Genomic DNA, 144,179 nt, shown 5'->3' on the forward strand with positions numbered 1-144,179 from the left:
CTTCCAAGGAGTAAGCATCTTTTAATTCCATGGCTGCAATCACTATCTGCAGTGACTTTGGAGCCCAAAAATAGAACGTATGACACTGTTTCCACTGTTTTCCCATCTATTTGCCATGAAGTAATGGGACCGGATGCCAAGATCTTAGTTTTCTGAATGTTGAGCCTCAAGCCAACTTTTTCACTCTCCTCTTTCACTTTCATCAAGAGGCTTTTTAGTTCCTCTTCACTTTCTGCTATAAAGGTGGTGTCATCTGCACATCTTAGGTTATTGATATTTCTCCTGGAAATCTTGATTCCAGCTTGTGCTTCTTCCACCCCAGCGTTTCTCATGATGTACTCTGCATATAAGTTAAATAAGCAGGGTGACAAATACAGCCTTGATGTACCCCTTTACCTATTCGAAACCAGTCTGTTGTTCCATATCCAGTTCTAACTGTTGCTACATGAGTTGCATATAGGTTTCTCAAGAGGCAGGTCCGGTGGTCTGGTATTTCAGTCTCCTTCAGAATTTTCCACAGTTTATTGTGATCCACACCGTCAAAGGCTTTGGCATAGTCAATAAAGCATAAATAGATGATTTTCTGGGACTTTCTTGCTGTTGCAATGATCCAGCGGATGTTGACACTTTGATCTCTGGTTCCTCTGCCTTTTCTAAAACCAGCTTGAACATCTGGAAGTTCATAGTTCACGTATTGCTGAAACCTGACTTGGAGAATTTTAAACATTACTTTACGAGCATGTGAGATAAGTGCAATTGTGCCATGGTTTGAGCATTCTTTGGCATTGCCTTTCTTTGGGATTGGAATGAAAACTGACCTTTTCCAGTCCTGTGGCCACTGCTGAGTTTTCCAAATTTGCTGTCATATTGAGTGCAGCACTTTCACAGCATTATCTTTCAGGATTTGAAATAGCTCAACTGGAATTCCATCACCTCCACTAGCTTTGTTCCTAGTGATTCTTCCTAAGGCCCACTTGACTTCACATTCCAGGATGTCTGGCTCTAGGTGAGTGATCACACCATTGTGATTATCTTGGTCATGAAGATCTTTTTTGTACAGTTCTTCTGTGTATTCTTGCCACCTCTTCTTACGATCTTCTGCTTCTGTTAGGTCCATATCATGTCTGTCCTTTATTGAGCCCATCTTTGCATGAAATGTTCCCTTGGTATCTCTAATTTTCTTGAAGAAATCTCTAGTCTTTCCCATTCTTTTGCTTCCCTCTATTTCTTTGCATTGATCACTGAGGAAGGCTTTCTTATCTCTTCTTGCTATTTTTTGGAACTCTGCATTCAGATGCTTATATCTTTCCTTTTCTCCTTTGCTTTTCACTTCTCTTCTTTTCACAGCTATTTGTAAGGCCTCATCAGACAGCCATTTTGCTTTTTTGCATTTCTTTTCCATGGGGATGGTCTTGATCCCTGTCTCCTGTATGTCACAAACCTCCGTACATATTTCATCAGGCACTCTGTCTATCAGATTTGGTCCCTTAAATCTATTTCTCACTTCCACTGTATAATCATAAGGGATTTTATTTAGGTCATACCTGAATATTCTAGTCATTTTCCTTACTTTCTTCAATTTAAGTCTGAATTTGCCAATAAGGAGTTCATGATCTGAGCCACAGTCAGCTCCTGGTCTTGTTTCTGCTGACAAGTATCTATAAACCCAAAATTAATTTCTATACTCAATAAACTATACAGATGTGTGTAGTATGTAATACAGGCACTCCTCAAGAAACAAAACAAATCTCAAATAACAAACCATGGCTAAGGTCAGAGAATAAATAAATAAAATAGAGATAGAAAAAAACAGAAATGTTAATGGACAAAAGAGTTAGCTTTTCTTTAAATATAATAAAAAGTGATAAACTGTTAGCCATGCTTACCAAAAAGAAAGGAAAGAGGACTCAAATAAACAAAGTAAGAAAAGAAACAAGAGAAATAACAACTAACTTCACAGAGATACAAATAATTTATAAGCAAATACCATGAACTGTTGCAGACCAACTCAATGGACAACCAATAAGAAATGGATAGATTTCTAGAAACACTCAACCAGGAAAGATAGGATCTAAAAGAAGCAGACAATGTAAACGGACTGATCACTAGTAGCAAAATTAAAGTTGCAATAAAAGATGTCTCCCAGCAAACAAAATTTCAGGACTGAACAGCTTCATGGGGAAACTTTACCAAACCTATGAAGAAGAGCTAACACCTAGGCTTTTCAAACTATTCCAAAAAATTGAAAAGAATGGAGAACTCTCAGACTCATTCTAAAAGGCCACCACTATGCTGAAAGCAGAACCAAAGACACTTCAAAAAATTACAGGCCAATACCTCTGAGGAATGTAAATGCAAAAGCCCTCAATGAAATACCAAAATGAATTCAACAATACATGAAATAGATTATATACTACGATTAAGTAGAATTTATTCCATGGATGCATGGTTGGCTCAATATTCTCAGTTAAATCAATATGCAGTGTGTGTGTGTGTGTGTGTGTGTGTGTGTGTGTGTGTGTGTGATTAGTCACTCAGTCATGTTCGACTCTTTGTTACTGTGGACTATAGCCAGCCAGGCTCTGTCCATGGGATTTTCCCAGCAAGAATACTGGAGCAACTTTCCACTGATACATCAGATTAACAAAAGGAAGGATAAAAGTCATATGACCATCTCAATGGATGCAGAAAATACATTCCACAAAATTCAACATCCAATAATGGTAAAAACTCTCATGATGGTGGGTAAAGAAGAAATATATTTCAACATAATAAAGGCCATGTAAGACAACTTTCATCATACTCAGTGGTGAAAAGCTGGAAACCTTTCCTTTAAAATCAGGAACAAGACAAAAAACACTAATCTCACTATTTCTATGTAACACAGTATTGGTAGATCTAGCCATACAAATCATATAAGAAACAGGGAAAAAAAAAAAAAAAGGCATCCAAATTAGAAGAGAAGAAGGAAAACTGTCACTGTTTGCAGATGCCCTGATACTTTTATAGAAAACCTTAAAGTCTCTGCTCAGAAGCTATCAGAACTAATTAATGAAGGCAAGAAATTTGGATTTGTTAATTAGCATAAGGTTAATATGCAAAATTCTTTTCCATAAAAAGTAATGAAATATTCAAAAAATAACACTTAAAAATCCCATTTAAACCACATGCAAAGGAGAACTTACCCAGGGATAAACTTACCAAAAGGGGGAAAGTACTATACTCTGAAAAGATAAAACATGGATGAAGAATACTGAAGAAAATACAAAGAAATGGAACAATATCCCACATATTTATGGATTAGAAGAATTAATATTAATGGCCATTTACCAAAAACAATCTACAAGTTTAAGGCAGTTCCCACCCATGATATTTATTAAAGAACTAAAAATAATCATCATAAAATTAATATGGAACAACAGAAGACTTCAAACTGTGAAAGCCATCTTAAGAAAAAAGAACCAGCTGGGTATATCACCCTCCCAGACTTCAGACTATACTATATTGCTATATACAAAGCTATAGCAATATAAACACTCCTAGAGGAGAACATAGGCAAAACACTCTCCGACATACATCACAGCAGGATCCTCTATGACCCACCTCCCAGAATATTGGAAATAAAAGCAAAAATAAACAAATGGGACCTAATTAACCTTAAAAGCTTCTGCACATCAAAGGAAACTATTAGCAAGGTGAAAAGACAGCCTTCAGAATGGGAGAAAATAATAGCAAATGAAGCAACCGACAAACAACTAATCTCAAAAATATACAAGCAACTCCTACAGCTCAACTCCAGAAAAATAAACGACCCAATCAAAAAATGGGCCAAAGAACTAAATAGACATTTCTCCAAAAAAGACATACAGATGGCTAACAAACACATGAAAAGATGCTCAACATCACTCATTATCAGAGAAATGCAAATCAAAACCACTATGAGGTACCATTTCACACCAGTCAGAATGGCTGCGATCCAAAAGTCTACAAATAATAAATGCTGGAGAGGGTGTGGAGAAAAGGGAACCCTTTTACACTGTTGGTGGGAATGCAAACTAGTACAGCCACTATGGAGAACAGTGTGGAGATTCCTTAAAAAACTGGAAATAGAACTGCCTTATGATCCAGCAACCCCACTGCTGGGCATACACACTGAGGAAACCAGAAGGGAAAGAGACACGTGTACCCCAATGTTCATCGCAGCACTGTTTATAATAGCCAAGACATGGAAGCAACCTAGATGTCCATCAGCAGATGAATGGATAAGAAAGCTGTGGTACATATACACAATGGAGTATTACTCAGCCATTAAAAAGAATACATTTGAATCAGTTCTAAGGAGGTGGATGAAACTGGAGCCTATTATACAGAGTGAAGTAAGCCAGAAGGAAAAACATAAATACAGTATACTAACGCATATATATGGAATTTAGAAAGATGGTAACAATAACCCGGTGTACGAGACAGCAAAAGAGACACTGATGTATAGAACAGTCTTATGGACTCTGTGGGAGAGGGAGAGGGTGGGAAGATTTGGGAGAATGGCAATGAAACATGTAAAATATCATGTAGGAAACGAGTTGCCAGTCCAGGTTCGATGCATGATGCTGGATGCTGGGGGCTGGTGCACTGGGACGGCCCAGAGGGATGGTATGGGGAGGGAGGAGGGAGGAGGGTTCGGGATGGGGAGCACATGTATACCTGTGGCGGATTCATTTTGATATTTGGCAAAACTAATACAATTATGTAAAGTTTAAAAATAAAATAAAATTAGAGAAAAAAAAATAGCAAAAAAATAAAATAAAATAAACAGTGTGGAACTTGCACAAAAACAAACACATATATCAGTAAAACAGAACAGAGGGCCTGGTAATAAATTCACACAACTATGCTTAATTAAATAATGACAAGGAGTCAAAAATATGCAATGGACAAAATACAGTCTCTTCAAGAAGTGATGCTGGAAAACTGAAGAAATTCATGTAAAGCAATGAGATTAGCACATTCCCTCAAACCATATGAAAAATTACCTCAAAATAGGTTGAAAACCTAAATTAAAGTCTGAGGTCATGAAGCTTTTAGACGAAAATTTAGGCAGAACACTCCTTGAAATAATGCTAGCAATATTTTTTTTCAATGCGTTTCCAAAGGCAAATGAAATAAAAAGAAAAATGCATAAATGTGACCTAGTTAAACTTTAAACTGTAGCACAGCAAAGGTGATTATCAACAGAATAAAAAATCAGTCTAATGAATAGGAGAAAATGATTACAAATTACATATCCAGCAAGTGGTTAATATTCAAAATATATATGCAGCTCATACAAATCAATATCAAGGAAAAAAGTAACCAAATTAAGAAATGAGTGGAAGAACTGAATAGACATTTGTTCCAAGGAAAACATACAGATGGCCAACAAGTGCATAAAAGGATGCTCACCCTTGCAAATCACCTGGGAAATGCAAATCAAAACCATGACATATTACCTCACACCTGTCAGAATTTCTATCATCAAAAAGACAAAAATAGCAAATGTTGAAAGAATGTGAGGGAAATTGAACCCTTGTATAATGGTGTGAATGTAAATTGGTTCACCACAATGGAAAACAATACAGAAGTTCTTCAAAAAACTAAAAATTGTTAATGTGGTGTATCACATTGATTTATTTGCAAATACTGAAGAATCCTTGCATCCCAGGGATAAACCTACTTGGTCACGATGTATGATCTTTTTAATATGTTGTTGGATTCTGTTTGTTAGAATTTTGTTGAGGATTTTTGCATCTATGTTCATCAGTGATATTGGCCTGTAGTTTGTGTGTGTGTGTGTGTGTGTGTGGCATCTTTGTCTGGTTTTGGTATTAGGGTGATGGTGGCCTCATAGAATGAGTTTGGGAATTTACCTTCCTATACAATTTTCTGGAAGAGTTTGAATAGGATAGGTGTTAGCTATTCTCTAAATTTTTGGTAGAATTCACCTGTGAAGACATCTGGTACTGGGCTTTTGTTTTTTGGGAGATTTTTTATTACAGTTTTGATTTCCATGCTTGTGATGGGTATGTTAAGATTTTTTATTTCTTGGTTCAGTTTTAAAAGATTATACTTTTCCAAGAATTTGTCCATTTCTTCCAATAGATGCACAGACAATCTTTGACAAAATTCAACACCAATTTATGACAAAAGCTCTCCAGAAAGCAGGCATAGAAGAAACATATCTCAAAATAATAAAAGCCACATAGATAAACCCACACCAGACATTATCCTCAATGGCGAAAAATTGAAAGCATTCCCACTAAAGTCAGGAACAAGACAAGGGTGTCCACTCTCACCACTATTCTTCAACATAGTTTTGTATGTTTTAGCCACAGCAATCAGAGAAGAAAAAGAAATAATAGGAATCCAGATTGGAAAAAAAGTAAAACTCTCATTGTTTGCAGATGACATGATCCTCTACATTGAAAACCCAAAGACACCACCAGAAAATTACTGGAGCTAATCAATGAATATAGTGAAGTTACAGGATGTAAAATTAATACAAAGAAATCCCTTGCATTCTGATATACTAACAATGAGAAAACAGAAAGATAAATCAAGGAAACAATCCCATTCACCATTGAGACAAAAAGAACAAAATACTTGGGAATAAATTTACCTAAAGAAACAAAAGACCTTTATATAGAAAACTATAAAACACTGGTGAAAGAAATCAAAGAGGACACTAATAGATGGAGAAATATACCATGTTCATGGACTGGAAGAATCAATATAGTGAAAATGAGTTTACTACCCAAAGAAATCTATGGATTCAATGTAATCCTTATAAAGCTACGAACAGTATTTTCAGAGAACTAGAACAAATAATCTCACAATTTATATGGAAACACAAAAAACCTTGAATAGCCAAATCAAGCTTGAGAAAGAAGAATGGAACTGGAGGCATTAACCTGCCTGACTTTAGACTATACTACAAAGCTATAGTCATTAAGGCAGTATGGTACTGACACAGACAGAAATATAGATCCATGGAACAAAACCAAAAACCCAGAGATAAATACATGCAACTATGGACACTTTAAGTGCTTAAGACTTTGAGCTTCCAATGCAGGCGGCCGAGTTCAATCCCTGCTTGGGGAACTAAGATCCCACATGCCACGTGGCTACAGACAAAATACATTTTGGGCTTCCCTGGTGGCTCAGCTGGTAAAGAATTTGCCTGCAGTGCGAGAGACCTGGGTTCGAATCCCTGAGTTGGGAAGATCCCCTGCAGAAGGGAATGGCTACCCATTCCAGTATTCTGCCCTGGAGAATTCCATGGACTGTATACTTCATGGAGTTGAAAAGAGTCAGACACAACTGAGTGACTTTCACTTTCATAGAGATTATACATCCCCCAAGGAAAAGCTGAAAATAAATTCCTGTTACCTATTCAGCAAGATGATAGAAAAGGAAGCCCTAGAACTATCTACCCGCCATGAACACACTGATTTCAAAGTACAGATTTCCTTTGTAAGAAATCCAGAGTCATTAAAAAGGTCCAGCTCCTAGTAATGTATGAAACCAGTTATACAGAAACTGTTAGGGAAATTCAGGAAATCCTCTTTTCATAGGACTTATTCTTCCAAAGAACCTTCAGGTTGGGACCAACTCCCCAGCTCTAGCTTCTCCCTGGGGAAGGAAAGGTATGCACTATGTGGCCAATGCCCCAACTTTTCTTCAGGCTGCGCAGGAGACTGGCTTCAAGACAGCCTGTGTGTCAGAAAGCACAGGGGACCCAGGATAAAGAATTAGTAGCTATCCTGGGTGAGAGAGAACCACCCAGGGCTAGAAGCCACCATAGCTCCCCCTCACTGATCAACAGAGAACAAAGTACTGAAAACCCCTCTCTCACAGCTTTCCCTGGAGAGGAAGGAAGTGCACCATACATCTCAGGACACAGCATATCTGAGGGCTGCATGTGGACTTGGCTTCGGTCTTGCTTGTTTAGACCACTGAGGGGACCACGCACACTTGGAATACCTGGAAGCCCACCAAGAACAAAGAGAGAAGGCTGAACTAACAGAAAGGTTGAGCAGTCCACACTGGCCAGGCTTATTAGTGCTTTCTCCAGCACAAGGCCAGCCCATGAAAATTAGGACAGGTGAGTGTTTTGTGCAACATGCAGACACCAAAGCAGAGTCAATGAAGATGAAAAATAGTTGAAATATTTTCCAAAAGAGTTTAAGATAAAGTACTCCAAACTGACTTTAATGGAATGGATATGTAAATTACCTGACACAGAATTCAAAAAAGTATCACGCTTACTATAATCAGAGAATAATACATAAACAAAGTGAGAATTTCACAAAGATACAGAAAACTTAAAAATACTAAGCAGAAATCATGGAGCTGAAGAATAGAACAGAGAGAACATAGAATGCCACTCAGTCACGTCCAACTCTTTGTGACCCCATTGACTGCAGTCTGCTAGGCTCCTCTGTCCGTGGAATTCTCCAGGCAAGAATACTGGAACTGGTTGCTCCTTCTCCAGGGTATCTTACCAATCTAGGGATTGAACCCGCACACAGCAGGAGAATTCTTTACCATCTGAGCCAACAGGGAAGCCTAAAGAACACATAAGTATGTGTTTATTTACACACATACACATATTTAGTAGGGCTTCCCTAGTGGATCAGTGGTAAAGAATCCACCTGTGAGACATGGGTTCAATCCCTGGGTCAGGAAGATACACTGGAGAAGAAACTGGCAACCCATTCCAGCATTCTTTCCTGGGAAATCCCATGGACAGAGGGTCTGCTGGTCTAGAGTCCATGGGGTCACAGAAGAGTCAGAAAAAACCTAGAGAATAAACAACATTTAGTAGGGAAAAGCAGTAATCATTTTTACCTATATAGCAGGGTACCCTTTGGAGAAGGCAATGGCACCCCATCCAGCACTCTTGCCTGGAAAATCCATGATGGAGGAGCCTGGTAGGCCGCAGTCCATGGGGTCGCAAAGAGTTGGACATGACTGAGTGACTTGAACTTTCACTTCTCACTTTGATGCATTTGGAGAAGGAATGCAAACCCATTCCACTTGTTCTTGCTGGAGAATCCCAGGGACGGGGGAGCCTCGTGGGCTGCCGTCTATGGGGTCGCACAGAGTCAGACATGATTGAAGCCGATCTCAGCAGCAGCAGCAGGGTACCCTTTAGTAGTTAAAGAAAATACCAGACTCTCTGAAATTTGTCAAACTGCACAGAATAAGAAATAGTCACAATTCAAAACCCAGAACAATGACCTGTGCTACCACAAATATGGGATATTTTTTGCAAGGCAACTCTAAAGGGAGACATATTGAAAAGATTAAAAGACATTGTATGATTCCATTTTGGCTGCTACAATAAAATCTGGGGCTTCTCTGGTGGCTCAGATGTTAAAGTATCTGCCTACAGTGTAGGAAACCCAGGTTCAATCCCTGGGTTGGAAGATCCCCTGGAGAAGGGAATGGCAACCCACTCCAGCATTCTTGCCCGGAGAATTCCATGGGAATTCAGGACAGAGAAGCCTGGTGGGTTACAGCCCAAAGGGTGGCAAAGAGTCAGACATGACTGAAAACTAACACACACATGCACACACACACACACACACACACACACACACACACACACAGTAAAATCTACAGATTGGGGGGCTTCATAGAAAAGTAAAGTTTATTTCTCAAAGTTCTGGATCCAAGGAAGTCCAAGATAAACCCTTGGAAGATTCAGCGTCTGGTGAGATCCCTCTTCCCGGTTCACAGCTGCCATTTCTTGCTATATCCTCTCAGGACCAAAAAAGAAAGGAGACCTCTCTGCTTGTCTCTTTTACAAAAGCACTGATCCCATGCATGAGAGCTCTATCCTTATGATGTAATCAACTACACAGTTCTCACCTCCTAAGGCCCGTCACTTAGGTTTCAACATATGAATTCAGGAGGATACAAAATTCAGTCTATAGTAATCATCACTCTCAAAGATTACACATTCTGACATTTAATTTTAGGTTTCACTTTGAAATTTTTTTCTTCATTCTTTGTATCTACAACCTAAGATCTATGTTTCGGATCATTCCAGTATATCGCATGGGATTTTGAAAATGCTATACTCACACAATTAGGTAGAATGGAGAATTCATGATGTAGTATTTTGGAGAAAAAATCCAAATAAATACACAATTATTAATTATGTGAATTGCGATTAGATATTCTGCTGGGAAACTCCAGAGATGTTTGTGGTATTAAAAACAGACACCAGACTCTCTTCACAAGAATTATTTTAACAACCAAAACTTCCCATTTCAAAGCAAGTAGCCATGATTGAGGGATATTCTTTTAGTCAAATCTTGTCATATTTTGAATTTTTAAACAGACAAAAAGAATAGAAATTCTGGATGCAAAGGCAATGGATAATTGCATTTCTGGGCAACAGAACTTAGAAATGTGCCCTAGCAAATCCCAGTGTTACTGTACATGTATTATTAGAAGAGTAGTGCAGTTATCTGGGGTTTGCCCTACTATGAATATCAACAGTCCTATCAATGACTTATAGGAAAAAGTTTTCTCTTAGATTTACTAGTTCATATAGATAAATTATCTACATAGCCTAAAACATAACTCTTGGCAAAGGAAAGAGAGAACACCAGGTTTTAGGGCACAGATTTCTTTAAAATTTCAAGTATCTTAAATAAGTTTTTTCTTCTGTATCAGAACTACAACCTTGTGTGAAAAAAATAATGTGTTAATTGTCCCTGTGTATTAAGGAATAGAGTTATGAGGTATGAAACAGTCCCTGTCAGTGAAGAGAATTAGTTCTCAATTGGAAATTGTTTCAGCAATAATCTAAAGTAAAACAGCTCCCTCTGAATGGGGACTTCTGTCTTAAATAATATTGGAACTAACTTAACAGAAAAAAAATTGCCTGTAAGAAATATACCAAGAGAATAGATGAGATTTTCCTAGAAACACACAACCTACCAAAAAGTAATCAAATAAAGATCTGTGGCAAGCAAAAGAGTAAAATTAGACCATTATCTTACACCAAACACAAAATTAATTCAAAATGGATTGAAGAATTAAGTGAAAGACCTAAAACCATAAAATTTCTAGAAGAAAACACAGGTGGTTTTCCATAACATTAATCCTAGAAATGTTTTTTAATTAATTAATTTTTAATGAAAGCATAGTTGATTGACATTATTATATTAGTCTCACATTAGTTATATTAAAGCATACTCATTCATTTAAATTTTTATATTTAATTTATAAGTTAAAAATGTACATTTTATCTTTCTCTATATGACTTATTTCACTAAGCATAATAAATTCCCAAGTCCACCAGTCTTCCAAATAGCAAAGTTTTTTTTTGACTGATTAGTACCTACTGCATATATATTCCAAATCTGCTTCATCCCATTCATTTACTAATGGACACTTAGGTTGCTTCCACATCTGGCAGTTATAAATAATGCTGCTATGAACAATGGGGTTGGAATTAGTGTTTTCATTTTCTTCAGATATATACCCAGAGTAGGATTTGCTGGATCATACAGTGATTCCATTTTCAGTTTTCTGAGGAACCTCCATGATGCTTCGCATAATGGCTGTATCAGTTTACATTCCAACCAGACTCCATGTGGGTCTCTCTTTACAGCCTTGGTTGTGAACAGCTGTTCTGCTAGTCCCCAGGCTGATTTCAGCAAGGGTTGCTCTTTATGTGGTTGTAGTCTGATATGTTCTTCAGGGAAGGTGAACCCACTGTCTTCCTACTCTGGTAACTTGATCTCACTTTTCATATTTGCAGTTTTGATTGATATAGGCAATCTCTGTGCTGAGGGTCAGTCTCAGGCAAAACAAGTTCTTCTCTGGTCTGTTTGAGCTTGCACCTCTCACTGTACATGTATGAAGAGTTTCTAATTTTTTGTGTGTATGCTTCTTAAAAGTCCTAGTCCTTTAATGTCAGGCTCCCCAAAACACCAAAAAAAAAAAAAAAAAAAATGAAGATGGGAGGGATACAAAATCAGTTCAGTTCAGTCACTCAGTCGTGTCCGACTCTTTGCAACCCCATGAATCCCAGCACACCAGGCCTCCCTGTCCATCACCAACTCCTGGAGTTCACTCAAACTCACGCCCATCGAGTCCGTGATGCCATCCAGCCATCTCATCCTCTGTCGTCCCCTTCTCCTCCTGCCATCAATCCCTCCCAATATGCTATCTAGGGATACAAGGTGCTCTGCTGCTGCTGCTGCTAAGTCGCTTCAGTCATGTGCCAACTCTTGTGCGACCCCACAGAGGGCAGCCCTCCAGGCCTCCTCCGTCCCTGGGATTCTCCAGCAAGAATACTGGAGTGGGTTGCCATTTCCTTCTCCAATGCATGAAAGTGAAAGTAAAGTGAAGTTGCTCAGTCGTGTCTGACTCAGGACCTCATGGACTGCAGCCTACCAGGCTCCTCCGTCCATGGGATTTTCCAGTCAAGAGTACTGGAGTGGGGTGCCATTGCCTTCTCTGGGGATACAAGGTACTGGTCTTTAAATTCCCTGAAACTCACTTCAGCTGGGCTTGGGGAGGGGCAAAGCCATGGTGGGGAGATGCACCAATTATGGCTGCTCTCCTCTCTGCACCTCTGATTCAGAAGCAACAATCAGTAATCAGAGAAAGATATTGGATATTTGGAGGAAAATGCTCCTATTTCCACCTGCCTCCCATAAGCATCTTGCAAAGTTCAACTGGAACTTATGCAGGTGGTTTGCCATAGAGTTTGTGTGGGAGCGTGGGTAGCTGCATCTATAGTGAAAATGACTGAAATCACCAATTCAGTCAGTTCAGTCTTAGTCATGTCCGACTCTTTGCAACCCATGACTGCAGCACACCAGGCCTCCCTGTCCATCACAACTCCGAGTTGCACTCAGATCACGTACCAAGAGTCGTGATCCATTAGCCATCTCATCCTCTGTCACCCCTCTCCTCCTGCCCCAATCCCTCCAGCATCAGGTCTTTTCCAATGAGTCAATCTTCGCATGAGGTGGCAAAGTATGGAGTTCAGCTGCATGCATTCGTTTCCAGATCAGGCTGATCTCCTTCAGATGGATGTGATCTCCTTCAGTCCAAGGACTCTCAAGAGTCTTCTCCAACACCACAGTCAAAAGCATCAATCTTTGGTGCTTCAGCCTTCTTCATCAGTCCAACTTCACATCCATACATGACCACAGGGAAAAACCATAGCCTTGACTAACGACCTTTGTTGGCAAAGTAATGTCTCTGCTTTTTGAAATATGCTATCTAGGTTGGTCATAACTTTCCTTCCAAGGAGTAAGCATCTTTTAATTTCATGGCTGCAGTCACCATCTGCAGTGATTTTGGAGCCAGAAAAATAAAGTCTGACACTGTTTCCACTGTTTCCCCATCTATTTCCCATGAAGTGATGGACCAGATGCCATGATCTTCGTTTTCTGAATGTTGAGCTTTAAGCCAACTTTTTCACTCTCCCTCTTCACTTTCATCAAGAGGCTTTTTAGTTCCTCTTCACTTTCTGCCATAAGGGTGGTGTCATCTGCATATCTGAGGTATTGAGATTTCTCCGGCAATCTTGATTCCAGCTTGTGCTTCTTCCAGTCCAAGCGTTTCTCATGATATGTACTCTGCATAGAAGTTAAATAAGCAGGGTGACAATATACAGCCTTGACGTACTCCTTTTCCTATTTGGAACCAGTCTGTTGTTCATGTCCAGTTCTAACTGTTGCTTCTGACCTGCATACAAATTTCTCAAGAGGCAGTCAAGGTGGTCTGGTATTCCAGTCTCTTTCAGAATTTTCCACAGTTTTATTGTGATCCACACAGTCAAAGGCTTTGGCATAGTCAATAAAGCAAAATAGATTTTCTGGAACTTTCTTGCTGTTCAATGATCCAGCGGATGTTGACACTTTGATCTCTGGTTCCTCTGCCTTTTCTAAACCAGCTTGAACATCTGGAAGTTTCAGGTTCACTATTGCTGAACCTGCTTGGAGAATTTTACATTACTTTACAGCATGTGAGATAGTGCAATTGTGCTGGTGTTGAGCTTCTTTGGCATTGCCTCCTTTGGGATTGGAATGAAAACTGACCTTTTCCAGTCCTTGGCCACTGCTGAGTTTTCCAAATTTGCTGATATTGAGTGCAGCACTTCACAGCATTCTTTAGGATTTGAAAGAGCTCAACTGGAATTCCATCACCTCCACTAGCTTTGTTCTAGTGATCTTCTAAGGCCCACTTGACTTCCATTCCAGATGTCTGGCTCTAGGTGAGTGATCACACATGTGATTATCTGGTCATGAAAATCTTTTTTGTACAGTTCTTCTGTGTATCTTGCCACCTCTCTTATATCTTCTGCTTCTGTTAGGTCCTACATTTCTGTCCTTTATAAGCCCATCTTTGCATGAAATGTTCTTGGTATCTCTATTTCTTGAAGAATCTCTAGTCTTTCCATTCTTTTTTGCTTCCCTCTATTTTTTTGCATTGATCCTGAGAGGCTTTCTTATCTCTTCTTGCTATTTTTGGAACTCTGCATTCAGATGCTTATATCTTTCCTTTTCTCCTTTGCTTTTCTTCTCTTCTTTTCACAGCTATTTGTAAGGCCTCCTCAGACAGCCATTTTGCTTTTTTGCATTCTTTCCATGGGGATGGTCTTGATCCCTGTCTCCTGTATGTCACGAACCTCCATCCATATTCATCAGGCACTCTTCTATCAGATTGCCCTTAAATCTATTTCTCACTTCCACTGTATAATCATAAGGGATTTATTTAGGTCATACCTGAATTCTAGTTTTTCCTCTTTTTCTTCAATTTAAGTTGAATTTGCAATAAGGAGTTCATGATCTGAGCCACAGTCAGCTCCTGGTCTTGTTTTGCTGACTGTATAGAGATTCTCCATTTTGCTGCAGAATATAATCAATCTGATTTTGGTGTTGACATTGGTGATGCCCATGTATAGAGCTTCTCTTGTGTTGGTTGGAAGAGGGTTGTTTTTTGTGACCAGTGTTTTTCTTGGCAAACTCTATTGTCTTTGCCCTGCTTCATTCCTTTCCAGGCAAATATTCCTGTTTACTCAGGTGTTCTTGACTTCCTACTTTTGCCAATTCCAGTCCCTTATAATGTAAAGACATCTTATTTTGGGTGATTAGTTCTAAAAGGTCTTTGTAGGTCTCATTAGACCATTTCAGTCGCTTCTTAGCGTTCACTGGTTGGGCATCGATTGGTTACTGTGATTGAATGGTTTGCTTGGAAACGAAGAGATCATTCTGTCGTTTCTGATTGCTCAAGTTACTGCATTTCGACTCTTTTTTGACCATGATGGCCATCCATTCTTCTGAGGTATTCCTGCCCGCATAATTAGTTATAATGTACTGAGTTAAATTCCCCAATTCAGTCCATTTCGTTCACTGTTCCTAGCAATGTCACATTCAACGACTTGCCATTCTGTTTGCCATTCCAATTTGCTTGATTCCTGGACTGACACTCCAGGTTCCTATGCTTTGCTCTTTCACCGTGACCTTGCTTCTCTCACTATCACATCCACGTGGGTATTGGTTTTTGCTTTGGCTCTGTCCTTCATTCTTCTGCGAGTAGTTTCTCACTGAATCTACCGTGTATGGGACACCTATTTGACCTGGGGAGTTTCTCTCTTTCAGTATCCTATTCTAACTTTCTTCAAGGATCTATCATGCCTGAGGCCAGCTTGTTATCTTTAAAATGTATTATGGGTGGTTCTGATGAGGTCTTTACAATCTCCAGACTTCTTTGTGGATTACTTACTATTGTTAACACTAGCAAGCGGTACTCTTTCTGCCGCCTTTGATGCCTATGTCAGATGCTTTTCTTATCTCCTTTATTACTTTATAAAACTTATTACACAAAGCTCTGAGCGTATCCAGCCTTCTCTGGCCCGGATTGAATTCTTCTCGCCGGTGGCCAAGAATTCGTGATGCCTTCGATTGATTCAAACAATTTCACAAGGAATATTCAGGGTGATTTCCTTTTATGACTGGTTTGATAAATGCTGATCCAGGGATTGGTCATTAAACAGTTAATCATGTCAGGGCAAATGCTGATTTATAATGGTTGAATTTGTAATCTTTGTGTACTTGTGTACTATTCTATGTGTGTTGTTATCGCAAATCTGTTCCATTTATCAGTCCCTTTTATCATGGATCTTTTATAGTCTGTCAAATACATCATATTGCAACCACATTACTACATCATGAGTAAAAAAACAAAACAAAAAACTTCTTGTTTGGGTTTTATTAAGCAGAATATTGTCTGAAGCATAACTATACCTTTCTTGTTAGATTCAGCAGTACTTTCACTCAGTCTGGGAAGCTGGAGAGGAACTCTTACCTTGAACTTTTCACTTCAGTTCCGGTGCGCATCAGTCCGACTTTCGTGACCATGAACTCGCCAGCACGCCCAGGCCTCCGCTAGTCCATCACCAACTCCCGGGGCTTCACCTCAGAACTCACCGTCCAATCGAGTCAGTGGATGCCATCCCAGCCATCTCATCCTCTGTCGTCCCTTCTCCTCCTGCCCCCAATCCCTCCCAGCAATCCAGAGTCCTTTTCCAATGAAGTCAACTCTTCGCAATGAAGGTGCCACGTACTAGAGTATCGGCTTTAGCATCATTCCTTCCAAAGAAATCACAGGGTTGATCTTCCTTCAGAATGGACTGGTTGGAATCTCCCTTGCAGTCCAAGGGACTCTCAGAGAGTCCCTTCTCACACCACAGTCTTCAAAAGCATCAAATTCTTTCAGTAGCTCAGCCTTCTTCACAGTCAACTCTCCACATCCATACATGACCATAGGAACCATAGCCCTTGACTAGCCGGACCATTGTTGGCAAAGTAATGTCTCTGCTTTTGAGATATCCTATCATTAGGTTGCGCCATAACTTTCCTTCCAAGGAGTAAGAGTCTTTTAATATTCATGGCCTGCGAGTCACCATCTGTAGTGATTTTGGGGCCCAAAAAAATAAAGTCTGACACTGTTTCCACTGTTTCCCCATCTATTCCCATGAAGTTGTGGGGACCGGATGCCATGATCTTTGTTTCTGAATGTTGGCCTGCTGAAAAGATTAAAAGTGGGTTTCCACACCTGCAATAATAGACAGCGATCTCATCAAATACAAGACTTGAAGACACTGTGTGGGTGTGTGTGTGTTGTGGGTGTGTTGTGTGTGTGTGTGGTAATCCCCAGTAAAGGAAAATAAAGTATGAAAATTCAATAAATGCAGTTTCAGGAAATAAAACCAATCAACAACTCAAAATTCCTTTTACCTTCGTTCCATCAACCCTTAACCACAGTGACCTTATCATTGCTCATTTCCAAACCTGCTCTTGAGTAGATTAATAACATCAGCTCTCTCAGAGAACAATTTTAACATTGCACAAATTTGTGATGTAACCAGGGAATTTTCTTTATGCTCTTAGACTTTGGAGGAACCATTTTCTGTTAAAAAACCATGAAGTTTTTCAACACCCGAACTCAGACACGAGCTGTTGTGCCTTTTACGCAGCACAGGGAATCCCACCAGCTTACCCAATTGATTCTCAAGCTGGGTAACTTCAATAGAACCATTTCTGAGAGGGTAACAGGCAGGAATACGAAGGGTCCTCCAATGAGGATAGGGTGCAATGTTCAGACAGTTGTGTTTTTCTCTGCTCTTAAGGCAGCTGCCTGTTGCTGCTGCTGAAGTTGCTTCAGTCGTTTAGCAACTCTGTGCGACCCAATAGATGAGCAGCCCACCAGGCTCCTCTCCCTGGGAGTTCTCCCCAGGAGCCAAGAACTGGACGTGGGTTTGCGCATTTGCCTTCTCCACTCTTAAAGCAGCAGGAGGAAACAAAGCTAATAAAATGTTAATTTGGGGGTTTTTTACCCCTTTTTCCCCCCTCCTATACAAATTTAAAAAAGAGGTTTATTTTAAAGTTCTGTGTTGCCATGATGACACCTGGTTCCACCTGAACTTTTCTTCAAACCGTTGACTTAACCCATGCATTTTTCTATGGAAATGTTTGTTTTAAAATATATGTTAATGACTATATATTTACCCTAGACACTGTCTTTCAAGTCAGATTCACTCTAAAGACTCAAAACCTACTTGACAAACCAGTATGTTTTTAACTTATGCAAAATGTTTCCTTAAGCTATGTTAATGGACGTATTTGCTTGGAAAACCTGCCTTTCTTCAAGATTCATATCAATCATTTTATGGCCCGAGGAAACCCACCTTGTGCCAATGTTATCTCAAAAAGCATGTGTGGAGTGAGGGGCCTGGTGCTAGTCTCTGGGTTTTTGAGGACATTTCCTTTCGGCCTATTATCAGACTGCTAGGATAGCTATATAGCATCCGGCTTAAAGACTGAGCAGGGGGCACTCTTTTCTGCCCCTTCTGATGTCATGTCAGAAGCTTTCTCTATATCTTTAATACTTAAATAAAAAACTTTATTTTAAATAAATACTCTGAGTCATCTAGCCTCATTCACTGGCACTGACCTGAATCTCCTCTATAGAGGGCAAGAATCCCAGCATCTTTTCATGGCTCAGCACAACAACCGCTTTCAATTCCTTCTCTCAAAAGATGTCAATGTCATTCATATAACTCCCGAAAAGCAAAAACTGATTAAGACAAAACGTGCGTGGCATAGTAAAATTATCTCTGACTTGATTTCCTCCCTTTTGGAAGGAAAGTCCACATGATAGACAAGGCTTATGGTTATAAAAATTTTCTTAATTAATAAGGCTATCAGCAAACTTGCACTTCTTAATTTAAATTGCACCCTTAACTATTACAAACTGTAAAATTTTTTAAATATATTTATTAAATTTTTCAAATAAGTAAATATAAAATTAACTGTAAAAGACAGTTAATCTTCTCTGAAAATGAACACACTTGTTTATCTGAATTTTTAGGCTCAATGAAATTAAAACATTAGTGACCACACTAACAACCTTTGTTTTTAATTTGTTGCTCAGTTGCTAACCTTGTGCCAAACTGAAAAAGAGAGAGATAAACAGTCTGTTGTTCCATATCCCAGTTCTAACTGTTGCTAACATGAGTTTGCATATAGGTTTCTCAGAGCAGGTCGTGGTCTGGTATTTCAGTCTCCCTTTCAGAATTTTCCCACAGTTTTATTGTGATCCACACCGTCAAAGGCTTTGGCATAGTCAATAAAGCATAAATAGATGTTTTTCTGGGACTTTCTTGCTTTTTGCAATGATCCAGCGGATGTTGACACTTTGATCTCTGGTTCCTCTGCCTTTTCTAAAAACCAGCTTGAACATCTGGAAGTTCATAGTTCACGTATTGCTGGAACCTGACTTGGAGAATTTTAAACATTACTTTACGAGCATGTGAGATAAGTGCAATTGTGCCATGGTTTGAGCATTCTTTGGCATTGCCTTTCTTTGGGATTGGAATGAAAAACTGACCTTTTCCAGTCCTGTGGCCACTGCTGAGTTTTCCAAATTTGCTGTCATATTGAGTGCAGCACTTTCACAGCATTATCTTTCAGGATTTGAAATAGCTCAACTGGAATTCCATCACCTCCACTAGCTTTTGTTCCTAGTGATTCTTCCTAAGCCCACTTGACTTCACATTCCAGGATGTCTGGCTCTAGGTGAGTGATCACACCATTGTGATTATCTTGGTCATGAAGATCTTTTTTGTACAGTTCTTCTGTGTATCTTGCCACCTCTTCTTACGATCTTCTGCTTCTGTTAGGTCCATATCATGTCTGTCCTTTATTGAGCCCATCTTTTGCATGAAATGTTCCCTTGGTATCTCTAATTTTCTTGAAGAAATCTCTAGTCTTTCCCATTCTTTGCTTCCCTCTATTTCTTTGCATTGATCACTGAGGAAGGCTTTCTTATCTCTTCTTTGCTATTTTTTGGAACTCTGCATTCAGATGCTTATATCTTTCCTTTTCTCCTTTGCTTTTCACTTCTCTTCTTTTCACAGCTATTTGTAAGGCCTCCTCAGACAGCCATTTTGCTTTTTTGCATTTCTTTTCCATGGGGATGGTCTTGATCCCTGTCTCCTGTATGTCACGAACCTCCATACATATTTCATCAGGCACTCTGTCTATCAGATTTGGTCCCTTAAATCTATTTCTCACTTCCACTGTATAATCATAAGGGATTTTATTTAGGTCATACCTGAATATTCTAGTCATTTTCCTTACTTTCTTCAATTTAAGTATGAATTTGCCAATAAGGAGTTCATGATCTGAGCCACAGTCAGCTCCTGGTCTTGTTTCTGCTGACAAGTATCTATAAACCCAAAATTAATTTCTATACTCAATAAACTATACAGATGTGTGTAGTATGTAATACAGGCACTCCTCAAGAAACAAAACAAATCTCAAATAACAAACCATGGCTAAGGTCAGAGAATAAATAAATAAAATAGAGATAGAAAAAAACAGAAATGTTAATGGACAAAAGAGTTAGCTTTTCTTTAAATATAATAAAAGTGATAAACTGTTAGCCATGCTTACCAAAAAGAAAGGAAAGAGGACTCAAATAAACAAAGTAAGAAAAGAAACAAGAGAAATAACAACTAACTTCACAGAGATACAAATAATTTATAAGCAAATACCATGAACTGTTGCAGACCAACTCAATGGACAACCAATAAGAAATGGATAGATTTCTAGAAACACTCAACCAGGAAAGATAGGATCTAAAAGAAGCAGACAATGTAAACGGACTGATCACTAGTAGCAAATTAAAGTTGCAATAAAAGATGTCTCCCAGCAAACAAAATTTCAGGACTGAACAGCTTCATGGGAAACTTTACCAAACCTATGAAGAAGAGCTAACACCTAGGCTTTTCAAACTATTCCAAAAAATTGAAAAGAATGGAGAACTCTCAGACTCATTCTAAAAGGCCACCACTATGCTGAAAGCAGAACCAAAGACACTTCAAAAATTACAGGCCAATACCTCTGAGGAATGTAAATGCAAAAGCCCTCAATGAAATACCAAAATGAATTCAACAATACATGAAATAGATTATATACTACGATTAAGTAGAATTTATTCCATGGATGCATGGTTGGCTCAATATTCTCAGTTAAATCAATATGCAGTGTGTGTGTGTGTGTGTGTGTGTGTGTGTGTGTGTGTGTGATTAGTCACTCAGTCATGTTCGACTCTTTGTTACTGTGGACTATAGCCAGCCAGGCTCTGTCCATGGGATTTTCCCAGCAAGAATACTGGAGCAACTTTCCACTGATACATCAGATTAACAAAAGGAAGGATAAAAGTCATATGACCATCTCAATGGATGCAGAAAATACATTCCACAAAATTCAACATCCAATAATGGTAAAAACTCTCATGATGGTGGGTAAAGAAGAAATATATTTCAACATAATAAAGGCCATGTAAGACAACTTTCATCATACTCAGTGGTGAAAAGCTGGAAACCTTTCCTTTAAAATCAGGAACAAGACAAAAAACACTAATCTCACTATTTCTATGTAACACAGTATTGGTAGATCTAGCCATACAAATCATATAAGAAACAGAAAAAAAAAAAAAAAAGGCATCCAAATTAGAAGAGAAGAAGGAAAACTGTCACTGTTTGCAGATGCCCTGATACTTTTATAGAAAACCTTAAAGTCTCTGCTCAGAAGCTATCAGAACTAATTAATGAAGGCAAGAAATTTGGATTTGTTAATTAGCATAAGGTTAATATGCAAAATTCTTTTCCATAAAAAGTAATGAAATATTCAAAAAATAACACTTAAAATCCCATTTAAACCACATGCAAAGGAGAACTTACCCAGGGATAAACTTACCAAAAGGGGGAAAGTACTATACTCTGAAAAGATAAAACATGGATGAAGAATACTGAAGAAAATACAAAGAAATGGAACAATATCCCACATATTTATGGATTAGAAGAATTAATATTAATGGCCATTTACCAAAAACAATCTACAAGTTTAAGGCAGTTCCCACCCATGATATTTATTAAAGAACTAAAAATAATCATCATAAAATTAATATGGAACAACAGAAGACTTCAAACTGTGAAAGCCATCTTAAGAAAAAGAACCAGCTGGGTATATCACCCTCCCAGACTTCAGACTATACTATATTGCTATATACAAAGCTATAGCAATATAAACACTCCTAGAGGAGAACATAGGCAAAACACTCTCCGACATACATCACAGCAGGATCCTCTATGACCCACCTCCCAGAATATTGGAAATAAAAGCAAAAATAAACAAATGGGACCTAATTAACCTTAAAAGCTTCTGCACATCAAAGGAAACTATTAGCAAGGTGAAAAGACAGCCTTCAGAATGGGAGAAAAATAATAGCAAATGAAGCAACCGACAAACAACTAATCTCAAAAATATACAAGCAACTCCTACAGCTCAACTCCAGAAAAATAAACGACCCAATCAAAAAATGGGCCAAAGAACTAATAGACATTTCTCCAAAAAAGACATACAGATGGCTAACAAACACATGAAAAGATGCTCAACATCACTCATTATCAGAGAAATGCAAATCAAAACCACTATGAGGTACCATTTCACACCAGTCAGAATGGCTGCGATCCAAAAGTCTACAAATAATAAATGCTGGAGAGGGTGTGGAGAAAAGGGAACCCTTTTACACTGTTGGTGGGAATGCAAACTAGTACAGCCACTATGGAGAACAGTGTGGAGATTCCTTAAAAAACTGGAAATAGAACTGCCTTATGATCCAGCAACCCCACTGCTGGGCATACACACTGAGGAAACCAGAAGGGAAAGAGACACGTGTACCCCAATGTTCATCGCAGCACTGTTTATAATAGCCAAGACATGGAAGCAACCTAGATGTCCATCAGCAGATGAATGGATAAGAAAGCTGTGGTACATATACACAATGGAGTATTACTCAGCCATTAAAAAGAATACATTTGAATCAGTTCTAAGGAGGTGGATGAAACTGGAGCCTATTATACAGAGTGAAGTAAGCCAGAAGGAAAAACATAAATACAGTATACTAACGCATATATATGGAATTTAGAAAGATGGTAACAATAACCCGGTGTACGAGACAGCAAAAGAGACACTGATGTATAGAACAGTCTTATGGACTCTGTGGGAGAGGGAGAGGGTGGGAAGATTTGGGAGAATGGCAATGAAACATGTAAAATATCATGTAGGAAACGAGTTGCCAGTCCAGGTTCGATGCATGATGCTGGATGCTGGGGGCTGGTGCACTGGGACGGCCCAGAGGGATGGTATGGGGAGGGAGGAGGGAGGAGGGTTCGGGATGGGGAGCACATGTATACCTGTGGCGGATTCATTTTGATATTTGGCAAAACTAATACAATTATGTAAAGTTTAAAAATAAAATAAAATTAGAGAAAAAAAAATAGCAAAAAAATAAAATAAAATAAACAGTGTGGAACTTGCACAAAAACAAACACATATATCAGTAAAACAGAACAGAGGGCCTGGTAATAAATTCACACAACTATGCTTAATTAAATAATGACAAGGAGTCAAAAATATGCAATGGACAAAATACAGTCTCTTCAAGAAGTGATGCTGGAAAACTGAAGAAATTCATGTAAAGCAATGAGATTAGCACATTCCCTCAAACCATATGAAAAATTACCTCAAAATAGGTTGAAAACCTAAATTAAAGTCTGAGGTCATGAAGCTTTTAGACGAAAATTTAGGCAGAACACTCCTTGAAATAATGCTAGCAATATTTTTTTTCAATGCGTTTCCAAAGGCAAATGAAATAAAAAGAAAAATGCATAAATGTGACCTAGTTAAACTTTAAACTGTAGCACAGCAAAGGTGATTATCAACAGAATAAAAAATCAGTCTAATGAATAGGAGAAAATGATTACAAATTACATATCCAGCAAGTGGTTAATATTCAAAATATATATGCAGCTCATACAAATCAATATCAAGGAAAAAAGTAACCAAATTAAGAAATGAGTGGAAGAACTGAATAGACATTTGTTCCAAGGAAAACATACAGATGGCCAACAAGTGCATAAAAGGATGCTCACCCTTGCAAATCACCTGGGAAATGCAAATCAAAACCATGACATATTACCTCACACCTGTCAGAATTTCTATCATCAAAAAGACAAAAAATAGCAAATGTTGAAAGAATGTGAGGGAAATTGAACCCTTGTATAATGGTGTGAATGTAAATTGGTTCACCACAATGGAAAACAATACAGAAGTTCTTCAAAAAACTAAAAATTGTTAATGTGGTGTATCACATTGATTTATTTGCAAATACTGAAGAATCCTTGCATCCCAGGGATAAACCTACTTGGTCACGATGTATGATCTTTTTAATATGTTGTTGGATTCTGTTTGTTAGAATTTTGTTGAGGATTTTTGCATCTATGTTCATCAGTGATATTGGCCTGTAGTTTGTGTGTGTGTGTGTGTGTGTGTGACATCTTTGTCTGGTTTTGGTATTAGGGTGATGGTGGCCTCATAGAATGAGTTTGGGAATTTACCTTCCTATACAGTTTTCTGGAAGAGTTTGAATAGGATAGGTGTTAGCTATTCTCTAAATTTTTGGTAGAATTCACCTGTGAAGACATCTGGTACTGGGCTTTTGTTTTTTGGGAGATTTTTGATTACAGTTTTGATTTCCATGCTTGTGATGGGTATGTTAAGATTTTTTATTTCTTGGTTCAGTTTTAAAAGATTATACTTTTCCAAGAATTTGTCCATTTCTTCCAATAGATGCACAGACAATCTTTGACAAAATTCAACACCAATTTATGACAAAAGCTCTCCAGAAAGCAGGCATAGAAGAAACATATCTCAAAATAATAAAAGCCACATAGATAAACCCACACCAGACATTATCCTCAATGGCGAAAAATTGAAAGCATTCCCACTAAAGTCAGGAACAAGACAAGGGTGTCCACTCTCACCACTATTCTTCAACATAGTTTTGTATGTTTTAGCCACAGCAATCAGAGAAGAAAAAGAAATAATAGGAATCCAGATTGGAAAAAAAGTAAAACTCTCATTGTTTGCAGATGACATGATCCTCTACATTGAAAACCCAAAGACACCACCAGAAAATTACTGGAGCTAATCAATGAATATAGTGAAGTTACAGGATGTAAAATTAATACAAAGAAATCCCTTGCATTCTGATATACTAACAATGAGAAAACAGAAAGATAAATCAAGGAAACAATCCCATTCACCATTGAGACAAAAAGAACAAAATACTTGGGAATAAATTTACCTAAAGAAACAAAAGACCTTTATATAGAAAACTATAAAACACTGGTGAAAGAAATCAAAGAGGACACTAATAGATGGAGAAATATACCATGTTCATAGACTGGAAGAATCAATATAGTGAAAATGAGTTTACTACCCAAAGAAATCTATGGATTCAATGTAATCCTTATAAAGCTACAAACAGTATTTTCAGAGAACTAGAACAAATAATTTCACAATTTATATGGAAACACAAAAAACCTTGAATAGCCAAATCAAGCTTGAGAAAGAAGAATGGAACTGGAGGCATTAACCTGCCTGACTTTAGACTATACTACAAAGCTATAGTCATTAAGGCAGTATGGTACTGACACAGACAGAAATATAGATCCATGGAACAAAACCAAAAACCCAGAGATAAATACATGCAACTATGGACACTTTATCTTTGATAAAGGAGGAAAAAATATGCAATGGAGAAAAGACAATCTCTTTAACAAGTGGTGCTGGGAAAACTGGTCAACCACCTGTAACAGAATGAAACTAGAACACTTTCTAATACCATACACAAAAATAAACTCAAAACGGATTATAGATCTAAATTAAAGACCAGAAAATATAAAGCTCTTTGAGGAAAATATAGGCAGAACACTCTCTTACATAAATCAAAACAAGATCCTCTATGACTTACTTCCCTGAGAAATGGAAATAAAAGCAAAAATAAATGGGACCTAATTAAACTTAAAAGCTTTTGCAAAATGAAGGAAACTATAAGCAGGGTGAAAAGACAGCCTTCGGAATGAGAGAAAATAATAGCAAACGAAGCAACTGACAAATAATTAATCTAAAAAATATACAAACAGCTCATACAACCCAATACCAGAAAAATAAACGACCCAATCAAAAAATGGGCCAAAGACCTAAACAGACATTTCTCCCAAGAAGACATACAGATGGCTAACAAACACATAAAAAGATGCTCACCATCACTCATTATCAGAGAAATGCAAATCAAAACTACAATGAAGTACCATCTCACACCAGTCAGAATGGCTGCTATCAAAAAATCTACAAACAATAATAAAAGTATACAAAAAATACCTGCTGGAGAGGGTGTGGGGAAAAGGGAGCCTTCTTACATTGTTGGTGGGAATTCAAACTAGTACAGCCACTATGCAGAACTGTGTGGATATTCCTTTAAAAGCTGGAAATAAAACTCCCATATGACCGAGCAATCCCACTGTTGGGCATACACACGGAGGAAACCAGAATTGAGAGAGACACGTGCACCCTAATGTTCATTTCAGCACTGTTTACAATAGCTAGGATATGGAAGCAACCTAGATGTCCATTGGCAGACGTTTGGATAACAAAGCTGTGGTACATACACACAATAGAATATTACTCCATTAATAAAAAAGAATGCTTTTATGTCAGTTCTAAGAAGGTGGATGAAACTGAAGCCTATTATCCAGAGTGAAGTAAATCAGAAAGAAAAACACCAATAAGGTATGCTAATGCATATATATGGAATTTAAAAAGATGGTCATGATGATCATATATATAAGACAGCAAAACAGACACAGATATAAAGACCAGACTTTGGACTCTGTGGGAGAAGGCGAGGGTGGGATGATTTGAGAGAATAGCTCTGAAATATGTATATTACCATATGCGAAATAGATTACCAGTCCAAATTTGATGCATAAAACAGGGCAGTCAAAGCCGGTGCACTGGGACAACCCAGAGGGATGGTATGGGGAGGCAGGTGGAGGAGGATTCAGGATCAGGGGACACATGTACACCCATGGCTGATTCATGTCAATGTATGGCAAAAACCACCACAATATTGTAAAGTAATTATCATCCAACTAAAATAAATTAATTAATTTTTTAAAAAGTAAAAATTGAATTACCACATATCCTGCAATTCCACACCAGGGGATATATGTGGAGAAAAATAAAGCATTAATACAAAAAAAAAGAAACATGCACATCAAAATTCATTGCAACACTATTTACAATAGCCAAGAAATGAAAGCCACCCATGTGTCCATAAACAACCAAATGGATATACATACAATGGGATATTACACAGCCATAAAAAGAATGAAAGTTTTCCACTTTCAAATACATACATGGATCTAGACAATTTTATGATTAGTGAAATAATTCTCATGTAGAAATACACAATAAGATACCACTTATATGTGAATTTTAAAAATAAAACAAAGAAATGTATACTTCAAAACAGAGAGAAATTCACAAAGAAAAGAAAAAAAAAAAAAACTAGATGTAACCAAAAGAGGAGGAGAATGATAGGGGTACAGGATTAAGAAACACAAATGACTATGTGTGAAGAAAATAAACAACTAGAAGATATTTTCAGAGAAGGCAATGGCACCCCACTCCAGTACTCTTGCCTGGAAAATCCCATGGACAGAGGAGCCTGGTGGGCTGCAATCCATGGGGTCGCTAAGAGTCAGACACGACTGAGTGACTTCACTTTCACATTTCACTTTCATGCACTGGAGAAGGGAATGGCAGCCCACTCCATTGTTCTTGCCTGGAGAATCCCAGGGACGGGGGAGCCTGGTGGGCTGCCATCTATGGGGCCACACAGTGTTGGACACAACTGAAGTGACTTAGCAGCAGCAGAAGATATTTTATAGCACAGGGAATTATAGCCATTATCTTGTAATAAATCTTAATGGAGTATAATCAGTAAAAACACTGAATCACTATCCTGTATACCTGAAAATAATATTGTGAATCAGCTATACTTCAATAAAAATGCATTTAAAAAATAAATTCCAGCATGAAAATATGTTTTTAGTTCAAAAATGATAAGAAAAGGGTCTTAGACAAACCACAAAGAGTTAATACAATATTCTGAAAGGCCAGATATAAGATTACAGGTACAGGAATCAAGGGAGGTAAATCCATCTGGCATGAGAAAATTTAGAATGAAAGACCTATATAGCTGTCTAAACTTATCTAATAATTTATTTCCAAAATATTTTGTGTACAATATGTACATGACTCTGTGGACTCTAAAATATATCTGTCAAGTATTTCATTAAGAAAACTACCAAAAACTCACAAACTATGATATATGTTATCTCAGTTTTCAACTATATATATGTCTATTTACACAAATATTTCTCCAAGTAAAAAGACAGCCAGCAAAAGTCAGTGACAGCACGAAGTTCACTCACCCTCATATGACTAAATAAGCTCTTCTAAAACTTACCTATCTCATATCATTCAGCTAGATTTTCAAGGACAAATACACATGGGGAAAATACAGCTAAAAGCACTGACTAAACTATGGTGGAAATATTTTACGACCTTGGTAGACGTTAAATTGAAGTTTTCATTATTTACCAAAACATAAATGAATGTTCTGGAGAAGGAAATGGCAACCCACTCCAGTAGGCTTGCCTGGAAAATCCCATGGGCAGAGGAGCCAGGTAGGCTACAGTCCATGGGGTTGAGAAGAGTCAGACACGACTGAGTGACTTAACTGTCACTTTTCACTTTTATGCATTGGAGAAGGAAATGGCAACCCACTTCAGTATTCTTGCCTGGAGAATCTCAGGGACAGAGGAGCCTGGTGGGATGCTATCTATAGGGTTGCACACAGTCAGACACAATTGAACGACTTAGCAGCTGCAGCAAATGAATGTTCAGTGAACTTTTCAGTATGGCTGTTATGTTTGATGAATAAATAAGAAAAACAGGTATTTTCAATATTATCACGTTAATGTAAATTATCTAAAAAGTCAAAATACTCATATTTAAAGAAGAACTTAATACAATACTTTGATCACCTGATGCAAAGTGACGACTCATTAGAAAAGAGTTGACTCATTAGAAAAGACCCTGATGCTGGGAAAGATTGGAAGCAGGAGGAGAGGGGATGACAGATGACAATGGTTGGATGGCATCACCAACTCAAAGGACATGAGTTTGAGCAAGCTCCAGGAGATGGTGAAGGACAGGGAAATCTTGGGTGTTACAGTCAACGGGGTTGCAAAGAGTCAGAAACAACTGAGCGACTGAACAACAACAAACCAGAATTATGATCCTTTTATCTATTAGATAATATTTCCATACAAAATATCATCATAATCTTAATGGAAATGTGTCCTTGTATGTGGAATATAATATTTTCTATCCGGTTTTAATAATGAAATATCAATTACCATCAAGAATTCATTTTTTTCTATTTTTATTGAAGTGTTTTTGATATGCATTATATGAGCTACGAGATTCACAATTCTTAGAGGTTATATTCCATTTATAGTTATTATAAAATCTTGGCTATATGTCCCGTGTTGTACATTCTATTGTTATAACTTAGTTTATACATAATATTTTGTATGTCTTCATCACCTATCCCTATACTGCCTGTCTCCACTTCCCTCTCCCCACAGGTGACCATAAATTTGTTCTCTTAATCAGTGAATCTTTCTCTTCTGTTCTATTCACTAATTTGTTACAGTTTTCAGATTCCACATATAAGTGATACCATATGTGTCTTTTCTGCCTGACTTATTCCAGTTACCACAATACCTTCCAAGTCCATTGATGTTGCTATAGATGGGGAGTTTTCATTCTTTTGATGGATGAGTAATATTCCATTTTATCAATTTACCGCATCTTTTCCCTTCATCTGTTGACAGAGATTTAGGATGCTCCCATATCTTGGCAATTGTAAATAATGCTGTGCTGAATATTGGGGTACAAATATCTTTCTGAATTAGTGTTTTCATATTTTTCAGATATATACCCAGGAGTGGAATTACTGGGACATATGATATTTCTATTTCTAGCTTTTTGAAATACCTCCGCACTGGAAATTTTCCACTTGCAAGCTCATTCAGAAACAATTCTCCAGAAGTTCCATCTTTTTCTTCACAGTTGTTTTTTTCCTTCCATGTTTTCACAAGATGAACAGTGGGTTCAAAAACTGGTCTCTGCATTTTTAGCTATTTGATTCTGAGCAAGTCACAGAACTATTTTCTTAGCAAAAACTCAGATAAGGAGACTTATCTTTTAAGACCATTTATAAAATTCTAGAACATACCATTTCCTAGAGATTTAATTTTTCCTCTAATAAAGGGAAGGAGTCAAGTTTATGAACTAAAAGAATAAATATCAACAGGACAATGTTTCTGTCAAATATTTTTGTTTTGTCTTGAAAAGCGGGAAACATATCTTTCTTTGCAAAAGGGAGGTGCTCTTACATAATTAGACAACAAATCTTGACCTTACATTTGATAATGAATTCTATAGTCAAAAATATCACTGTTTAACTTTTAATCAATATCAGAATCCACTGATATGCAAGTTGATAACAATTTCAATCATATTTTATGACAGCGTATCAATTGACCAATACAATAAAAAAAAGGCATATGTTATTAGTGTGGATTGAGAAAGAATAATTTAGCTTATTCATTTTCAAGTACCCTCAAGAATAAAGAACTATGGTTCAATAAAGTGTTCAATTTCTGTACCTGGGTGGCACTTAAGATACAGAACAGGAGCTATTACTAAAAGAATCCAGAAAATTTTGGGGAACTTTGACATCTTTACCATGTCCACATTTTTGTCAGTATGTCTCAGTTTTAATGGAACCATAAGTAACTACAGCACTGATACAGGAAAGGGCTCTATGTAATGAAATCAAGAAAGAAAAAAATTGGTCAGACTGCATACTACTCTATGGCATACCTTGGATGAACAGACACACAAGGAAAATAATAGTATTATCATCAGATGGGAAATGTTATTGGTCCCTACCCTGCAACTGCTATGGGATCACTTAGGGCTGAAGATGATTCTCCAGTTAAATAGGCCCACAGGTTACATTAAGGGGCAAGAGAAGAAAAGACATCAGACATTAGAGATTAAATCCTGCCAAGAGGACATTAGAAAGACAAATGAAGAGTGTGACAAAAGAATAAGAGGAAGAGGATACAGTGGAGCAAGAAAAAGATTTTAAAAAATAAAGAAAAGGTGGCATAACTGGTTTCATTCATTTTGTGATTCTCTTCAAGGTTTTCTTCACAGCAATTTTGACATCCTTGTTCCTGAGGCTATAAATGAGAGGGTTCAGCATGGGTACCACATTAGTGTAAAGCACTGAGAAAAATTTCCCCTGCTCCACAAAACTAGAAGACGGTGGCCTGATGTGAGTGAGCAGCCCAAATCCATAGAATAGACCAACTGTTGTAATATGGGACCCACAGGTGCTCAAGGCTTTAGACCAACCTTTAGATGATGGTATATGAAGAATATTGTAAAGAATCAAAGCATACGAAATTAAGATAATGAGGCTAGATACTATGACAACTGTCCCCACAACAGCAGAAACCACGAACTCATTGGCATAAGTGCTGCTGCAGGAGAGCTGGAGGAGTGGGAGAATGTCACACATATAATGGCTAATGATGCTGGAACCACAAAAGATCAGCCTCATCATACACCCTGTGTGGACTATGGCTCCAGCAAACCCCATCACATATGAACCAGACATAAGCAGAGAACACACCTGAGGGGACATGGCCACTGTATACAACAAGGGCTTACAGATGGCCACATAGCGATCATAGGCCATGGCTGTCAACACATAGCACTCAGAGCTGACAAAAAAGCAGAAGAAAAACAGCTGAGACATACATCCTGTAAAGGAGATGACATTCCTCTTGGAAATAAAGTTCATTAGCATTTTGGGGTTAAAGACAGATGAGTAACAGAGATCAATAAAAGAGAGATTGAACAGAAAAAAGTACATGGGGGTGTGCAGGTGTGAATTTAGACAAATTAGAATCATCAAGCATAAATTTCCCAACCCAGTGACCAGGTAGTTCAGAAGAAACAGGAAAAACAGGGGTAACTGGAGTTTAGGTTGTTCTGTCAATCCCATAAGGATAAACTCAGTCACAGAGGAAGCATTTTCCATATTCATTTACTACACAGTCGTGATCTGTAGGAACAGGGGCAGAAACTCAGATTCACAATGGACCTTCATGGACTTTCCCTGTTTCCCGAGTGATAGCTGGATCTTTTTATAACCACAGGGTTGTCTAAAGAGACTCATCAAAGCATCCAAAATACAAGACTTGTAATGACTATTCCCGCAGATTCCTCATTTTCTTCTTTCTGTCCTTACTCCTCTTGTTTGTCTCTGTGCTTAAAAAATACTGGTAGACTCCCAGTGTCTCTGCACATCATTCTTCCTCTCTCCAGGCTCTGTTCAGGATCAGGGCTGAAAAGAACAATAAATAGGTGGTATTCCACAGAACCCTCGATTTATATAGTCTGAGGTTTGAAAGGAATTGAGACATAGGTGATTCAACCCTCACCTTCTTTTTCTGTGATGCCTCACTGCCACTGAACCTTAGGACTCCTTCTACCTTACAGTCCTTAGAAGGTCAAAGTTTCTGACAAGGAAGAAGACAGTATCCATCACTGTGGTCCTCAGTCTTTGACATGCTAAGGGGACAGGCCATAATTTCTATTTGAGGATTTCCCCAGAAGGTCTTCTTCACTTGCAAGGATAATATCCACCTTAACAAGCTCCGAAGCAATCAATTAACTCAAGTAGAATGTATTTCATACCCTGTAGTTCTGGGAAAATTGATTAGAAGCACAGAAAATAATTCTCTCCCTTGTGATTTCCTTTCAAGTTAATGAGCTCCCTGACATTAAAAATTAATGAGTTTTTCTTTCCATTCTGTGTCACAGATCTTTTGAGACACAATATACTACTAGTTAAGTATTCTTCTTAATCCCCAAGGCAGAGTAATGTGTGTTCTGATATTTACTTTCTTTCTCATCTCTTGGAGTCTATGTCCACTTCCAAAAACAAAAGGACATCTGGGGCATAATCACTTTACAATGTATTGTTGGTTTCCCCCATACAACATTGCAAATAATAACAATCATATATTTACCCTCCCTCTTGAGCCTCCCTCTCCCCATCATCCCACCCATCCAGGTTGTCACAGAGTGCCAGGCTGGGCAGTGTTTATATAGTGCTATGTAGCAGCTTCTCATCATCTACCCATTTTACACATGATAGGGAATGCACGTCAATCCTATTCTCTCCATTGGTCCCACCCTCTCTTTCCCCAACTTTGTTCACAAATTTTTTCTCTATGTCCATGTTCCATTCCTTCCCTGTAAATAGGTTCATCAGTACTGTTTTTCTAGTTTCCATAGATATGTTTTAATCCTGGTAGTTCAGCTGGTAAAGAATCTGCCTGCAATGCAGGAGACCCTGGTTTGATTCCAGGGTTGGGAAGTTCCCCTGAAGAAGGGATAGGTACTCTAGTATTCTTGCCTGGAGAATCCCCACGGACAGAGGATCCTGGTGGGCTACAGTCTATTGGGACACAAAGAGTCAGACACGACCAAGCAACTAAGCACAGCACACATACGATATTTATTTCTCTTTCTGACTTACTTCACTCTTCTGTATAATTGGCCCTAGGTTCATCTAGCTCACTAGAACTGACTTTTATGTGTTCCTTTTTATGGCTGAGTAATATTTCAATGTATATATGTACCTGCTGCTGCTAAGTCGCTTCAGTCGTGTCCGACCCAGTGCGACCCCAGAGACGACAGCCCACCAGGCTCCCCCGTCCCTGGGATTCTCCAGGCAAGAACACTGGAGTGGGTTGCCATTTCCTTCTCCATATATGTACCACAACTTCTTAATCCATTTACCTGCCAATGGACAGCTAGGTCGCTTTTGCATCCTGACTATTGTAAATGGTGCTACAGTAAAACTGGGGTAAATGTGTCTTTTTCAATTATGGTTTTCTCAGGGTATATGCCCAGTAATTTGATTGCTGAGTCAGTGGTAAAGAACGTGCCTGCCTGCCAATGCAGGATATGTAGAAGCAGTTTCAATCCCTGGGTCTGGAAGATACCCTGGAGGACATAGCAACCCAACCATTCCAGTATTCTTGCTGGGAGAATTCCTTGGACAGAGGGACCTGGTAGGCTACAGAGAGAGAGAGGTTTCCTAACCCAAAAGGGATCCCCCATTATTAATTCAGACTTGACCCACAAACTTCTAGAAGCAACACTTACCAAACAAAGCCGCCATCCTCTGCTGTAAGGGGCATCAAAAGAGAAGTCTCATATTAGCCTACAACAATGCTGCAGACCAGAAGGCAAAAGAGGTAGCCCTGTCCCACCCCTCCCTCCAGTCCCCTGTCATCTTAGCTCTGACTCCATCCGACCCTCCCACCACCAGAAAAATCCTCTCTTATCTACACTCACTCTTTCATCCCTCGTCCAAGACACTCCAACAGTTCCTCCGTAACCACTTCCCCATATCCATGGCTGACCAACAATATTTAGATAACCTTACCTACTCCTGTCAAATATGTCAATGTATTAATTCCAATTCCAACCTTAAACCTACCTCCTTTCCAACCCATCAAATGCGAGGCAGCGTCCCAGCACAAGATTGGCAGATAGACTTACTCATATGCCCCCAGTTCAGAGATTCAGATACCTCCTGGTCCTTGTGGACACTTTTTCGAGATTGGTAAAAGCATTTCCCACTACAAACAAAAGAGCCCACACTGTGGCCCAAATCTTCCTCACAGAAATTACCCCCAGGTTTGGTCTGCCTTCATCCCTACAGTCTGATAAGGGCCTGAAATTTACGTGCAAGGTCACCCAACAACTTGTCCAATTCTTACAGATACCCTGAAAATTTCACATTCCATATCATCCCCAGTCCCCAGAAAATGTAGAAAGGATAAATAGAATAATAAAAAAAAACTCTTACTAAATTAACCCTCAAGGTACATCTAGATTGGACTAAACTTTTGCTGATTGTTCTCCTCAGAGTGTGGGCTTTGCCCAGAAAGCCCCTGAGGCTGAGCCCCTTTGAGGTGATGTACGGAAGGCCCATGCTGCCTCCTGGACTCCCCCTTGAACCTCCTCCCATACCAAGCTTCCTACACTGCCCTCTGCTGGTGGAACTCCACAATGCCCTAGACACAGAGACTGGGGACATCTCAACCTCGGCTCATTTTTACTACAAGCTGTCCCAAAAACTCAATGAAGATATGGAGCAAGTAACAGAGTTCTTCGTTTCAGTCCAAAGACAAATTAACTCATTAGCTTCTGTGGCCCTACAAAATAGACGAGCCCTGGACCTTCTCACCACAGAAAAGGGAGAGACCTGTCTTTTTCTAGAAAAAGACTGCTGCTGTTTTGTTAATGAAACGGACATAGTCCAAGACAGAGTCAAAGAACTTAGAATTGAACACCGCAAAAAAGAGTTAGAAAACCTTTACAATCCCCAAAACCTGTTCCATCAGGCCCTCCCTTGGTTACTCCCTTTCTTGGGACCATTGGTACTTATCATTTTATTCCTCTTATTTGGCCCCTGTCTCTTCAATCTCTTTCAAAAGTTTCTCCAAGAACAGATTTGAGCCATCTCTCAAGACCAAGTCAAGACTGTTCTTTTGCTTAAAACCCTGATGGCAAAAATAGAAAATCAACATTATGGGCCTTAGACTTCCTTCCTCCCAGACTACAAACCCCTGAGCCTCATTTATCAGTACAAAACAAACCCTTAACATTAATGGCGCCCACATCTCTTTCTCTTTATATATATATTCCTTAAAGTCTGGAATGAAGGAAAGTTGCATGGTTCAAGGTAGCCTAGAGTTAAAACTCCCCTCTAGGTCCTCCCCACCATTCTAGGAAAAACAAAGAACTCTCTCACCTGAAGAAAAAATAGACATTAGGTTGATTACGCCCAGCTCCAAGCTGGTCCAGCCTCTGCCAATCTCCAGAACTGCTTGCCCCAGCCATTTAAGAGATAACTACTCCCAACAACCCTGGAAAAGAATAGGTCCCCTTAGAACAGTAGCTTTCTACATACATGCCTATATAAACTTACTCTTTTCTTAGACAAGAGCAGCAGCTGCCCGCTAATCTGACTGCTGCCCCTTCTCACCTCATTAAAAGTGATCTGTTCCTGTAGAGTGCCAGTCTCATTGTTTTTCTGAACCTTGCCTACTCTAACTCCGTACCTTACACTGGTCACACTTGACCATCTCAAGTGTTTGAGCAGGATCCTGTTGGGCATTACTGGAACAGCCCATTTGCCTTAGCTCCTCTCTGAAGTACTTAGTTAGCAGTATTTGATGCAGAATTCCTGAGTTGTTTTGCAGATGTGAACACCCACTCCATCCCAAATGGAGGATGTTAACAACTTGATAATCAAGAGCACACAACCCCAGGCCGCTGGAGCCTAAGTTCAGTTCAGTTCAGTCGCTCAGCCATGTCCGACTCTGTGCAACCCCATGGACTGGAGCATGCTCGGCCTCCCTGTCCATCACCTACTCCCAGAGTGTACTTAAACCCATGTCCACTGAGTCAGTGATGCCACCCGACCATCTCATCCTCTGTCATCCCCTTCTTCTCCCACCTTCAATTTTTCCCAGCATCGGGGTCTTTTCCAATGAGTCAGTTCTTCGCATCAGGTGGCCAAAGTATTGGAGTTTCAGCTTCAGCATCAGTACTTCCAGTGAATATTCAGGACTGATTTCCTTTAGGATGGACTGCTTGGATCTCCTTGCTGTCCAAGGTATTCTCAACAGTCTTCTCTAAAACCACAGTGCAAAAGCATCCATTCTTCAGGGCTCAGCTTTCTTTATAGTCCAACTCTTACACGAATACATGACTACAGGAAAAACCATAGCTTTGACCAGACAGACCTTTGTTGGCAAAGTAATGTCTGATTTAAATTAACCTCTGTGACACCACACTGTTCCCTCGCCTTCAGCCAGAGAACTGTGCAGGAGCTGATCACATACCCTGTGACCCCTCTCTGCCATCTGCTTAAGAGTGCATTGCTTAACTCTTTTGGGGAGCTAGGGGCTTCTAAGTTCATGAGTCACCTGTCTCCTTGCATGACTGTACAATAAAACTTTCTCTGCTTCAAATTCCTAATATTTCAGTTGACTTGGCCTCACTGTGCACAAACTTGCATTAACATTCATCCCAATTTTAGGAAGATTACTTAAGCTGCTTTCATGATTGTGTGTGTCCCTCAGTTATGTCTGACTCTTTGCTACCCCGTGGACTATAGTCTGCCAGTCTCCCCTGCCCTTGGAATTTTCTAGGCAAGAGTACTGGAGTGGGTTGCCTTTTCCTATTCCAGGGAATCTTCCCAACACAGGGATCCACCTACTTCTTTTGCATCTCCTGTATTGGTAGGTGGATTCTCTACTACCATGCCACTTAGAAGCCTTCTTTCATGATTATCAGAGGCATTTATAAGAAATAGCCTAAATTAAGTCTCACTTAAGTTCATGAATTGAGCTAGAATTAGTTTACTTACTTACATGGATTAAATAGTTTTGGCTGTTCAGAAAATTCTCAAGTCCAGTCTCCATTTTACATTTAACAGTGTGAAAGATCATCTGATGACATTACTCTCAGGCTTTTAATGTTTTCATGTGTATCCATTAACTTTAGAATAAAACAAACTTTTTAATATGTAAAATAATTTGTATTACCTGTCTGCATCTAAATGTCCAGTCTCTATTTTCCTCTTCAGTTCAAAATTACCAAGATATTTGTTACTTCTCAAAAAACAAACAAACAAAAACAAAAAACACTATTACAGTTTGGTGTCTTTGAGTTGTGTTTCCAAGTCTTTGAAATGCAGTTCATTTCTATTTCATCTACTAAAATCCCTCTGCGAAAGTCTGACCTGATTCCCACAAAATGATTTAAATTATGTTTCCTTTGTTCTCTAACTTTAGATCATAAAACCCTAATGTTATACAGATTACACTATATTGTGTCTTCTAAGCTCCTTGGGTGCTATGGCTGTGTTTCTGATTTCTGTGTATATTTCATATGTGCTGGGTTCACAGAAGGAACTTAGCAATTGAAGGAAGAATTGCACCCACAAGAACAAATACTATAGATGTTGACATGATAGGGTATTTCAAAATTTTCACATGGTTAAAGTAAAAATTACAGAGAGGGTAAAACTGAGTAAATAAGAAACATCATACAAATATGATCATTTCAAATATATAATGAAATATTTTGAAAGTTCACACAAGAAGAAAAAAAACTAATAAACATAGATGGTTAACCTATTCACTTTTTAATATAGCACTGTGACATTATGATACTGTTTTCAGTTCAGTTCAGTCACTTAGTCGTGTCCGACTTTGTGATCCCATGAATTGCAGCATGCCAGACCTCCCTGTCCATCACCAACTCCAGGAGTCCATTCAAACTCATGTCCATCGAGTCGGTGATGCCATCCAGCTATCTCATCCTCTGTCGTCCCCTTCTCCTCCTGCCCCCAATCCCTCCAGGCATCAGAGTCTTGCCCAATGAGTCAACTCTTCACATGAGGTGGCCAAAGTACTGGAGCTTCAGCTTTAGCATCATTCCTTCCAAAGAACACCCAGGACTGATCTCCTTTAGAATGGACTGGTTGGATTTCCTTGCCATCCAAGGGCCTCAAGAGTCTTCTCCAACAGCACAGTGCAAAAGCATCAATTCTTTGGTGCTCAGCTTGCTTCACAGTCCAACTCTCACATCCATACATGACCACTGGAAAAACCATAGCCTTGACTAGACGGACCTTTGTTGGCAAAGTAATGTCTCTGCTTTTGAATATGCTATTTAGATTGGTCATAGCTTTCCTTCCAAGGAGTAAGTGTCATTTAATTTCATGGCTGCAGTCATCATCTGCAGTGATTTTGGAGCCCCCAAAATAAAGTCTGACACTGTTTCCACTGTTTCCCCATCTATTTCTCATAAAGTGATGCGACCAGATGCCATGATCTTCGTTTTCTGAATACTGAGCTTTAAGCCAATTTTTTCACTCTCCACTTTCACTTTCATCAAGAGGCTTTTTAGTTCCTTTTCACTTTCTACCGTAAGGGTTGTGTCATCTGCATATCTGAGGTGATTGATATTTCTCCCAGCAATCTTGATTCCTGCCTATGCTTCTTCCAGCCCAGCGTTTCTCATGATGTACTCTGCATATAAGTTAAATAAGCACGTTGACAATATACAGCCTTGACGTACTCCTTTTCCTATTTGGAACCAGTCTGTTGTTCCATATCCAGTTCTAACTGTGGCTTCCTGACCTGCATATAGGTTTCTCAAGAGGCAGGTCAGGTGGTCTGGTATTCCTATGTCTTTCAGAATTTTCCACAATTGATTGTGATGCACACAATCAAAGGCTTTGGCATAGTCAATAAAGCAGAAATAGATATTTTTCTGGAACTCTCTTGCTTTTTCCATGATCCAGCGGATGTTGGCAATTTGATCTCTGGTTCCTCTGACTTTTCTAAAACCAGCTTGAACATCTGCAAGTTCACCGCTCACATATTGCTGAAGCCTGGCTTGGAGAATTTGGAGCATTACTTTACTAGCATGTGAGATGAGTACAATTTTGTGGTAGTTTGAGCATTCTTTGGCATTGCCTTTCTTTGGGATTGGAATAAGAACTGACCTTTTCCAGTCCTGTGGCCATTGCTGAGTTTTCCAAATTTGCTGGCATATTGAGTGCAGCACTTTCACAGCATCCTCTTTCAGGATTTGAAATAGCTCAACTGGAATGCCATCACCTCCACTAGCTTTGTTCCTAGTGATGCTTCCTAAGGCCCACTTGACTTCACATTCCAGGATGTCTGGCTCTAGGTGAGTGATTGCACCATCGTGATTATCTCAGTTGTGAAGATCTTTTTTGTACAGTTCTTCTGTGTATTCTTGCCACCTCTTCTTAATATCTTCTGCTTCTGTTAGGTCCATACCATTTCTGTCCTTTATCGAGCCTATCTTTGCATGAAATGTTCCCTTGGTATCTCTAATTTTCTTGAAGAGATCTCTAGTCTTTCCCATTCCGTTTTTTTCCTCTATTTCTTTGCATTGATAGCTGAGGAAGGCTGTCTTATCTCTCCTTGCTATTCTTTGGAACTCTGCGTTCAAATGCTTATATCTTTTCTTTTCTCCTTTGCTTTTCGCTTCTCTTCTTTTCACAGCTATTGTAGTCAATTAACAAAATAATATTAAATAATTAAACTACATATTAACAAACTACATTTTAATTCTGCTGCTTTTAGTAAGTAATTTTTGTCAATTCATATACAGGTAAACTTTATTGATTCCTTCAACAAGTGTTTTTTGAGTATCATTTCTATATTCTGCATATGACAGGAGCTGGACTTATGAGTCAGATAAGACATTGATCCTGCCCCAAACAAGTTTATTGCAATGACACACAAATACACAGGAGTTTAAGAGACCACTGAAGCTAACAAAGGTCCATCAAGTCAAAGCTGTGATTTTTCTAGCAGTCATGTATGGATGTGAGAGGTGGACTATAAAGAAAGCTGGGCACTAAATAATTGATGCTTTTTAACTGTACTGCTGGAGAAAACTCTTCTGAGTCCTTTGTACTGCAAGGAGAGCAAACAGTCAATCCTAAAGGAAATCAGTCCTGAGTATTCATTGAAAGGACTGATTCTGAAGGTGAAACTCCAATACTTTGGCCATCTGATGTGAAGAACTGACATTGGAAAAGACCCTGATGCTAGGGAAGATTGAAGGCATGAGGAGAAGGGGACGACAGAGGATGAGATGACTCAATGGACATGAGTTTGAGCATGCTCTGGAAGTTGGTAATGGACAGGAAACCTGGCATGCTGCAGTCCATGGGGTCATAGAGAGTCAGACATGACTGAGCAACTGAACTGACTGAACTGAACTGAAGAGGGATATTTATTGCAAAATGAGCAAGATGTCAGGGACAATTTCCAATGCAGGAAAAAAACATTAAATGAGATGTTAAGCAGAGAAATAAGAATTAGTTCTGAAATCAAAACAATTAAGGGATTAAGGGAGCAGAATTAGCAAAAGCACAGAGATATAGATAAAGCAGCTCAATTTATTCACAGGCTGAATATACTGGCTTAAAAATTTTTTACACCCTCTGTAAAAACAATTTTATAATACAAATCAAGATAAATATGTTCTTATACAGTTGACTCTTAAAAAGCACAGGTCCGAACTGCCTATGTCCACTTATATGCAATTTTTTTCTTCCAGTAATCATTTACTAAGTTACTATATGACCCCAGGCTGCTTTATGAGAATGGAGGACTGAGAAGTCACGCCTGTATTTTCAATGGCTTGTGAATCAGTATCCCTTTAACTTCTGCCATTGTGCAAGGGTCAACTATACTTTTATCCAGTGAGTCAAATGTTGAATGCATGTGGGAAAGACTATAGAGCAGGAATGCTGGAAAATTTCCAGTGTACAAATGTAACAACATCTATTAGAAGCACAAAACAGAAACCATCAGTCAGTCCATTGCATTTAGGCAAGAAGACATTTTAGTTTCATATGCTGTCTCAGAACTCCTCCACATTTTTCCCACTTCACTCTCAAGATGAATATAACTTGCCCTTGGAACTGACCTTCTGGGTCCAAGACTATCACCTGAGTGGTCACCTCTATGCAGGCAAATGCTTAGATGCTTGAAGCCATCAATGACAGACTCATAGCACTGTGGACCTATCATCCTTATCATTTTTATGGTTTTAAATTTGATGAATCTTTTCATCAGTTTCTCCCTCTTCTACTGAACCAATACTATCCAATAGAATTTTTGGAAATAGGTCTGATGATCAATATTTGCCTTCTCCAATACAGTAACCATTGGCTACATGTGACTACTGAGTACTTAAAATATGTCAATATAACAGAAAAACAATGAATTTTAAATTTGATGTACTTTAGTTACATTTTGAATGGCTTACAAGAATAGTGGCTACCATATTGAGGTGTTCAGAAGAGCATTAGACAGCAATCCTTATATATTTAATTTGTTCATCATTATAATCCCAGCCCAATATTATTTATAATGTCTTCATAAAACTTTCTATTCAGTTTCCTTATCTACAAGATGAGAATAATTCTAGTATATACAAAACAAATGAGGATAAAGAAGAAGAGTACTTAAAAAGCTATTTGACACAAACCAAGTGATGTGGGCTTCCTGGGTAGCTCAGCTGGTGAAGAATATGCCTGCAATGTAGGAGACCCCAGTTAGATTCCTGGGTCAGGAAGTTCCCCTGGAAAAGGGATAGCTACCCACTCCAGTATTCCTGAGCTTCTCTTGTGGCTCAGATGGTAAAGAATCTGCCTGCCATGTGGGAGATCTGGTTTTGATCCCTGGGTTGGGAAGATCCCATAGAGGAGGGCATGGCAACCCACTCCAGTGTTCTTGTATGGAGAATCCCCATGGGCAGAGAAGCCTGGTGGGCTACAGTCCATGGGGCAGCAAAGAGTTAGACAAAACTGAGTGACTAAGGGCAGCACAAGCACAGCACGAGTGCTATATGATTGTTTGCTGTATATAATGCATGAAGTACTATTGTAGACATATTTAAAAACATACAGTTTGCATCTCTGCATTTTTCTCCTAACACCTACTATGGTATGTTGCATGTCTCCTGAATTAATAAATTATTGACTGCTTTAAAATATATGTAATATAAAAAACATAATTATTTATGAATAAACCAAACTACAACTTACTAACCTGATAAGGTTGGGAAAATTAGCTAATCTTTCTGTGTCTCAGCTTCTTTATTTTTTAAGTATCCCATATGTATTAGGTTTAATCATATCAATTTGCTACCTGATTCAACCTAATATTCATGACTTCCCTGAATATTAGGGAAAGAATCTGCTCTTATGGTAAAGAATCTGCCTGTGATGCAGGAGACTTGGGTTCAATCCCTGGGTCAGAAAGATCCCCTGGAGAGGGGAATGGCTACCCATTCCAGTGTTCTTGCTTGGAGAATCACTTGGACAGAGGAATCTGTCAGGCTACAGTCCATGGGGTCACAAATAGTTGGAAATGACTTAACAACTAATGCTTCACTTTTCAACCTAATATCATCTTCCACGCTGAGCTATAGTGAGAATTGAATGAGTTAACAAATATAACAAGATTAATATTAGATGTAGTGCATAGTAAGTGCTCAGTAAATCCTGGCTATAAATAATTGACTTATGTACATAAAAATAAAATGTTTGAAAACTATATAAAGTAGCTACAACTAACAAAACCAACACATTACCTACTGTGCTAATGAGGTGTTTACTACTAATAATTAGATACAATTAAATATTCCCCAAACCTCAAATAAACAGAAAAAGATTGAATTCATGGTTTAAAATATTTCAGAAATTATATTCATATAGGAAGTTGTTTCCAAAGACCATCTAGAGCAATGTCTGCAGGCTTTAATTCAGCACTTAAACTAATGACTGTCTACTGGCTCAACACTTAGAGTATTACACACAAGAGAGCTAATGATATTATCAACAAAGAACAGAAAAAGCAAATTTTAATTGCTCCTATACTACAATAGCTCATCTCTGGTGAAAGGAAATCTTAAGGGAGTTTCCAATAGCATCCTACATGTTTTTGATAATATTAATACCTCTTATATATTGAAATCTTAAATAAAAGCATGTCACTTTGACAAGCATCTCTGGTAGCATTATGAGGAAGCTACAATAAGGAGTCATGACCCTTGATTCATAGTATCTCTACAAACAATGCTAATCAAGATCTGAATTTGAACACCCAGTGAAAGGCAGCATAGGAATTTCTATCTTGAACAGTCCCTACCATCATCATCAAGATTTCCCTAGAGAGCACTTGCTCTAAAGCAGACATTCAACCCAACCTAAGGTTTCCAAGTAAAGGGTGAGTATCTGAACTTCACCTGTTCCAGAATTTTTTAATCTCAGAAAAATCAAGATTGCCAGGAGAAATATCAATAACCTCAGATATCCAGATGACACCACCCTTATGGCAGAAAGTGAAGAGGCCCTAAAAAGCCTCTTGATGAAAGTGAAAGAGGAGAGTGGAAAAGCTGGCTTAAAACTCAACATTCAGAAAACTAAGATCATGGCATCTGGCCCCATCACTTCCTGGGAAATAGATGGGGAAACAGTGGAAACAAGTCAGGCTTTATTTTGGGAGGCTCCAAAATCACTGCAGATGGTGAATGCAGCCATGAAATTAAAAAATGCTTACTCCTTGGAAGGAAAGCTACGACCAACCTAGATAGCATATTCAAAAGCAGAGACATTACTTTGCCAACAAAGGTCCATCTAGTCAAGGCTATGGTTTTTCCAGTGGTCATGTATGGATGTGAGAGTTGGACTGTGAAGCAAGCTGAGTGCCAAAGAATTGATGCTTTTGAACTGTGGTGTTGGAGAAGACTCTTGAGAGTCCCTTGGACTGCAAGGAGATCCAACCAGTCCATTCTGAAGGAGATCAGTCCTGGGTGCTCATTGAAAGGACTGATGTTAAAGCTGAACTCCAGTACTTTGGCCACCTGATGCGAAGAGTTGACTCATTGGAAAAGATCCTGATGCTGGGAGGGATTGGGGGCAGGAGGAGAAGGGGACGACAGAGGATGAGATGGCTGGATGGCATCACCGCCTCAATGGACTTGAGTTTGAGTGATCTCCAGGAGTTGGTGATGGACAGGGAGGCCTGGCGTGCTGTGATTCATAGGGTCACAAAGAGTCGGACACGACTGAGCAACTGAACTGAACTGACTGAACCACTTCACACTCAATTACAGAGACTTCCTAAAAATGATTGCTATCTAAAAATGGTTACTCACTTCTCAATGTAAAACCTCTGAATGCAGAAAACTATCTTTTTCATAATTCAGCCCTTATTATATTCAGACCCATTTAATGGTTAGACAGTCTTGCTTTGAAACACATATTTTATGGACTGCAGCTCTGTCCTTTGAGGTAACAAACAATAAATCTAATTCCAATTCATGTTATTAGTTGTGTAGGTACTTGGAGTAAAGTATTTTGATCCAAATATTGTTGTCTTGGATAATTATAATCTAAAATTCACCATTGTAAATTATAGCTCCCAGAACTAAGCACAATTCACCAGATGTATTTTTTTCTTGTGTGATTATCACTACCTTAATTTTGGGTGCTATGTTCTTTTTAATGAAATCATTGGCAGTGATGTGTTTTCTCTTCATCCAGATGTTTTGAACACAGATTCGTTAGGCCAGCGCTTTCCAATTTTGAATGTTTTTTGCAGACCTGACTTATTCCTACTTATATCCTTCCAGATTCAGCTTTCTTTTGGAAGCCTTCATTGACCCTTACCCTGGGTTAGCACCATAGTCACCATGTTCTGGAGGATCTGTTCAATCATTTATCACATTGTCTAGTCTGGCCCCTCTACTCTCTCTAGACTGTAAAATTCTGAAGTGTAGGGATTCTATCTTATTCATCTCTCTATCCTAAGTGTCCACAGCAAACTGTACTTACAGACTGTTAAATTCTTTATAATATCAAAGGTTATCAGATCCACAGGCTAATAGTATCTTCTTAGAATCATTATCATCATAAAAGTGTCTGTTAGTCTTTATGTTAATATCATCTACAAATTTCATAATGATTTCTTTTATGGTACCATAAGACATATTTGCATAATATTTTTTCAGTACAAGTCTAAGTATACAGTACCATGGAATAATTCTCAAAATAATATCTTAAAGTGCAAGTTCCACTTTTTTTAAAAAAGTAAATTTGTATTTAAAAAGGTGAACAGTTTTACCTGCTGTTATCACTAAATTCTACAAAAGTAACTTTTATAAAAATCACAATTTTGCAGTGTCTTGCTAGCTAAAGATTAAGAGGACCTTACTCTGAAATGATGGTCTTCATAATCGTAACTGAAATTTCTGTCTATGGATGAAAAGTGTCAATAACAAGAGGGTGGCAGAAAATAAATGTTGGTATTATGATTATAAATTTTTCTAGCTTTAAGCTCTTTGCATCTAGGACAGGTTTTATGCATGTTTTGACTTTGAAATAGTATTTCCAGAAGACATCAGTATTAGCACAAGTCCTTAATTACCACTTCTGTTTCTTATGGCTATGTCAATTTCTTTTTTTTATCTGTACTCTTAGGAAATCATTATCCACATTTACATTGAAAAACCAGTCATGGCTAACAAATCACTTAAGGCTCTGAATTTATTAATGGCATCTTCATCTATATAATGGGGATAATACACTCATAAGATTTCTGGGACACCATTTTTATAAAGCCTTTCACAACACATAGTATGCACTGAATAAATAGTAATCAGTTTTGATACACCGATAACCTCTGATGATACTTCTTGGGTCTCTTTCTTTTGAAGTCATCACACTGTGCTGTGCATGGAATCATCAGCCTTCTTCCCCCATATCCCAAAGACAGAAAGATGCAAATATTCTTTCTGCTATGGTCTCTTGTGCCTATGGGGGAGTGTTTTGGTTGGAAGGTGAATTTGAAGGTGAGTACAAAGACACCAAGACCATACCCATACTGTTGTTATAGCCTAAGGATCATGAAAGATTGACATTCTGAAGCTCTGGTTTCCCAGAACCTAAGCCCAGGACCATAAGAGGTCATACAAAGTATTTAGCACATGGTGAATATTCCATAAGAGATTTTAGGGTGGATGAGTTTAGGCTTTAATATTTCACACTTCTGAATTCTCATTATTTTTGAAAAGGTGACCATAGTGAAGGTATTCACTGCAAAGGATCAGTTATTGATATACTACTGTCAGTACTTTATATTAATTTTCCCACTTACATTAGTAAATGGTTGCTCTGATATGACAAAGAGATAGAAATAGAAGGGCAGGTATGAGTAGCTAAAAGAAGAGATGAAAAGTGAGACAGAAAGGCCTTATTTTGTATGCTTGATCATGTACTTTTTATATGCCTAACTGTGGGAACATATCTAACCACTATATTAGTTATCCAGCATGTAAAATAGGCACACTAGTATTTGCTCTGTAGAAGAGTTGAGAGGAATGAAAACAAATCATGGAAAGTTCTTATAATAAAGTTAACAGAAAATTTCTTTGGCTGTCTAGGGACTGGTCAATACCGAGACCCACAGGGAGAGTGCTTTGGTTTGATAGCATAGAACAAACAAAGGAGCATTCTATCTTATATTTATTAATATTTACATGTCCTATGTTACTGAGATGCACTTTGACCACTAATGTAGATCAGGAACAGACAGAGAACTGGAGCTATCTGCTTGAAAAGTCTTGGTTTTATATTACACATTATTGTGTTATAAGACAATAAATATCCACTTCAATTCTTCAGTTCTTCAATAAATTCCCAGAGGAAAATGGCAGCAGAAAATCACTCCTCAGTGACTGAGTTCATCCTTGCTGGGCTAACAGAGCATCCAGGACTCCAGCTGCCCCTTTTCCTCCTCTTCCTAGGAATCTATGTGGTCACGGTGGTAGGAAACCTGGTCATGATCACACTGACTGGGCTCAGTTCTCGCCTGCACACCCCCATGTACTATTTCCTCAGCAGCTTATCCTTCATTGACCTCTGTCAGTCCACTGTCATTACCCCCAAATGCTGGTGAGCTTTGTGACAGAGAGGAATACTATCTCCTACCCAGCATGTGTGACTCAACTCTTCTTCTTCCTCGTTTTGTTGTATCAGAATGTCATATGTTGGCTGTACTGGCATATGATCGCTATGTTGCCATCTGTAACCCCTTGCTTTACAATGTCACCATGTCTTTTCAGCTCTGTTCTTGCATGGTAGTCGGGGTTTATATCATGGGCTTGGCTGGTGCCACAGCTCACACAGGCTGCATGCTAAGAGTGCTTTTCTGCCAGGCTGATGTGATCAACCATTACCTCTGTGATCTTTTCCTCTACTGGAGCTCTCCTGCTCCAGTACTTACATCAATGAGTTGTTATTTTGTGTTTCAGTGCATTTAATATCCTCACTCCAATCCTGACCATCCTCAGCTCCTACATCTTCATCATCTCAAGCATCCTCCAAATCCACTCCAAGGAAGGCAGGTCCAAAGCCTTCAGCACATGCAGCTCCCACATCCCAGCTGTCACTATTTTCTATGGATCTGCAGCGTTCATGCACCTGCAGCCTTCATCAGTCAGCTCCATGGAACAAGGGAAAGTGTCCTCTGTGTTTTAGACCATTATTGTGCCCATGCTGAATGCCCTGATCTACAGCCTGAGGAATAACAATGTCTAAATTGCCTTTAATAAAATCCTTGAAAATTAAGTTTCCTGTGAAAAAGAGTATTTTACCTTGGAAGAAATTTATGATTTCCTGAGAAAGTTTGGTAAGGAAATAGTCCAGACACAGGAATTTTTGTCCACAAATTGTGAGATCATTGCTACTATTAAAACTTGATTATTTGGGATGGATGTGGCAGGGAGAGGACTGGACTCATAGTGTTATCATATGGAGAGCAGCACTGTTTGAGGATGTGCCAGTGTCCACATGTCCATAAAATTCTGTATTATCTCTAAACATTAAAACAATATCCAAAGGCCTTCATGTGGATTATTATACACGTGGAATATGGAATTTTTTTAGTCAAGACTTATTCATCTTTTAAAAATTATTTTTTTATTTTTTATTTTTTATTTTTTGGATGCAATGTGTGACTTGCAGGATCTTAGTTCCCCCAACCAAGAACTGAACTCAGGTCTACTGCAGTGAAAGTGTTGAGTCCTAATCACTGGACTGCCAGGGAAATTCCAAAATTTATTTATCTTAATTCAAGGAATAAATCCATCTGATCTGTATCTTTTGACTTTCTCAATATCTTGTATGCCTGGTGCTGTTTACTAATAAGAAAAATATCTCCAAAAATGAGATCTCTAAAGTAAACAATGTTTAACAATTTACGATCTATAAAACTCAATCTTTAATTCTTATTTTATGCATAAAATGTATTAGGAAGTACAAGGGCATATGATGGGTGATAAGACATAATTTCTATGTCATAGAACATACATATGGTCCACACTATTGTGGAAGAGATTGACAGCTATAAATGGCCCTGAAGAATTATGTGTATTTTGACTTATATCTTTGTGCAGCTTTCTTTACTCCACATTTCTGAGATAATTCTACCATCTCCATTTCTCTGATAATGCTGTACTTATTTTCTCTTGTCTCTAAAAAATATATCTTTTTGTTGCCATTCACATTATAGAATCTTAGATTTAGAAGTGATATTCTTTTATTATTATAACCATATGGATGGTTCATTCACATAGGCATTTAAAATTGAAAAATTATTTTCTGTTTAATGGTAAATACCCATCTTATCCCCAAAGTATCTGATAGAAAAGCAACTGAGTTATTTTGAAGAGGAAAAAGGTATACGTAAACAATAAATACCCTCTTTACCCTTCGACTCAGCATGAGATGTTATACGTGGTAAAAATCCCTGGTGGCTCAGATAGTAAAGAGTCTGCCTGCCAATGCAGGAGACACGGATTCAATCCTTGGACCTGGAAGACCCCCTGGTGGTGGAAATGGCAACCCACTCTAGTATTCTTGCCTGGAAAAGTCCACGGACAGAGAAGCAAAGCGGGCTACAGTCCTTGGAGTCACAAAGACTCAGGCACGACTGAGTGACTAATACTTTCACTTTTCCTTTCAAACTGTGTTTTAAACATCATGTGTCTCATCTAAAAATTCTAAGGTAGTGTTTTCTTGGAAGTCAGCTTGCCTTCAGACATGTAATAGTAACACTTCTGTGAGAGAGTGTTTTATCTTACTTCATAAAACCTAAATTCATAATGTGCAAGGCAATCTTATGCCTCTCTTTGAGAATTAGAGGAAAATTCCCTCTTGACTTTCTACATACCAATCATTCCTCAAATTCATACTCCACTTTTTGATCCTATAAAAACTCTCTGTATACATGTGTATCTATCCATATGTATACATATGTGTATGTATATATGTCTATGTTTATGTGTAACCAATATGAATTTTATATATTATAAATCAATCTCCATTTTTATTGCTAGGATATGTTTTATAAGGCTTATGTGTGTAATAATTATTTTATTACTCTATGCATTAAACAAGCAATATTGAATACATTTTTTCACATGGATGGCTGAAAGATGGGAAGGAATATTTCTGAGAATTTTTGTTTGTTTGTTTCTGAGCATGCATTTGTGTATTTCTGCTGCTCAGTGCTCAGTCATGTCTGACTCTGTGACCCCATGGACTGTAGACCGTTAGGCTACAGTCTCTGTGACCTTTGTCCATGGGATTCTCCAGGCAAGAATACTGGAGTGGGTTGCCATTTCCTCCTCCAGGGGATCTTTCCAACTCAGAGATCAAACCTGTGTCTTGTACATCTCCTCCATTGGCAGGAAGATTCTCTACCATTACTGCCACCTGGGAAGCTCTATTTGTGCATTAAAGAGATCAAAAGATTAAAGAAAGATAAAACATGTCTGCACTGACTCTAGTGATATGAGAACTGGTAGAAGATATGCTATTAAAATATTGGAGTAGATTTCACACAGATTCCAAAGTGAAAATGAAACTTTACCACAAAAATGAGAGGTAAAGAATTCGAAGAAGAACTACTACAGATGAGACAAAATTAACAAATACATAGGATTTTTTAGATACCAGTACAGATGGGCACACTGTTTTAATAATGGAAAGAACATGATACAATAAATATATTCTAACACTAGGCACTATGATAAGCTTGGATAAAGCTCTCATACAGAGTTTGTCTTTCATTAATTCTCATACAAGCATATATTAATTTCTAAAAACTGTACAATTCCTCATGTACAATTAGCATTTTCAAGGATGTCACAGGAGTGGGTTTCAGAAAATTACTTTATATCTTCTGTTTTAGTCACAGTTAGGTGTGACTGTTCATCACACACACAGAAGCACATACATACTATGGTACGTACACCTAGAGGTGACTCAGGACAGCTTCAGTGGCTCACTGGGGACATAAGCTGCTTACCAATTGCTGCTCTGCTTCAACATCTAGCTTCCATCCATCGTTTGGCCTCAGACAATAGTTCCAGATTCATCCTTCATCTCTAACCCTCAGCCATCAGAACTAAAGACAGGGAAGGAGAGAATGTCCCCCAACTTGAAGACAACTGCCTGAAGTGACAGACCTCACCCCCCTATTTCCCTTTGGTGTGACCCAGTCATATAGTCCAAGGTGGCTATAAGCAGGGCTAAGCAATACCATGGTATCTATGTAGCCACCTGCCCAACAAAGAATCAAGGCATTTGTTATTGAGGAAGAAAGAGAAAATTAGGAATAACTAATAGTGTCTTCCACTCTTTTCAACATTTGTATTTAGTCCTAGAAAGCTGTGTGTTGTTCTCTCTAGAGTTAACATTTGAATTTGGCTTTGTATCTAAAAGAATAATAATGTGAACTGTGATTAAAATGGCATGCATAACATGCAAAATATATTAATATTTCATAGCTATTAGGATCTGCCAGAAAACTGTTTGTCCTGCTGGGTGGAATAGTTCCTATAATATCTCAGCAATGCAGTTTATTCTTGCCACTTCATTCTTGCTGCTTTCCAGTCCTGACATAGCTTCTTGAATCCATTCTTCTTTTCCAGTTTTTCACACCTTTCAGTTATAAATACCTTTCAATAACGAATGCAAGTTTTCAATTGTCCATGTATTTCTGACCACTCCACACTATTATCTAGCACATTTCTGGTTCCTCACACATACTGCAATAATGATGTCTTTTACGGTACTCCTTATCATTAAAGAATGCTTGTGAGTATTCTATAAAAGTTATCAGAAAGTTAAGGAAAATTTTTTATGTTACATTGTACTGTATTTATTGTTCTAAGGTCTGATAATTATTGATGAGCAACATTTTCCTATGTTTTTATGGATTATTCTATCCCATGTTTATTACCCTTTTTTCACAGAAATTTGCAAAAATACCTTAAAAATCAGATTAAAATTTGATACCCAAAAATAATTTAAAGCCTTTCAAACTTTGATTAGCCAATATACAGAAATAGCCTAAGGTATGTGGGATATATACACAATGGAATATTATTGAGCCATGAGAAAGAAATCAATCCTGTCATTTGAAACAACATGGAATGACCCAGAGACATTAGGTTAAGTGAAATAAGTTAAACAAAGTAAGACAAATACCATATAATATCACTTGTATGTGGAATCTGACAAATCTGATCTCATAGAAACCAAAAGTAGAATGGTTTTTACCAGATGGTCAATTGGAGTATAAGGAGATGCAGGTCAAAAAGCACAAACTTCCAGTTGTAAGATAAATAGCTCTGGGGATCTAATATAGAGAATAATGACTACAGTTAATAATATTGTATTATACGTTTCTTTTTTTTATTTAATTTTTTTTAAATTTTTTTGGCCATATGGCATGTGGGATCTTAGTTCCCTAACTAGGGATTAAACTTGAGCCCCTTGAAGTGGAAGTGCAGAGTCTTAACCACTGGATCACCAGGGAAGTCCATTTTATATGTTTCTAGTAGAGTAAATCTTAAATATTTTTACCATAAAATGGAAATGGTGACTATGTGACATGATGAATGTGCTGGCTAAAACCATAGTGGAAATCAATTTGCAATATTAAATTGTATCAAATCAATTGTATATAGTAAGCTTATACAATGTTACATGTCAATTATATCTCAAAGCTGAAAAAGTAAACTTTATCAACACATTTCATAGTAAATTTTCCCTCAAAATGATATAACATTTAACAAGTATTTTGAATAAAGACATTATATACAATTTTTATTTCCTAGCAAATACAATTCAGAATTTATGTAGAATTAAAATAATCTCGATAACACATGTATCTCTATATTGTTTCTCAACATACTTCTTATAATATTAGAGAAAAATAAGTCATTATTTTTCCTTGTTAGACTTGTTAGGACTCATGGGATTATGGCACTATCTAACAGATGCATTCAGTCCCCAAGTTAAAATGTTAAAAGCATTTTTGTTTTATGGGTGTATCATGATAGATAAATACAGTTAATAGAGAAAATGAAAACAGAAACTTTTAAAGCTTACATGTAAAAGTTGCTATCTCATTATCTATTATTTCCCTTGTGGAAAATCACTTTAGAAAACTCCTTTAGTGTATGTCTTTGTCATTTCCTGAAATTTTGAACTTTCAATTAACTTGACATGAAATTCACTGGAGCTCTAAAAACTATCACATCCTTGCTTACAATGTTTAATCTAACAAGAGCAATGAACCACATCCATGTGACCATATTAAACACTTGAGATGCAATGGAGAAAAGAGAGAAATTCTAATTGTCTAATTTTCCCAAGAGTTGATACTTGTGGGATAAGGTTCCAAAGGGAAGTAAGAATCATTACTTATTACACATCAGACTCTTAGCGTCAATACTGAGAATATAAAATCACCGTTAATATCAACCATCTTTGCTAAGGATCATCAGCTTCACCAGAGGTCAGGACCAGTGATGCAAAATCACAAAAACAGAGACTTTTAGATTATGACCCTCAACACCGAGAAATCCTGAAAGGTTAGTACTCAGAACTATCCACCACCATCATCAGAATCATTTTTACCTTCAGAGTTGGGGGAGAAACCCATAGCTCTAAAGTTTTGGGGAGGAGGTGGTGGTGGTTAGGTGTTATCATGTCCGACTCTTTGTGACCGATGGACAGCAGCATGCCAGGTTCCTCTGTCCATGGGATTTTGCAGGCAAGAATACTGGAGTGGGTTGCCATTTCCTTTTCCATGAAGTCTATGTTAACTTCTCACTCTATGTAAGTCATGGTGCCAAATATTATCTAGTACAGAAGAATAACCAGTAAATAACTCTCAATAATAAATACAGGTTTGTAGGCATTAAATGTAACATGTTGTTGTTGTCTAGTTGTTGTGTCTGAGTTGTTGTCACTCAGTTGTGTCTGACTCTTTGTAATTCAATGGACTATAGCCCTCCAGGCTTCTCTGTCCTTGGGATTTCCCAGGCAAGAATACTGAACTGGGTTGCCATTTCCTTCTCCTGGGGATCTTCCGGACCCAGTGATCGAACCCGTGTCTCCTGCATTGGTAGGTTAATTCTTTACCAGATAAAAAATGTATTTTGGGGCACATAGAAAATGGTTTTATTAACTGGGGCTTCCACTATTTAAGTTCTTAACTTAAGGATATTGACTCTTAGTTCACAGGATAAAGGGGATAAAGAGAAAAAAGCTAAAGGAATTTAATGAGTCAATAATGACAGTGCACCATGCTTTTTTGTTAAATAATTAAACCATGTGACAGCTATTAGGACCTTAAAAAAAGGTCCTAATGTATGTCAGATGACATACATCTTTAAATAACAAATTGACTTGAATATATTTAGAGACAATGGAAAATACTGTTAATTGATAAATAATACTGATAATTTAGAAAGCTAATAGCAAATAAAATAATTAAAATCTCTATTTTTACTGTATGTGTTAATGTATATAGAAAGGAGCAATAAGAAGATGTGCTAAGGAAAAGAAAATTTAAAACTCTGGTCATCATTTAGAAATGAAAATATCAGTCAAATGAAAGATATAACAGGGACAAACTCAATAGGTTAAAACAAAATGACATTTGCTTACAAAGAGCAAGTAACTGCACTAAACTCCCTGTGGGAATCTTTTAACTTAATTTTCACATAAAATGCATATTGGTGTTTTTGTTTTTAAGAGTGTTGGAGAGTAGATGTAATAAACACAAGATCACATGGGGAGTGAATCTTCTGTTAATTATAGAAAGTATACACCATTATTACTTATTTCAAGTGAGATAAAAATCTTATGCTAATTTAAATGAGTATGAATAACATACACATATAGAATATGGGAAGAAAGAAAAGGTCCTCAGAAATAAAAATAGCAATGTTCATTCTGACTGATTTTTAAAATCCATAAACGGTGTTTTCTCTTCAAAAGTGAGGAAGTGTTTGAATTCTAAGGGTTGTGAAGTTTATATTTCCTTCTCTGGTTCAACGAGAATCATCGTTTGTCCCCAAGTAGCAGGAGAGACACAAGAGATTTCTGCTTTATGTATGTCGTCTGATGAGGGATCAAATAATGAGCTCCACAGAATCCGTCCCTCCCCCTCATAAAATACACTCACATGACCATGTCTTCTTACACATATACACTCATTTTCTTGTTTTTAAACTTAGAACCTTGGAGAGGACAATGGACCCTGGAAATCACTCCTCAGTGACTGAGTTCATTCTTGCTGGGCTCACAGAACAACCACGACTCCAGCTGCCCCTTTTCCTCTTCTTCCTAGGAATCTATGTGGTCACTGTGGTGGGGAACCTGGGCATGATCACACTGATAGGGCTCAGTTCTCACCTGCACACCCCCATGTACTATTTCCTCATCAATTTGTCCTTTATTGATCTCTGTCATTCCACTGTCATTACCCCCAAAATGCTGATGAACTTTGTGACAGAGAAGAACATCATCTCCTACCCTGAATGCATGACACAGCTCTATTTCTTCCTCACTTTTGCTATTGCAGAGTGTCACATGTTGGCTGTAATGGCATATGACCGCTATGTTGCCATCTGCAACCCCTTGCTTTACAACATCACCATGTCTTATCACATCTGCCTCTTCCTCACAATGGGAGTTTATATTTTAGGAATCATTGGATCCACAGTTCACACAGGATTTTTGTTGAGACTCCTTTTCTGCAAAAACAAGGTGGTTAACCATTATTTCTGTGATCTCTTCCCACTTTTGGAGCTCTCCTGCTCCAGCATCTATGTCAATGAATTATTGGTTATATTCTTGAGTGCATTTAACATCCTGACTCCTGCCTTAGCTATTCTCACTTCATATGTCTTCATCATCTCCAGCATCCTGCATATTCGTTCCACTGAGGGCAGGTCCAAAGCCTTCAGCACCTGCAGTTCCCACATCTCAGCTGTTGCTGTTTTCTATGGATCTGCAGCATTCATGTACCTGCAGCCTTCATCTGTGAGCTCCATGGACCAAGGGAAAGTGTCCTCTGTGTTTTACAGTATCATCGTGCCCATGCTAAACCCTCTGATCTATAGTCTACGAAATAGGGATGTCAAATTCGCCCTGAAAAAAATTGTAGACAGTGGAAAGTGTATATGAATAGAAACAATATGATGATGTCATATCAGTCATTTGATTCACTAAGATATATTATGTATTAAGCTTATTGGATATGAAAAAAGCAACCATACTTGCCTATATAACACATCTCCAAGATTTTATCCAGGCCACTCCTTGAACCTATATTGTAATATTTATATGTAAAATCATAGGCTGTGATTATGAATAAAGTAAAAAAACTCCAGAAGATAAAGTGGTCTTAGTTTTATTTTTAGTGATAATCCAAACCAGCAGAAAAACAGAGGAAGAAGATGAAGATTTTGACATTAATCGTAGTAATCCATATAATTTTGTATAAAACACAATATCCAGAATTTAAATGGATAATTTTATTTGATATTCACAGTATTATATAAGCACATCAGACTATTATTTCTCTTAGGAGGAAAATGAAATTGAAAGGCATTTAGTTTGGGACCATGAGTAATTGTCATGGTCCCAAACGTAACAAATGATAGGATGTGGAGGGTTTGGCTCCAGAACCCATGATTGTACTCAGAGTTATATTTTGGCCCCAGGTAATTGTGGGCAGATCTAAAGCCTCCCTAGGAATTTTCTTCTATACATAAAGCCACCTCAGTTCCCTATAAGACTGAGTTTCTTTCCTCCAGATCTTTCATACTTTTTTCCTATTTATTTCTTCTGATATCATGAAAATAATCAAAAATATTCAAACCTGACTTCATCAAAGAAAAAGAAAAAGAGTCATTTGAGTCTCAGAGACGTGGGGCTTTCCAGGTGATGCTATTGGTAAAGAATATGCCTGCCAATGCAGGAGACAACAGATATGAAGTTTTGATCCCTGGTTAGGGGAGATCCCCGGGAGTAGGAAATGGCAACCCACTCCAGTATTCTTGCTTGCAAAATTCCGTGGAGAGAGGAGTCTGGCAGGTTAGAGTCCTTGGGGCTGCAAAGAGTTGGACACGACTGAGCAACTGAGCACACATTAGAGATTCAATTGACACGACTGAGCAACTGAGCACACATTAGAGATTCAATTGTTATACTTGATATAATAAAGCAATATGTAGCAGTAATTTTATAAAACAGCCTCAACAATATTGTCTTATCTTTAGACAAGAAATAGCTATTTATGAAAGCAGATGCTCATGAAAGCCAACATCCCAGCTAAGCTGTATCACTGTCATATGGTTCATGCTCTTTCCTCCTATAACTTACAAATAATCACCATTTCATGTCAGTTGTTTCTTTGAAATATCTTTTCTCCTACATTGTTTTATTGTGTCTCATTTAACATCTTGTACCTATGAATTTGCATGATATTCTAAATACTCAGTGTTTTCTGTCTCTTCCCAATTCAAATCATCTTATTTGCCAGATTGATGCTCTTTGGCTAGTGTGCTATCTTATCTGATATAACAAGTACAGATGCACTGATAGAATGAAAACAATGGCTCTTATGATCTCTTAGTATTTTTTTATAAATTATTTATTAAAGACCTGGTTAAATTCTTCCCATTTCTGAGCTCTTTCTCTATCAGTTTAATCCTGAGATTCAACCGTAAGAGCCTGGTTGATGACCACAGCCAGGTGACCTAGTGGTGTCCTCTGAGCTGTTATTGTTCAGTTGCTAAGACATGTCTGACTCTTTGCAACTCCATGAACTGCAGCACACCGGGCTTCCCTGTCCTTCACTATGGCTCTGAGTTTGCTCAAACTCATGTCCATTGAGTCGGTGATGCCATCCAACCATTTCATCCTCTGTTGTCCCATTCTCCTCTTGCCTTTAATCCCAGCCTCAGAGTCTTTTCCAATGAGTAGGCTCTTTGCATCAGGCGGCCAGAGTATTGGAGTTTCAGTTTCAACATCAGTCCTTCCAATGAACAGTCCTCTGAGCCGCAGCCACAAAAGTCAGGGTTCCAGACAAGAGTATGATCTCCCTTCCAGGAGATAACTGGAAGCTCAAGTGAGGGACAGGGAGAGTGCAGACCTTCTGCCTTCTTGCCTATATCCCAGAGAGTATTTCAATAAGCTCTCAATGTGTGTCTCCTTAGATGCCTATTCCTCTTGCCTATGCTTAAAAATAAGCAAAAAAGCCTCTTTCACAAAAAGCCCAGGTGCTTTTCTAAAAGTGAGTTGCCTTGAGCTGAGCTCTGGGGTGGCTCAGTCTGCCTGAATGTGAGTTTTAAGAGTGGTTTCTCGGGGATGTTCCTGGTGGTCCAGTGGTTCAGGATCTGCCTTCCAATGCAGGGGACACGGATTCAATCCCTACTCAGGGACCTAAGATTCCCACGTGTCATAGGGCAATGAAGCCCAAATGCTAGAGCCAGAGAAACCTGTGTACCACAACTACTGAACCTGCAGGCAACAATGAAGGCCCAGCAGACCAAAAAATTGAACTTCTTTTTAAAGAACTGTTTCTCGTGTCACTATAGCACTGTGGGTCTCATGATCACAAGCCCTGCTCACTTTCCTGCTAAATGTTTTGTGGACTTCTCTATTTGGTTCAGGTCTCAACAGTTGTAGTGCCAGATGTGGGGTTCAAGCTGTTAGCTCGTCAAGCAGAAGCTCAGGGTTCTGAGTATGCTGACTGTGGTTTGTTGCAGCGAGCTGTGGTTTATGACAAGATTGTGTCTCAGCCTCTCATATCCACTTCAGTGTGGCCTTTTCTTGTTTGCCCAATGTGTAAGAATTGATCAACTAGTCCTCCTCTCCCCAAAAAACCACCCCACAGGAAATTATTTTCTATGTAGCTCTAAATTCATTGTATCCACGGGAGAATGTGAGTTCCGTATGTTATTTCTTTGAACCAGAGCACCCACATGTATTTCTATTTTAGTACACTACACATTAATCACAAAACAGCTAGTAAATTTCTTACATTGGTGTTTGATATATGAAAATGACTATGAAAATTTTTTGTGTTTTCAAGCATTTATAAATATTTAAAACTTTAAAAAGTGTTACAAAATTTAAAATGTGAATGTGTGTGTGTCACTCGGTCCTGTCCAACTCTTTGTGACCCTGTGGACTGTAGCCCACCAGGTCTTCTGTCCATGGAATTCTCCAGGCAAGAATACTGGAGTGGGTTGCCATTTCCTTCTCCAGGGGATGTTCCTGACCCAGAGATTGAACCTGGGGTTCCTGCTTTGCAGGAGATTCTTTACTGTCTGAGTCATCAGGGAAGTCCCAACACACACAAACTTTAAAAGTACCAAGAAAGGTAAAAATTTAAAGCCTCCTTAGGAATTTTCTATGGATCTGCAGGGTTATGGATCTCAATCTGAGAACTAGTGGAAGATGTGGTATTAACATATTAGAATAGATATCAGAGTATTTCCAAAACACAAAAAATAGAAATCAAGGACTTGGAGATTTACTACAAATGAGAAAGATTTTAATGAATACATAAGATTTGTTAAACATTATTATGGCAGGAGATATTTTCAAATGTTTTAGTAATTGAAAACAGCATGACTGAGTAAATGCATTCTAAAGTAGGCACTCTGATGGACTTAATGTTCCATACAGAATTTATTCTCATTAACTTGGATTCAACCCTATATTAATTTCTTTAAAAAAGTAAGGAAAAAAAAAAAAAAAACCTGTTCTTGATGTACAATTAGCATGCTCCAGGATCTTTAGTTTGCATTTCTTTTTATTTTCAAAATTAATTGCAATTAAACTTAGCTGCAATTAGGTTTCACTGTACATCACACACACTCCCACACACACACATGCACCATGATGCCTTAAAGATCTTCAGGACTGGTTCAGTGGCTCACTGCGGCACATAAACTTCTTTTAAATTGTGATCTGCTACAACATCTAGCTTCCATCCATCTCTTGGTCTCAGACAATAGCTCCAGGCAGATCTTGCATCTTCATCCCTCAGCCATCAGAAGAAAAGATGTAGAAGGGAAGGAAACATCCCCTAACTTGAAGACCACCACTTGAAGTGACAGAACTTACCTTTTCCTGTTTCCCTTTGGTGCAATTTGGCCAGGCGATCAAGCTTAGCTGGAAGAGAGGTTGAGAAAATACCTATTAAACAGAGTGAAGCAAGTCAGAAAGAAAAACACCAATACAGTATACTAATGCATATATATGGAATTTAGAAAGATGGTAACGATAGCCCTGTATGTGAGACAGAAGAGACACAGCTATAAAGAACAGTCTTTTGGACTCTGTGGGAGAAGGTGAGGGTGGGATGCTTTGAGAGAATAGCATTGAAACATGTATATTACCATATGTGAAATAGATCACCAGTCCAGGTTCAATGCATGAGACAGGGTGCTCAGGGCTGGTGCACTGGGATGACCCAGAGGGATGGGATGGGGAGGAAGGTGGGAGCGGGGTTCAGGATGGGGAACACATGTGTGCCCCTGGCTGATTCATGTCGATGTTTGGCAAAAACCACCACAATATTGTAAAGTAATTAGCCTCCAATTAAAATAAATAAATTATTTTTTTAAAAAGAAAATACCAAGGTGTCTAGATAGCCATGCACCCAACTAAGATTCGGGGAATTTATTATTGAGGAAAAATGGGAGAAGGAAAATTAGGAATAACCAGCAATCTCCTGCACTCTTTCAATATTTACATTTAGCCCTAAACAACTGTATGTTGTTCCATCTAGAGTCAACATTTGAAGTTAACAGTGCGTTTGATGAGGATGACATATGAAATTGGTTAAAATAAAATGTATAGGGTATAATCAAAATATACTACTATTTTCATAACTGTTAGTATCTACTACAAAACTCTTAAGTTGTTCCAGGTAGTTCTGTAAGATCTCAACATTGCTGGGTTCATCCCTATGACCGTGGCATGCTGCTTTTCCATCCTGAAATGACTTCTTGACTCCATTCTCCTTTTTCAGTCTTACACACCTTTCTAAACTAAATACCAGTATTTAATTCTCCATGTATTTCTGAGCACTCTATTATCAGGTACACTCCCAGTTCCTCACGGATACTAAAATAATACAAGTATTTTTGCTTTCTGAATACATCATAATATTTAAGCACAATTAGTATTGTACATGAAAAAGAAAAAAAAAGGCTTTCACATCTTACTTATAAAGTTTGTTTCCCTCGATTTTCTCATTTTCACCTAGTGGGAAATTACTTCATTGATAGGTGGACATGAAATTTACTGAGCTCTAACATGAAATTGTTACGAGCTCTAACAAACTCAGTCTGTCACATCCTGTTTACAATACAGAATCCAACAAGAGCACTGAATCACAGCTACATGACACTATTAAACACATGAGGGCCAAAGGGGGAAAAGCAAAATTCTAATTGCTTCTTTTCCCAAGAGTTGATACTTATGGGATATGAACCTAATGGGAGTTCACTCTCATTTTTCCTAATTAGACTCTAAGAATCAATATGCAGAGTATAAAATTATCATTCATATCAACCAATCTTTACTGAGAGACATTACTTTCATCAGAGGTCAGGACCAGTGACATATCATTACCATGGAGGCTATTAGGCTGTGACACCTCAACGCCTAACAGCCCTGCAAGGTTAGTATTCAGAACTATCCACCAACATCATCAGATCCCCCTCGCCCTTCAGAGACATTGGGGAGAAACACATAACTCTGAAATTTCAGGGAACAAGGACTGTGTGTCTGAATCCCAGCCCTGACTTTTATGATTTTAGATCTTCAACTGTGGCTCTGTGCTAAATCACTTCAGTTGTGTCCAACATTTTGTGACCCCATGGACTGTAGCCCACCAGGCTCCTCTGCCCATGGGATTCTCCAGACAAGAATACTGGAGTGGGCTGCCATGCCCTCCTCTAGGGGATCTTCCCAACCCAGGGATAGAACCTGCATCTCTTACATCTACCTGCGTTGGCAGGCAGGTTCCTTACCACTAGCACCACCTGGGAAGCCCTCTAGGGCTGCCTCCAAGTGCAATTACAAATGCGGAAAGGTGTTCTTTCTTCCTTTTTTAAATAGCTATCTGTCCTCACTCTAATATTCACACTACATTATGAGCAAGGAGAGGAGGAGATGGTTGAACAGCATCACTGATTCAATGGACATGAGTTTGTGCAACTCTGGGAGATGGTGAAGGACAGGGAAGCCTAGCATGCTACAGTCTACGGACTGTACAAACCTGGCATGTACAGTCCATGCTGTAGTCCTTGCAAAGAATCAGACATGACCGAGTGACTAAACAAGAGCAAATGAGCAAAGACTACCTTACGAGCAAGGACACTTTCCTGTCCATGGCTGAATAAAATTGTGACCAACACTTCCTTCTCTACTCACTTTGACAGAGATAGTGTGAGAATTTTGTTCACTTATGTGGAGTCTATATTAACATGTAGCTAAGCATCTTTCAAATGATTTTTATTAAAAGCTCATGTTTATTGATGCTTGCTGTATGTAAGGCACCATGCCAAACATTGTATTGAGTAAACAAAACACTCTAGTGCTGAAGAAAAATCAATAAATAAGCCATAATAATTGATGCAGATTTATTTATGTACTAAATATAATATAAAAATATATTCATGGGCACACAGAAAATTTTATTATTAACTTGGGCTTCCACTGTTAAAGTCCTTAACTAAAGGGTCTTCAAAATCAAGTACATTTTATAAGATAAAGGGCATAGAGTGAGACGAGTTAAAGGAATTTGATGAGTCAAAAATGAGAGCTTATTATGTTCTTTTGTGAAATAAAACTTGTGATACCTGTTGGAACATCAAAAAGAAAATTTTTCTTGTCAGATGATGTGAATCTAGAAATGACAAATAATTTGGCTTGACTTTATTTGGAGACCATGGAAAATATTCATAATTTAAGAAGTTAATATTCAGTAAAATATTTCAAATCTCTATATTACTATATGTATTAATGTAGAAAGGAGCAACAAGAAGATGTTCTAAGGATAAGAAAACTTAAAATTCTGGCCATGATTAAAGAATAAAAATGCTGGTCAAATAAAGCATATTATAGGGAGAAGCTGAATAGGTTAACAGTAAAATAACACTGACATTTTCTTACCAAGAGCCAGGGACTGGGCTAAGCTCCTTGTGAGAATCATTTTACTTAATTTTCACATGAAACGGATTTTTGCTTTTTCAGAATTGGAGAGCAGATCTGATTATCTCAAGGTCTTGTGGTAAGTATGAAGTTCATGGACGCTTCAGTCCACTAATTCTAACTTGCTATCAGGGCTTATGTGTGAGTGTTTAGTCACTAAGTCATGTCCAACTCTTTGTGACCTCATAGACAATAACCCGCCAGACTCCTCTGTCCATGGGATTCTCCAGGTAAGAATACTGGAGTGGGTTGCCATTTCCTCCTCCAGGGGAATCTTCCCAACACAGGGATCAAACCTGTGATTCCTGGTTTGAGACAGAGGGATTCTCCTCTGTCTCCTGCATTGCAGGCAGATTTTTTAAGAATTATAAAATCATGAAACAGTGAAACTGAGATGTTAAAGATTATTTAATCCAAGCATCAGGTGCTTACTGTTATTAATAATTCCTGCTAAGTATTATTTATTTAAGATGAAATCAACATTTTCCCTGAAAGACCTGGGTATTTTGGTAGTTGGAGTGTTTGTTTTGTTGTGAAACCAAATATTTCTCCAGTAGTTTTAAGCAATTATTTTTACTTCATTCTATTGGTGACATATAAAATGAGCCCAATAACTCTTGGAAAAACCAACATGTTAAACGATACCTGTCAGGTGTCACACGGGTTTTAATTTTGCTAGAAAAACATGCTTAGTCTAACCATTCTAATATGGCAGAGTTTAGATCATTTTACTAGTTTACTAGTTTTCCAGTTTTTCTCTATCAGATAAAGTATTGCATCTTTAATGAAAAACTATTGTTTGAGTTTTAAGTAAGATTATGAATTTCCATTTTCTAGAATCTACTCATTATCTATACAAATGTAAACTAAAAGTGAGTTGGTCTTTAAACAAAGAACATATTCCACAGTTGACAAATACTGAGTTTACATTAAAATTTCTAATTGTATTTTGCATGTGCTCTACTAATCCACATCTCTATCATCTTTGAATTCCATAGAGAGCATCTGCAAAATATAGGATTATATTAATAAAAAAGACCAGAATAAACAGGACCTAGTATTTGTGTTCAAAAATGCTTCTCATATTTGGGGTGGGGGGAGTGGGATTATAGTATTCTCATCTTTTCCATCAACCATGAAGTGCAAATTTCAGGAACTAAACTTTGTACACTGATCCCCTGGTCACAGTGGTGGCATACATGACCTATATTGGGGTCATTATATTCTGACTCCCAGTTATCAAAATTAGAATAAAGGAGGAAGGTTCTTGAGTCTGGAAAACCTATTGAGGTATAAGGATGATGTCTGCCATGCAGTTATGTTTCTGCCCCCTGGGGTCATAGTCCAGGGAGAAGGACGTTGGGACATTAAAGAAATAGACCTCAGGTGAAATGATACAGATAGTTCCCCGGTCCTTCAGATATTTTGAGTTATGATTCTAGTGCAGAAAATATCTGAAATTAATACTTTTAATTAATTAATTACTTTTTCATATTTATGAATTATATGTTAATTTACTAGAGAAAGCACACACTACTTATATATTCTGAGTGAAATAAAAATACTGTGCATTTTACATGAGTATTATTAATACATATGTAAAGAATATGGAAAGAAAGAAAAAGTCTTCAGAAGTAACAATAGTAATATTCACTCTGATTTTAAAAATCTAGAAATTGGTATTTTCTCTTAAAATGTTATGAAGTATCTTAATTACAAAATAATTCATTTTAATTTTATTTTTTTCTCTGGTTCAACTAACATCATTGTCTCAGGAGATCACTGCATTATGAGTCTTCTTTGGTGAGAGACTGAACAACGACTTACCCAGAATTACTCTCCCCAACACCCACTCACACGTACACATGTGCACACAGACACTCACACACATGCACACACAGGCATAAAATATTCTCATTTTCTCTTTAAATATAGAAGGGACTGAGAAGAAAATGGACCCCGGAAATCACTCCTCAGTGACTGAGTTTATCCTCGCTGGGCTCACAGAACAGCCACAACTCCAGCTGCACCTTTTCCTCCTCTTCCTAGGAATCTATGTGGTCACGGTGGTAGGGAACCTGGGCATGATCACACTGATTGGGCTCAGTTCCCACCTGTACACCCCCATGTACTATTTCCTCACCAACTTGTCCTTTATTGATCTCTGTCAGTCGACTATAATTACCCCCAAAATGCTGGTGAACTTTGTGACAGAGAAGAATATTATCTCCTATCCTGAATGCATGACTCAACTTTATTTCTTCATCATTTTTGCTATTGCAGAAAGTCACATGTTGGCTGCAATGGCATATGACCACTATGTTGCCATCTGCAACCCCTTGCTTTACAACATCACAATGTCTTATTACATCTGCTTCTGCCTCACAGTGGGAGTTTATATTTTGGGCATCACTGGATCCACAATCCATACAGGATTTATGTTGAGACTCTTTTTCTGCAAGACCAATATCGTTAACCATTATTTCTGTGATCTCTTTCCACTCTTGGAGCTATCCTGTTCCAGCATCTATGTCAATGAATTATTGGTTATAGTTTTGAGTGCATTCAACATTTTGACTCCTGCTCTAGTTATTCTTGCTTCCTACATCTTCATCATTTCCAGCATCCTCCAAATCCACTCCATGGAGGGCAGGTCCAAAGCCTTCAGCACCTGCAGTTCTCACATTGCTGCTGTTGCTATTTTTTATGGATCTGCTGCATTCATGTACCTACAGCCATCATCAGTCAGCTCCATGGACCAAGGGAAAGTGTCCTCTGTGTTTTATACCATCATTGTGCCCATGCTAAATCCCCTGATCTATAGCCTACGGAATAGGGATGTCAAATTTGCCCTGAAAAAAAAGTTTAGACTGTGAAAAACATATATGAACAGAGTCAATATTATGATGGCATATCAGTTATTTGGACTGCCAAGGAATTCCCCAATTCTTAATTATCTACAATATATTTAATAGAGAAACCTCTAACCTTAATTGATCCTTTCATAATAGGTCTCAGTAACTTGTTTTCCAACAAATATATTAATCAGACTCTGAGAGATGGATTCTTTGGAGATTAGGTCAGAACTAATAAGTAATAGAGAATATTATTTGAAATTAATAAAAATTCCAAGATGTCGCAACTAATGTTCTCTATTCTGAATCCATTAGGAGACCCTTTCAAATTTCTATTTCTCTCTGTTGTTGTTCAGTCACTCAGTCATGTCCAACTGTTTGTGACCACATGAACTCAGCACATGAGGCTTCCCTGTCCTTCTCTATCTCCCGGACTTTGCTCAAACACATGTCGCTTGAATTGGTGATGCCATCCTACCATCTCATCCTTTGTTTTCTCCTACTTTTCCTGCCTTCAATCTCTCCCAGCATCATGGTATTTTCCAATGAGTTGGCTGTTCACATCAGGTGGCCACAGTATGTCTCTCTGATTTCACTCCAGTTTTATTTTCATATTGTGTTTCATTATGATAGATATTAGACCTCCTTAATATGAAGTTTCAAATTTCATGAGGTCAGTAACTGTAATTTTGTAATTTTTATATTCTAGTTTAAATCTCATTGAGTGGTAAAATACTTTCTAAACTCAACATTCAAAAAACTAAGATCTTGTCATCTGGTGCCATCACTCCATGGAAAATTGGTGGGGAATAAGAGAAACAGTGACAGATTTTATTTGCCTGGGCTCCAGAATCCCTTTGGACAGTGACTGCAGCCACAAAATTAAAAGAAACTTGCTCCTAGGAAAAAAAGCTATGACAAACCTAGAGAGCATATTAAAAAGCAGAGATGTCACATTGCCGACAAAGGTCCGCATAGCCAAGTAACGTTTTTTCCAGTAGTCATGTATCGATGAGACAGTAGGACCATCAAGAAGGCTGAGTCTGGAAAATATATTTTCTCAAATTGTGATGCTGGAGAATACTCTTGAGAGTCCACTGGAAAACAAAGATCAAAACAGTCAATCCCAAAATAAATCAACCCTGAATATTCATTGGAAGAACTGATGCTGAAGCTGAAACTCCAATACTTTGGTCACCTGATGTGAAGAGCCGACTCATTGGAAAAGACCCTGATGTGGGGAAAGACTGAGGGCAGGAGGAGAAGGGAGCTGCAGAGGATGAGATGGTTAGATAGTATCATTGACTTAATGGACATTTGTTTGAGCAAACTCCAGGAGATAGTGCAGGACAGGGAAGCCTGTTACGCTACAGTCCATGGGGTCAAAAGAGCAGGACACCACTTAAGGAAAGAACAATGATGGGCCTCAGTTCAGCTCGTTCAATTGCTCAGTCGTGTCCAACACTTTGCGACCCCATGAGCCACAGCACGCCAGGCCTCCCTGTCCATCACCAACTCCTGGAGTTCACCCAAACTCATGTCCATTGAGTCGGTGATGCCATCCAGACATCTCATCCTCTGTTGCCCCTTCTCCTTCTGCCCCCAATGCCTCCCAGCATCAGGGCCTTTTCCAATGAGACAACTCTTTGCATGAGGTAGCCAAAGTATTGGAGTTTCAGCTTCAGCATCAGTCCTTCCAATGAACACCCAGGACTGATCTCCTTTAGGATGGATTTGTTGAATCTCCTTGCAGTTCAAGGGATTCTCAAGAGTCTTCTCCAACACCACAGTTCAAAAGCATCAATTCTTCAGTGTTCAGTTTTCTTCACAGTCCAACGCTCACATCCATACATGACTGCTGGAAGAACCATAGCCTTGACTAGATGGACCTTTGTTGGCAAAGTAATGTCTCTGCTTTTAACATGCTGTCTACGTTGGTCATAACTTTCCTTCCAAGGAGTAGCATCTTAATTTCATGGCTGCAACCACCACCTGCAGTGATTTTGGAGCCCCCAAAAATAAAGTCTCTCACTGTTTCCACTGTTTCCCCATCTATTTCCCATGAAGTGATGGGACCAGATGCCATGATCTTCGTTTTCTGAATGTTGAGCTTTAAGCCAACTTTTTCACTCTCCTCTTTCACTTTCATCAAGAGGCTTTTTAGTTTCTCTTCACTTTCTGTCATAAGGGTGGTCTCATCTGCATATCTGAGGCTATTGATATTTCTCCTGGCTATCTTGATTCCATCTTGTGCTTCTTCCAGCCCAGCATTTCTCATGATGTACTCTGCATAGAAGTTAAATAAGCAGAATGACAATATACAGACTTGATGTACTCCTTTCCCAATTTGGAACCTGTCTGTTCTTCCATGTCTAGTTCTAACTTTGCTTCTTGACCTGCATACAGATTTCTCAGGAGGCAGGTGAGGTGGTCTGGTATTCCCATCTCTTTAAGAATTTTCACAGTTTGTTGTGATCCACACAGTCAAAGTCTCTGACATAGTCAATAAAGCAGGCAAATGTGGCCTTGGAGTTCAGAATGAGTGGGGCAAAGGCTTATAGAGTTTTGAAAAGAGAACGCACTGGTCATAGCAAACACCCTCTTCCAACAACACAAGAGAAGACTCTACATGTGGACATCACCAGATGGTCAATGCTGAAATCAGACTGACTGTAGTCTTCGCAGCCAAAGATAGAGAAGCACTATGCTGCTGCTGCTGCTGCTAAGTCACCTCAGTTATGTCCAACTCTGTGCGACCCCATTGACAGCAGCCCACCAGGCTCTGCCATCCCTGGGATTCTCCAGGAAAGAACACTGGAGTGAGTTGCCATTTTCTTCTCCAATGCATGAAAGTGAAAAGTGAAAGTGAAGTCACTCAGTTGTGTCTAACTCTTAGCGACCCCATGGACGGCAGCCTACCAGGCTCCTCCACCCATGGGATTTTCCAGGCAAGAGTCCTGGAGTGGGTTGCCATTGCCTTCTCCAAGAGAAGCACTATACAGTCAGAAAAAAAAAAAAAAGTTTGAGAGCTGACTGTGGCTCAGATTTTGAACTGCTTATTGCCAAATTCTGACTTAAAGAAAGTAGAGAAAACTGCTAAAGCATTGAGGTATGACCTATATCAAATCCCTTATGATTATACAGTGGAAGTGGCAAATAGATTCAAGGGATTAGATCTGATAGACAGAGTGCCTGAAGAACTGTGGACAGAGGTTCGTGACATTGTACAGGAGGCAGTGTTCAAGACCATCCCCAAGAAAAAGAAATGAAAAGAGGCAAAATGGTTGTCTGAGAAGGCCTTACAATAGCTCAGGAAAGAAGAGAAGCAAAAGGCAAAGGAGAATAGGAAAGACATACCCATTTGAATGCAGAGTTCCAGAGAATAGCAAGGAGAAATAAGAAAGCCTTCCTCAGTGATCAATGCAAAGAATTAGAGGAAAACAATAGAATGGGAAAGACTGGAGATTTCTTCAAGAAAATTAGAGATACCAAGGGAACATTTCATGCAAAGATGGGCACAATGAAAGACAAAAATGGTATGAACCTAACAGAAACAGAAGATATTAAGAAGTGGTGGCAAGAATACACAAAAGAACTATACAAAAAAAGATCTTTGTGACCCAGATAACCACAATGGTGTGATCACTCACCTAGAGCCAGACATCCTGGAATGCGAAATCAAGTGGGCCTTAGGAAGCATCACTATGAAGAAAGCTACTGAAAGCTAGTGAACGTGATGGAATTCCAGTTGAGCTCTTTCAAATCTTAAAAGATGATGCTGTGAAAGTGCTGCACTCAATATGCCAGCAAGTTTGGAAAACTCAGCACTGGCCACTGGACTGGAAATGGTCAGTTTTCATTCCAATCCCAAAGAAAGGCAATGCCAAAGAATGCTCAAACTACCACACAATTGCACTAATCTCATGCTAGCAAAGTAACGCTAAAAAATTCTCCAAGCCAGGCTTCAACAGAACCTGAACCATGTACTTCCAGATGTTCAAGCTGCATTTAGAACAGGCAGAGGAACAAGAGATCAAATTGCCAACATCCATTGGATCATCAGGAAAAAAAGCAACAAGTAAGCAACATTTAATTTAGTTTTCAAACAAAGCAGATATTTAAGTTTTTGTTTTTCAGAGAATTGAAGAGTAGAAGGGATTATCCCCAGGTCAGACAGTAAGTATGATGTTGAATTAAATTTTCAATTCAATACTGTGTAACTTAGTATCATGCTGCTGCTGCTGCTGCTAAGTCACTTCAGTCGTGTCCGACTCTGTTCGACCCTGTAGACGGCAGCCCACCAGGCTCCCCCATCCCTGGGATTCTCCAGGCAAGAACACTGGAGTGGGTTGCCATTGCTTTCTCCAATGCATGAAAGTGAAAAGTGAAAGTGAAGTCGCTCAGTCGTGTCTGACCCTTAGAGACCCCATGGACTGCAGCCTACCAGGCTCCTCCATCCATGGGATTTTCCAGGCAAGAGTACTAGTATCATAACCAATAAGAATTATGAAATCATGATATTTGGGAACTGGAATAAATGCTAAATGTAATTGAATTCAACCAGGTGCTCTTATCTTTAAACAATATTTGCTATGCAATTGACCACTCAGAACAACCACAAACATCTTGCCTATAAGATCATGGTCTACCTGATGATTGGAATGTTAAACCTTTGTTGTGAAACCAAATATTTCTCCCTACAGTTTCAAGCAGTTAATGTTACTTTAATCTCTTAAGACATACAAAGACATACCTCTAAAATAAGTCAATTCATTTAACATTGAGATGAGTGTTATGTGCCATGTGCGGATTTGCTCTGCTAAAAAATGTCTTCAGCTATTTCAGTCATTCTAAAATGCATATTTCTATATCATTTTTATGAAGCTGTCTAGTTTTTCTTCATCACATAAAGTATTGTACCTCAGATTGAGCACACTAATCCAATTATTGCTTGAGCATTAAGTAAGAACATGAGTTTCCATTTTTTGTGATCCTACTAATCTTGCATGACTGACTCAATGGACATGAGTTTGAGTAAGCTCCAGGAGTTGGTGATGGACAAGGAATCCCAGTGTGCTGCAGTCCATGGGGTCACAAAGAGTCAGACATGACTGAGTGACTGAACTGAACTAAAACTTCTTCATAAATTTAAACTAAAAACACATTGGTCTTTAAAAAAAATACACTAACTAGTTAATGTAACTGTTGCTAGTTAATGCAACACATTGGTCTTTATAAAATTACATCAACTATTTAATGTAACTGTTGACTAATGTTTACTACAATTTCTACTTGTATTTTGCATATATTCTACTAATTCATATCCCCATTGTTTTTGAGTTCTATGGAGAACATATGCAAAACACATGATTATTAAAAAAAAATCATAAATACCCTTACAGTTTGTCTTCAAAAGCCATTATTATATTTTGGAAATATGAATAATTATCTGACTGCCAATACTTCAACCATGAAGCCTAAATTGCCTAAACCACTCTTAGTGCACTGCTCCCGGGTCAGAGATGAGTGCAATTGTGCAGTAGTTTGAACATTCTTTGGCATTGCCTTTCGTTGGGATTGGAATGAAAACTGATCTTTTCCAGTCCAGTCCACTATTCCAGTGGCCATAAGCCACTGCTGACTTTTCCAAATTTGCTGGCATATTGAGTGCAGCACTTTCACAGCATCATCTTTCAGGATTTGAAAGAGCTCAACTGGAATACCATCACCTACACTAGCTTTGTTCGTAGTGATGCTTTCTAAGGCGCACTTGACTTCACATTCCAGGATGTCTGGCTGTACGTGAGTAATTACACCATTGTGATTAGCTTGGTCGTGAAGATCTTTTTTATACAGTTCTTCTGTGTATTCTTGCCACCTCCTCTTAATATCTTCTGCTTCTGTTAGGTCCATACAATTTCTGTCCTTTATCAAGCCCATCTTTGCATGAAATTCAAAGTTCCCTTAGTATCTCTAATTTTCTTGAAGAGATCTCTAGTCTTTTCCATTCTGTTGTTTTCCTCTATTCCTTTGCACTGATCACTGAGGAAGGCTTTCTTATCTCTCCTTGCTATTCTTTGGTACTCTGCATTCAGATGCTTATATCTTTCCTTTTCTCCTTTGCTTTTCACTTCTCTTCTTTTCACAGCTATTTGTAAGGCCTCCCCAGACAGCCATTTTGCTTTTTTGCATTTCTTTTCCATGGGGATGGTCTTGATCCCTGTCTCCTGTACAGTGTCACGAACCTCCGTCCATAGTTCATCAGGCACTCTATCTATCAGATCTAGTCCCATAAATCTATTTCTCACTTCCACTGTATAATCATAAGGGATTTGATTTAGGTCAGGCCTGAATGGTCTAGTGATTTTCCCCACTTTCTTCAATTTAAGTTTGAATTTGGCAATAAGAAATTCATGATCTGAGCCACAGTCAGCTTCTGGTCTTGTTCTTGCTGACTGTATAGAGCTTCTCCATCTTTGCCTGTAAAGAATATAATCAATCTGATTTCGGTGTTGACCATCTGCTCATGTCCATGTGTAGAGGCTTCTCTTGTGTTGTTGGAAGAGTGTGTTTGCTATGACCACCGTGTTCTCTTGGCAAAATTCTATTAGTCTTTGCCCTGCTTCATTCTGTATTCCAAGGCCAAATTTGCCTGTTACTCCAGGTGTTTCTTGACTTCCTACTGTTGCACTCCAGTCCCCTGTAATGAAAAGGACACCTTTTTTGGTGTTAGTTCTAAAAGGTCTTGTAGGTCTTCATAGAACCATTCAACTTCAGCTTCTTCAGTGTTACTGGTTGGGGCATAGGCTTGGATTACCGTGAAATTGAATGGTTTGCCTTGGAATGATCTCTATTCAGTTGTTTTTGAGATTGCATCCCAGTACTGTATTTCAGACTCTTTTGTTGACCATGATGGCTACTCCATTTCTTCTAAGGTATTCCTGGCCACAGTAGTAGATATAATGGTCATCTGAATTAAATTCACCCATTCCAGTCCATTTTAGATTGCTGATTCCTAGAATGTCGACGTTCACTCTTGCCATCTCCTGTTTGACCACTTCCAATTTGTTTTGATTCATGGATCTAACATTCCAGGTTCCTATGCAATATTGCTCTAAACAGCATCGGACCTTTCTTCTATCCCAGTCACATCCACAACTGGGTATTGTTTTTGCTTTGGCTCCATCCCTTCATTCCTTCTGGAGTTATTTCTCCACTGATCTCCAGTACCATATTGGGCACCTACCAACCTGGGAGGTGCATCTTTCAGTATACTATAATTTTGCCTTTCGATACTGTTCATGGGGTCCTCAAAGCAAGAATCCTGAAGCGGTTTGCCATTCTCATCTCCCTCTCCCTTCACATTCTGTCAGAGAAATGTGACAAAGAAAGGCAATGCCAAAGTATGCTCAAACTACCACACAACTGCATTCATCTCACATTCTAGTAAAGTAATGCTCAAATTCTATAAGCCTGGCTTCAGCAATACATGGACGGTTAACTTCCAGATGTTCAAGCTAGTTTTAGAAAAGGCAGAGGAACCAGAGATCAAATTGCCAACATCCACTGGATCATGGAAAAAGCGAGAGAGTTCCAGAAAATCATCTATTTCTGCTTTATTGACTATGCCAAAGCCTTTGACTGTGTGGATCACAATAAACTGTGGAAAATTCTGAAAGAGATGGGAATATCAGACCACCTCACCTGTCTCTTGAGAAACCTATATGCAGGTCAGGAAACAACAGTTAGAACTGGACATGGAACAACAGACTGGTTCCAAATAGGAAAAGGAATTCATCGAGGCTGTATATTGTCACTCTGCTTATTTAACTTATATGCAGAGTATATCATGAGAAATGCTGGGCTGGAAGAAGCAAAACTGGAATAAAGATTGTTGGGAGAAATATCAATAACCTCAGATATGCAGATGACACCACCCTTATGCAGAAAGTGAGGAGGAACGAAAGAGCCTCTTGATGAAAGTGAAAGAGGAGATTGAAAAAGTTGGCTTAAAGCTCAACATTCAGAAAACGAAGATTATGGCATCTGGTCCTATCACTTCAAGGGAAATAGATGGGGAAACAGTGGAAAAAGTGAGAGACTTTATTTTTGGGGGCTCCAAAATCACTGCAGATGGTGGTTGCAGCCATGAAATTAAAAGACGCTTACTCCTTGGAAGGAAAGTTATGACCAACCTAGATAGCATATTCAAAAGCAGAGACATTACTTTGCCAACAAAGGTCCATCTAGTCAAGGCTATGGTTCTTCCAGGAGTCATGTATGGATGTGAAAGTTGGACTGTGAAGAAAGCTGAGTGCCGAAGAATTGATGCTTTTGAACTGTGGTGTTGGAGAAGACTCTTGAGAGTCCCTTGGACTGCAAGGAGATCCAACCAGTCCATTCTGAAGGAGATCAGCCCTGGGATTTCTTTGGAAGGACTGATGCTCAGGCTGAAACTCCAGTACTTGGCCACCTCTGAGAAGAGCTGACTCATTGGAAAAGACTCTGTTGCTGGGAGGGATTGGGGGCAGGAGGAGAAGGGGACAACAGAGGATGAGATAACTGGATGGCATCACTGACTCGATGGACTTGAGTCTCAGTGAACTCCAGGAGTTGGTGATGGACAGGGAAGCCTGGTGTGCTGCAGTTCATGGGGTCACAAAGAGTCGGACATGACTGAGCGACTGAACCGAACTGAAGGCAGAAACAGAAAAACAAGTATCATTTGTTCTAAAGGAAAACATAACACAACATTGTAAAGCAATTATACTTCAATAAATATAACAAATAATAAAAGATTTTATGAAATATAAACAATATGCCCTATTTTCAAATGGGTAACTGTTTATTGTATTCCTTTAAGGGAAGCTCTAGTATAATTGAGGCTTATTTCAGTTGAGTAAATGGTTGAGTTTTTCCACAATTTCAATGTGGAAATTGATTGAGAAGCACTGTGTTGCCCAAGTGTAAATTCTTTTAAAATTAATTGAACCTAATTCATTTAATCATATCTTATAAGTGCTCCCTGATGTGAGTTTCCAATTTATCTTACATCATGCTACAATCTACGACTGCTTCTAGTTATTCCAGCTTTGGAAAAAAAGTAACAGTATATGGATTATGAAACATAATTGCCTTATAATATAGTATTCATTAAATATACAATTTAACAAGTAAAATTATTATTAGTGACCACTTCAAAAGAATATTACATCAATATTCTGTATTCATGCCCTTAAATCTAAAATTAAATTATATAAAGATTTCATTTTTGAATCAATTATTTACATTATCTATTATTATAAAAATTAAATATATATACTACATGAAAATGATTTTAATTCATTATTAAAAATTTCTGGCTTTATTAACAGTAGGATAAATTTTCTGAATATGTCCTGATCCTCTAAATCTACTATTCACAGTCTAGATGGTGAAGCCACAGCATTGGTAGGAGCTTGTAAGAAGTGCAGAATTCAGATCCAACTTAGACTGGCTGGATCAGTATCTGCAGTTTAACAAAATCCTTAGCAGAGCCTGTTAACAAATCTTTTTTTGCTAGTTGATAAGTTCAGGATGACAAATAATATCTTTTGAAAGAAAATGTTCAACAACTGGGGACACTTCACCTGTGATTGCCTCTTTTCTCAAGAGCCAGTCTCCTGAGAAATAAAATCCTTGGAGAGTATTTGAACACATGTTATTTATTGCCTGGCATAGCTAAATCCAGGATGCACCTTCATAGCACAGTGATCACAACTGCTCAGGGGAGAACTAAGAAAGGTGCAGATGTTTGCTACCTTGAAGCTGAAGAAACACACACTGAAGACTTAGAATTGAAGAGGCTGATCTGTGATGCATAACGGCTTCAAAAGTGACTCTTGAGACCAGGGCTGTCAGGCCCGCCCTCCCAGCACTAAAGACAGCAGAATGCTGGGTACCTATCACTCCCCACACTAACAGTAGTGCTATTTGTCTCTGAGAGCACATTGTGAAATATATTTGGCATTGAGATTTCCAGGAACAAAGAAAGGTGAGTGTGTTGATTTTAGACTTGGTATTTGAGACCAATTATGAAAGTAATAACCGTTGGCATTCAGGCAAATATTCCACAACATCTTCATTCATAAAATTATCAGTTTATTCATAAACCAAGTTTTTAAAGTTGCTGTGATGTGCCAGATGTGGGATATTTTCTTGGATGCAGAGGAAACTAAGTCAGATTTGTTCATCACCTGATTTATAGTACAACTGGAGTCTGAAATCATGCTGTTTAGAAATGGAGGATTATTGAGCTTGTCATAAGAAAGCCTAATCAATTAGAAGGAATTTGAGGTTTTCATGATGATATTCTGCTTTCCTGGTGCTCAGGTGATAAGAATTTGCCTGCAATGTGACAGACCTGGGTTTGATATCTGGGTTGGGAAGACCCCTGGAGAAGAGAATGGTGACCCACTTCTTGCCTGGAGTATCCCATGGACAGAGGAGCCTGGTGGGCTACAGTTCATGAGATTGCAAAGAGTCAGACATGACTGAGCAGCTAACACTACTACTACTATAATGATATTAGTTGTAAATGAGATTAGTAAAGAAAAACTATGTAGCAGATTATAGAGATGAATGGGGTTGTGAGTCTATTATTTCATATAAGTAAGTAAAAATCTAAATAAGTTGAGAGAATTTGACTTATTCCAGAAAATGAACATTTTCTGAATTTGAATGTAAGTTTCTGAAACTGGAAGGAATCAGATGTGAACTGAGTCTGATTGAGTGTATTCAGTGGTTAAGAACAGACATATCTAAGACCTCAAAATTTTAGAGTATTTTCCCTTGTATTCTTAGATCTTTCAAATGCCATACATAAAATGTCTTTTGTCTCTTTAGAGTCCCTTGAGATATATAACGACATCTGTTAGTTATCCCAACACCTCAAATATTTTTCAAGTTGTACAATCTTCATTTGCCTTTTATCTTGTCAATATCTCTCCTTAAGAAGAATATCTGTAACTAAACTCCAAACTCATTTATAATTCAAGTGTAGCATAGTGCTTCCCAACCTAATCGCACACATAGAAAATGGTAATATTTGTGTCAAGTGACAGGTGAAGTGAATCACGCTGCATGTGGCCAGTGGTGATCAGCTTAACACATGAAGAAGTCTTGGTTCGATCTCACTTCCTCGTATCTGTGGCTTTGGAACTAGCACTAGAAAATCATGTTACTGGGATTACTACTGATCATACTCTAGACACTGTGTTTCTACAAGTGCAATCTGAAACTAATTTCTTTATTAACCAGTCGCTTACTTTGTGAATTTTATTGACTTAATAAAAAACTGACCCCTAATTCTTTTCAAGTGAACGGCACACAAAGCTATATCCAGTATTCAAAGGATTACGTTTTTTAAAATCTAAATTTTAAACATAAATACTCTTTACTTCACTAAACTTCAATTTGTTTGTTTTAACTGTTTGCAGTATCTCTATTCATTTTTCCAGTTGCCGTAACCCTCGGGGGCTAAGTTGTACAAACTTGGAAGGTTTTGTTGATCACAGAGTGTGCACTAATCAGGGGGCACTGGCAATTCTCAAGCCCAAGCTTCACTGAGAAAGAAAAATTTCAGCACAGAGTTTGAGTATCAACTGCTCATTTCTAATTGTATTCCTACCTATCCCCATTAAAAGTCAAATAAGCTAAGGCCAGTAAGTAGTAACTTTGTCATTTTTAATGTTCAGTGATTCCATCTTATATTCTAATAAATGACTCAAACCCCATATAAACAGCGTTTATAGCATTGCTATATACACCTAATTCTTACATCAGGTGTATAAGATGGACATTGGATCAGGACTAATAAATAATGGAAGGCATTTTGAAACAAAAATTACAAAATGTTCAGTTCCCTGGCTCTGAATCCATTAGGAGAGCTGTTCAAATTTGTATGCCCCTCTGAGTTTTCACTCCAATTTTATTTTCATATTATGCCTCTTTATAATGAATATTAGGCCTTCTTAATATCAATTTTTGAATTTCATGAGGTAAGTAACTGTGTTTTGTCATTTTTATACCCTAGACTAAACTTCATTTTGAAATGAAGTGCTGTTTCAGCAATTTTTGCCAAATTATTAAAGAAAGAAAGAAGGGAGAAGGTAAGGGAAGGACGAAAAGGAGGAAAGGGAGGAGAGAAATAAGAAGATAAAAGGAAAATAAAGGAGACAAAAATTTCTCAAATTCTTCACCTAAAACATGCTGCTACATGAACTTTGTGTCTTCTAACCCAGTAGTTCCCAAACCTCGCTGATCATCACAATTACATTGGTAGTTTTGTTGGCTTATTTGTTTTTATATTATTTTGATTATCAGGTGTTAAGATCTTTAAAATCTTCCAAGATTCTAAACACTTTTTTTTAGTTTATTTATTTTAATTAGAGGCTACTTACTTTACAATATTTTTGAGGACATTTTTTAAAGATAAAGAGCAAAAAGGAAAAGCATTTTTTTAAAATAAAAGTATCAAGTATTAGACTAAAAAACAGGCAGTGGTAATGATTTAACTAAAGTAACAGCATATATAATAAAAGAGAAATTTGATAAAATTCTGGAATTCTGGAAATACCAAGATTTGTGAATTATTTAAAATTGTAGAGGCAATCTTTCGAAGAGACAGAAACAAAAATGATTTATCAGAGCTGTTCTACCGAGATTAATCTATCCCTGGAGTAAAGAATGTTAAGGAAGATGATTGAAGAATTTCATTTTTAATTATATGTTTACATTTTTACACTCATTATATTCATAAATGTTGTGATCTCTCTAGGTGACTCTGATGATCAACCATATTGGGGAATCCTGAATTAACAGACCATCTTTGTGTTCAGAATTGTTCCTTTACGTCTGACTGTAAAGTGACCAGCCCACAGAACTCCATCTTACCCACGAGCAGATCATGAGAGCCAGTGGCACTTGACTATGTGAAGTGATGCTAAGTTATTATATCATGTTCATGTTCATAAACTAAAATCTTGGCCTTGACGTAAAATTCTTCTGACTTGAAATAGGTTGGAATCCAGAAATTTGGAGGAAAGAAGAGTGCTCAAATAATAGTAGAAATGTTCATTTTGACTGCCTTTACAAGTCCAGAAATCAGTGTTTCTCTTAAACTTTATGAAATATCTCAATTATAAGATTCTTGAAGTTTATAATTTCTATTCTAGTTCAACCAGAATCGTAGTTTGTCCTAGAATGACAATAGAAGCTAAAGAAATCCGCACATTATGTATGTCCTCTGATGACCACTAAAGAATGATCTCAGCAGGATTACTCTCTGCCTCACACACGTGCACATGCATATGTTCATAAATATCTGTCTCTCTCTCTCTCACACACACACACACACGCACACACACACACCCCAACACAAAAGTACACTCATTTCTTTATTTTTAAACTTAGAACCTGCTGAGAAGAAAATGGACCCTGGAAATCACTCCTCAGTGACTGAGTTTATCCTCGCTGGGCTCACAGAGAAACCAGAGCTCCAGATTCCCCTTCTGGTCTTCTTCCTAGGAATCTACTCAGTCACGGTGGTGGGGAACCTGGGTATGATCACACTGATAGGGCTCAGTTCTCACCTGCACACCCCCATGTACTATTTCCTCACCAATTTGTCCTTTATTGATTTCTGTCATTCCACTGTCGTTACCCCCAAAATGCTGGTGAACTTTGTGACAGAGAAGAATATCATCTCCTACCCTGAATGTATGACTCAGCTCTATTTCTTTATTGTTTTTATTATTGCAGAATGTCATATGTTGGCTGTAATGGCATATGACCGCTATGTTGCCATCTGTAACCCTTTGCTATACAATGTCATCATGTCTTATTATAGGTGCTTCCAGCTCACAGTGACAGTTTATATTTTGTGCATCATTGAATCTGCAATCCATACAGGCTTTATGTTGAGACTCTATTTCTGCAAGGCCAATGTGATTAACCATTATTTTTGTGATCTCTTCCCACTCTTGGAGCTATCCTGTTCTAGCATCTCCATGAATGAATTATTGGCTCTAGTCTTTAGTGCTTTTAATGTCCTGATTCCTGTTTTAACCATCCTTGCTTCCTACATCTTCATCCTCTCTAGCATCCTCCAAATCCACTCCACTGAAGGCAGGTCCAAAGCCTTCAGCACCTGCAGCTCCCATATCTCAGCTGTTGTTGTTTTCTATGGATCTGTAGCATTCATGTACCTGCAGCCATCATCAGTCAGCTCCATGGAACAAGGGAAAGTGTCCTCTGTGTTTTATACCTGCATTGTACCCATGCTAAACCCTCTGATCTACAGTCTGCGGAATAAGGATGTCAAATTTGCTCTGAAGAAAATTCTGGACAGTGGAAAATGTAGATGAATAGACTCAATGTCATAGCGTCATATCAGAAATATGTCTTTGATTTTCTGAGATATGCAATGCTTTTGTTTTATTGTTCATTTGTTTGGAAATTCAGAATCATTTTCTCATGTAATACCTTTCCCAAATTATCTCTGGGCCACTTCCATTGAACCTGTGTTACAGTGACTATTTATGGAGAAATAACAAGAATAAAGTCAGAGAGTCTTAAGAATTAAAGAAGTTCCAGTTTGACTTTAAAAAAATACAAACAACAACGACTATGATGATCATCATAAAATAATAACATACATGATTGAGATAGTATAAAATATCAAGCACAAAGCCCAGCACTTTAAAGCAGGTAACTTCATTTAATATTTACAGGTTTCTCTCAGAGCAAGCCCTAGTACTATTTTACTTTGAAATCTGAATAAACTAACACTTACTTAGTTTCAGTAAATGTATAAGTTCCCAAACATAATAAATGACAAGAGTCTAGAATGCCTGGCTCCAGAATCCGTGATTTTACTCAAAGTGATATATTGGCCCCAAGTAATCACGGGTAAGTCTAAGGCCTTCCCAGTAATTTTCTTCTGCACATTAATCTACAGTTCCTTATAAGACTGTGTCATTTTCTTCTTTTCTCCAATCTTAGTATCACTTTTGTTTCATTTGATATAATGAAAGTAATCAAAATATTTCAAACATGTCATAATCAAGGAAAAAGAAATCAGTTGGAGAGTTACTGCAGAATCTTATGATAAAAACTCACTAAAGAGATTCAAATTTTCATGCTCAACATCAACAATTTTTATAAAAGCGGTCCAACACATTTTTATATTTATATGATAAAAGATATATATATGCTGTATATTTATATATATATTTATATATTTTATATATTATATATATTTATATTTTTTATATATTTTATATATTTTTATATATTATACATATATAAATACATATATTATATATATGTATTAATACATATTTATATATATAAATAAAATACATATATTATTATATATAAATATATAATTTTATCTATAATATTATATAAATAGATAATATATATATAAATATATATATGTAAATATATTTATAATAAATAAATATAAATAAATAAATAAAATATAAATATATATATATAATATGCTATATTATTTATGGAAAAACTTCTCATAGTAGCCCCAAAAGCCATAATTTGCAAATAATTGCCATTCCTCATCAGTTTTATCTCAGAAACATTTCTTCTTTCCCCTTATATGATTCCTGATTTGTTTCTGGGCATTTTACCAACTGGTTACTATAAATCTGGGTCTTCCCTGGTGCCTCAGTGGCAAAGAATCTGTCTGGCAATGCAGGACAAGTGAGTCCAGTCCCTGGGGTCAGGAAGATCCCTTGGAGAAAGAAATGGCAACCCACTCCAATATTCTAACCTGGGAAATTCCATGGACAGAGGAGCCTGGTGGGCTGTAGTCTATGGGTGTCAAAAAAGAGTTGGACATGGCTCAATGACTAAGCAACAACTATAAATTCTCATGAAATTCTAAACACTCAGCTCTCTTCTGTCTCTTCTCAGTTTAAAACATTTACTCACTAATAACAGGTCAGTGTTCTTTGGAAAGTATTTAACCTTACTCACCTGTAGTGTATAATTATGTAACAAAAACACATGTAACATAATATTATTTACCACCCTTGTATCTCATTATCCATTAACTCATTGATGTCAGACATTCATTTTCCAAGTGCTCTCATATTATTTAACTTAATTTTAATCAGTATTTTAAAACCTCAAATAGCCAAAGCTATCTTGAGAAGAAGAATGGAACTGGAGGAATCAATCTGCCTGACTTCAGGCTCTACTACAAAGCCACAGTCATCAGTATTTTAAAAGAAGATAAATGGCTACAATTAAAACTCCTATCCTTCCAATTAAAATTAATTTAGAAAAAATGATTTAAATAAAACCTCCTATCTCAGGCATGACTCCTACTCTGCAATATATGTATTCTAGAATATATATAAATATGTTCTTTCAGCTTGTGCAATCTTAATTCCATAACCTGGAAGCACAAACTTAAGAAATTATGCTTTTGAACTGCCGTTTTGGAGAATATTCTTAAGAATATATTTGAATCAGTTCTAATGAGGTGGATGAAACTGGAGCCTATTATACAGAGTGAAGTAAGCCAGAAAGAAAAACAAAAATACAAAAATGAAAAAAAAAAATAAAGAAAAACACTAATACAGTATACTAACGCATATATATGGAATTTAGAAAGGTGGCAATGATAACACTGTATGCGAGGCAGCAAAAGAAACACAGATGTATAGAACAGTCTTTTGGACTCTGTGGGAGAGGGAGAGGGTGGGATGATTTGGGAGAATGGCATTGAAACATGTATAATATCATATATGAAATGATCACCAGTCCAGGTTCAATGCTTGATACTCGATGCTTGGGGCTGGTGCACTGAGGTGACCCAGAGGGATGGTATGGGAAGGGAGGAGGGAGGAGGGTTCAGGATGGGGAACACGTGTATACCTGTGGCAGATTCATGTTGCTGTATGGCAAACCAATGCAGTATTGTAAAGTAATTAGCCTCCAATTAAAATAAATAAATTTATATATAAAAAAAAAAGAATCCTCTGGACTGCAAGGAGTTCAAACCAGTCAATCCTAAAGGAAATCAATCAACCCCGAATATTCACTGGGAGGACTGATGCTGAAACTGAAGCTCCAGTACTTTGGCCACCTGATGCAAAGAGCTGACCTATTAGAAAGACCCTGAAGCTGGGAAAGATTGAAACTAGAAGGAGAAGGGGACTACAGAGGATGAGACGGTTGGATGGCATCACCGATTCAATGCACATGAGTTTGAGCAAGCTCTGAGAGATGGGGAAGGACAGGGAAGCCTGGTGTGCTGCAGTCCATGGGGTCACAAAGAGTTGGACATGACTCAGCAACTGAACAACAACAACATATCACAACATATACCCTACTAGAACTGAAAGAATGGCATCCATGGGCATCTTAACACTTTTTAGGATGTACAGTCATAGGAAAAATATCTGTTTTTACTTTTTGTTTACATCTTTTCTGTGTCTGACCTTTTGTTGTTGTTGTTGTTCAGTCACTCAGTCATGTCTGACTCTTTGTGACCTCAGGAACTGGAGCACGCCAGGCTTCCCTGTCCTTCACCATCTCCTGGAGCTTACTCAAACTCATGTCCACTGAGTCAGTGATGCCATCCAACCACCTCATCTTCTGTTGTCCCCTCCTTTTTCTCCTATGTTCAGTCTTTGCCAGCATCAGGGTCTTTTCCAATGAGTCAGCTCTTCACATCAGGTGGCCAAAGTATTGGAGCTTCAGCTTCAGCATCAATCCTTCTAATGAATATTCAGGATTTATTTCTTTTAAGATTAACTGGTTTGATCTCCTTACAGTCCAAACGACTCTCAAGAGTCTTTCCAACAACACAGTTCAAAAGTATCAATTCTTCGGTGCTCAGCCTTTATGGTCCAGCCAATACATGACTAATGGAAAAGCCAAAGCTTTGACTAGACAGACATTTGTCAGCAAAGTAATGTCTCTGCTTTTTAATATGCTATCTAGGTTGGTCACAGCTTTTCTTCCAAGGAGTAAACGTCTTTTAAATTTGTGGCTGCAAGCATCATCTGCAGTGATTTTGAAGTCTACTGTTTCTTCCCATATATTTTCCATGAAGTGATGGAACCAGTTGCCATGATCTTAGTTTTTTGAATGTTGAGTTTTAAGTCAGCTTTTCACTGTCCTCTTTCACCTTCATCAAGAGGCTCTTAGTTCCTCTTCTCTTTCTGTCATAAAGCTGGTGTCATCTGCATATCTGAGATTATTGATATTTCTCCCAGCAACCTTGGCTCCACCTTGTGCTTCATCCAGCCAGGCATTTTGCATGATGTACTCTGCATACAAGTTAATAAGCAGGGTGATAATATACAGCCTTGACCTTTACCAAACTCCTAAGTCTCTTTCTCACTTTTTTTATTCAAAACACTGAAGTAACTGTAAATCCTTGTCTGCTCACCTATAAATTGGCATTCCAGACACACTTATTGCCCTTCAAACATCCCAGAATCCTGCAGCCACAGCAAATCCAGTGCCAAGGAAACCTTTTAACTGGGGGGCACCTTGCTTAAATCTGAAAGAACTCTAGGGAAATTATTCAAAACAAGAGATCTTCTACCCTTCATTTTTCCAAGAGGTCCACAAACAAGCATTGACAAGATCTGAGAGATTTTATTTAAAATGTATAATATCAAGCCATTTATGAGACTTACTATCACAAACCACTTCTGATCAAGATCCTTAGGTTATTCCTGTGCACATTAAAGGTTTAGAAGTTTTCAAAAAATACTGTTATCTTACATTACACTCTTAAAATTTTGAAGTTACTGACATAGGGTGTACCATGGGTATTAAAATAATAATGAAATAAACTCCCTTGTTAACTTGAAATGAGTATCTAAAATTGAGAAACACTAATGCATACAAGCGTAAACTGGTAATAATAATTGAACTGGTATATTTAACTATATTTTATGGTATTTCTCCTCACTTGAGTGCCCAATTTACTTTGATTCAGTTAAACCTGATATTATTTCCCATTTTCTGATTTTGGAATAAAAAATGAAAATATACTAGAAAATGCAAAAATAGAAGGAATATGAAAAGAGAAGGAATAAGAAACAAAGGTGCCTAATAAAATGTTTCTTTATATATAGCAACTAGAATTTTTAATAGTAAGGACCTCAAAAAACCAAGTATAACATAAATATTCTGAATTCTTACCAAAAACTTAAATCCAATTTTATATAGGTTTGACTTTTGAATCAATATTTATATTTCCTATTTACAATTAAATGTATTTTTATACAAGCTTAATTAACTTACTCCATTATTTTAAAATCGATTGTCCTATTAACATTAAGATAACTTGTCAGGAGGTTTTCCAGGTGGTGCTAGTGGTAAAGAACCAGCCTGCCAATACAGGAGACATATGAGATGCAGGTTCAATCCCTGGGTCAGGAAGATCTCCTGGAGGAGGGCATGACAACCCACTCCAGTATTCTTGCTTGGAGAATGCCAGGGACAGAGAAGCCTGGCAGGCTACAGTTCATGGAATCTCAAAAGAGTCAGACACTACTGAAGCTACTTAGCACTCATGCATGCAACTTGTCAAGATGAGCCATGATCCTCTAAAACCTTTTATTCACAGAGTGGACTGGGAACCAGTAGCATTGGCAAGGAGCTTGTAAGACACAAAGAATCTCAAAATCTCAAATACTCCTCAGAACCACTGGATGAGGATCTACATTTAAAAAAGTCCCCAGGTGATCCTGTGAAGAAATCTTTATCACTAACTGATGAGTTCAGGATTGGCAAACAATCCCTCTTGAAGGAAAAAACTGGGGAGGTGTTAACTGCAATTGCTTCTTTTTCAAGAGCTTGTCTCCTGAGAAATGGAAATCCTTGGAGAGTATTTGACTCCATGTTATTTATTGCTTGGCATAGTTAAATCCAGGACACACCTTCATAGCACAGTGATCACAACCACTCAGGGGAGAACTGAGAAAGGTGCAGATGTTTGCTACCTTGAAGCTGAAAAAACACACACTGAAGACTTAGAATTGGAGATGCTGACCTGTGATACAGATCAGCTTCAAAAGTGGCTCTGAGACCAGGGTTGTCCCTGCCCTCTCAGCACTAAAGATAGCAGAATGCTGGATACCTATCACTCCCAACACTCACACTAGTACTATTCTTCCCTAAGAGCATGTTTCCAATGAGATTTGGCATTGTGGTTTCCAGAAGAAAAAAGGTGTGTTGACTTTACATTTTCTTTTTGAGTCTTTATTATGAAAGTAATAACCATTTTCATTTAGGCAAATATTCCACAATATAGTCATTCATATAATTATGAATTTATTCATAGCATATTTTTAACTTGCTATGATGTGCCAGATGTAGGCTGCTTACTGACCAGAGGAGAATAAGTCTGATTTGTTCATCATCTGATTTATAGAGCAGCTGCAGTCTGAAAACATGCTGTTTAGAAATGGAAGATTCTTGAGCATGTAGTAAGAAAGTCTAACCAGTTTCAAGGAATTGGAGGTTTTCATGATGACATTAATTGTAAATGAGATTAGAAAAGAAAAAAAAATATTTAGCACACAATAGAGATAATGGGGTTGGAAAAATTACTCTTTTTCCATGTGAAATAATGAAAACATGAGTAAATAAAAATCTAGATAAGTTGAGAGAATTTGACTTATTCTAGAAAAAGAAAATTTTCTGAATTTGAATGCAAGTTTCTGAATCTGAAAGGAGCCAGATACAAATTGAGTTTGGAAAGTGGCAAGAGCTGGTGTCTTAAAAGCCATGAAGAAAATCCTTTCCCTAATGTCCCTGGGTGGTTCATCATCTGGTTTATGGTTGAGTGTATTCAGTGATCAATAATTGCCATTTCTAAGAACCCCAATTTTTAGAATATTTTCCCTTGTATATAGTGAAGGGTATATTCATTGGAAGGACTGATGCTGAAGCTGAGACTCCAATACTTTGGCTACCTGATGCAAAGAGCTGACTCATTTGAAAAGACTCTGATGCTGGGAAAGATTGAGGGCAGGAGGACAAGGGGACAACAGAGGATGAGATTGTTGGATGGCATCACCAACTCAATGGACATGGGTTTGGGTGAACTCCAGGAGTTGGTGATGGACAGGGACGCCTGGTGTGCTGCGGTTCATGGGGTCACAAAGAGTTGGACATGACAGTGACTGAACTGATTTTCTTTGATCTTTCAAATGTCATACATAAAATGTCTTTCTTCCCTTTAGATCCCCTGAGAAGTTGTTTCTTAGTTGATAAGTCCTGTCCAACTCTTTGTGACCCCATGGACTACAGTATGCCAGCCTTCCCTGTCTTTCACTATCTCTTGGAGCTTTCTCAAATTCATGTCCACTGAGTTGGTGCTGCTATCTAACCATCTCATCCTCTGCCACCCCCTTCTCCTTTTGCTTTCAACCTTTCCCAGCATCGGGGTCTTTTCCAATGAGTCAGCTCTTCTTCACAGGTGGCCAAACGACTGGAGTTTTGGCTTCAGCATCAGTCCTTCCAATGAATATTCAGGGTTGATTTTATTTAGGATATATCTCCCTTGGGATATATCTGCTAAGCTATATAGATAGATAGATCTGTTAAGTATCCCATTACCCTCACATATTTTCTAAGTTCTTCACAGTCTTTATTTGCCTTTTATGTTGTCAATGTCTCTCCTTGAAAAGCATTTCTGTAACTCCAAACTCCAGGTATAATTTAAGTGTAGCACAGTGCTTCCTAACCTAATTGCACACAGAAACTGGTAATATTGTGTGAAGTGACAGGGTAAGGATCAGGCTGCATATGGCCAGTGGTGACCAACTTAACACATGAGGAAGTAGGTTCATCCCCACTTCCAGATATGTTAAGAACCCAAGGCCTTTGAACCCGTATGACGATTTGTGGCTTTGTAGTTCCATGGAACTAGTCTTAGAAAGCTATATTTTGGGGTTACTACTGATCATACTCTAGATATTGTGTTTCTACAAGCGTAATCTGAAACTAATTTATTAACCAGCCACTTACTTTGTGGGTTTTATTGAGTTAATAATGAATTGATACCTTACTCTTTTCAGGTGAATTGCACCCAAAGCTGTAACCAGTATACAAAGAATTGGGATTTTTTTTAATCTAAATTTTAAACATAACAACTCTTTGCTTTGCTAAATTTCATTTTATTTGTTTTAAGTGTTTTTAGTGTCTCTATTCACAATTCCAGTTATAGTCCTTCCTCAGGGTCTAGGTTGTGGGAACTTCAGCAGTTTTGTTGACCACAGAGTGTGTACTACACCGGAAGGGACTGGCAATCTTCAAGCGCAAGCTTCACTGAGAAAAAAATTTCACAGAGAGAGTTTGAGCCCCAACTGCTCTTTTCTACCTTTATTCCTTCTTATCCGCTTTAAAATTCAAATGTTGAAAAGCCAGTAAAAAGTATTTTATCATTTTTAATGCTTAGTAATGCCATCTCATATTTTGACAAAAGACTTAACCCTGCTTAAGTGGCCATGCTACTTAATTGGCATTGCTATACACATCCAATTCTTAATTTTTCTAGTATATCTAATCTATCTATATATGATAGGGAAATCTCTATCTTTAATTGATTCTTATGTAAGTAGGGTATAATAATTTGTTTCAAAAGAAATATAATATTCAGACTCTCAGATGTAGATCCTATGGACATTGAGTCAGGACTAATAAATAACAAAAGACATTTTGAAATAAAAATTCCAAGATATTCAGTTCCTTAGCTCTGAATCCATTAGATATATGCAAATTTGCATGCCCCTCTGAGTTTTCACTCTAATTTTTGCATATTATGCTACTTTTTGATGAATATTAGGCCACCTTAATATCGTCTTTAATTTTTTGATATTAGTAACTTTTCTTTGTAGTTTTCATACTCTAGAATAGACCTTGCTTTGTGGTAAAATGCTGTCTCATGAATTTTTGCTAAAGTATTGATTAGAGAAAGAAGGAAGAAGGAGCAGAAGAAGGATAAAAGGGAGGAAAGGGAAGAAAGGAGGAAAAGAAATGAGAAGACAAAAGGAAAAATAGGACAGAAAAAACAGAATGTTTCAAATTCTCCACCTAAAACATGCCACTACACTGACTTTGTGTCTTCTAATTCAGTAGTTCCCAAACCTGGCTAATCATCAGAATGACACAGCAGTTTTATTGGCTTTTTGTTTTAAATTACTTTATTAAAAGTTCAGATCTTTTTTTTTTAATTAATTTATTTATTTTATTTTTAAACTTTACAAAATTGTATTAGTTTTGCCAAATATCAAAATGAATCCACCACAGGCATACATGTGGTCCCCATCCTGAACCCTCCTCCCTCCTCCCTCCCCACACCATCCCTCTGGGTCGTCCCAGTGCACTAGCCCCAAGCATCCAGTATCATGCATCGAACCTGGACTGGCAACTCGTTTCATACATGATATTTTACATGTTTCAATGCCATTCTCCCAAATCTTCCCACCCTCTCCCTCTCCCACAGAGTCCATAAGACTGTTCTATACGTCAGTGTCTCTTTTGCTGTCTCGTACACAAGGTTATTGTTACCATCTTTCTAAATTCCATATATAAGCGTTAGTATACTGTATTTATGTTTTTCCTTCTGGCTTACTTCACTCTGTATAATAGGCTCCAGTTTCATCCATCTCATTAGAACTGCTTCGAATGTATTCTTTTTAATGGCTGAGTAATGCTCCATTGTGTATATATACCACAGCTTTCTTATCCATTCATCTGCTGATGGACATCTAGGTTGCTTCCATGTCCTGGCTATTATAAACAGTGCTGCGATGAATATTGGGGTACACGTGTCTCTTTCCATTCTGGTTTCCTCAGTGTGTATGCCCAGCAGTGGGATTCTGAATCCCTAGTTTTGATGTTATGTTAGGAAATGTGTAATAAAAATTTCTCTAGATGAGGTGAGAGAATTTGGAGAGCTTATGAATAAAAACTTTTGAGAACGTTTTTAAAGATAAAGAAGAAACTAGGGAGAGATATTTTTTAGTATAAGTATCAAATATTACAGTAAAATTTAAGCAGTGGTACTGCTTATGCAATAAAATGGAATTTCAATAAAATGTTGTAGGTTGTTAACTCTGGAAGTACCAAGAGTCTGTGAATTATTCTGAGCTGTAAAAGTAATCTTTAGGAGAAGAAATAGAAGCAAAAATTGTTTATCAGTGATCTTCTGCATATGCTAACATCCCAGAGCAAAAGAGTATAAGGACGATGATTCAGGAAATTTTATTCTTAATTATAATCATGTTTACATTTTTACAGTCATTATTTTTGCAGATACTTTAAGCTCTCTAGGTGACTCTGATGATCAAACCATATTGCGGATCCTTGAATTAACAGACACTCTGTGTTCAGATATGTTCTTCTATATCTGACTGAAAAGTGACCAGCCCACAGAACTCCATCATACCCACAATAACATCATAAAAGCCAGCGACACTTGGCTGTGTGAAGTGAAGGTAAGTTGAGTCTCTATCATGTTCGCATTGAGAAACTAAAATGTTGTCCTCACTGTAAAATTCCTCTGACTTGCGATAGGTTGGAATCTAGAAAGAGAGTCATTTTCTGATGGCATATGCATAATTTAAATGAACCCAGATACAGGGAGGAAGGGATATAGGCACGAAGGCCAGACATTAACATGTTAGACGTGCAGTTGTTTCCCATTATGGTTTAGTTTCATTTTCATTTCTCTGGTGAATAAGGATTTCAGTATCTTTTTAGGTTCTTGTTAATTATTCTCTTATCTTCATCTGTGATATATCTGTTCACATAGTTCTCTTATTTTTAACTTGTTTGTCTTCATGTTATTGTCTTTTCAATATTATTTTTCATACTCTCAGTAACAGTCCATAGTGCTTTTAATATTCTAATAATGTATTTTGAGGAATGGTTTTTAATTTGAATAGAAAGAATTTATCAATATTGTTTGGTTATATTGGTTATATTATTTGGTTATATTGGTTAGTATGTGTGTGTGTTCTTTCTAACAAATTCTTAGACTAGTCCAATATTTTATATATTCTTTAGTGTTTTCTTATGAAATTTATTTAGTCTTCATGCCTAGATTTAAGATTCACTTCAATTTTATTTTTATTTAGCTTTGAAGTAGAACAATTTAGATTTTTTCTTTTTGATTTGTATTCAAGTAGAAATTTTGCTATTTTATTTCTACCCATATGTAATGATAATCTGTTTACTGCTTAACAGAATAGGGGACTGCATTTCTGATTCTATATCCCCTAATTTTATGACAAGTTTTCATACCTTTTTAGTTAATGAAAGATGAAAAAGAAAAAGTTTAACCATTATAAGTGCTCTTTCTGTATTTTGAAGTGTGTAATTATCTTCTATTTTCCAAATAATAGCATGGTATAATAACAATAAAAACAGCTATTTTTATTATTACCAATTTCAGACTGCTAATGTTTTCTAATTAGACAGTGATATTATTTTACTATTCAAAGATTATCAAGTAGTAATTGATGAGTCAGTAGATGAACGCAGATACTTGCACTTTAACTCACAAGCACGATTCATGTATCTTCTTAAAGCATTTAGTCCACAAACAGGCCAACAGTGGACTGGTTCACAGTGAATGTGGTTTGTGCTGTTTTATTTCAAAAAAACATTAAAAAGTGAAGATTTTTACATAGAAACCCGTGTTTTATTATTATCAGAAAAATTAATTACAAAATATGTTTTGATGTGTCTCTTTTCTCCTCTGACAGAAATTCTAGTTAATAAATGGTTCTGCATTTACATGAGATTTGCTCACTCCAGGTTGATGCTCAACCAGCTTCTGTCATTTTTAATAGGTCCTCTAAGATTTCAAATTTGCAAACCCCAATTGGGGAAAAAAAAAAGTGCTTAAAATAAGTGAAAGTTTGAATTAAGGAACAGCCATTCAAATAGGTAAAAATGATCACTATTTTGGCTGAAAAATGTGTAAGTGAAATAGCTTAATATATTTTCTGTTCAGCTGTAAAAACATTTTATTAAGAAAATGTTGTTTAGAAAACTTATGCAGAGTTTAAACTTTACATAGAAACTAAGGAAATATTCAAACAGTTTACCTTCTATGTGAGATAACTTTAATAAACAAACCATAAAAAAAGACATGTCTTCAAAGTTGTCCCTTTCTCTCTCTCTCCTTCAGAAACTTCCCAGATAAAATGGCAAAAGGAAATCACTCCTCAGTGACTGAGTTTATCCTCACTGGACTTACAGAACAGTCACAACTCCAGCTGCCTCTTTTCCTCCTCTTCCTAGGAATCTATGTGGTCACGGTGGTGGGGAATCTGGGCATGATCACACTGATTGGGCTCAGTTCTCACCTGCACACCCCCATGTACTATTTCCTCAGCAGCTTGTCCTTCATTGACCTCTGTCATTCCACTGTCATTACCCCCAAAATGCTGATGAACTTTGTGACAGAGAAGAACATCATCTCTTACCCTGAATGCATAACTCAGCTTTACTTCTTCCTCCTTTTTGCTATCTCTGAGTGTCACATGTTGGCTGCAATGGCATATGACCGCTATGTTGCCGTCTGTAGCCCCTTGCTGTATAATATTACCATGTCCCATCAGGCCTGTTTCTCCCTCATTTGTGGAGTGTATATGATGGGAGTGGTATGTGCATTCTCTCACACAGGCTGCATGCTTAGGGTTCATTTCTGCAAATTCAATGTGATCAACCATTATTTCTGTGATCTTCTGCCTCTCCTAAAGCTCTCCTGCTCTAGCACCTATGTCAACAAATTACTGGTCCTATGTTTTGGTTCACTTAACATCTTTGCCCCGATCCTGACCATCCTCAGCTCCTACATCTTCATCATTTCCAGCATCCTCCACATTCGTTCCACGGAGGGCAGGTCCAAAGTCTTCAGCACATGCAGCTCCCACATCTCAGCTGTCACTATTTTCTATGGATCTGCGGCATTCATGTACCTACAGCCATCATCTGTGAGCTCCATGGACCAAGGGAAAGTGTCCTCTGTGTTTTATACTATTATCGTGCCCATGCTTAATCCCCTGATCTACAGCCTCAGAAATAAAGATGTCAATGTTGCCATGAAGAAAATGCTTGACAAAAGAATATTTTTGTGACCAGACATAAGATGAGCATGATATTTTAGGTCTAGTCATTGCTTGTTACACTGTATGAATGTATGGTTCTCTTACATCAAAATTCCTACCAGTGCTTAATCTGAGCTAAGAACCCCTCCATGCTTTGTAACGTTGCTCAAACCTGTGTGCTCCTACTGTGCCATTTATTGTTTTGGGTGTGTACTTGCCTGCTTATTGTCCAAAATGCACTGCACTGTAATGTTCAAGAAGGTTATCCCCATGCATGCATGCATGTATTTCACTGCTGTATCTGCAGGACCTAAGAGAGTTCCTGGCATTAGAAATACCTTGATAATTTTCTTATTTCCTTTTTAAAAATATTTATGGGAAGCCATATATATCTCATAATGTCATTATCCATTACTTTCTCTAATAGCTACATATGACTTTCAAAAGTTAAAATCAATTAAATTTATGTTTGAAGAGTTCTTCAAAGATGTACAATAAAACTGATGACATCCTAAATTATTTCTATACAAAAATTTAGAAGCATGAACTTGACTAACTTCAGTATCAAACCCCAATACAGGTAAGATAACTTGTGAACACCTGATTTTTTAAGTCATTAAATAAAGTCAACAACCCAAAAACTCATGGTTTTCAAGCATGCAGCATACATGTGTTAAAAAATAATATGTATATTTGCTATCTGATGGGTCAACATAGCAAATCTGGAGATACAGTGGTATCTGGAACTCGATTACTCCAGCCTTGATTACCAGGGTTTCCCATACCTAGACTAAAATAGAACTTCACCTATATTGACAATGAGAAAATTCTTAGTATGTAAAATTATACCACATGCAAATTATAGTTCAAAAAATTTAATTTCAAGATAAAGAGAAAATATGATAACCTCTATTGTTTCAGTCAGAGTTGTGGATCTTCCTAGATTGCCACTTTGAACCAGAACATAATTTTTTATTACTCTATACATTAAGCAAAAAAATCTAGTAAATTTTTTCACATTAAGTGACAGATCTCTATGTTATTCCTCAATATTTCTTTTATTTATAGAGTTAGATAAAGTCATTAACTAATTGTACCTAGAAGGAACTTTTCCTGGGGTTATGACAATAACCGGTTGAAACCTTCCTGCAGCCTACATGTTACAATTTTTAAGTACTACTGTTCTATAAATACCTCATGGCAACTAAATACAGTTAATATAGGTCAATGAGGAAAAAATAGATCAAATATTGCACACAAATATTTTTTATTTATCTCTTGTGTAAAATCACTTTAGAGTGTTCCTTTAATGCAGGTCTTAAAAATATCCTAAAATTTTGAATTCTTATATAGCTTGACATGAAATTCACTAGAGTTCTAATAAGATCTATCCCAGCCTTGCTTCCAACCTATAATCTAACAAAAATGATAAATTACAATGATATGATACTATTAAACACTTGAGAGTCAATGGAAGAAAAGGGAATTGTTAATTGTAACTTTTCCCAAGAGTTGATACTTGTGTGATATGATCCTAATGGGAGATCATTAGCATTATCTCTTCCTCATCTGACTCTGAGCATCAATACTCAGATTATAAGTCACCATTCACATCAACCAACATTTGCAGGGGCCCATTGACTTCACTCACTTAGAGCCAGACATCCTGGAATGTGAAGTCAAGTGGGCCTTGGGAAGTATCGCTATGAACAAAGCTAGTGGAGGTGATGGAATTCCAGTTGAGATATTTCAAATCCTGAAAGATGATACTGTGAAAGTGTTGCACTCAATATGCCAGCAAATTTGGAAAACTCAGCAGTGGCCACAGGACTGGAAAAGGTCAGTTTTCATTCCAATCCCAAAGAAAGGCAATGCCAATAATACTCAAATTACTGCACAATAGCACTCATCTCACATGCTAGTAAAGTAATGCTCAAAATTCTCCAAGCCAGGCTTCAACAGTACATGAACCATGAACTTCCAGATGTTCAAGCTGGTTTTAGAAAAGGCAGAGGAACCAGAGATCAAATTACCAACATCTTCTGGATCATCGAAAAAGCAAGAGAGTTCCAGAAAAAAACATCTATTTCTGCTTTATTGACTATGCCAAAGCCTTTGACTGTGTAGATCACAATAAGCTGTGACAATTTCTGAAAGAGATGGGAATGCCAGACCACCTGACCTGCCTCTTGAGAAACCTGTGTGCAGGTCAGGAAGCAACAGTTAGAACTGGACATGGAACAACAGACCGGTTCCAAATAGGAAAAGGAGTATGTCAAGGCTGTATATTGTCACCCTGCTTATTTAACTTCTACGCAGAGTACATCATGAGAAATGCTGGGCTAAAAGAAGCACAATCTGGAATTAAGATTGCCGGGAAAAATATCAATAACCTCAGATATGCAGATGATACCACCATTATGGCATAAACTGGAGAACTAAAGAGTCTCTTGATAAAAGTGCAAAAAGAAAGTAAAAAAGTTGATTAAAGCTCAACATTCAGAAAACTAAGATCATGGCATCCAGTTCCATCACCTGATTGCAAATAGATGGGGAAACAGTGGCTGACTTTATTTTGGGGGGCTCCAAAATCACTGCAGAAGGTGATTTCAGCCATGAAATTAAAAGGTGCTTACTCCTTGGAAGCAAAGTTATGACCAACCTAGACAGCATGTTAAAAATCAGAGACATTACTTTGTCAACAAAGGTCCATCCAGTCAAGGCTATGGTTTTTCCAGCAGTCATGTATGGATGTGAGAATTGGATTATAAAGAAAGCTGAGCACAGAAGAATCGATACTTTTGAACTGTGGTGTTGGAGAAGACTCTTGAGAGTCTCTTGGACTGCAAGGAGTTCCAACCAGTCCATCCTAAAGGAGATCAGTCTTGGGTGTTCATTGGAAGGACTGATGCTAAAGCTGAAACTCCAGTACTTTGGCCACCTCATGCGAAGAGTTGACTCACTGGAAAAGACCCTGATGCTGGGAAAGATTGAGGGCAGGAGGAGAAGAGGATGACAGAGGATGAGATGGTTGGATGACATCACTGACTCGATGGACAAGGGTTTGGGTGGACTCCGGCCATTGGTGATGGACAGGGAGGCCTGGCATGCTGAGGTTCATGTGGTCACAAAAATTGGACATGACTGAGCGACTGAACTGTATTGCCTTCAACAGAAGTCAGGACCAATGACTCAAAATCATTACAACAGAGTCTTCTAGATTATGACCCTACAACAAGAAGTCCTGTAAGCCTAGTACTCAGAACTATCTACCAGGATCACCAGACCATTTTTCCCTTCAGAGAAATAGAGGAGAATAATACACAGCACTGGCGTTTTGGAGAACAAGGGGGATGTATCTGAATCTCAGTCCTAGCCTTTAAAAAATTTGATCTTCTATTCTAGCTCCCTTCAGTTCAGTTCAGTTCAGTTGTTTAGTTGTGTCTGACTCTTTGCGACCCTATGAACGATAGAATACTAGGCCTCCCTGTCCATCAGCAACTTCCACAGTTTACCTAAACTCATGTCCATTGAGTCAGTGATGCCATCCAACCATCTCCCTTACAGTGCACTAATAGATGTGAGTAGCTATTTTTCTGTGTCTATCTGTCCTCACTCTAATATTCACAGTCCCTGAGGAACAAAGGTTCCCATATCATCTCTCTGTCCCCACTGGAGAAACTTATGGCCAGTATTTGTTTACTCACCTCCACTCATGCAGTGTGAGAGCTTCACTCACTTGTGTTGGGGGTCTATGTTAACTTATCACTACACTCCTTTCAATAATTTTATTAAAAAATGATATATATTGATACTTGTATATAAGGCATTGTACCAAGCACTGTATTGAGTTTCCAGTCTAGTACAGAAGAAAAGCCAATAAATAACTCATAATAATTGATACAGAATTAAGCATGTGCTAAACATAAACTTGAGAAGTGTATTCCTCAGCACATAAAAATGGTCTTATTAACTGGGTTTTCATTATTAAAGCCCTTAACTTAATGACTTAACTATTGAATAAATTTCATCAGATACACTGGGAATGTGTAGGAGAAGATAAAGAAATATAATGAGTCAAAAAAAAGAGATTCTACCAAATGCTGTTTTGTGTAATTGTTAAATCATGTGATACCTGATACCTGGACATAAAATTAAAAGATTTTGTTGTTGGGTGATGTAAATCATTGAATGACAGAAATTTATTGAAACTTTATTTGGAGACCTTGGAAAATATTGATATTTAGGAGTTAATATCTAGTAAAACTTTCAAATTTCAGTATCATTGTATGTATTTAGGTAGAAAAGAGGAACAAGAAAATGTCTTAAGGAAAAAAAATTAAAAATCCCAGCCATCATAGCAGGAATGAAAGTGCTGCTGAAACAAAAGATATAATGAAAAGAAACTCAATAGATTAAAAATAAAATAATAGTGACAAAATTTAGTTCTTACCAAGGGTATGAGACTGTGCTAAGCATCTCATCAGTTCAATTCAGTTCAGTCACTCAGTCGTGTCCGACTCTTTCCGACCCCAAGAATCGCAGCATGCCAGGCCTCCCTGTCCATCACCAACTCCCGGAGTTCACTGAGACTCACGTCCATCGAGTCAGTGATGCCATCCAGCCATCTCATCCTCTGTCGTCCCCTTCTCCTCCTGCCCCCAATCCCTCCCAGCATCAGAGTCTTTTCCAATGAGTCAACTCTTCGCATGAGGTGGCCAAGTACTAGAGTTTCAGCCTGAGCATCAGTCCTTCCAAAGAAATCCCAGGGCTGATCTCCTTTAGAATGGACTGGTTGGATCTCCTTGCAGTTCAAGGGACTCTCAAGAGTCTTCTTCAACACCACAGTTCAAAAGCATCAATTCTTTGGCACTCAGCTTTCTTCACAGTCCAACTCTCACATCCATACATGACCACTGGAAAAACCATAGCCTTGACTAGATGGACCTTTGTTGGCAAAGTAATGTCTCTGTTTGTGAATATGCTATCTAGGTTGGTCATAACTCTTCTTCCAAGGAGTAAGCATCTTTTAATTTCATGGCTGCAACCACCATCTGCAGTGATTTTGGAGCCCAAAAAAATAAAGTCTGACACTGTTTCTACTGTTTCCCCATCTATTTCCCATGAAGTGATGGGACCAGATGCCATGGTCTTCGTTTTCTGAATGTTGAGTTTTAAGCCAACTTTTTCACTCTCCTCTTTCACCTTCATCAAGAGGCTTTTTAGTTCCTCTTCACTTTCTGCCATAAGGGTGGTGTCATCTGCATATCTGAGGTTATTGATATTTCTACCGGCAATCTTGATTCCAGCTTGTGCTTCTTCCAGCCCAGCGTTTCTCATGATGTACTCTGCATATAAGTTAAATAAGCATCTCATAGGAATCATTTATCTGAATATACACAGAAGGTAGATTTTAGTATTTCTGTTTTTCAGAGAGTTGGAAAGTAGACATATTATCTCAAGACCGCACAGCAAGAATGGGGTTGAATTGAGGATTCAAACCTCTAATGTCTACCATATTCAGGACCCATTAGAAGATAATAGAAATACATTTAATCCAACTACTCACTAGGTGTGTCATTAAAGAATATCTATTATGTATGTGATTATTCTGTCTGTGCTCCAACTTTTATGACTGTCAGCTCAGGGTGTTCTGATGATAGGGATGTTTGTCTTTGCTGTGAAACCAAATATTTCTTCCCATGGTGAGGCAGTTAATTTTACCCAGTCTCTTGAATGTATACAATAAGTTCAGTGCCTCTCACTGCCATGTGATGAATGTTGAAATAACTGTCTTGTGCCACATGAATTTTTGATTTGCCAAAAAAAAATATTCTCAGTTGTTTTAAACATCTTAAAATAACTGATTTCTAGATCATATTTAGGAAACTGTGTAGCTTTTCCTATATCACACAGTATTTTACTTCAAACTGAGCACAATAGCCAAATATCACTTGAGTGTTAAGAACATGAATTTCTATTTTCTAGAACCTACTCATTTCCTTTGCTAATCTAAACTAAATATACATTGGTCTTTAAAAAATACATCACACTGTTGAGTAGTATTGAATTGACACTAAAATTACTTATTTTATTTTGCATGTACTTTACTCATCCACATCTCTTCCATCTTTGCATTCTATTGAGAGCACATGCAAAATGCATGACTATATTTTAAAAAGGTTGGCATACCAAACACCTAGTGTTTGTGTTCAAAAGAACTTTATGATTTGGAGAACAGAATCATGTTTTCATCTCCACCATTTAAGTCATGAAGTCCAAATTACATAGATCAATCTTGGTACACCGATGCCCTGGTCACAGTGTTGGAGTACATGACTTGTATTTAGGTCATTATACTCTCACCCCTAACATCATCCAAATTAGAATAAGAAGAATGGTTCCTGGGGTGGAAAAACCTATTGAGGTATAAGCATGATGTCTGCCAAGCAGTTGCATTTCTGCCCTCTGGAGTCAAAGTCCAGGGAGAAGGAAGCTGGGACATTAAAGCATCAGATCTCAGGTGAAAGTGATACTGGTCGTCACATTTCAGGTATTTTCAGCTGAGATGTTACTAAAGACAGCCCCAACTAATACAGCTACTTCCACAGACTTGTGAATCCTCCTGCATTAATTATAGAAAGCATACACTACTATTACTTATTATAAATGGAAGGAAAATGCTATGTTATTTGACATGCATGATATTAATATGTCAACAGAGAAACTTGGAGGAAAGAAGAGTACTCAGAAATAATACTAGAAATCTTCATGTTGACTGACTTAAAAAATCTATAAATTGTTGTTTCTCTTAAACTTTATGAAATTTCTAAGTTATAAAGTTCTTGATGTTTATAATTTCTATTCTAGTTCAACCAGAATGATTGTTTGTCCTAGAGTAGTAGGAGATACTGGAGAATTCCCTGCATTATGTATGTCCTCTGATGAAGGATAAAGAATGATCTCCACAGAATTACTCTCTGCCTCTCTCTCTCTCTCTCTCTCTCTCTTCTCTCTCTCTCAGAAATACATTCATTTTCTGTTTTTTTTTAATTAGAATCTGCTGAGAAGAAAATGGAACCCTGGAAATCACTCCTCAATGAGTTCATCCTCGCTGCCTCACAGTACAGCCACAACTCCAGCTGCCCCTTTTCCTCCTCTTCCTAGGAATCTATGTGGTCACAGTAGTGGGGAACCAGGGCATGATCACACTGATTGGGGTCAGTTCTCACCTGCACACCCCCATGTACTATTTCTTTGGCACTTTGTCCTTTATTGATCTTTGTCAATCCACTGTCATTACCCCCAAAATGCTGGTGAACTTCATTACAGAGAAAAATGTCATCTCCTACTCCGAATGCTTGACTCAGCTCTATTTCTTTCTTCTTTTTTTTATTATTGCAGAGAGTTATATGTTGGCTGAAATGGCATATGACCACTACGTTGCCATCTGTAACCCCTTGTTTTATAATGCCATCGTGTCTTATTATAGGTGCTTCCAGCTCACAGCAGCAGTTTATGTCTTGTGAAACATTCAGTCGACATTCCATACTTGGCTTATCTTGAGACTCTATTTCTGCAAGGCCAATGTGGTTAACCATTTTTCTGCAATGCTTTTTCACTCTTGGAGCTATCCTGTTCTAACATCTATTTCAACAAATTTTTGGCTCTAGTCTACAGTTCTTTCAACGTCCTGATTTCTGCCTTAATTATTCTTATCTCCTACATCTTCATTCTCTACAAAACCTTCCACATACACTCCACGGAGGGCAGGTCCAAAGCCTTTAGCACCTGCAGTTCCCACATCCCAGCTGTTGCTGTTTTCTATGGATCTGCAACATTCATGTACTTGCAGTCATCATCTGTGAGTCCCATAGACCAAGGGGGTCATATAAAGACAAGGGTTTTATACCTGCTCTGTGCCCATGCTGAACCCTCTGACAAGACTCTGCAGAATAAGGATGTCAAATTGGCCCTGAAGAAAATTCTGGACAGTGGAAAATGTAGATGAATAGTGTTAGTGTCATATCAGAAATAAACTTTTGCTTTACTGAGATATGTAATATTTTAGTTTTATTGTTCAAGTTTTTGGAAATTCAGGATCATTTTCCATACAATACATTTTCCAAATACCCTTCAGGCTAAAACCTTTGAATTTGTGTTATATGACTATTTACGGAGAAATATCAAGAATAAAAGTCAGAGACTCTTGAGATTTAAAGTTTCAGTGTAATATTAAGAAAACAAAAACAAGAATAACTAAGATGATCATCATAAAGTAATGACATATTATTATTGAGCTAGTATAAAATATCAAACACTGTGCCCAGCACTTTATATTAGACAACTTTCTTTAATATTTATGATATTCTTTCAAGGCAAGCCCTAGTATTGATTCCATTTAAGAGATGAATAAATTGAAGCTTGTTGACTTTGAGTAAATGTCCCCATAGTCCCAAACGTAATAAAGACAGAGGTTAGAATGTCTGGCTCCAAGAACTGTGATTTTACACAAAGTAATCTATTCAGTTCAGTTCAGTCGCTCAGTCGTGTCTGACTCTTTGCGACCCCATGAATCGCAGCAAGCCAGGCCTCCCTGTCTATCACCAACTCCCAGAGTTCACTCAGACTCACATCCATCGAGTCAGTGATGCCATCCAGCCATCTCATCCTCTGTCATCCCCTTCTCCTCCTGCCCCCAATCCCTCCCAGCATCCGAGTTTTTTCCAATGAGTCAACTCTTCGCATGAGGTGGCCAAAGTACCGGAGTTTCAGTTTTAGCATCGTTCCTTCCAAAGAAATCCCAGGGCTGATCTCCTTTAGAATGGACTGGTTGGATCTTCTTGCAGTCCAAGGGACTCTCAAGAGTCTTCTCCAACACCACAGTTCAAAAGCATCAATTCTTCGGCACTCAGCTTTCTTCACAGTCCGTCTCTCACATCCATACATGACCCCTGGAAAAACCACAGCCTTGACTAGACAGACCTCTGTTGGCAAAGTAACGTCTCTGCTTTTCAACATGCTATCTAGGTTGGTCATAACTTTTCTTCCAAGGAGTAAGTGTCTTTTAATTTCATGGCTGCAGTCACCATCTGCAGTGATTTTGGAGCCCAATAGCCCCATGTAATTGTGGGTAAGTGTAAGGCCTTCCCAGTAATTTCTTTCTACACATTAAGCATCTACTTTTTCTGTGAGGTTGTATTGCTTTTTGTTAGATCTCTCCAATGTGATCTTCACTTTTATTTCATTTGATTTAATGAAAACAATCAAAATATTTCAAACTTGTGTTGATCAAGCAAAAAGACCAAATGCAGAGTGATTGCAGAATCTTATGATAAGACTTATCAAAGACATTCAAATTATCATATTCAATACCAACAATTTCTACACAAGGAGCCCAACCCATTTTTATCTTTACACCATTAGTGTTATACTGTTTAGGTAACAGGTGCTTCCCTGGTGGCTCAGCGGTAAAGAATACAGCTGCCAATGCAGGAGACGTGGGTTCAGCCCTTGGCTGGGAAAGATCCCCTGGAGAAGGAAATGGTAACCCACTCCAGTATTCTTGCCTGGGAAATCCCATGGAGAGAGGAGCCTTTCAGGCTACAGTCCACAGGGTTGCAAATCGTCCATCCAACACAACCTTGCCACTAAACTACAACAATAAATGTATGTTAACAGCTACTCATAATAACCCCAAATTCTGTGAGCTGTATTACTTTCATGAGGTTCATGCCTTTTGCCATGTAAGTTATAAACAATTGCCATTTCTTGTCAGTTTTATCTTGGAAACATCTCTTATCTCCCTTCATATTGCTCCTTTTTAGCTTCTGGGCATTAACATGTGGTAACTATAAATTCACATGAAACTCTGAATACCCAGTTGTCTTCTGACTCGTCTCAGGTCAAACCGTCTTACTCATTACTGACAGATCAACATTCTTTGGGTAGTGTGCTGCCTTATTCAACTATAGTGTCCAAATATATGACTATGACTATGTTTATATATATATAACATAATTTATTTACCACCCATGTATTTCATTATCCATTCATTCATCAATGTCAAACATTCATCTTCAACTATTTCATATTATTTGACTTAATTTTCATGTGATTTGTCTTATTATTTTCATATTATTTGACCTAATATTCATCAATACTATAAAAGAAGGTAGAACGGCTACAATTAAAGCTTCTATCTTAGGCAAGATTCCTAGTCTGTTATATATAGTCCAGAATATATAAATTTATATATAAATTAGCTAAATCAGAACATATAACCTGTCAGAAATGAAAGAATGGCTTATATGGATCTCTTCATATTTTTAATTTCTGAATAATATAGGAATGATCTCTTTACTTCTTGTTTACATTCTTTCTATATCTGACCTTTACCAAATTCCAAATCTCTTTGTCACTTCTTTTATTTGGCACATTGAAGCAACTTCAATCATAATCTGTTCACTTATACAGTGGCATTCCAGACACACAGTATTCTTCTCCAAACATATCAGAATCCTGCAGCCATAGCAAACCCAAAGCCAAAAGATTTTTGGTGCATGGGTATGGTGGATTTTCCTTGAATCTGAAAGAACTCCATTGGAAGGTATTTAAAACAAAAGATCCTCTAGAACCTTGTTTCTCAGAGTGGTCGATAGACGAGAAATAGTGGTAAAATCTGAAAGATTTTATTGAAAATGTATAATCTCAAACCATACACAAGACTTACTATCAGAATCTGCTTTTGATCAAGATCTTTAGGTTATTCCCATGCACATTAAAAGTTAAGGAGCTTTTGAAAAATATTGATATCTGACCTCACACCTAAAATTTTGTCTTTATTGGCATAGGGTTCAACCTTGGTATTGAAATTAAAAGCAAAAAAAAAAACTTCCCTGATAAGTTTTTTTAATGAGTTTAAATGAGTATCTAAAATTGAGAAGCATTAACTTCCCTTGTGGCTCAGCTTGTAAAGAATCCACCTGCAAAGCCGGCGACCTGGATTCGATCCCTGGGTTGGGAAGATCCCAGGGAGAAGGGAAAGGCTAACCACTCCAGTATTCTGGCCTGGAGAATTCCGTGGACTCATAGTCCATGGGGTCACAAAGAATCAGAAACAACTGAGTGACTTTTACTTTCAATGTAACAAAAGTATAAACTGGTAAAAAATAAAAATGAGTCTTTTTATATTTAACTATAAGATTTCTCCTGACTTGAGTGTGCAATTTACCTTGATTCAATCATTTCTAAGTATGTTTCCAATTTTCCTGTTTTAGAACAAAAAGTGAAAATACAATATATAAGAAGAGAGGAAACATGAAACATAAGTGCCTAATAAAATGTTTTATATATGCAGCTTAGCACTAGAATCATTAATAGTGAGCACCTAAAAAAATCAAAAATTAAGTCAATATTCTGAATTCTTACCCCATAACTTTAAATCCAATAACATATAGATTGGACTTTGAATTAATATGTGTTTTTGTATTTACATGTAAAATCAGTTAAATACATTTTTGCAAGCATAAATGATTTACTTCATCATATTAAGAACTGTTGCCATTTTAACATTAAGATAACTTGTCAGAATGTTGCCCAATCCTCTAAAACCTTTTATTCACAGAGTGGACTAGGAACAACTAGAACTGGCCAGGAGCTTGTATGAGATGCAGAATCTCAAAATCCCAAATGCTCCTGAGAAGGATCTGATGCTGGTTGAGGATTTTATTTTGAAAAAATCTCCAGGTGATCCTGTGAAGAAATCTTGGTCACTAATTGTTGAGTTCAGGATTGACAGAGAATTCCTCTTGAAGGAAAAAAGTTAGACAACTGGGGACATGTCAACTGCAACTGCTTCTTTCTCAAGAGCTTGTCTTCTGAGAAAAGGAAGTCCTTGGAGAGTATTTGACTCCATGTTATTTACTGCCTGGCTTATACGAAATCCACGACACACCTTCATAGCACAGTGATCACAACCACTCAGGGGAGAACTGAGAAAGGTGCAGATGTTTGCTACCTTGAGGCTGAAGAAACACACACTGAAGACTTAGAGATGCTGACCTGTGATGTAGACCAGCTTCAAAAGGGGCTGTGCCAGCCCTCTCAACACTAAAGACAGCAGAAAGCTGGGTACCTATCATTCCTGACACCAATACAGAGCTATCTTCTGAGTCAAAGGAAGCATGTTGCAAACAAAATTTGGTATTGAGATTTCCAGCAAGAAGAAAGGTGAGTATATTAATCTCACATCTGTGGCTTGAGACTATAAGTCTGGAAATAATACCATGAAAATTCAGGTAAATATTCTCATACATTTGTGTATGGAATTACTTATAAAATCCCATTTGTATCCCTCTATGTCCTAAACACTATGCAATTTACTTGCTATACAGAGGAGAATAAGTATGATTCAATGCATCAACTGACTTAAAATATATCTCAAATCTAAAAATGTGCTGTTTAGAAATAACAGTTTTCTGAATGTAAAGTGGGAAAGTCAAATCAATTACAAGGTGTTGGAGAATGTTTGCATGATGATTTCTAACTTAAGTAAAATGGAAAAGAAAAGAGAACATATTTACAACACAACAGAGACAAAGAGAGATGGTAGGACTATTTCATGTGAAAAAAACAAAAAGACAGACAGCTGCTGCTGCTTCTCTTTTAGCCTTCACTCTTTTCCAGCATCAGGGTCTTTTCCAATGAGTCAGCTCTTCGCATCAGGTGGCAAAAGTATTGGAACTTCAGCTTCAGCAACAATCCTGTCCAATGAATATTCAGGGTTGATTTTTATGGCACAAATAGAAAATGGTAATACTGACATGACATCATAGGGTAGATGGATGAGGCAGTTTGTGGCTGAGGATGATGAATTAAAAGACTGCCACACTTTAAATCCCATCTATAGACACCATCTCTATATGTTGCTGTATATGTTTATATATGCACATACATACATGTATATATGTGGATATGCATATGGTTATGTATGTACATATTATAGTATGACTTACTCATCTATTCATCAGTTGATGGACATAAATTTGAATTGTTTCCAATTTTCATTGTTATGAATAAAGCTGCCATGCATGTTTTTATGGTTATAAACATGGCTAAATGCTTTAATAGAAAATATATTTATTATAGTTGAAAATGAGGCTTTGCAAGTATTGAATGTAGATGTACTTTCCTTCCATAAATAGACCCAGACTTAAGTGATTATATAGGTGGAAAGGATGCCAAAACTGTGAATCATTTATATGGAGCACTCTATTCCAAATGAAAAAGAATGTAATGAATTCCCTCCAATTAAAGTGTTTTACTCTTTCCCCTCCAGAGACTACGTAAATGGAAATGGCAGCAGAAAATCACTCCTCAGTGACTGAGTTCACCCTCGCTGGGCTCACAGAACAGCCACGACTCCAGCTGCCCCTTTTCCTCCTCTTCCTAGGAATCTATGTGGTCACGGTGGTGGGAAACCTGGTCATGATCACACTGATTGGGCTCAGTTCTCACCTGCACACCCCCATGTACTATTTCCTCACCAACTTGTCCTTCATTGACCTCTGTCAGTCCACTGTCATTACCCCAAAAATGCTGGTGAGCTCTGTGACAGAGAAGAACATCATCTCCTATCCTGAATGCATGACTCAGCTCTTTTTCTTTCTTGTTTTTATAATTGCAGAGTGTTACCTGTTGGCTGCAATGGCATATGACCGCTATGTTGCCATCTGTAGCCCCTTGCTGTATAATATTACCATGTCCCATCAAGCCTGTTTCTCCCTCATTTGTGGAGTGTATGTGATGGGACTGGTATGTGCATTCTCTCACATAGGCTGCATGCTTAGGGTTCATTTCTGCAAATTTGATGTGATCAACCATTATTTCTGTGATCTTCTGCCTCTCCTAAAACTCTCCTGCTCTAGCACCTATGTCAATGAATTACTGGTTCTATGCTTTGGTTCACTTAACATCTTTGCCCCGATCCTGACCATCCTCAGCTCCTACATCTTCATCATTTCCAGCACCCTCCACATTCATTCCACGGAGGGCAGGTCCAAAGCCTTCAGCACATGCAGCTCCCACATCTCAGCTGTTGCTATTTTCTATGGATCTGAAGCATTTATGTACCTGCAGCCATCATCTGTGAGCTCCATGGACCAAGGGAAAGTGTCCTCTGTGTTTTATACTATTGTTGTGCCATTGCTGAATCCCCTGATCTACAGCCTCAGGAATAAAGATGTCAATGTTGCCCTGAAGAAAATGCTTGACAGAAGAAAGTTTTTGTGACCAGACATAAGATGAGCATGATATTTTAGATCTAGTCATTGCTTGTTACACCGAATGGATGTATGATTCTCTTATTTCAAAATCCTTACCAGAGCTTAAAATCTGAGTTAAGAACAAAATTCCATGCTTTGTTACATTGCTCAAACCAGTGTGCCTCCTACTATGCCATTTATTGTTTTCAGTGTGTACTCGCATGCTTACTGTCCAAAATGTACTATCTGCTGTAATGTTCATAAAGGTTACCCAATGCTTGTATTTTACTGCCATATCTGTGGGACCTAAGATAGCTCCTGAGACTAGAAAGTCCTTGACAGCTTTCTTATTTCCTTTTTAAAAACATTTATGGGAAGCCATATATATCTCACACTGTCTTTGTCCATTACTTTCTCTAATTAGCTACTTTTAAAAGTTAAAATCAATTAAATTTCTATTTGACGAGTTCTTCAAAGATCTGCAATAAAACTGATGACATCATAAATTATTTCTATACAAAAATTTAGAAGAATGAACATAAGTAGCTTCTGTATCAAACCCCAGTGCAGGTAATATAACTTGTGAACAGCTGATTTCTAGGATGGTACGGGGAGGGAGGAGGGAGGGGGGTTCGGGATGGGAACACATGTATACCTGTGGCGGATTCATGTTTATGTATGGCAAAACCAATACAATATTGTAAAGTAATTAACCTCCAATTAAAATAAATAAATTTATATTTAAAAAAAAGTTAAAAAGCCAATATTCCTGAAGCAAAACTTGGGTTTTCAAGCATGCAACCTATATGTGTTAAAAAATAATATGTATGGTTGGTATCTGATGGGTCAACATAACAAATCTGCAGATACATTGGTATCTGGAACTCAAATACTCCAGTCCAGATTACCATGGTTTCCTATACCCAAACAGAAGAACTTCACCTATATTGATATTGAGAAAATTCTTAGTATGTAGAATTTTACCACATGTAAATTATAGTTCAATAAATTTGGTTTTAAGATAAAGAGAAAATATGATGCATTTTGCTATATTATTGCAATCAGAGTTGTGGATCTTCCTAGATTGTGACCTTGAACCAGAACATGATTTTTAATTACTCTATAGATTAAGCAAACAACAACTAGTAAACTTTTTCACATTAAGTGACATATCTCTATATTATTCCTCAATATTTCTTTTTTTATAGAGTTAGATAAAGTCATTAACTTATTCTACTTGTTAGGAACTTTTCATGGGGTTATGATAATAACCAGTTGAAACCTTCCTGCAGCCTGCATGTTAAAATATTTCAAGTACTACTGCTATATAAATATATCATGGCATCTAAAATACAGTTAATATATGTCAAGGAGAAAAAAATTGTTCAAATATTGCACACAATTTTTTCTGTTGTTTTTTTTTTTTAATCTCTGGTGTGAAATCACTTTAGAATGTTCCTTTAATGCAGGTCTAAAAGTTTCCTAAAATTCTGAATTCTTATATAGCTTGACATGAAATTCACCAGAGTTATAATAAGATCTATCCCAGCCTTGCTTCCAACCTATAATCTAACAAAAATGATAAATTATAACTATATGACACTATTAAACACTAGAGAGTCAATGTGAGAAAAGGGAATTGTTAATTGTAACTTTTCCCAAGAGTTGATACTTCTGGGATATGATCCTAGTGGGAGATCATTAGCATTATCTGTTCCTCATCTGACTCTTAGCATCAATACTCAGATTATAAATCACCATTCACATCAACCAACATTTGCATGGGGCCATCGACTTCAACAGAAGTCAGGACCAGTGACTCAAAATTATTACAACAGAGTCTTCTAGGTTATGACCCTACAACAACAAGAAGTCCTGCAAGGTTAGAACTTAGAACTATCCCACCTGCATCACCAGAACCATTTTCCCTACAGAGAAATAGAGGAGAAGAATACACAGCACTGGTGTTTTGGGGACAAAGAGGGATGTATCTGAATCCCAGTACAGGACTTTAGAAAGTTGAATCTTCTGTTCTAGGTCCCTCAGATGAAAAGATGTGAGTAGCTATTTTTCTGTCTCTATCTCTCCTCACTCTAATATCCACACTCCCTGAGGAGCAACTGTTCCCTTAATCATCTCTTTGTCCCTGCTGTATAAAAGTATGGCCAGTATTTCTTTGTTTACTCATTTCAACTCACGTAGTGTGAGAGCTTTGTTCACTTGTGTTGGAGTCTATGTTAACTTATCACTACACTCCATTCAATAATTTTATTAAAAAATCATATTTATTGATACTTGTATATAAGGCATATTGCCAAGCACTGTATTGAGTTTACAGTCTAGTACAGAAGAAAAGCCAATAAGTAACTCATAATAATTGATACAAAATTAAGCACATACTAAATGTAAACATGAGAAAGGTATCCTCAGCTCACAGAAAATGTCTTATTACATGGGGTTTCCATTATTAAAGCCCTTAACTTAAGGGCCCTAGCTATTGAATAGATTTCATCAGATACACTGGGAATGTGTGAGAGAAAATAAGGAAATATAATGAGTCATAAAAGAGATTCTGTCAAAGCCTGTTTTGTATAATAGTTAAAACATGTGACACCTGGTGGGACATAAAAATAAAAGTTTTTGTTGTTGGGTGATATAAATCATTGAATGACAGAAATTTATTCAAACTTCATTTGGAGACCTTGGAAAATATTAATATTTAGGAAGTTTATATTTAGTAAAAACTTCAAAATTTCAGGATCATTGTATGTATTTAGGTAGAAAGGAGGAAAAAGATAATGTCTTAAGGAAAAAAAAAAATTCCAGCCATCATCAGTTCAGTTCAGTCCAGTCGCTCAGTTGTATCCATCTATTTGTGACCTCCTGGACTTCAGCATGCAAGGCCTCCCTGTCCATCATCAACTCCCAGAGTTTACTCAAACTCATGTCCATTGAATCATTAATGCCATCCAACCATCTCATCCTCCGTCATCCCCTTCTTCTCTTGCCCTCAATCCTTCCCAGCATCAGGGTATTTTAAAATGAGTCAGTACTTCACATCAGGTGGCCAACTATTGGAGTTTCAAATTCAACACCAGTCCTTCCAATGAATAATCAGGACTGATTTCCATTAGGGTGGACTTGTTGGATTTCCTTGCAGTCCAAGGGACTCTCAAGAGTCTTTTCCAACACCACAGTTCAAAAGCATCAATTCTTCAGTGCTCAGCTTTCTTTATAGTCCAACTCTCACATCCATACATGGCTGCTGGAAAAACCATAGCTTTGACTAGACAGACCTTTGTTGGCAAAGTAATGTCTCTGCTTTTTAATATGCTGTCTAGGTTGGTCATATCTTTTCTTCCAGGGAGCAAGTGTCTCTTAATTTCATGGCTGCGGTCACCATCTGCAATGATTTTGGAGCCCAAGAAAATAGAATCTGTCACTCTTTCCACTGTTTCCCCATCTATTTGCCATAAAGTGATGGGATCAGATGCCATGACCTTCGTTTTCTCAGTGTTGAGTTTTAAGCCAGATATTTCACTCTCCTCTTTCACTTTCATCAAGAAGCTCTTTAGTTCTTCTTCGCTTTCTGTCATAAGGGTGGTGTCATCTTCATATCTGAGGTTATTGATATTTCTCCCAGCAATCTTGATTCAAGCTTGTGCTTCATCCAGCCCAGTGATTCTCATGATGTACTATGCATATAAGTTAAATAAGCAGGGTGACAATATGCAGCCTAGACGTACTCCAGCCATCATAGCAGGAATGAGAATGCCACTGAACCAAAAGATATAATGCAACAACCTCAGTAGATCAAAATTAAAATAACATTGACAGTATTAAGGTCTTTCCAAAGGTATGGACCATGCTAAATATCTCATAGAAATCATTTATCGAAATTTACATGGAAGGTAGATTTTATTGTTTCTGTTTTTCAGAGAGTTGGAGAGTAAGCGTGTTATATCAAGACCACACAGCAAGAATGGTATTTAGCTGAGGATTCAATCTCCTACTGTCTAACATATTCAGGATCCATTAGAATGAAGATAATTGAAGTACATTAGCTCCAACTACCCATTAGGTGTGTCCTTAAAGAATATCTGCTATGTACGTGGTTACTCAGTCTGTGCTCAAATTTTTATGATCGTCAGCTTGGGGTGTGTCTGATGATAGGGATATTTGTCTTTACTGTAAAACCAAATATTTCTTTCCATAATTTGAAGCAGTTAATTTTACTCAATCTCTTGAACATATAAAATAAGTTCAGTACCTCTCACTGCCATATAATGAACATTGAGATAACTGCCCTGTGTCACAAGAATTTTTCCTTTGCTGGAAAAAAAATATCTTCGGTTGTTTTAGCCATCTTAAAATATCATATTTCTAGATCATATTTATGTGCAGCTTTTACTTTATCACACGCAGAATTTTACTTCAAACTGAACACAATAGTCCAAACATTGCTTGAGTGTTAAGAATATGAATTTTTATTTTCTAGTACCTACTCATTTCCTTTGCAAATCTAGACCAAAGGTACACTGGTTTTTTAAAAAACATATCACTGTTGACTAGTATTGAATTGACACTAAAATTACTTATTTTATTTTGCATGTACTTTACTCATCCACATCTCTACCATCTTTGAATTCTTTTGACAGCATGTGCAAAATACATGATTATATTTTTTAAATGTTGGCATATCTAACACTTAGTGCTTCTGTATAGATTAATCTAAGTACAGTGATGCCCTGGTCATAGTAGTGGAGTACATGGCTTGTATTTAGGCCATTATATTCTCACCCCTGAAAATAGATGGGGAAACAGTGGAAACAGTGTCAGACTTGATCTTTTTGGGCTCCAAAATCACTGCAGATGGTGACTGCAGCCATGAAATTAAAAGATGCTTACACCTTGGAAGAAAAGTTATGACCAACCTAGATAGCATATTCAAAAGCAGAGACATTACTTTGCCAACAAAGGTCCATCTAGTCAAGGCTATGGTTTTTCCAGTGGTCATATATTGATGTGAGAGTTGGACTGTGAAGAAGGCTGAGCACTGAAGAATTGATGCTTTTGAACTGTGGTGTTGGAGAAGACTCTTGAGAGTCCCTTGGACTGCAAGGAGATCCAACCAGTCCATTCTGAAGGAGATCAGCCCTGGGATTTCTTTGGAAGGAATGATGCTAAAGCTGAAACTCCAGTACTTTGGCCACCTCATGTGAAAAGTTGACTCATTGGAAAAGACTCTGATGCTGGGAGGGATTGGGGGCAGAAGGAGAAGGGGACGACAGAGGATGAGATGGCTGGATGGCATCACCGACTTGATGGACATGAGTTTGAGTGAACTCCGGGAGATGGTGATGGACAGGGAGGCCTGGCCTGCTGCGATTCATGAGGTCACAAAAAGTCAGACACGACTGAGTGACTGAACTGAACTGAAGATTATCTTATTTAGAATAAGATAATCTATAGGGTGGGATGGGGTGGGAAAACCTATTGAGGTATAAACATGATGTCTGCCAAGCAGTTGCATTTCTGCCCTCTGGAGTCTAAGTCCAGGGAGAAGGAAGCTGAGACATTATAGCATTACATCTCAGGTGAAATGATACTGGTCATCAGATATTTTAAGTTGAGATGTTACTAAAGAAGACAACCCCAACTAATATAACTACTTTTCAAAGACTTGTGAATCCTCTCTTGATTAATTATAGAAAGCATACACCATATTACTTATTATAAATGAAAGGAAAGTTCTATGGCATTTGACATTGATGATATTAATATATGAACATAGAAATTTGGAGGAAAGATGAATACTCAGAAATAATACTAGAAACATTTCTTTTCACTAACTTTAAAAATTCATAAATTATTGTTTCTCTTAAACATTATGAAATATCTTAATTACAAAGTTCTTGAAGCTTATCATTTATATTCTAGTTCAACCAGAATGATTGTTTATCCTACAGTAGCAGGATATACTGGAGAATTACCTTCATTATGTATGTCTTCTGATGATGGATAAAGAATGATCTCTGCAGAATTATTCTCTGCTTCTGACACCCAAACACACACACACACACACACACACACACATAGATGCATAAACCTTTCTCTCCCTCATACACACATACACACACACACACCCACACACATACATACACACGTACACTCATTTTTCTGTTTTTTAAACTTAGAACCTGCCGAGAAGAAAATGGACCCTGGAAATCACTCATTAGTGACTGAATTCATCCTTGCTGGGCTCACAGAACACCCGCGACTCCAGCTGCCCCTTTTCCTCCTCTTCCTAGGAATCTATGTGGTCACGGTGGTGGGGAACCTGGGCATGATCATATTGATTGGGCTCAGTTCTCACCTGCACACCCCCATGTACTATTTCCTCAGCAGCTTGTCCTTCATTGACCTCTGTCAGTCCACTGTCATTACCCCCAGAATGCTGGTGAACTTTGTGACAGAGAAGAACGTCATCTCCTACCCTGAATGCATAACTCAGCTTTACTTCTTCCTCCTTTTTGCTATCTCTGAGTGTTACATGTTGGCTGCAATGGCGTATGACCGCTATGTTGCCATCTGTAGCCCCTTGCTGTATAATATTATCATTTCACATCAGGCCTGTTTCTCCCTCATTTGGGGAGTGTATATGATGGGATTGATATGTGCATTCTCTCACACAGGCTGCACGCTTAGAGTTCATTTCTGCAAATTAGACATGATCAACCATTATTTCTGTGATCTTCTGTCCCTCCTAAAGCTCTCCTGCTCTAGCACCTATGTCAATGAATTACTGGTTCTATGTTTTAGTGCACTTAACATCTTTGCCCCCAGCCTGATCATTGTCAGCTCCTACGTCTTCATTATTTCCAGCGTCCTCCACATTCCTTCCATGCGGGGCAGATCTAAAGCCTTCAGCACATGCAGCTCCCACATCTCAGCTGTGGCTATTTTCTATGGGTCTGCAGCATTCATGTATCTGCAGCCATCATCAGTCAGTTCCATGGATGAAGGGAAAGTGTCCTCTGTGTTTTACACTATTGTTGTACCCATGCTGAACCCCCTGATTTATAGTCTACGGAACAGGGATGTCAATGTTGCCCTGAAGAAAATACTAGAGAGAAGAATATTCTTCTGATCAGAAATAATACGAGAATGAAGTTTTAGTCTCTGTAACTGGCTATTTTATTGTGCAAGTTGATATTTAATTTTAGCCCACATGTCAATATATATTTATTAACATATATCCATACATTTAGTGGCATTCTATTGACATTATTTCACATTGTATGGCCTGTAATGCCATTTGTCTCTGAGTTTTTCTCTCATAAACATCACTGAGATACAGATTAAAAGAAATAGGATGATGTGGATACATGTGCCCACTAAAGCCATCAGCACCGTCCCTCCCTCTGTTCTTGTCTACAATTGATAATAAACCTTCTGTTAATGAAATATCTTCTAGAAGTTATCATCAATATTCTTTCTTCTGTCCAAAAAAAAAAACACCAAAAACCAGCAAATATGCTATCAGTATAATGACTGTAATCTCTAACTTTTGCACATCTAATCTGGAAAAGTATCTTTTCCAAATCCTAACTTGTGAATATCTGATTTCTCAAGTCATTAAGTTGTGTTGATAACCAACCTTGGGCTTGGAAAAAATTTCTACATATGATCCCAAAATCCTAACTCATAAGAAATTGATAGTGTGGATTTCATCAAAATTAAAATATTTTGCTTTTCAAAGACAGTGTTAAGAAAATAAAAGATGGTTTTAGATAAGTGTATACACTTTTATTTTTACATCTAATATATATGTAGATAGATGGATAAACAGTAATATCCAGGTTTCATATTTTGCTTTCTTAAGTGGCACTTTTTTATGATAAATGAAAACTGCCTGACCTACTATAATTCACTATCCAGCTTAGTGTATTATGTATTTTCTTTAAGTCTTTTTTACAATATCCTTTTTTGTTAATGTTAGGTAATTCTAAGAATCCTAGATTTTGCCTTGTTTCTGACGCGTGACTGGACTCTAGAAAACAAGTGTGAATCTATTACATAATTCTGGCACTATACCAGAAGCCACATCAGCCACAAACCCTAGAGTGAACCTTAGATCTTCCTTTCCAAACTCGGATAATTCTTCCATATGTATAACCTTTCATATTTACAAATCATAAGAAAAAAGTACTCTTCCCTTCTGGGTCACATTCAATTCAACATCTTTGAGGTATCAGGGTTCAAAGAACCATGCTTGACTTTTTCCTCTTTGGTTTTCTTGACCAATTTCTACCACCCACCCATGCATTTACAAAAGAAATAATATGTGAATACTTACTTTATATACTGAGCATGTCAGGCTTACCATTACCAAGTCAATGGGTTGCTAATCCAGGCAACTCAGGGTTACAATTGAAGATGCTGTCACTGGATGTGTGTGTGTGTGTGTGTGTGTGTGTGTGTGTGTGTGTGCGCGCACGCGCGCACGCTTGCACAGTTGCCCAGTCATGTCCAACTCTTTGAGGCCCCATAGAGTGTAGCCTACCAAGCTCCTGTGCCCATGGAATTTTTCAGGTGAGAATACTGAAGTGGGATGCCATTTCTTACTCTAGGGGATCTTCCAGATCTAGAGATTCAACCCACATCTCCTGCGGTTCCGGCATTGGTGAAACCCCAAAAGAGGAGCATCAAATTTATCATTCTATTTGACTTAATAATAGCTTCAATTGCTTTTTCACAAGCAGTTATTTATGTTGATGGGAGAGAACTGAATTACAAGTGGATTTTGAACGTCATTTTAACACATGAAGGAAGTTAATTAGTATAAATTATTTGTGAAAATTTATTTCCTGATGCTGGATTTAGGGTGTTTAAAGGCTCATATTCATAATTCATAAATCATCATGGATTCAATCAAGTCTATTAGAATGTGAGAACCAGACACATTCATTTCTGTACTTTCTTTGTTACCTGTATTCAAAACTACTGGAAAGTGGCTTCAGAGATTTAATCAGAACCAGATGAAAGTTAATATTCATACACATTTGGACTGAAATGCATTGATGAGCAGGTCTTCTTCCTTCAGCTTTCTCATATTCTAAGAAGGGTTTGTTAGGTCAGTCAGACCCATCCTGAAACATTTTATTACATAATATAACTTCTGTGATCTTCAAAACACATAAGAGAGTATAAAGATCTATACAAAATGTACTCTGTATAGATCTAGAAGACAGATCTGTAGACTCTTGAAAATAACTTGATTGCTGCCTAGTTGGTATGTGAAAATAATATGATTTATAATAGATGCTACACTGTTACATCGGCACACTAAGGCAAGTTATTATGAACCAGTGGTGTCTCAGGAATTGTTGGAAATGGTGTATAACATTTGAAATGTTATAGTTTTGAAATGTGGAAAGAAACTGGCTTTAAAAAGGCAGATGCCAGTGTTTGCCCCTGCAGCCTCTTTTGTTGATGAAATTAGACATTTATTATTATAAATGAGTTTCTGCAATGACAAAATGATAGACATTTAGGGAAGATAAATATTATAATAATTAATAAAGTTTTGTACTTAAATATTTGTGAAAGTTTCCTTTTCTGAATTGTCCAAGAGACACTACACTCAACAGTTCTCATGATGTTGGTTAGAATCATAAGAAAATATCATCACTTATGATGATTTAGCCAGATCAGCCTGTCTTCTTTTTGCTTTTCAGGAATGCTTGAAGTCTATAAACCAAGGGAAGAAGAACTATGGCATTAGATGGTATTAATTCTGCAGCATGCTCATTCAGAGTTTCAGCTCTTACCCTGGAAAGGATAACATACAAATCTATAGCATCATCCACAATACTTAGAGTGAACCCTAGATCTTCCTTTCCAAACTCGGATATTTCTTTCATATGTATAACCTTTCATATGTATGGATCATATGAAAAAGTATCCTTCCCTTCTGATTCACATTCAATTCATCAGTCTTTGAACCCTACTTGACTTTTTCCTCTTTTGATTTTCTTGATCAATTTCTACCACCCACCCATGCACTTACAAAACAAATAATATGTGAATACATACTTTAAATAAATGCTTTTCTGTTCATGTAAATGGACAAACTTGCAAAAGTAAAAATCAACACCCAATTAGAGAGGTAGGATTTATTTCTATGAGTGAGACTATTTCAGGCCAGTTCAGTGGGGGAAATATCTGCAAAACTTGCAGAATATTGGAACTCATAAATAGAAGTGAACTAAAGAGATAGGCTGATATTTCTTGATGCAAATTTTCATTGATGCTGCACCATAATCTCAGATATCCCCTTGGGAATTGTCCTCAAGAAATGAAATTTCTCTGTAGCTATGAAAGTGAAAGTGAAAATGACGTCGCTCAGTCATGCCCAACTCTTTGTGACCCCATGGACTGTAGCCTACCAGGCTCTTCTGTCCATGGGATTTTCCAGGCAAGAGTACTAGAGTGGGTTGCCATGTCCTTCTCCAGGAGATCTTCCTGACCCAGGGATTAAACCCAGGTCTCCCACATCGTAGACAGACGCTTTACTGTCTGAGGCACCAGGGAAGAATTATGTACCTATGGGACCTATTGAAATATAATATGTTGTTGATAGACTCACCTCCCTCTCTGGAGCTACAATCTAGTACCTTAAATTTTTCAGTGGTTGTGGGGGTGCCTGGAAGACTTCTCCAAATCTTAAGAATGAATCTATGAGTGGTTTTTCAGTCATAAAAGGGCAATTGGCATCTGTTGTCTTTTTTTTTTTTTTTTTAGCAAAGAACACTAAACCTGGAATCAGAAGATCTGAGTATGACTTGCTCTTCACTTTTTAGTTTTAGAAAAGTTTCTAACTATCTGAATGTCAGTGTTCTTTTTTAGAAATTGGGATTCATTACCACTACTTCACAAGGATTTTGTGAGAATTAAGAGATAATAAAATTACATTATAACAAATAAGCAATATAAACATATCTTTATTTAAAATTATTATTATTTTGAATGAATGTTAGAAAGGCAGAATTACTAACTCAGCTCAGTCATGAGTAACTTGCTCAGTTGTGTCTGACTCTCTGCAACCCCATGGACTATACAACCCATGGAATTCTCCAGGCCAGAATATTGGAGTGGGTAGCTCCTCCCTTCTCCAGGGGATCTTCTCAACCCAGGGACTGAACCCAGGTCTCCCACATTGCAGGAAGATTCTTTCCCAGCTGAGCCACAAGGGAAGCCCAATAATACTAGAGTGGGTAGCCTATCCCTTCTCCAGGGGATCTTCCCGACCCAGGAATCAAACTGGCTTCTCCTGCATTGCAGGTGGATTCTTTACCAACTGAGCTATCAGGGAAGCCCAATAACTCAGCAGATGTTCCTACTGTTCTTTGTGGGAGATCTGACTCTACCATCTAAAGATGTAGGAACTTGGTCAATTTTCTTAACTCTTTGAACCTCAGTTTCCTAATGTAAATAGGAGTTAACCCTACCTACCTCAGAGAATTGTGGTAAGGACTAAAGGTGTTAATGTACATGAAGCATTCAGCAGTGCCTGGACATATTTCTATTAACATAACTCCAGTTTTGTCTCTTTTTTAATTAATTAATTTTTATACCTTAAAAAATTGCAGTATAATTACTTTACAAGCACGTTGTGTTAGTTTCTACTATATAACAACATGAATCAACTATATACAAGAGATTCTTACTTCCTTAAAAAAAAAAAAAAAAAAACTATAGACCAAACACAAAAGCATCCCAAAGAGTTTCTGCCATTTTAAGGGACTCTTGCTCAGTGGTATTCTGGCCTTCCCCATGGCACATGTCTCTCTTTTATTAAAATATATTAAGAATGGTATTAAGCTGTTATTGTAACTTTTATACCTATATTCATAATTCTTAGTGTTATAGAGGTAGATAGATTTATCATATTTAATCAAAGCCATCTGCTCACCAGGAGAATCATTTGTTAAATGTGTGCCTCTTCAGATATATTTGAGAAAATGAACAAGGTAATAAAGGCAAAGAACTTCAGAGGATATTAAGGGTGGAGGTAGGAAAACTTTGCATTTAAATTAGGAAGGCAAGTTCTTCATATTTGAAAGAATATCATCCTACAAATAATCAAACCCTTATCATGATGAGAACACAACACTTAACAAGGCGACTCAGCCATTAATTTTTTCCTATACTGAAACAAAATCTAACTTTTTACTAGATCCACTTTTTACATGTTATTCACCATGGATAAGCACACAGCACATCAACATACCAGCTCTCCAATTATTTGATTATGAGCATCAGGTCTCCGCTTCTCTAAGCAAAATTTCCTGGGAGTTTTCGCAGCAGAGATGTTAGAAATTTAACTGCAATCAGACCCGAGTTTTAATCTCAGATCAGTTATTTTCCAGCTACATGATCAAGTTACTAAAAACTCCCCATGCTTTTTATGTCTTCTTTTACTTCATAAGGTTGTTTCTGAGACTTAAATTTAAAAATAAAAGAAACTAAAGCATTTTCATATGGAATTATTTAAAGTCACTTTACATATTTATAACCTTCCTTTAAAACTATTTAGTTTATTAATGTTGTTTTGTAAATTACACTTGCTAGAAGGACACATAACGAGATAATTAAATAATTGCTTATCCTTTATTAAATAGCTTCCGAGTTTGACATCAGTGCTGATACTTTGGAGACCCGTATTCTATTTTGAAGTCCAACATTCTAACACAGATGAGGAACACCTCAGAGGTGACTGAGTTTATTCTTCTGGGCATCCCAGACACAGAGGACCTGGAGACCATGCTCTTTGTCCTGTTGCTGTCCTTCTACATCTTCACCCTTATGGGGAACCTGCTCATCCTACTGACGATTGTCTCCTCTGCTCAGCTGCACACTCCCATGGACTTCTTCCTGTGTAAACTGTCTGTGTGTGACATATTTTTTCCCTCTGTGAGCTCCCCTAAGATGCTCTTCTACCTAGCAGGGAACAGCTGAGCCATCTCCTACCCAGGCTGTATGTCCCAGCTCTTCTCCTACCACTTCCTGTGTTGTACCAAGTGTTACCTCTACACGGTAATGGCCTATGACTGCTTTGTTGCCATATGTTATCCTCTGTGCTGCACAATAATCACGACTCACAGAGTGTGTGCCATCCTAGCCATGGGCACCTCATTTTTTGGATGTATTCAGGCCACCTTTCTAACTATGCTTACCTTCCAGTTGCCCTACTGTGGCCCCAGTGGGGTGGGCTATTACTTCTGTGATATCCCAGTGATGCTGAAGCTGACTTGTGCAGATACCTTGGCCCTGGAGGTGGTGGGGTTCATCAGTGTGGGTCTCATGCCCCTCAGCTGCTTCTTTCTCATCCTCACCTCCTATAGCTGCATCATTTGCTCCATTCTTCAAATCTGATCTACCGAAGGCCGACTGTGTGCTTTCTCCACCTGCAGTGCCCACCTCACTGCCATCCTCCTCTCCTTTATGCCAGTGGTTCTCATCTAGCTACAGCCACCCGTAATCCCTGACTTAATGCAACTGTTCAGCTCCTGAATAATCTTGTCACCCCCATGCTAAACCCTTGATCTACAGCTTGAGAAATAAGGAAGTGAAATATTCTCTGAGGAAAGTGCTAGAGCAGGTGGCCTTAATTTCCTAAAAGTGATAGAGGTGACTCCACATTGCTTGTGAGAGGAATTTGCACAGATATTATCTCTGTTCCCTTTTACTACAGATGAAGAAGCTAAGATTTGAAGACATGAGGTGAATTTCTCCAGCTCACACAACTAATAAATTGCCCTACTCAGGAGGGATAATAAGATATCCTACTGCTCCCATTTGGCAATAAAAAGCCTGGGCCTCTGTCCCTCACTGTTTGTCTTCCTCTCCTCTTAATCTCTTGTTCCCTTCTCCCTTACCCTAGCACTTCCTCATCTTTGCTGAGGATTATATGATTATAATCATATAATGATTATATGATCAACCTCTCAAATGCCTGCATCAGATAAGCCCTCATTTGAAGGTCTAGGGATTGTAAAAAAAAATTGGAAGGTTTCAACCATATGGCTTCCAGTGGTACTCTGTGACTTCTGAAATGAAAAGAAATTGTTAGAGAAGGACCTCTGGGTGAGACCTCAGGACCTTTGTCTTCTAATGACTGAATCATAGGTATCAATGAACTGTATCAACCACAAAGTCTGTCTATTTGTCTTCAACCTGAAAACAAGATTTGACTGGGATTTGAAGTTGTAGATGAAAGAGAATGTGAAGAAGGTAGCCAGGGGGAGTCTGTGAAGGGGTGAGTAGCTCTGTGGCTTTTCAGTATTCACAATTTTAGTTTGTCTTTATAATCCTGAGCACAACCAGAAGTCCATGCAAAATCTAAACTGCTAATGGTCTATGGTTTTGGATCCTTTGCTTACCAGAAAGTTGTGACTTTAGTACTGTCCCTTAACTTTGCTTTTTCTTTGTCTAATGAGCTCAGCATGAGATGTGTGCTATTCTAGTCCAGGAAGAGATTTGAAGGGAAGTGAAGGGGGAGATGAGAATAGAAGGGGGTGATGGGAAGAGAAAGGAGTGATTGGAAGAGAAGGGCGTAATGTGAAGAGAAAGGCATGATGGGAAGAGAAAGGGGTGATGGGAAGAGAAGGAGGAGAGGTAGAGACAACTCAGTTCTGCTTTTGTTTATTTTCAGGATCAGAGTTCAACGTTGTGTTTAAAAGTTCATATCAGGGTGATGAGATGATGAATGTTTTTAAAGGAAAGTACATTTCCTCTGGTCATTTCTCTTAAACCCTGTGCCTTTTATTCTGTCTAACAGAAATGCTCCTTCCAGAGTATTTAGCTGCTCAGTTGTGCAGTGTTAGCTGCTCAATCATGTCTGACTCTTTGTGACTCCCATGGACTGTACTCCGCTAGACTCCTCTGTCCATGGAATTCTCCAGACAAGAATACTGGAATGGGTAGCCATTCCCTTCTCCAGGGGATCTTCTTGACCCAGGGATTGAACCTGAGTGTCCTACACCTCAGGCAGATTCTTTATCATCTGAGCCATCAGAGAACCCAGTAAAGACCCAATTAAAATATTTCCTGTGTGAAACTTTCTTTATACTAAGCAAGTCAGGCTCTCATTTCCCTGTGTTTTAAGACTTAACAAAAACATCCCTGCATCATGCTAGGATAAGTTTTAGCAAAGCATTTTCCAACACTGAAAGTAAACTAGGTTCAGGGAGGGTAACGAGAAAACAAGAGTTAGTTGGGGACTGACTAAATAGAATCAACAGTTCATTTGTTGAAGAAATTCTGAGTCGCAGATGAGTTTTTTATTTAGTTGAGGAAGCAGAACCTCAGTAACATATCTGTCAGTTATTTCTTTTATTTAGTTATTTATTTTTTGGCTGTGTTGGGTCTTCATTGCTGCATGGGCTTTTCTCTTGTTGTGGTGAGTATGGCTTACTCTCCAGTTGGGATTGTGGGCCTCTTGTGGTGACTTCTCTTCTTGTGGGCTTGGTTGCTCCATGGCATGTGGTATCTTCCTGGATCAGGGATCAAACCCATGTCTCCTGCATTGGCAGGTGGATTCTTAACACTGGATCACCAGGGAAGCCCCTGTCAGTTATTTCTAATCTATCAAGTATCTCGAGAGTCAAAAGGGCAGAAACATCTTCTGGCTCTTGGGATGAAGCTGGAACGGTAGTCACAGCCCTTGTCCTCTAAAGTGTTTTTACCAAACAGTGGAAACAGGGCAACCATCATGTTTTCTTCTCATTCAGTAATGATTTTTGGATACCACATCCCTACCTTGTTTTCCTAGATGAGATGGTTTGCTTTCATTGCCAACTCGAACTCTTCCCAGAACTGGACTTCTCCCTTCTGTTTCAGGACTTTAAGGAAATAGAGTCCTGATTCTTTTATCCAACTCCATTGTTTTCCATTAATTTTACTCTATGCCTTGATCATACTTAATTACATCTCTGGAGCCAAACTCTTCTAACTCTATTGCCACCTCTTATCTCAGACATCCATTTGGAAGCTATCAGCTATCACTGTCATTCATTACCTGTTTTTTTTTTTTTTTTTTTTCAATTTTCAAACATCTTTATTTAGGTATAGTTGATATATAAGAAACTGGACATATTTAATGTGTACAACTTGATAAGTTTAGAGATCTATTTATACACCTCTGAAACCTGACCACAATCAAGGGATAAGTACCACCTCCAAAACTTCCTTCTCACTCCTTAGTCATTCTTCTTGTTTGGTTGGTTTTGGCTTATTTAAAAAATATAGCATGAGACCTACCCTCTTAGCAAATGTTTTTCTGTGCAATACAGTATTGTTAACTATAGGTGCTATACTGTACATTAGATCTCTAGGACTTATTCTTGCATAACCAAAACTTTGTACCATTTGACTTATACTTCCCTGTTTCCCACCCCACCTCCCCCAGGCCCTGCAACCGCCATGATACATTCTGCTTCTGAGTTTGACTATTTTAGATTCCTCATAAAAGTAGTATTGTGTAGTATTTATCCTGTGTCTGGTTATCTCACTTAGCATAATGTCCTCTAGGTTCAGTTATATTGTTGCATATGGAAGGGTTTTTTATTTTTTTCAAGACTGAATCATGTATATACCACATTTTCTTTAACTGTCATCTGTTGATAACACTTAGGTTGCTTCCATGTCTTGGCTACTGTGAATAATGCTGCAATGAACATAGAAGTGCAGATATCTCTTAAATCCTGATTTCAATTCTTTTGGATATATATCCAGAAATGAGATTGTTGGATCACATGTTCACTCTATTTTAATATTTTGAAGAATCTCCATACTGTCTTCATAGCGGATGTACCAATTTGTATATCCACCAACAGTGCACAGGGCTCCCATTTGTTTCCATCCTTACCAGCATTTGTTATCTATTGTCTTTTTGATGACAGTCATTCTAACAGATGTGAGGTGATATCTCACTGTGGCTTTGATTTGCATTTCCCTCATGATTAGTCATGGAGAAGGCAATGGCACCCCATTCCAGTACTCTTGTCTAGAAAATCCCATGGGTGGAGGAGCCTGGTAGGCTGCAGTCCATGGGGTCGCTAAGAGTCGGACACAACTGAGCGACTTCACTTTCACTTTTCACTTTCATGCATTGGAGAAGGAAATGGCAATCCACTCCAGTGTTCTTGCCTGGAGAATCCCAGGGATGGGGGAGCCTGGTGGGCTGCGTCTATGGGGTCGCACAGAGTTGAACAGAACTGAAGCGACTTAGCAGCAGCAGCAGCAGCATGATTAGTCATGTCAAGCTCCTTTTCATGTGCCTATTGGCACTTTTCATGTCCTCTTTGAGAAAATATCTATTCAGTTTCTCTGCCAATTTTTTTTTCTCTAATTTTATTTTATTTTTAAACTTTACATAATTGTATTAGTTTTGCCAAATATCAAAATGAATCCGCCACAGGTATACATGTGTTCCCCATCCCGGACCCTGCTCCCTCCTCCCTCCCCATACCATCCCTCTGGGCCGTCCCAGTGTACCAGCCCCAAGCATCCAGCATCATGCATCGAACCTGGACTGGCAACTCGTTTCCTACATGATATTTTACATGTTTCATTGCCATTCTCCCAAATCTTCCCACCCTCTCCCTCTCCCACAGAGTCCATAAGACTGTTCTATACATCAGTGTCTCTTACCTGTTTTAAATGTCTTTGGTTTCTTAGTCTAAGGATTATCTAAAATAGCAGCTCCAAGCCAATAGATTACTCTTAGCCTTTCACTAAAGTTTCCTACCTACTTGTAGCCCTTGTTCTGGTTACAACAGGAATATTTAACACAGCTTGTTAAGTGAGGCATGTTAAACTCTAAAAGTACAATGTGAGGCAGAATTATATCATGACTCAGTATTAGAACCAGTTCTATAAAGAAAAAGAACAAAATAAGTTTCATTGTTTAGTTTCTGACAATGTGCCAAGAAGTTCTCTTTAAAAATTCCATATAACATTATTAACTGTTTATATTAACACCTCAAAATGCGTATTATCATTCACATTTTTCCAGATGTGGGAACTGAACTCCAGAATGGGTAAATAACATCCCTAAAATCGTATTTAATCAGAGGAACTGTAATTGGAGGTGTGTGTATGTTCTTAGTAGCTCAGACATCTCCTACTCTTCGTGACTCCATGGACTGTAAGAATACTGAAGTGGGTTGCCATTTCCCTCTCCAGGGGATCTTCCCAACCCAGGAACTGAACCCAGGTATCCAGCATTGCAAGCAGATTCTTTAATGTCCGTCTTTAATGTCAGTAAAATATATCCTGCAAATGCAAGATATTTTGTGGATTATATATGAAATACTAGTATATAAGTAAAATCATGATGAAACAGAAGTACGTAAACTTTGTCTATAATTTTTAATTTGTGTAGTTCTGTGAGATCAAGCTACTTGAGAGTTTTCAAAGTAAGTAGACAGCATAGATATCAAAATAAAATACAGAGTTACTTGCCATTTACATCAAGGACCTAGTGTGTGTATATACATATATATGTATATACACACACAATAAAATATATATATAATATTTCATAATTTGATGATTTTAAAAACAAAACATTTTCAAGTACTTACCATCTACCAGCCAATATGTTAAATCAGTCATGTCCGACTCTTTGTTATCCCATGTAGTGCAGCATGCCAGGCTTCCCTGTTCATCACCAACTCCTGGAGTTTGCTCAAACTCACATCCATCGAGTTGGTGATGCCATCCAACTATCTCATCTTCTGTTGTCCCCTTCTCCTCTCCCCTTCAATCTTTCCCAGCATCAGGGTCTTTTCAAATGAGACAGTTCTTCACATCAGGTGGCCAAAGTATTGGAGCTTCAGCTTCAACATCAGTCCTTCCAATGAATATGCAAGACTAATTTCCTTTAAGATTAACTGGTTGGATCTCCTTGCAGTCCAAGGGACTCTCAAGACTCTTCTCCAACAACACATTTCAAAAGTATCAATAATTCAGCATTCAGCTTTCTTTATTGTCCAACTCTCATATCCACACATGACTCCTGGAAAAACCATAGCTTTGACTACACAGACCTTTTTGTACATATATTAAATAATCCACTTTATTTTTATTAAATATATTAATTTTACTATTATTAAATATATTTAATACATTAAATACTCCACTCTATTTTTCTCTTTTAATTCTTATGAATACTTTGTAAAGTGAGAATTGTTACTATTCAACATTTAAATGGTTAGGGAATCAATATTTAAGGCAGTAGTTTTAAGCAAGAACTTAGCAGTGCTCAAAATTAGGAAGTGTAAAATTAGCTATCATACACAGGTATGTCTAATAATAATGGTGACAACATTCTGTAGTGCTCCTTACACTATAATGGATTTTAAATAAGCTGGATAGGAAATCTATCACCTTTCTTTTCTACTGTTTCTTTGAATATTAAAGGAGGTCAGGACAGAACAAGATGGCAGAAGAGTAGGTGGACGTGGAGTACATCACTCTCCATGGATACATCAGCAATACAACTTCAGACACAAAAGTTCATGCAAAACACCAACTGAGAGTGGACAGGAGTACCTGACCAGCTGACAAATATATATAGAACCACGCAAAACTCAGTAGAGTGAAGGAACTGGGGGGGAAACAGGAGTGTTAGTACAACTCCAGGGCAACCTCAGGAGCAATGTGGATGACCAGTGGATGACCCACATGCCGAGGTGGAAATAAAACCACAGTTGAGACCCATGGGCAGTGTGGCTAAGGGAGATGACTCAGAACCTTCCCACCAGCAGTATAAGCTGAAGATTAAATCCACATGATCAACCAGGCAGACTCCATGTGTGTGGAATACATAAAAGGACATTGAGAGCTCCCTCAAAAGAAAACACACTAGTTCTGATAGCTGTGGACATTGGAGGCAAGAACACACAGGAGTAGGACCAGATTAGAATCTGAGCGCCCCCACAGCAGATCCAGAGTTCAGTACAGTGTTGGAGGGCATCCTAGGGAGGTGAGGTAGGCTGTGACTCCCAGCGAGGGAAAGGACTCTGACAGCAGTAACTCAAGAAAAACATTATTCTTACGTAGTTCTGGAGATTCTTTTGGATTTTTTTTCTTTATCTTTTCCCCCCTCTGTTGTAGTTATTTTATTTGCACTATGAAATCCAATTACGCTTTTGAGCTTTTGTTTTTTTTCTTTTTTTCTCAGTCACATTTTATATTGTTACTATAAACCTCAGCCTCTACATTGGGCTTTTACAGTTCTGTGGAGTTTACCTTCATTTTTTTTTTTCTTTTCTCTTTTTTAATTTTAATTTTTTAAACCTAATTTTATTTTTTCTGCATTTATTCATTTGTTTGCTTTTCCAGCTATTCCCCTTGCAGTAATAATCTTTAATGTATATAAATCTTCTTTATTTACCTCTATTTAACTTTGCATATCTATTCTTTCTTTCCTTTCCTCTCAACATATTTTTTAGTTTTATTTTCATTGCTTTATTCTCCAATTGGCACCCTGCTTTTTGTTTTCCAATTTGTGCTTTAGTTAGGATTGCTCTGGTAGATATAATTTTTGGTTTCCTTTGTTTACCGTGTCAATCTATTGTACTTTACTTTGCTGGACTGTTTTGTATTTGCTTAAGGTGTTCTTGTATATGTGTATACTCAGTCACATTTTTATTGTTGTTATAAACCTCTGCCTCTACGCTGGGCTTTTGTAGTTCTGTGAAGTGTTTTGTTTTTTGTTTTTTGGTTTTTTTCCTCTCTCTCTTCTTTTTTTTTCTTTTCTCTTTTTTATAATTTAAATTTTTTATTTTTTAAGCCCATTATACTTTTTCTACATGTATTCCTTTGTTTGCCTTTCTTACTGTTCTTTTCCCTTTGCAGTTAATCTTTAATGTGCATAAATCTTCTTAATCTACCTGTATTTAACTTTGCATATCGATTCATTCTTTGTTTTCTTTCTTTCCTTTCTTCTCAACATATTTGTTAGTTTTTTTTCATTGCTTTATTCCCCACTTGGCACCTTGCTTTACTTTGTTTTCCAGTTTGTGCTTTAGTTATTTTTGTTCATAACTGATAAATATACTTTTTTATTTCCTTTGTTTGCCGGGTATATCTATTGTGCTTTTTGTTGGACTGTTTTGACTTTGCTCATGGGTGTATATGTATATGTGTATATTCCAGTATTTTAATTATTATTTATCTGATTTTGTAACTTCCATTTGTTTGTGGCTCATCTTTGATTTCTCCTTTTTGGGTATTTGCTTTAATCTCATTTAATGCCATAACAGACCACTTGTGGAATCTTTGTTCCTGACCAGAGATTAAGCCCTGAGCCTTTGGAGTGGGAACACTGAATCCAAGACCCGAAACTACCAGAGAACTAACCCTAGGGAAAATCAAATAGTGAGAACTCACACAAAGGAAACCACTTGAATACAAGACCTGGCGTCATGCAACCAACAGTAACACTCTGTGCCTGACACCTCACCTAAACAGCAAACAAAACAAAAATACAAACCCAATCATCAACAGACAGGATTACAACCTCACTCAGCCTTGCCCATTAGAGGAAAAACAAACAACAACAACAAAAAAACAAGCAAACAAACAAACAAAAATTTTAGCACAAATCTCACCCTACACTAAACTTACACAAACCACTGGACCAACCTTAGGAGGGCAGAAACCAAAAGCAAGAAAGAATTCAGCCTTGAAGACTCGGAGAAGGAGACCTCAAATACAGTAAATCCACCAATCCCACCTGGGCATACACACTGAGGAAACCAGAAGGGAAAGAGACACGTGTACCCCAATGTTCATCGCAGCACTGTTTATAATAGCCAGGACATGGAAGCAACCTAGATGCCCATCAGCAGATGAATGGATAAGAAAGCTGTGGTACATATACACAATGGAGTAGTACTCAGCCACTAAAAAGAATACATTTGAATCAGGTCTAATGAGGTGGATGAAGCTGGAACCTATTATACAGAGTGAAGTAAGCCAGAAATTAAAACACCAATACAGTATACTAATGCATATATATGGAATTTAGAAAGATGGTAACAATAACCCTGTGTACGAGACAGCAAAAGAGACACTGATGTATAGATCAGTCTTATGGACTCTGTGGGAGAGGGAGAGGGTGGGGAGATTTGGGAGAATGGCATTGAAACATGTATAATATCATGTATGAAACGAGTCGCCAGTCCAGGTTCGATGCACGGTACTGGATGCTTGGGACTGGTGCACTGGGACGACCCAGAGGGAGGGTATGGGGAGGGAGGAGGGAGGAGGGTTCAGGATGGGGAACACAGATATACCTGTGGCGGATTCATTTTGATATTTGGCAAAACTAATACAATATTGTAAAGTTTAAAAATAAAATAAAATTTTAAAAAATAAATAATAAATACTGTAGGCAGAGAAAGATTACACAAATGAAAGAACAAATTAGAAACACTGAAGTACCAATAAATGAAGAGTAAATAGGCAAACTATCTGAAAACTAATTCAAAATAATGATAGTAAAGATGATCAAAAACCTTGAAAAACAAAATGGAAATATGCAAGATCAATTAACAAAGACCTAGAATAATTACAGAATAAACATATAGAGACAAACAAAACAATTTCTGAAATTAAAAGTACTCTAGAAGGAATTAATAGCAGAATGTCTGAAGCAAAAGAATGAAAAACTGAGATGGAAGATCAAATTATGGAAATAACCTCTGAAGAGCAGAATAAAGTAGAAAGAATGAAAAGAACTGAGGACAGTCTCAGAGATCTCTGTGACAATATCAAATGCACCAGCATTTGAATTATAAGGGCCCCAGAAGAAGAACAGAAAAAGAAAGCATATGAGAAAATTTTTGAAGAGATTAAAGTTGAAAATTTCCCCAACATTGAAAAGGAAATAGTCAATCTAGTCAAAGAGGCACAAAGATTCCCATACAGGATAAACCCAAGAAGAAACATGCCAAGATACACACCAATCAAACTAACAAAGACTAAACACAAAGAAAGAATATTAAAAGCAGCAAGGGAAAAGCAACAAGTAACATATAAACTCCATATGCTCAATAGCTCATCTTTCAGCAGAAACTCTGCAGGCCAGAAGGGAATGGCAGGATATATTTAAAGTACTGGAAGGGAAAAATCTACAACCAAGATTAGTGTACCCCACCAGAATCTCATTCAAAATTGATGGAGAAATCAAAAGATTTTTCACACAAATAAAAATTAAGAGAAAAGAATACCACAAAACAATCTTTACAACAAATGTTTAAGAGACATATATAGTCAAGAAATACAAAAGAAGAAAAAGATCTACAAAATCAACCCCAAACAATTAAGAAAATGACAATAAGAACACATATACCAATACTAACTTTAAATATAAATGGATTAAATGCTCCAACAAAAAGACACAGACTGGCTGAATGGATACCAAAACAAGACCCATATTTATGCTGTATACAAGAAACTCACTTCAGACCTAAAGATACAAGGAGACTGAAAGTTACAGGATAAAAAAATATATCCCATACAAATGGCAAACAAAGGAAAGCTGTACTAGCAATCCTAATATCAGACAAAATAGACCTTAAAATAAAGAATATTACAAGAGCTAACCAAAGGACCCTAAATAATGATCAAAGGATCAATCCAAGGGGAAGACATAAAAATTGTAAATATCTATGCACGTTGGAGAAGACTCTTGAGAGTCCCTTGGACTTCAAGGAGATCCAACCAGTCCATTCTAAAGGAGGTCAGTCTTGGATGTTCATTGGAGGGACTGATGTTGATGTTGAAACTCGAATACTTTGGCCACCTGATGCAAAGAGCTGACTCATTGGAAAAGACTCTGACGCTGGGAAAGATTGAGGGCGGGAGGAGAAGTAGATGACAGAGGATGAGATGGTTGGATGGCATCACCGACTCAATGGACATGGGTTTGGGTGGACTCCGGGAGTTAGACAGGGAGGCCTGGCGTACTGCAGTTCCTGGGGTCACAAGGAGTCGGACATGACTGAGTGACTGAACTGAACTGAACTGATGGACTCAACACAGGAGAACCTCAATACATAGGACAAACACTAACAAATGTTAAAAGAGAAATTGATGCAACACAATAATAGTAGGAGACTTTAACACCCCCCTCACACCAATGGACAGATGATCAAAACAGAAATTTAATAAGGAAACACAAATCTTAAATGATACATTAGATGAGATGGATCTCATAGATGTCTTCAGAACATTCCAACCAAATGCAGAAGAATACACTTTCTTCTCAAGTGCACATGGAACATTCTCCAGGATAAACCACACCTTGGGTCACAAATCAAACCTCAGTAAATTTAAGAAAGTTGAAATCATATCAAGCACCTTCTCCGAACACAACACTATAAGACTAAACATCAATTACAAGAAAAAAAATGCAAAAAAAAAAAAAAGAAAGAAACACATGGAGATTAAACAATACATTTCTAAATAACCAACAGGTTACTGAAGAAATTAAAAGGAAAATTTAAAAAGTTCTAGAAACAAACGACAATGAAAAAACAACAACTCAAACCCTATGGGATGCAGCAAAAGCAGTTCTAAGAGGGAAGTTTATACCAATACAATCCTACCTCAAGAAACAAGAGAAACATTAAATAGACAACCTAACTACACCTAAAGCAACTGGAAACAGAACAACAACAACAACAAAAAATAGTAGAATGAAAATAAATCATAAAGATCTGAGCAGAAATAAATGAAAAAGAAATGAAAGAAACAATAGTAAAGATTAATAAAACTAAAAGCTGGTTCTTTGAGAAGATAAAGAAAATTGACAAACCTTTAGCCAGATTCATCAAGAAAAAAAGAGAGAAGAATCAAATAAACAAAATTTGATATGAAAAAGAAGAGGTTACAACAGATGATACAGATATACAAAGGATTCTAAGAGACTATTATGAACAACTATAGGGCAATAAAATGAATAACCTGGAAAAAAAATGGACAGATTCTTAGAAAAGTTCAATCTTCCAAGACTGAACCAGGAAGAAATAGAAATTATGAACAATCCAATTACAAGCACTGAAATTGAAGTTGTGATAAAAATCTTCCAAAAACAAAAGCCCAAGACCAGATATCTTCACAGAAGAATTCTATCAAATATTTAGAGAAGAGCTAATGTTTATCCTTCTAAAACACTTTCCTAAAAATTGCATAGGAAAGAACACTTCCAAACTCATTCTACGAGGCCACCATCAACCTGATACCAAAACCAGACAAAGACAACAACAAAAAAAGAAACTGCAGGCTAACATCACTGATGAATATAGACGCAAAAATCCTCAACAAAATTTTAGCAAACAGGATTCAACAACACATCACAAAGCTCATACACCATGATCAAGTTGGGTTTATTCCAGGAATGCAAGGATTCTTCAATAAATGCAAAACAATAACTATGATACACCATATTAACAAACTGAAAGACAAAAACCATATGATAATCTCTGCAGATGAAGAAAAAGCCTTTTATAAAATTCATCACTGATTTATGGTTAAAACTGTTCAAAAAATGGACATAGAATGAACCTACCTCAACATAGTAAAGGCCATATATGATATGCCTACAGCAAACATTATTCTCAATGGTGAAAAACTGAAAGCATTCCCCCTAAGATCAGAAAGAAGACAAGGGTGTCCACCTTCCCCACTATAATTCAACATAGTTCTGGAAGTCCTAGCCAAAACAATCAGAGAAGAAAAGGAAATAAAAGAAATCCAGATTGGAAAAGAAGAAGTAAAGCTCTCAGTGTTTGCAGATGACATGATACTGTACATGGAAACCCCTAAAGATAGTATTAGAAAATTGCTAGAGCTAATCAGTGAATTTAGCAAACTTGCAGGATATGAAATCAATTCACAGAAATCACTTGCATTTCTACATGCTAAAAATGAAAAATCAGAAAGAGAAATTAAGGAATCAATCCCATCCCCCATTGCAACAAAAAGAATTAAATATCTAGGAGTAAACTTACCTAAGGAAACAAAGATCTGTATTCAGAAAATTATAAGACACTAATGAAACAAATCAAAGATGACATAAAAGGTGGAGATATATTCCATGTTCCTAGGTAGAAAGAATCAATATTGTAAAAATTACTATACTACCAAATGCAATCTAGAGATTCAATGAGATCCTTGTCAATTACAAATGACATTTTTCACAGAACTAGAACAAAAAAATTCACAATTCATATGGAAACACAAAATACCCTGAATAACAAAAGCAGTCTTGAGAAAGAAGAATGGATCTGGAGGAATCAAGCTTCCTGACTTCAGATTATACTACAAAGCTACAGTCATCAAGAGAGTATGGTACTGGCACAAAAACAGAATATAGACTAATGGAACAAGATAGAAAGCCCAGAAATAAGCCCATGCACCTATGGGTACCTTATTTTTGACAAAGCAGACAAGAATATACAATGGAGCAAAGACAGCCTCTTCAATAAATGATTCTGGTAAAACTGGAAAGCTACATGTAAAGTAATGAAATTAGAACACTTCCTAACATCATACACAAAGATAAACTCAAAATGGATTAAAGACCTAATGTAAGACCAGAAACTATAAAACTCTTAGAGGAAAACATAGGCAGAACACTAGATGCCATAAATGAAAACAAGATTCTCTATGATGCACCTCCTAGAGTGATGGAAATAAAAACCAGAGTAAACAAATTAGACTGGATTAAACTTAAAAGCTTTACACAGCAAAGGAAATTATAAGCAAGGTGAAAAAACAACCCGCAGAATGGGAGAATATAATAGCAAGTGAACAACTGACAAAGGATTAATTTCCAAAAGACATAAGCAGCTCATACAACTCAATGCCAAAAAACAAACAACTCAATCCAAAGCTGGAAAGAGACCTAAACAGACATTTCTCCAAAGAAGACATACAGATGGCCAACAAACACATGAAAATATGCTCAACATTGCTCATTATTGGAGAAATGCAAATCAAAACTACAATGAGATATCACCACACACCAGTCAGAATCAGTTCAGTTCAGTCATTCAGTCCTGTCCGACTCTTTGCGACCCCATGAAGCACAGCACGCCAGGCCTCCCTGTCCATCACCAACTCTCGGAGTTCACTCAGACTCACGTCCATCGAGTCAGTGATGCCATCCAGCCATCTCATCCTCTGGAGTCCCCTTCTCCTCCTGCCCCCAATCCCTCCCAGCATCAGAGTCTTTTCCAATGAGTCAACTCTTCGCATGAGGTGGCCAAAGTACTGGAGTTTCAGCTTTAGCATCATTCCTTCCTAAGAAATCTCAGGGCTGATCTCCTTCAGAATGGATTGGTTGGATCTCCTTGCAGTCTAAGGGACTCTCAAGAGTCTTCTCCAACACCACAGTTCAAAAGCATCAATTCTTTGGTGCTCAATTTCTTCACAGTCCAACTCTTACATCCATACATGACCACTGGAAAAACCATAGCCTTGACTAGATGGACCTTTGTTGGCAATGTCTCTGCTTTTCAATATGCTATCTAGGTTGGTCATAACTTTCCTTCCAAGGAGTAAGCGTCTTCTAATTTCATGACTGCAGTCACCATCTGCAGTGATTTTGGAGCCCAAAAAAATAAAGTCTGACACTGTTTCCACTGTTTCCCCATCTATTTCCCATGAAGTGATGGGACCAGATGCCATGATCTTAGTTTTCTGAATGCTGAGATTTAAGTGCTAACTTTTTCACTCTCCTCTTTCACTTTCATCAAGAGGTTTTTTAGTTCCTCTTAACTTTCTGCCATAAGGGTGGTGTCATCTACATATCTGAGGTGATTGATATTTCTCCCGACAATCTTGATTCCAGCTTGTGCTTCTTCCAGCCCAGCGTTTCTCATGATGTACTCTGCATATAAGTTAAATAAGCAGGGTGACAATATACAGCCTTGACATACTCCTTTTCCTATTTGGATTAGAAGATGTTAAAGGAACTCTGTATCTAATACTTTGTCAAGGAAAGAAAGTTCTAACTATTTTTGTTAATGTCACGATCCATACAGATATATGTGTTTTTAACATTTACTTGAAATATGTGAAGTTTCTAACAGAACTGAATTAAAACTTGTCCCAGTCTTGGTACTTTTTATTTAGATTTTTCTAAGAAAAGAGAGTAATGCAAAGAATGTAAATGCAACCAAAGAAAAATTTTAAAAAAGAAAAAAAAGATAAGGAACGTTATGTGAAATGTAGGCTACTGTCTGAGAGTATTGCTTTATTTGAAGACTGAAAAAAATTAGGGGTAAAAAGTGTGCCAATGTCAGTGTGTTGGTAGAATTTGAAGGAAGAGAGAAAAGTGAACAGTTAAGTACAGGTGTCTTCTAGGTCCTAGAGTCTGTGGTGAATTATCTTCAATTCATTATGACGGTTACTCTGTTGGTTTACTGCTCTGGGTGAATTGCAGTAGGAAGTAAATCAAGAAGGAGAGGTGATAAAGAAGAGAAGTCCATCAGCAGATGAATGGATAAGAAAGCTGTGGTACATATACACAATTGAATATTACTCAGCTATGAAAAAGAATGCGCTTGAATCAGTTCTAATGAGGTGGATGAAACTAGAGCCTATTATACAGAGTGAAATAAGTCAGAAAGAAAAACACCAATACAGTATATTAACACATATATATGGAATTTAGAAAGATGGTAACGATGACCCTATACATGAGACAGCAGAAGAGACACAGATATAAAGAACAGACTTTTGTACTCTTTGGGAGAAGGTGAGGGTGGGATGATTTGAGAGAATAGCATTGAATGCGTGTATTACCATATGTGAAATAGATTGCCAGTCCAGATTCAATGTATGAGATGGTGCTCAGGGCCAGTGCACTGGGAGGACCCTGAGGGATGGTATGGGGAGGGAGGTGAGAGAGGGGTTCAGGATGAGGGACACATGTACACCCATGGCTGATTCATGTCAATGTATGGCAGAAACCCGGAGAAGGCAATGGCACCCCACTCCAGTACTCTTGCCTGGAAAATCCCATGGATGGAGGAGCCTGGTGGCTGCAGTCCATGGGGTCGCTAAGAGTCAGATACGACTGAGCGACTTCACTTTCTCTTTTCACCTTCATGCATTGGAGAAGCAAATGGCAAGCTCTTGCCTGGAGAATCCCAGGGACAGGGGAGCCTGGTGGGCTGCCATCTATGGGGTCGCACAGAGTCGGACACGACTGAAGTGACTTAGCATAGAATAGCATGGCAGAAACCACTAAAATATTTTAAAGTAATTAGCCTCCAGTTAAAATAAATAATTTAAAAAATAAGATAAATTAAAGAAAAAGGAAAAGAATGGAGAAAAGGCACTAAAAATCCTTAAGGTCTAGTTCAAAATATTTTATATAACAATAAAAATGGCAAATCCAAACTTTATTGATAACTTTTCACATACCAGGAACTGCTTTAAGGTATTTGTACACATCATACCTGATTGATCTCATCCAGTCCCTTGGCTTTTAATGTCATACATGCACTGATGATTCAGAAAATAATGTCCAAGACAGACCTCACCTCTGAACTCCAAACTCATACCTTCAGTTTCCTACTCAATATATCCATTTGGTCATATAATAAAACATCAAAATTAAAATATTAAAAACAGGAAACTGCCTCCTAAACCTGCTCTCTACCATGACGATTGATCCAACCTCAGGCCCATATCCTCCATCCTATCTCTGCCACTCTTTCTCAGATGCCTGTATCCAGCTTGTAATCCAGCCCCAATTTTCCCAACTACTTCTCAATATCCCCATCATTACCAATCTGGCCCAAGCTATCATCTCTCAACGGGAGCACATTTTATCTTCTATCTAATTCCCTGAATCTCCTTCTTCACTCTTCCATGAACATTCTTGACAGAGCAACCAGAGCCTGAGGGATCCTTTTAAAAATACATCAGAGCATAGAACACTCTGCCTTCTGCAAACTCTTCAGCATTGCCCCATCATACATGACATGAGACTCACAGGTTTTACAAATACCTGCAGCCACACACAGCCCCATTTACAGCCTCCACTTGTCTTTCAGGCTCTGTCTAGTCCAGCCTCACTGGCCTCCTAGCGTTCCTCCAACACGCCAAGCATGTTCTCTGTCAAAATCTTTACTCTGTGTTCTCTCTGCACAGAACAATCTTTGATTTTCAGATTTATCTAGACATACAACATTGTATTAGTTTTAGGTGTACAATATGATGATTCAATATATGTATATACTACAAAATTATCACACTAAGTTTTGTTAACATCTACCATTTCACCTACTTACAATTTTTTCTTGTAATGAGAATGTTTTAGATCCACTCTGTTAGCAACTTTCAGATATACAGTATAGTAGTGCTGCTGCTGCTGCGAAGTCGCTTCAGTCGTGTCCGACTCTGTGCGACCCCATAGACGGCAGCCCACCGGGGTCCCCTGTCCCTGGGATTCGCCAAGCAAGAGTACTGGAGTGTGTTGCCATTTCCTTCTCCAATGCATGAAAGTGAGAAGTGAAAGTGAAGTCGCTCAGTCGTGTCCAACTTTTCGCAACCCCATGGACTGCAGCCTACCAGGCTCCTCCGTCCATGGGATTTTCCAGGCAAGAGCACTGGAGTGGGGTTGCCATTGCCTTCTCCATAGTAGTGCTAACTGTAGTCAAACATGCTATATATCATATCCTTAGGAATTTTATCTTATAATTGGAAGTTTGTGTCTTTTGATATCTTTAATTCATTTCACTCAGGATCATCTATTTTTAAATATTTATTTATTTTTAATTGAAAGATTTTTGCTTTACAATATTGAACTGGTTTCTGCCATACATCAACTTGAATCAGCCATAGGTATGCATATGCCCCCTCCCTCTTTGTCCTCCCTTCCACCTCCCACCTCATGCCACCCTATCCCACCCCTCTTAAGTTGTTAAGTGGCTGCCCCTCCACTGGTTCTCAAATTGGCTCCCATTCATAGAGGACAAAAAAAGACTGAAAATAGAGGCAGGTCACTTCAGATTGTTAGGTGGCAGGTTTAATAAATGAAGGAACTAATGAAGCTTGTCTGGTGACCACATGGCAGTAGATCTCCACACCTGCCCCCAAGAATCTTAAAGGTTTATTTAGTGAAATAAAGCAGTGAAAATATTATTGCTTTCAAATTGTCTGATTTAAGGCAAGGGTTTACTTAACTTCTTTCTCAATCTCTCAGTCAAGAAAAAAACAAAGAAAAAGTCAAGATATCTTGGAGAAAATAAGCACTTTGAAATTGGAGCCAGAGAAGACCAAATTAAAGGTGTTAAAGATGCCAAAGCCAAGAGGAGAAATGCAAGAGATACCAGCAAGAGACCAGTTATACTCGCCCTTGAGACATTGGAAGGAGGGAATAGATTGCTGCAGATTGAACATCAACAAAACAGGGCAGCAACACTGAACGGTTTCTCTAAAGGTGTCTGAACTACAGAAAGGTGGTTTTCCATTAATTGTTGTTGTTCAGTCACCCAGTCATGACCATCTCTTTGTGACCCCATGGACTGCAGCATGCTAGGCCTTCCTGGCCCTCACCATCTCCCAAAGGTTTCCCAAGCTCATTTCCATTGCATCGGCCATACCATCCAGCTATCTGTCTGGATGCCATGCCATTCATCCATCCATTAATAGGGGAATCTAAAATTCAGTTTGTAAAGACAAAGTGATTTTCACTCCTAAATGTCACTTGGGAATAGTAAAGACTGAAGCCAAATGAAACATCAACATCTTGAGAAAGTCTTTGATCAAGAGTAGATTTTAGTGTCTTGTTTCCTGAAATTCTGGGTCCATTAGAAACTATATCATTCATCAGATCTTGGATTGTTAAATCCTGTCAGATGACAATATTTGGCCAATGAGACTCTCTTCCCCGAACCACACTGGGACAAGAATGGATACAGGAAATCATTCTTCGGTAACTGAATTCATCCTTGAAGGGTTAACAGATCAGCCAAGGACTCCAGGTCCCTCTCTTCTTCCTGTTTCTATTGATCTACATGGTCTCCATAGTGAGCAACTTGGGCTTGGTCATTTTAATCAGGATCAGTTCTCAGCTTCACATGCCCATGTATTATTTTCTCAGTAATTTGTCCTTCATAGATCTCTGCTACTCCTCAGTCATAATTCTAAAGATGCTGGTGAACTTCATGTCAGAGAAGAATTTCACTTCCTTTCCTGAGTGCATGGTCCAGCTCTTTTTCTTCTGCTTCTTCGGTATTAATGACTCCTACATGCTGACAGCCGTGGCATATGATCGTTATGGTTGCCATCTGTAACCCCTTGCTCTACACTGTTACCATGTCCCACAGAGTCTGTTTCCTACTGGTCACTGGTGTGTATATAGTGGGGGCTGTTGGAGCCTCAATTCACACCAGCTTCATATCTAGTCACTCTTTCTGTGGCACTAATGTCATCCACCATTACTTCTGTGACATCCTTCCTCTTCTGAATATATCTTGTTCAAGAGACTACACCAAGGAACTTTCTGTGATGATTTTGGCTGGATTCAATGTCTTTGTATGTGCTGTAGCCATCTTCATCTCTTGTTGTCATCCTTCCCAGAGTCTTGTGCATCCACTCAGCTGAAGGCAGATCTAAGGCTTTCAGTACCTGCAGCTCCCACCTTGCAGCTGTTGGGGTTTTCTATGGCTCCATCATCTTCATGTATTTCAAACCATCTACCAGTGGCCCAGTGCAGGAGAAGGTGGCCTCTGTGTTTTATACCACAGTGATTCCTATGCTTAACCCCCTTATCTACAGCCTTAGGAACAAGGATGTCAACAAATCCATTTAAAAAGTTCTGCATGGTGGGATACTCCCCAGGTCTGTGTAGAAAACAGTACTTTTGAAAAGAAATAGCACAAATAGATCTTGTGTTTTCTTTTAACTTGTTTTTAACAGTAATTATTTTCAAACCAAGAGCCATTTTAAGCTAAAAGATCTGAATAACTTATTTTCAATTACTGTTCAATTACTATTCCCAATACCAAGTGTCTTTTTAGTCTCCTAGCTACTCAAGAAACAAACTTCTTACCTACATTTTCACCCTTTGGTGTAAGCTTATAGGTATCTCAGAACTCTTTCTTTTTGTAATTTTTCTTGCTAAACTGGAAACTTCCTGACCAAACTTTCTAAAGTTGTAATATCTAATGATAAGTAAATATGTAAATCCCCTTAGGTATTTGTATTTTAATACACAACAGAGTTTTAGAAGCAATATACACTTCTTTGTAAAAATTTTAAGGAAACCTGTGAGTGCTGCAGTCATATCTGACTCTTTGCAACCCTACCCAGTTTCTAGTAGATAAGAAGAAACAGTATTTTCCTAAGATTTCTAGCCATTGTTATAACCATCAAAAATAAGATCCGTCTTGGGGTGGTCTCAAGTAGGATGGAGGTTGGGATGGGCATGGCCCAAAAAAACAAAATTGTTTATAATTTTAAATTTTCACTGAAATTTTAACTCACATATTTTCTTTCCAACTTACTGCGTACTTTAAGTTGGATCTTAATATGACTTTCTTCTGGATGACTTCCTTAGTCATCCCCTACTTATTTTCTCACTATTCATAATAATTTCTGTGCCTCACTATACCATTATAGTTTACTCTTCCAGTCAATAAATCAATCAATTATTGATGGACAACTATGTGCCAGACAGACAAAATCCCTACCCTTGTAGGGAACAAATAATGAAAAAGAAAACATGGACTCTGCATATAAGAAGCAGAAATTTTAAAAGTGTGCTTTAAACAGGAAAAACAAGTGTCAGAGTAATGGAAGGTGACAAAGGGATGGTGGGGGAAGAGGCCAAATATCTGTAGGGCTTTATAGGAAAGTTTGAAAGTTTTGACTGTCCTTCTAAATGAAATGGAAAACCACTGAGAGTGTGAACATAAAAAGACCTGATCTGATTAATGGGTGACTCTTGCTCTTTCTGCTGAACGGGCCTAAAAGCAATGAAATCCAAGTAACAAATATCTTACTATCATCTAATGATATTTGGCTTCTAACCATCACAGTCCACTAAAATAAACCAAGGCTTAATGGAGAAATGGCAGATTCCAAGGTGGGATATCTAAAATTCAAGATGAGTCTAGAGAATCTCAGTATTTCCTAGAGGAAGAAAGTGCCCAATAGTTATGGAGATGTATCAAAAGGAAAGGTGCATGAAACTGGAGCCTATTATACAGAGTGAAGTAAGCCAGAAGGAAAAACACCAATGTAGTATACTAACGCATATATATGGAATTTAGAACGATGGTAACAATAACCCTGTGTACGAGACAGCAAAAGAGACACTGATGTATAGACAGTCTTATGGACTCTGTGGGAGAGGGAGAGGGTGGGAAGATTTGGGAGAATGGCATTGAAACATGTAGGATATCATGTGTGAAGCGAGATGCCAGTCCAGGTTCGATGCACGATGCTGGATGCTTGGGGCTGGTGCACTGGGACGACCCAGAGAGATGGTATGGGGAGTGGGGAGGGAGGAGGGTTCAGGATGGGGAGCACATGTATGCCTGTGGCGGATTCATTTTGATGTTTGGCAAAACTAATACAATTATGTAAAGTTTAAAAGCAAAATAAAATTAAAAAAATAAATAAATAAACCAGAGATGTTTTCATATCACATTTAAAAAAAAAAAAGGAAAAAGCCCCTATTGGACAAATTTAGGACAATTTAAATAGCAGAATGGATGTCTTATGAGATTCTAGGAGTCCCTCCTGATACAAAAATAACAACAATGACAATAATAAAATTAAAAATAATAGAAAAGGGAAAGTACTTCTTTACAGGATGACATCAGTTAATGATATAATTAGAATGATATAATTCTATATATAAATCTATATCTGATATAAATTTATATATATAAATATATATTGATTATATGTTATACATTAATTTATATACTTAGTATAATTATATTATACTTATTGTATATAAAACATTTACATATATATGTATACATATAAATATAAATTCAGATTTAAATCTACATCTGAATGATACAATAGAAACTTTTTTTTTTTTTGCTTTAATTTCATTTTTATTTAGTGGGCTCTTTCTTTCTGTAGACTCAACCTGTGTTCTAGACATACTCTGGGATTCTTGTGTGGATTCTTTTTTTTTTTTTTTTCTAATTTTATTTTATTTTTAAACTTTACATAATTGTATTAGTTTTGCCAAATATCAAAATGAATCCGCCACAGGTATACATGTGTTCCCCATCCCGAACCCTCCTCCCTCCTCCCTCCCCATACCATCCCTCTGGGCCGTCCCAGTGCACCAGCCCCAAGCATCCAGCGTCGTGCATCGAACCTGGACTGGCAACTCGTTTCCTACATGATATTTTACATGTTTCAATGCCATTCTCCCAAATCTTCCCACCCTCTCCCTCTCCCACAGAGTCCATAAGACTGTTCTATACATCAGTGTCTCTTTTGCTGAATGATACAATAGAAACTTATCAAGTTGCAATGACCATACTAATTGAATTAGGTAAGAATCATCAATGGAAACTAAAATCAATGGGTTAAAAGAAACTCCCTCTTAAGGGAATAAGAGCAAGAGAGACCTACAATCTTAAGGTATCATGTCGCAGATTACTCATTCATAATAAAGGGGAAAGGAGTACCTCTACAATAATAAATTTTAATGGAAACCTTTTTAAACCAAACCATTAAATTTAACATTAGCAATAATGGAACAAATTGATGTATTATGCCTCCTGCTGTGATTTTCTGAAAGAAATAACACAATGTCACTTAAAGTAGCCATCTGAGCCAAAGATGTTTAACCTGAATTTAATCACAAGGAGTTAGACAAATGGAAACTGAAAGATCTTCTATAACATAACGAACCATGTTCTTTTTAAATGCCAATATCATCAAAGACTGAAAAAGGCTGGGGAAAAGACTTTAAATTATGTATACTAAAGGGAAATGTCAATTAAATATCATGCTTAGTTAGCTCTTAGATAAAAAACAAAGCAAAAATAACCTATAACACACATTATTGGGGACAATTGAGGATATTTAAATGAGGGTTATGTGTTCATCACTAAAACTGAGTCAATGCTAGAATTTACTGAGTGAATAGTTGCATTACGATTGTATAGAAAAACATCTCCTTTCTTAGGGGACTTAAGCCAGGCTGTTTAAAGTGTCATGATGGATTGTGAGGAGTCATTTTCCCAATGAGATGGCATTGTGTACGTGTGTGTGTGTGGGCGGGGGGGTTTCCCAAAGTTAAACACAGTTCAGTTTAATGGTGACAATGGCCATGTTTTTCTTGTATGCCTTTCTATCTCTAATATCTA

The 144,179-nt window shown here is 37.8% G+C and overlaps 7 protein-coding genes, 1 long non-coding RNA gene and 4 pseudogenes across 9 annotated transcripts; 10 read left to right on the forward strand and 2 right to left on the reverse strand.

Moving 5' to 3' along the window:
* Positions 1–31,314: 31,314 nt before the first annotated feature.
* On the reverse strand, positions 31,315–32,247 carry OR8C26 (olfactory receptor family 8 subfamily C member 26). The gene has a single exon (NM_001390507.1). The coding sequence runs from the start codon at positions 32,245–32,247 to the stop codon at positions 31,315–31,317; it is 933 nt and encodes a 310-aa protein (NP_001377436.1).
* Positions 47,564–48,453, forward strand: OR8G42BP (olfactory receptor family 8 subfamily G member 42B, pseudogene; annotated as a pseudogene).
* Positions 55,462–56,406, forward strand: OR8G3B (olfactory receptor family 8 subfamily G member 3B). Its single transcript, XM_003588023.3, has one exon. The coding sequence runs from the start codon at positions 55,471–55,473 to the stop codon at positions 56,404–56,406; it is 936 nt and encodes a 311-aa protein (XP_003588071.2). The 5' UTR covers positions 55,462–55,470.
* Positions 56,407–59,816: 3,410 nt separating this feature from the next.
* Positions 59,817–63,611, reverse strand: LOC112444912 (uncharacterized). The gene is made up of 2 exons (XR_003033307.2): positions 63,421–63,611; positions 59,817–60,408 (listed from the first exon to the last, which is right to left on the reverse strand). It is a non-coding gene; the product is annotated as an uncharacterized lncRNA (long non-coding RNA).
* Positions 63,612–65,411: 1,800 nt separating this feature from the next.
* OR8G3D (olfactory receptor family 8 subfamily G member 3D) lies at positions 65,412–66,335 on the forward strand. Its single transcript, NM_001389914.1, has one exon. It carries the CDS (start codon positions 65,412–65,414, stop codon positions 66,333–66,335), a length of 924 nt encoding a protein of 307 aa, NP_001376843.1.
* Positions 66,336–79,587: 13,252 nt separating this feature from the next.
* On the forward strand, positions 79,588–80,994 carry OR8G3 (olfactory receptor family 8 subfamily G member 3). The gene has a single exon (XM_002699176.6). It carries the CDS (start codon positions 79,658–79,660, stop codon positions 80,717–80,719), a length of 1,062 nt encoding a protein of 353 aa, XP_002699222.3. The 5' UTR covers positions 79,588–79,657; the 3' UTR covers positions 80,720–80,994.
* A 6,158-nt stretch (positions 80,995–87,152) lies between these two features.
* On the forward strand, positions 87,153–93,615 carry OR8G5B (olfactory receptor family 8 subfamily G member 5B). Of its 2 annotated transcripts, XM_005226784.5 has the most exons (2): positions 87,153–87,162; positions 92,559–93,615. In XM_005226784.5, exons 1-2 carry the CDS (start codon positions 87,153–87,155, stop codon positions 93,497–93,499), a joined length of 951 nt encoding a protein of 316 aa, XP_005226841.2. In that variant the 3' UTR covers positions 93,500–93,615. The 2 variants fall into 2 exon arrangements, with proteins under 2 accessions (XP_005226841.2, NP_001377005.1); NM_001390076.1 differs by lacking the exon at positions 87,153–87,162 and having other exon boundaries at positions 92,564–93,499.
* Positions 100,544–101,474, forward strand: OR8G41P (olfactory receptor family 8 subfamily G member 41, pseudogene; annotated as a pseudogene).
* OR8G5 (olfactory receptor family 8 subfamily G member 5) lies at positions 106,820–107,761 on the forward strand. Its single transcript, NM_001390230.1, has one exon. It carries the CDS (start codon positions 106,820–106,822, stop codon positions 107,759–107,761), a length of 942 nt encoding a protein of 313 aa, NP_001377159.1.
* Positions 107,762–113,908: 6,147 nt separating this feature from the next.
* Positions 113,909–114,904, forward strand: OR8G47 (olfactory receptor family 8 subfamily G member 47). Its single transcript, XM_002699179.5, is given in 1 exon segment — positions 113,909–114,904. A coding segment is annotated over 1 exon segment (957 nt). The 5' UTR covers positions 113,909–113,947.
* On the forward strand, positions 120,493–121,393 carry OR10D1LP (olfactory receptor family 10 subfamily D member 1L, pseudogene; annotated as a pseudogene).
* OR8A9P (olfactory receptor family 8 subfamily A member 9, pseudogene) lies at positions 139,745–140,686 on the forward strand (annotated as a pseudogene).

Source organism: Bos taurus, chromosome 29 (genome assembly GCF_002263795.3).
Source record: "Bos taurus isolate L1 Dominette 01449 registration number 42190680 breed Hereford chromosome 29, ARS-UCD2.0, whole genome shotgun sequence".
NCBI lineage: Eukaryota > Metazoa > Chordata > Mammalia > Artiodactyla > Bovidae > Bos > Bos taurus.

Bases quoted from the DNA above. Each gene is read 5' to 3' on its own strand.
- OR8G3 (XM_002699176.6), top strand. From the start codon at position 79,658: ATGCATATGTTCATAAATATCTGTCTCTCTCTCTCTCACACACACACA.
- OR8G5 (NM_001390230.1), top strand. From the start codon at position 106,820: ATGGAAATGGCAGCAGAAAATCACTCCTCAGTGACTGAGTTCACCCTC.
- OR8G3D (NM_001389914.1), top strand. From the start codon at position 65,412: ATGGACCCCGGAAATCACTCCTCAGTGACTGAGTTTATCCTCGCTGGG.
- OR8C26 (NM_001390507.1), bottom strand. From the start codon at position 32,247: ATGAATATGGAAAATGCTTCCTCTGTGACTGAGTTTATCCTTATGGGA.
- OR8G3B (XM_003588023.3), top strand. From the start codon at position 55,471: ATGGACCCTGGAAATCACTCCTCAGTGACTGAGTTCATTCTTGCTGGG.